Source organism: Ammospiza nelsoni, chromosome 2, assembly GCF_027579445.1.
Source record: "Ammospiza nelsoni isolate bAmmNel1 chromosome 2, bAmmNel1.pri, whole genome shotgun sequence".
Taxonomy (NCBI): Eukaryota; Metazoa; Chordata; class Aves; order Passeriformes; family Passerellidae; genus Ammospiza; species Ammospiza nelsoni.
Window position 1 is genome coordinate 56,501,093 of NC_080634.1, and position 144,179 is coordinate 56,645,271.

At 39.9% G+C, this 144,179-nt stretch overlaps 3 protein-coding genes and 3 long non-coding RNA genes across 8 annotated transcripts in view; 3 read left to right on the top strand and 3 right to left on the bottom strand.

Annotated features, from left to right (window-relative positions):
- The first annotated feature begins 28,294 nt into the window (after positions 1-28,294).
- On the top strand, positions 28,295-70,611 carry LOC132070181 (uncharacterized). 2 transcript variants are annotated; one of them, XR_009417901.1, is made up of 4 exons: positions 28,295-28,452; positions 28,587-28,662; positions 55,981-56,028; positions 69,906-70,611. It is a non-coding gene; the product is annotated as an uncharacterized LOC132070181 (long non-coding RNA). The 2 variants fall into 2 exon arrangements; XR_009417900.1 differs by having other exon boundaries at positions 28,387-28,662.
- On the bottom strand, positions 67,399-76,504 carry LOC132070180 (uncharacterized). Its single transcript, XR_009417899.1, has 6 exons — positions 76,388-76,504; positions 73,116-73,187; positions 70,487-70,557; positions 69,815-69,996; positions 67,598-67,824; positions 67,399-67,483 (listed from the first exon to the last, which is right to left on the bottom strand). It is a non-coding gene; the product is annotated as an uncharacterized LOC132070180 (long non-coding RNA).
- A 23,905-nt stretch (positions 76,505-100,409) lies between these two features.
- On the top strand, positions 100,410-105,589 carry LOC132070182 (uncharacterized). Its single transcript, XR_009417902.1, has 2 exons — positions 100,410-100,480; positions 102,074-105,589. It is a non-coding gene; the product is annotated as an uncharacterized LOC132070182 (long non-coding RNA).
- A 12,880-nt stretch (positions 105,590-118,469) lies between these two features.
- On the bottom strand, positions 118,470-124,119 carry KCNRG (potassium channel regulator). The gene is made up of 2 exons (XM_059493586.1): positions 123,533-124,119; positions 118,470-121,697 (listed from the first exon to the last, which is right to left on the bottom strand). The coding sequence occupies exons 1-2, from the start codon at positions 124,108-124,110 to the stop codon at positions 121,445-121,447; spliced, it is 831 nt and encodes a 276-aa protein (XP_059349569.1). The 5' UTR covers positions 124,111-124,119; the 3' UTR covers positions 118,470-121,444.
- Positions 124,120-125,713: 1,594 nt separating this feature from the next.
- TRIM13 (tripartite motif containing 13) lies at positions 125,714-132,030 on the bottom strand. 2 transcript variants are annotated; one of them, XM_059493585.1, is made up of 2 exons: positions 131,900-132,030; positions 125,714-126,948 (listed from the first exon to the last, which is right to left on the bottom strand). In XM_059493585.1, the coding sequence occupies exon 2, from the start codon at positions 126,943-126,945 to the stop codon at positions 125,716-125,718; it is 1,230 nt and encodes a 409-aa protein (XP_059349568.1). In that variant the 5' UTR covers positions 126,946-126,948; positions 131,900-132,030; the 3' UTR covers positions 125,714-125,715. The 2 variants fall into 2 exon arrangements, with proteins under 2 accessions (XP_059349568.1, XP_059349567.1); XM_059493584.1 differs by lacking the exon at positions 131,900-132,030 and adding an exon at positions 131,715-131,821.
- Positions 132,031-139,328: 7,298 nt separating this feature from the next.
- SPRYD7 (SPRY domain containing 7) overlaps positions 139,329-144,179 on the top strand; it is a 10,204-nt gene continuing 5,353 nt past the window's right edge. Inside the window, exons 1-3 of the mRNA XM_059466442.1 lie at positions 139,329-139,463; positions 140,684-140,800; positions 143,713-143,879. Of these exons, the coding sequence (XP_059322425.1) occupies positions 139,358-139,463; positions 140,684-140,800; positions 143,713-143,879 (390 nt within the window). The 5' untranslated portion in view covers positions 139,329-139,357. The remainder of the gene's footprint in view (positions 139,464-140,683; positions 140,801-143,712; positions 143,880-144,179) is intronic.

Genomic DNA, 144,179 nt, shown 5'->3' on the forward strand with positions numbered 1-144,179 from the left:
CCAACCCATCCATCTGCACATCTGTTTGTGGGTCAGATCTGATTGCAGGCACAAGTATGTGCTACCGTCACCACCCCTGAGGAAAGCTCACTGTGCTTTTTCCTGGACAGAGTCTCCCTGTCCAGACCACAGGGCAGCAGAGGAGGTGTACATCACTGTTTCCCTCCCTTTGGGAATAGTTGATGCTATATGGGATATGCCTGATGAAAGTGATACAGATCCAGAATCTCAACAACTCCCTGCACAGTGGAAATTTAAAAGTTCCTGAGTGTTACATACTTTTGTATTTCTTCTCTTTTGCATGTCTTTTTTTCCTTTCCACACCATTTCCCTTTCTCAGAGTTGTTTGTCATTTTGCAATCCTACCCTGAACACCAGAATGAGACTTACGGTTCTCCATCTAAAGACAAATGCCTTCAGACAAAATGTCTTATATTTTAAACTCTGATAAGAGCAAAGCAAGAGAGAATACACACTGTGAGTACCTTCTGCATCTGCACAAGACTGCTAAACACTGCAAACTGCACAGGATATAATGTCAGTCCATGGGGGGGAAAAAAAGCCTGACTCAAAACAGCAGATAAACTCAGTCAGAGAATTGCTATTTCCTACTTTTCTCCACCTTACATTTCCCCTACTTCCGTACTTGTCTCCTTCTTCTCAGAGATATATTTTATGGGGATATATCAAATATGTTCCTGTACCTCAGAAACTACTGAAATCCAGAAAGGTTAGCTTTTACAAGATGTCACTGTTCCAGTAAATCAAAGCACCGGATTTGCATACCATGTGCAAGGTGGGGGCTTTTTTTAATGAATTTTCCCCCTCCTACCCCACATTTACTATATAGAAATTTCTTTCCTTCAATATCTCTTTTAAAGCTTTGCACCCCTGAGGTCAGAACAATAGGCCAATCTTCACACCAGCCTTTGCTCCCTTCACACACAGAGGAATTGTCTTGCCACATGGTCCCTTTCCTCTTCATGAGACACTGCCACCTATGGTTTCATAGACCTGTTCCTTCTGAATTTTGAACAACAGTTATCCCACTACCCACGAACTGTCCTAAGATTTTTTCCTCTTTAGTTGGTTATCGCCATTTCCACACCCTCAGAAAGCCTCCAGACTTTGCCCCGTTGCTAGATCATCATTAGTTTATCCACACAGATTTGAGTTCCTCCTCACTGCACAATTCTTTCTCTTTCCTTTCCCACATTTTTTCTAGAAAAGAACTTTTTTACTTAAATGCTGCCTGAATGTTTTTCTCAAGCTCCTCTCACTTATTTGTGCTTTATTCCTGCATATCCTACCTCTGAGATACAACTTTCTCTTCCGATCCCTCTTGTTCCTCTGTCCTTGCATTACCTACCAACATCTTTTCTGTGATGATTACCCATCAAATTAAACAAGGTGTTTTTCCCAACTGTCTTTTGTTTGGAATATAAGTTCTAGGTAGCTTTCATATCTGAAACTTTTAAAACTTTACACCTCCTTCACATTTCAACCCCGAGGCTCCTCAATCTGGTTGACTTGAGTAATTAAACCATATAGTTTACAAAAATTTTCCTCTTCAAAATAAGGAGCCATAATTACAGTCCTGTTTCTATTTAATCTAAATACAGTAGACCTGTGAACACTTCAAATTTATTTTATTTTTATTCTTCCATAGAAGCCACAGTAGTCCTCAAAACTAAGGCAAAACAGGATTGACTGAGAGGGCATTTGAAGAAGTATTTCATCTACCATGTTAATAGGTTTCTTAAGAAATAGATCCCTACTTCTGCACAGCTTCCTCCAACCTCCATCTAGCAAGTTTAAGTCTCACTTAGACACATAATTTCCAGTTGTCATTTATTTCTCTAATTATACTACAGAGATCTCTGTCCATGTCTAGACTGTAAAGATGAACTAAGGGCTACAGCAGCCATCTGGAATGGTTCTCTTTTACTAACTTTTACCAAAGTAGTTTTGACACATACAAATTTTGTCTTAGGCCAGCAATAAATACTAATAATATTTTTTTTTCCCTGAGGAAGAATTTATGACACACTGGGTTTTTTGAGAAAGACAGTATACAATATTTCCAGGTCATTCCCAAAGCAATTGCATCACTGGGCAGCAAAACACCAGGGCTGCTGGACTCCTGGCAGCCCTCACACTGGGATACCTCAAAAAATCAGTCTCTAGTGGAGCCTTGGGGAAAGATAACCAGAAGGGGCAGCAGCCTGAGGACTCAGCAGGCTTGAGGGGGCAGACCACAAAGGTCTGCTCTGCCCCCAGTCTGGCAGGAGGCAAGGGAGGAAGCCAGAAAGCTGCTAGCCCATTGCATAGACAAGGTGGGAGGGGGCTATGCTGGGGTAGGGGAGACTTGGGGTCTGGAGGAAGAGGTGACTTTATCCATTTCAGTATTTATTACCATGTCATCAGTCTGCTCAGCCTAGCAAAGAGCCCAGGGCTGGCTGGAGGGAGCAGCAGGGCTCAGGCAGCTGTAAATTTCCCTGGCGTTCTTCTTTTCGGCTGTTAACCGAAAGGTTGGTGGTTCGAGCCCACCCAGGGACGCCACTTGTAAATTTCCCTGGCGTTCTTCTTTTCTCTTTGCTGGGCTGATTTATGTTCGGCCGGGAGATAGTTCAGGGAATGCCACTTGCTCGGTTTCTCGGCTGTTTTGGTTGTTTAGGTTTTCTGCTGTTTTAGGTGTGCTGGAATTCTCAAGGATGTCCTTGGAGAGCCGACGCTTCAAAGAACGAGGAGAGACTTCTGATCTTGTCTCGGTCTCGGTGTTTATTAATTGTTTATCTAAAAGATTTTCTTTCAGCCCGACAGAGGTCTGCACAGCAAGTCAGCCATGGGCACACTCCCGAAGCCCCTGGGCGGTCACTTATCTTTATACCCTAAGTTACGTGTACAATATTTATCATTTTTCTCCAATACTTTCTACCCTTGTTAACCGGTGCACTTTTAGTAATGACCAATCCCAAAGTGCCACCACCACCACAGAAGATGGAGGCCAAGAAGAAGAAGAAGAAGGACAGGACACGCCCCAATTCCTCCATCTTACTTCTCTAGACCCCCCTGTACCAAAATCCTAAACCCTGTGTTTTACACTCTAATTAACTTATCCCTTCACCATACACCCAGTGAATTCCTCCTATCCTCATACAGGTCTCATCTCCTGTGTAGGATCAAAATCCTGCCACCAGACACTTCTGGCAACATTCCAGGATTCCCGAGCCCCCAAGGGTGGTCTCGGCCTCTCTGCACCTCCATCCTGAGGTGCTGAGATCCCACAGGCAGCAGCCCCTCAGCTCAGCTCTGTCTGCAGCTCCACTGCAGCTGATGCACCCCAGGGACAGCATTTCCACCCTCCACAAGTGGCATTTTTCAACTGAGCAACCAAACACTTTTGGCAAACTCTTATCTGCAGCTCTACCAACTCCAGTTACCAACAAAATATCTCCATCTTTCACAAGTATTAAAAGTGTGAAGCAAGACTGGCATTTAGGCCACCAAATGAGTAATATCTAAAGCAGACTCAGCAAGAAGCTTGTGGGAATTTTTGTCTAGCATTATTAACTACTACAGATTACTTACCATATCTAGCCAGTTCAGACTGCTGTGCTTGTTTCACTAACACCAAAAAAAGCTGAATTCTGTGAGTCTTTTTTTTGTTGTGGGGTACTCTCACTCACTTTCACTAACATGATAAAAAAAATGATGCCTGGAATTACAATAGCGTGGTGGAAACTTTCTACTACACTGCAGTGAACCTTCAGGGAAAACATGTACACTTGTGCTACAGATATTACACGCATTTCCACAAACCTTGTCAAAATGGATCACACGAAAAAAACAAAACAATTACAAAGAAAACTGCTTCATCAACTTCTTCCATTACTCACACCATAGTGCAGATGTAAGATCAAAACCAAAAGTGTAATTTTCAAAAGCCTTTTGAAAGTTTGAACATTTAGCTGGATTTCTTACCTTGTCACCTCCATGAACCCCAGAGAAAATGAGTAGTCTGCAATCTGTCCAGAAGGAAAACACAACCTAAAATGTCAGCATGGTTCAGAATTAGGTCCAAACACTGTTTAATTCAAGACTGAACCACATTGTACTTCACAAATGCATCTGCAAACAGAATTAGGATATGATGAAACAAAAAATTCTCCTTGTGGTTTTGTGTATATCATCCTTGCCACTTTCGTAATTAAAGGGCATAGGCTACCATTAAAGTCAATTGCAAAGTTCCCATTGACTTCAGTAGATGTAAACCAGGCTTTAATATTATGCTTTTCAGTTTTCTTGAGGTTTAAACACCTCATAAAATAAATTTACAGATGAACTAGTAAATGTACACTTACAAAGAAACCTCCTGAGGAGTCCCTGAAGCCATATTTTTTAAATATTGCTATTCATTCAGGTTATATCAGACAGATTAGGCGACTGTCAAACACAGATTAAGAACAACAATAAGAAATGCTGAAAATATACTCCAGAAATATAATTTTAAAAATATCATTTGATAAATTTGACAAAGCAGACTTAGAAGAGGGTTTTATATTATGCTACATATTTCACAAGCTCAGAAAACCATATCTATTTATCTGCCTATCTATTTCAGTGATCTATAAATGAAAACATGTACCATATATACATTAAATTCTAAGAACCATTTAAAAAAAAAACCCACTCACATAAAAATGCAAGAAAAGCTGATTGAGAAAGAGAGAAAAAGTGTGGGAGTAGAGAGAGTCTAATGGATGAGAAGTCAGAAATACTACTATCTGGAGCTGACATTTTCTACTATAGAGCTATGTGCCCATTGGGCATAATTTTTGGTCTTGCAGACTTTCCACAAGTAAGACTCCAGTTGACTACAGTGCAAATGAATAAACTGCAGGATCTAATTAATCCTGTTGAGGTTTGAAAAACAATCTCATATGCTGCCTGAATATTTCAGTGAATTTCAGAGATTTTCAAGATAGTTTGCCCAATTCATTGATAAATAATTGTTTATAAATATTTATAAGTATAAAGTAGAAATATAAAAAAGAAGGTGAACATTAGATGATAAACAGATATAAGGAAGTAATAATTACCTAACCTAACTTGATGAAGGCTTTATTAGATGGAACATCATAGATGACATTACCAAAGAAAGAGTTGTGATTGCAGGACGACATTTGCACAGTCATCATGTTCCAGATACTACTGGAACAAGCAGAAATGGTCTTTTGGTGATTAACCACTGGGGAAATGTCTGCCCATTACCACACAGGAAGACAGCAGAAGAGGCAAGGATACTGTCCAGCTCTCCAGAACAAACTTCAAATACCTAAACCTGGAGATCTTGTTTTCTTTTTCTACCATGCCCTGTTTCAATCAGAAAATACCTTGCACCTTCTCAACATATGAGCTAGAGTTCTGCATCCACCAATCCTTCTTGGTGCTGCTCCATCTCCAGAGCACATCCATGCTAGATACAGAGATGAAGCCATGTGAGTGAAAACACAGCACAATCACAAAACTAGAGTCAGTGTTTCCACACAAACACATGTTGGAAGCATACTGAGGTTGCAGAGATCATTTTTTTAATCTTAATTTTAGGATACCTGTCCATGCATCTTGAATATTATCTTAATGAGGCATTTTGAATACACTTGCTTTTAAAAATAAAGTAATAAATAGTATTTCCACTGTGTGCACCATACCTACAGAAACCCATCAACTAGAATGCTGTCTTTAGGAATACACACACTAGTGGAGAAATGGTCAGTAAAGAGTCACAGGACCGTGGACTCACTCAGACTGGGAAGGACTCTCAGGATGTTTTCTATTCCCATCCCCTGCTCAAAGCAGGACTCATTTCACCATTAGATGTGGCTGCTCAGGGACTTGTTGAAGTTGTCCAACTCTCTGTGTGCGTGCAGGCTAGCAGCAAAGAGAAACTATGCTGGAGGCTGCCCAACAGCATGCAAACTAAAATTTGGGAGCCCTAAGATGCATTCCTGCTCAGGAGGGACTGGCTCCCTACTCCCAGATCCTACTGTAGAGCATCACTGCAGCTCAAAGGAACGCCCAGGGACAGCACAACAGGGGTTGCCTCAGTTTTGGCCTCTGGTGCCCCCAGCCAGTGACTGTTCAGTCATCCTGTGAGGACGGTGGATGGAAAGTCTGATGGTGGGAAGGAGCTGTGCGAGGTGGAGAAGATGAAATCTCTGGAAATATTTGCTGTTAGGCTTTAGTAAACCTCTATGGGATATTTGGTAACTGTGGTTTTTTCCATGTCTTGAAAGAGTCGACCAAACTTGAAAGGTTTTGTGAGGATGGCAAAAGGCACATACCTGATTCAAAGCAGAGAAAGGCCTCTCTTTGCTCAAAAACACAGGAGGCAGTTATTATTTTTCTAAAAAAGCAAAAATCAAGCCTTCTTCTTATAAATAGTTCAACTACTTTTCAATTAAAAAACTTAAAGACCTGGAGACTGGCAGTGGATAAAATATATCTAGCCTAAATACATTCACATTGGCAGAACTCTGGGCAATTAAAATTAAAATATATAAATGAAACAAATAAAATAAAATAAAATAAAATAAAATAAAATAAAATAAAATAAAATAAAATAAAATAAAATAAAATAAAATAAAATAAAATAAAATAAAATAAAATAAAATAAAATAAAATAAAATAAAATAAAATAAAATAAAATAAAATAAACAAACTATTGAAACAGGAAGCACTAGAAGACCTTCACAATGGCCAGAGCTGCCCATCGTGCCTGTAATAATGTTTGTTAAGCACTTTGGAATCCTTATAAGTGAACAAAATCATATCTCTGAAGCTGCTGGACTGCACTTCTCTGCTCCCCTTTTTTCTGCTGCAGTATCTTGCTGTTCATTTTTGTCATTATAAACCACAGCTGGCTGGTGGGAGCACCAGTCAAGTATGTTTTCCCCTGGAACTAAACTCCAGGAAAATAAAAACCTCTGAATATGCATTGCATCAAGATTAAAGACAAATTTTGAAGTTTGCTTCCAGAGAAAATGCTGGTGAATTTAAACTGTATTAATGTACAGGAGAGGCAGTGCCAAAGGACGAGAGCACTCCACAAATACAGCTGCAATTCCATGAAGTCAGAGCAAGCAGCTCCTTGCCCACAAGATGAGGTAAGTATGGGATGCAGTGTAACAGCCTGCAGAACACAAATGGATCTTGCAGTTCTATCTGGATTGTGAGGCCCTCAAACTAACAGCATTAAATTCATCATACATACAGTTTTTGTATTCAGCTTGGGTTTTATTTGACAGCCCTAAATTTTGACTTTTGAAAGAGTATTCTTTCTATTATCATCATTATTATTATTAAGGGTTGTTTTTTTTGGAACTTCCAGTATGCCATGTCACTAGCTGGTAAGGGATCGCTGATGGACTCTCCATCCTCTAATACACAGCAGAGTGTTTGCTACTGGTTTCAGAGGAGCAAGATTTCACCCCGCAGGAAATCAAGGTAAATGGGAAATAATACTCATTTCATTCAATTAAATAGTAAAGCTCACACATTTTCAGGATCTCAGTCCACAGACATTTCCTTTTTCTGTCACAAAAATGCAGTTGGGAGGATATGCAACATAAAGTACCAAAAAAGGTGCTATAACACAGAGTGAGACAAAGGGGCCAAAGCTGTAAATTCCTTCCATCGACATGGTAATCTGTATTTGTAAAAGGCCAATATTGAGCAGGCAGTGCAAACAGAAATGCATAACCACATTACATCATTCCACTGCCAGAAATATTCATACCAATTTCCACCATCAAACACAGAGTATGAGTATGATTACTTAAAAGCTTTTTTAACTTATAAAAACAAAACCCTCAAGATGGTATAACTTCTCATTTTCATATTCTGTAACATGAATATACATCAAATTGGCAACAATCTATATCTTGTGTACAAGCCTCCTTCAGGGTCATTAACAGGGAATCAACTCCTTGCAGTAAGTAAACACTTCTTTTTCTTGGGTTTTATGTTAAAAATTGAAAATTAATCTTGCAAGTCATTTTGAGCCAGCAAAACAGGATTGACAAAGCAAGCACTGTAGTATGACATCTTTTATTAGGCCAACTTAGAGTTCAAAAGTATGCAAGCCTTCTTGACCACACACAGGTTCCTGTATGCAGAACACCAGGCTGGAGCCATAAAATGTATTAAACTACTTGCCTTGTCACTACCTATATATATACATAATATATATGTATATAATGCATATGCATACACATTTGAAATGCTTCAGAATAAACTGTTCATTGACACAGGTTTAGAAGGATTTCTGTGGGTTGGCATGTTATCTTGCTATGTATTACTGGATTTAATAATTTATCAGTACACAAAACAAATCCTGCTTCTGATTTCTAATGAGGTCTAATTCCTATGAAAAAAAGCCATAGTAAAAATGTTATCAAATATACTTTGTTTGCTGTTTATAATAATAACAATGAGAATACCTGGCAAAGACACAGTGCAGTGTTTCACATCAAGTGTCTTATAAGGAATAATATAGAGTATCACTAACCTTGTAGTACCTATGATACTTCAGGATGCTTTATGCAGGTAAGACCCATTCTAAATAGAAATCTCTTCTGCATAAGAATTCAGATGTTTCTAATGTTGTAATGTGCCCCAGCAAGGTGTGTGCATTACCTGCTCAGCTCTGCTCTCCACCCCACAAGCACATAAACAGACACCACCATGGTATTGAGCAGCTCTCAGTTCTCGTGACAAATATTCCTCCCCTGGAACAGAAGGGCCAGTGCTGGGAGATCTATAGAAAGAATGTATCAAAGAACAGTGACAGAAGCAACCCCTCTTCTTCCTTCCAGTTCTGGCACCTGTGAAGCTCTTTCTGGGTGTTTCATTAGGAGTGCTTTCACACCAGTAAATGAAAGCCAGTCATTATTACAAAGACTGAAGGATTGGTGTCCCTCAAGCCCTTGGGCTACCATATGTAACACTTCGTAAACAGAGTATCAATGACTGCACCGTGTCTCTACAGCCTCAGCTACTGCAACTCTGCCAGCAGAGGCCGTGGCACTGCCTTGTGCTCCAGCTGTACATGCCACGGGATGGGTTGGTGGGTCTGATAGCATCAAATGTGCCTCTGATGAAGTCTATTAACTCACTTTGAACGAGCCTGAAGTTGATGTTACATTTTCTTAAGATTTGATCCTGAACAACAAAGGCTGTTTAAGACCAAAGAACATCACAGATCTGTAGAAGAGCTTTGTCTGGCTATGGCAGTACGCTCACAAAGGATCAGCATTTTGAACTGGATTAAGGGGGAAAATATTGATAAGTAGATATACTGATTAATAAGAAATCTGAAACCACCTTTAGAATAAATTTAAGATGTGGCCTCAGTGTTACCCTATCCACCTGAAAATAATATGGAGGATTAGACATGAAAGCTAGAACGTCATTTATCCCTGAGCTGAGGTAATGGCTACTAAAAATGTGGATTTCATTGACGGATGATTTAGAGAACGTGATGACAGATGCTCAAAGATGGCTCCATTAAAAATAAAAGCAACATACTTAAATCTCATGAGGAGGCATTTTTTCTTATTGGTAGAAAATGTATGTCAAGACCTTTAGAAACTTAGGAACCACTTAACGAGAAAATAACAAAGAATCAGCACTCATAAGTGTCTGGCTGAAGTTCCCACTAAACGGGCTTTGATAGATATTTTTTCCTAACAACAAAGGCACCAGAGAGATTGGCTGGATTCTAGTTCTCCACTACAACCTATAATGAAAAATACTTCCTGTGGCCAAATGAAAAGAACACTTTTGCCCTGAAAATGTGGGTTTGTTTGCACTTCTAAAGTGAATCTAGTCCAGGGATATCATCCAAGGACATCAACACCATCAGGGCCAAAGGGGGAGATGTAGTTATAAAAGTGTCCCAAATATTGGGACATTGTGTGCTTTGAAGATGAGAGTTTTATCAATGACTGAGAAGATACTGAAAATCTAGACAATAAAATTAGTATTCTTTTGCTTCTGAGAGTTCAAGCTCCACTGCCAGCTGTAATGCACTGCCTCAGTGTTTGGTATCAATGAGGGTGACTCAAAGACTAACCCAGAGCTGTTCCCCTTTTCTCTGTGGGCCTCAGTGACAGCTGCCTGCTGCCACAGCACCGGTCTTCTGGAAACACTGGTCTTGAGTGCAGCTGATGACAGTGGGTGGCCTCAGCCCACTCCTTAATAGGACACAAGAAGAGAGAAACAAACCCTTCTAACGAGGCTCTTCCCACCAAAAAGTAAATGTCAAAAATAGGTAAGCTGGATAACTCCCCAGAATACCCACTCCTCTCCTAAGGTGACGTGCTTAGATACAAACATTCACATTGCAGACATCTACAAATAGATGAGAAGAATCCCACCTCAGACACCTGTATTTCAGAAGAGGAAAACTTTGGAGCCTTATGGCACAAATGCACCTAAGAAGTGATATTATCATCACAGTCTTACACATCACAAAGACTAAAGTCCCAAGACTTCTCTGGACATTCACAAAGAATGTCAAACTGCACATTTGAAAGGAATGTGGCCTGTTTCTCAAGAGAAAAAAAAATTATGTCCATCATGTCATACACCTTTCACATATGGCTTAAAGCCTGAGAATTTCATAAAGTTGACTAATAGTCAAGGAAATTTCACATATATTAACCACTATTTTACTTATTTGACAACAAACTCAGAAAAACACCTATGACTAGAAAATATAGTACCTATGAATTACAGTAATAATAAACTATCCCAAATTAATATATCCAAGTAAACACTAGGACTTTGCCAAGGAACAATAAACTAAAGATTTGTGAAGTTGGAGCTCCTTTTTATCTTTGGATAGAGTCCTTGTAGAGGAAGTATACATACTGTGATTTAACAGACTCAAAGAAAAATAAGCTTTTAATCTTGCCTTATAACAAGATTCGTCCATAATATTTTCATAATTAAAAACTAGGAGTAGGCAGGTGAGAGGCAGAGTTATTCCATGTGAACAAAGAAATGAGAAAGAAAGGCGTAATTGGGGCTCCTACTTTCAGTTCCTACTGCTCAAGCTATAAAATTGCTGTAATGCCTTTCTAAGAGAGCTTTATGATGTTTTTTCATAATGTCTTCCAAGCTGAAGCAGACCTAAAGGCTTCCTTTGATATATTTACACTGAATTAACATTAATTAGAGATGAAGGGTAAAATGAATGATCTGTTCAGCTGACCAAATGTGGATGTTTAAATAAGAGTGAGATTAATTGTCTCTAATCTCCATTGACTCTATTGACTAGTCTAACTACCTCAGGGGTGGTTCAGGTTGGATATTAGGAAAGATTTCTTCATTGAGAGATAGGTTAAGCATTGGAACAGGCTGCCTAGAGAAGTAGTGGAGTCACCATCCCTGGAAGTGCTCAAAAAATGACCAGAAGTGGCACTTTCTGATATGGCTTAGTGGGCATGGTGATATTAAATCTAATTGTTGGACTTGATTTTGCAGGTCTTTCCCAACCTTAATGATTCTGTGATCTATGATTATATGACTACAAAGATCATTTAGACTCTCAAGTCACTTGTGGACATCTACAGTCTAACACCTCTCCCAGGCCTCACAACTCTCACTGACAGATAAGTGAACATTCCAGACTAGCTTAGTGATGAATGAAATTGCCCAAAAAAAAAAAGAAAATAGAACTTGTCTTAAAATAGGAGACAATTCTATTGGTATGAGAATAAAATTCCGCACTTGGGCAGACCTTGGAGTATATTGGGCTAAGGAACAATTCTGAGGAAAAAAAATCAATAAAATTAAGATTAATCAACAGTGTCAACTGCTAATAAAAACCAAAACTGTCATAATATGATGGAATGTACTTCTGACAAGGCATATGAAGGGATCCTTCATTCTGTTTGTCACCGGTTACACTGCATCTAAGAATGCAAGAAGAAAGATGGAAAATAAAGCTACAAGAATGACTGAAGGTCAAGAAAAATAAGTTATCCTCAATCATTTTCAAATCAAGATCCAGAAAATGGTCTTAACTTGCAGCAAAAGAGACTCAGGTTGTGGATCAGGCTTGTATGAGTAATTTGCACATGTCAAAAAGGACAGTTTTCTAAAATGCTTAAACACTGGACTTAACTACCTTGAGAGGTTCTGCAATCTCCATCCTTGGAGGTCTTGGAAAGCAGGTTAGTCAAATATCTGTTACAGAGAACATAGGATATTTAATGTGACTTGACCAGAAGGAAGGAGCAGATGACCTCATATCTGCTTATCTGCTCTAGCACTGCTTTCTGTAATTGTGTGATAATAAGTCACTTTAGAGACTTGTCTTTGACTGCAACACTGTGTCATATCCAGGATTAGAATATTCTGTCTTTTCTCATTATTTTAAATAACACCAGCCAGTAATATTGGCCTATTCTTCAGACAAAAAAAAAAAAAAAATCCCTCTTAAGCCACATAAACAGAGATCCCTTCCCTCCCTTGGAAGGGAAGGGATCTCCAAAGACCATCTAGTCTGATCTCCCTGTCATGAGCAGGGCTTCTCTTACTAGATCAAGTTGCTCCAAGACCCATGCAACATGACCTTGAACACTTCCAATGGTGGTGCATCCACAGCTTCTCAGGGAAACCTGTGCCAATATCTCACCGCTTTTAGTAAAAAATTTCTTCTTTATGTCTAATCTTAACCTGTCCTCTAGTCAGTTTAAAACCATTGCCCCTTTTCCCTGTCACTACAGTCCCTCTGTGTTTCTTAGAAGTTCTCTTTCTATACTGAAAGGCCACAATGAGTTCTATACAGAGCATTCTCTTCTCCAGACTGAACAACAGTCTTTCCACATAGAAGAGGTTTTCCACCCTTCTAATTTTTTTTGTGTCCCTCCTCTGGACCCACTCTAACAGGTCTTGTCCTATACTGGGAAGTCCAAAACAGATTGGTAACTGCCAGCATCCTCTTTTTTACCACTTTAAAACTGGGGGTGATGTTTCCCTTTTTCCATCCACTTGTGACCTCACAGGACAGCCATAACTTTTCAAGAATGATGGAAAGTAGTTTGGCAACTGCATCAACCAATTTCCTCAGGACTCTGGGATGCACCTCATCAGGTCCCGCAAGCTTGTGTTGGGATTCCTCAGGTGGTTAGGAACCCACTCTTCTCTTACCATGGGAGGGACATGGCTGCCCCAGTCCCTGTCTGAATTTCAGAGTTTTGAGAGAAGTGGGAAAGAACATTACCACTCGAAACTGAGCCAAAAAAAAGAGGAGTAACTGAACCTTCTCCATTTCTTCTGTCATCAGTCTTCCTATTTATCAGAGCAGGGGTTGGTGGTGTAAATCTTGCAAATTTAAAGAAGTGCATAACTACATTATTGTTGTGTCTTTAAATATAAACTGGGCAATTTCATCATTTTTATGTCTAAAAAATCACACTCACATTTACAGCCACATCAATTACATTGCACAATAAACACATTACGTTGCAGATACAGAACTGAGCATGCAATGTCATGCAGTACTTTTGCACCTTTTTAAGTTCCCTGTAAAATACCTGAAACAAAGACCCTAAAGAAAACTCTGATAAACATCACTTTCATTTTCTTCAGCAACTTCCCTGCAGAATAATGTTTTCGCAGACCCAGAAATATGACCTCACTCTTTGACCTTCTCAAAACAGATGGGTTGAGGGATCACCATGAAAACTGCAATTTCATAATCTTCTAATACAACTGTTAAAACCCTCTGCCTTCTCAGAAACATGCTGTCCATTTGCACTGAGTTCAGGCAATTTTCTGGCATTATATTTAAATGACCTTATTCCCAGGGCTGAAAAATTACTTTGTCATTTGTTCTCGATGGCCCGAGCATACACCCACCACTTTTGTGGGGTCCTACAGCAATAATACAGTGCCTTCCAACAAAGTGATGTTTGGGAGGAGAAGTATGAACTTGGAAATTAGCATTTTAAAGCCAAGTGTTCTTTTACATTTGTGGCTTCATCTGCCTATGCTTCTTCCTGAATAATTCCTGAAATTAATTTATCATGTTACTGTTTTCTGTTTCTTGGGCATTTTTACCAAACTTTAGAATTGAATTGAATTTCCCAGTTCAGTTTCAGGATGAACATTCTTATTTGCATCACAGAAGACCAGGGGAGATTTCACACATAAACGGTGTCTCATGCTTCACATACAGGTGTAAATGGATACATAAAATGTCTCTTCTCTGTGCCTTGGCAAAACTTCCTTAAAAACTGCTGTTCAGCATTTTGGTTGTTTCTATACCAAGCTTTAAAAAGTAGAAAACATGTTACCAAATTTAATACTGTGACCCTATATATTTAAAAAGTCATCAGATCTCTCAGATTACATTAAAATTCCAATGCCATTATTTTGCTTCTATAACCCCTCAAGTAGCAATGTAGAAGTCAGTGGCTCTGGGACAGGCACTGTCCTCTAGAACTCCACCAGTGACACTTGCCACCCAGATCCACAGATCCAGTAACACTGGCAGTTTATCTCTGTTAGCAGATCAAAGACACACTCATGATTTGTCTAGACAAGGCACTTTGAGAAAACTTATCTGAATCAACCAAACAAAGAGAACGATATGTTGGATTTACACTCTAAGCATCTGCGCAGGTGTTTATTATTATTCAGTAAATCTGCATTATGAATCTATTGAGATTAACTTCCATGTCACATAGATAACTCAGCGGCAGTTTCTTAACAGGAAATTTCTAACGTGAGCCATAAAGCCATCCTCTTTCTTAAGACTTTTTCAGCCAGGAGAGACTTGATCTAAACCTGCAGTTCTTAGCCAGGCAACAAGAGGAATGATGGCATCTATGACAGAAGTGATCTGTTAAGCTGACTAGAAGTATTTGGTATTAGAATCAGATAATTTAGATATTCCATATTTAAATAGAGCCCTGTTGCTATCAAGATTTCCTAAAATTCAAACTAATGGCACATTCCAAATGTGGAGATATTGCCCCTCTTTCCGTAAGATTTGAGAGAACAGAAGTGTTTTGTTATGCACCTGACACAAGACAACAAAAAAACCCTGCATAACTTGACATTAGACACATAAAATACATATGTCTACATCTTACCTGTCAGATCATGCTCTGCACAATTGGGTATTTATGGGTGCATCTCCTCTCTAAAATAGACTAGATGAGTTATATATTCAAAGTACCTACCTCTTTCTACTGACCATAAAGAAGTGTAATGTGACATGGTACACACTGTTTAGCTCTAAACTACATTAATGTGTACCAAGTTTTCCCTAATATTTGTTTCATCTTGGCATGCCCTGCTAGTGATGATCAAGTTAATTACATCAGGTATCAGACCTCTGGCTGCAAGCTGTATCTCCCCCTTCTCCTCTGCAGGTCATCTTGTGCGTTTTCATTTAATATCCGAATGAAAGTCATATTTCAATGTTGGTGGGGTTTTTTGGAATGTTCCAACTATTTTGCTGCAAATAGCATCTGAACGTTACTTGGCACGAGCACTGGTGTTTTAAGAAACCATGCTCACCTGTAGAAAAGACAGATGGAAAATGCTCAAGGGCATTGTCTCACATGAGATTGCTCTAGCAGTCCCACTGCTGAGACTGTGACACCGCAGTAACCCAGCAGATGTACTTCAGCCTGTGAGCCCCACTTCTCCAGTCTGATTTCAGGAAGGTTGGTGCATCCCCTCAAAGGCCCAGCCTTCACCTGAGGCCACAGTTTGAAAACCGGTGCTCCAGACCTCATAAAGGCTTGAATTAAGCATGTATGGCATTTTCTGGATAAGACTACGTGGAATCTAGTTTCTTTCTGTGGCAGGATAACAGATGGGAGAAGCAGAAGGTGTCATATCTTTACTGTTTTTGACACTGACATGTATTATTATTCTACCTCAGACACAGAAACACAGTTTAGAGGAAACTGATATGGAACGAGTACAAACTGGCTGGGAAATCATTCACTAGAAGTATTTGTCAGTGGTTAGTTATTGAAAGGGAATCATATATAGAGTGGAATTCCACAGGAATCCATGCTAAATTTGGGGCTTATCAATATTTCCATGAGCAACCTGAATGAAGGAAGATAAAATGTGCTTATTCATTATTGCAGATAATCCCACAGAGACCATCAGCTCACTGGAAAATAGGACTGAAATTCAGATTATCTTGACAAGTTGGAGAAATAGTCTTAAAAATAGGTGGCAAACTTAAGTAAGGACATATGGAAAGTCCTGCACTTTCACACAACACAAATAAAGTCTAGGCAAGAAGTGGTAAGACAACAGCCCCGTAGAAAGGAGTTAGCAGAGCACAGCCAGGGTTGACTCAACAGTGCTGTTGCAATAAAAAAATACATTAAAGAAGAGTAAACCCCACAGTGGGATAGGAAGAGTAAAGAATAAGATAGCCTTGGGAGACTTGAATTGTGGCATGGTCCTAGATGGAATACTGAGTCTAATCTGAGATACAGTGAAAGAGAAATTGGACAGAGTTCAGAAAAGAAAGAGAATTGTGAGAAGTAAAAAAAAATAGCACACCAGTGAAGGAAATGCAAAAGGACTGGCATGGTTTAGTCCACAGATGACTGCAGAAGACGCGCCAAGGAAACACTTCCAGCAGGAGGGGTGGTTAAACACTGGCATCGATTGCATGAGGAGTGTGTAAAACCTCCATCAATGGATATCTTTAGGAACAGGCAAGACAAATGGAAAATACAAAGGGTAGCAGATCATCAGGCCATAGGGAGAAGTTCAACGATCTCTGGGTTCCCTTTTACCTCTATTTTCCAGGATGCAGTCATTCTGCATCTTCTAAACTTTTTGCTGGGAGCAGTTGTATTTAGAGTAATTGTGCAAAGACCAGCATTTCTCATTCAGCAACTTGGGGCTGAATAAACCTGAGCTTTTTACTTGTTATAAATTCAGTAAGTTCGCTACTGCTCAGAGTTCACTGCACTAAAGCTAAGGCAGTTAGACAGCCTGCTTTTATAATGCTTTCAGTGAATAAATTTGCACAGCTGCTACCTACAGTCTACATTATTGCTCAGCACCACTTTGTTAATTTGGAATCCAGATCTGGTGACTGATTTAGGAAAACAGTTCAGCTAATCCCTAGTGAATAGAAATCCTCAGCCTAAGATTGTCCGGCTCACCAGATTCCCACACGTGCAAAAGCAGCAGCTGCCTTGCAAAGGGAAGTTAAAATATCAAGCACAAACTTTAGGGGGTTTTCATATGACATGCTTATTTTCCTTCCTCAGAGACCTTGGGCTCCAAAAGGAAGGAGTAGAGACAATCACAAACTTTCCCAGTAGATGCCTTTCATAGTAAGGTGGAAAGTGCACTTATGTGTTCTAGAGAGCTCTGAGAGGGCAATGATCCTGGCGGGACAACATTCAAGGCTAGTGTTAAAAAAAATAAATTCTGCTAATTGGCCTGGTCTTGTTTCTTCAGTCAGCCAATGCAATTAGTGTGCATAGCCATGTGATATTAATAACCCATATATTTCAAACTATCTTCATGTAATTGCCTTCTGCATGATAAAACACATTCAGACAGAGTACTGTGAACTACAGTTCCTTGGTGAGAGTTTCTGGGCTAGAATCCATTGTTATGGGAAGGCTCCTGTGCATCCTTCGTGCCTGATAGGAATCCCTTGACTGACCCACGATCTGCTGAGTTTTGGGAGACAACATAAGACCCATTACTTCATTCAAACTTGGCGTGAGGTAGGCAAGCAGCTGGGATGTAGAGATAGGCCAACCAGTCAGACATATGGTATGTACCATACCTGTTCTGCAGTAGCCATTCAAATTTAGAAATCAAAGAAAAAATACAATAAAACCATTTATTTTAATTTAAAAAAATGGAAATTCATTTCTTCCTCAAAATTATTGTTATAAAGACATAATAACTGCTCTCAGATAAGTCTTTCTGAGTGGCACTCCATTAGTGAATGGTTCTGCTGCAGTTAGAACTAGCTTCTCTTAAGCACAAAACTTCCACTTACCTTATTCAGGAGAATGTACCCAGAAATGAGTCTCTCTATTCTCCTATTTATAATACAAGCTTTGAGACCATTATGTAAGTTGTCTAGCTATATATTGATTTATATATGCCCCTGGATATCTGAAACATATGCCTTCCTTTTCTCATTCTTGCTGTGCTCTTGCACTGATTTTTTTTCACTTCCTCCCATACTTTCTTCCACTGTTTCTGAGGGGTTTTTTTTCCTTCCAAATTGAGATGTATGGAATTAACCTTAGAGGATCCTTTTCAACAGACTTATGCTATTCTCCTGTTCTCACGAGCAAAGAGATTTACTGATGAAATACTCTCTCACCTCCTGCCAATTACAAAATGGAACTCAGTGCAGTGCAGTGCAGGCCACTAGAGCAGAAGAGCTGAAATCTGTTCATTAGAAGTAGGATATTCTTGTCCAAGGTTATTTTCTAGCAAGTGCACATTTACAGGTACAATTAGAGACCTCTGATGTAATGCCTAAGAAAAAAATGAGGCTCAGAATCTAAAGCTATTCAGATACTTACCTCCTATTGCCCAGCAAAAAATATTTAAACAGGAGTCAGATGCCCAAGGACCCCAGAGGATCTTTGGGGATCCAGGCCTATGGTCCCATGTGAATTGTTTGGTCCCAAGCACCAAACAATTCAAGATGCTCTCAGGTGAATAAGAGTCTCATGTGGAAAACTTTACTAAAGTTTCTGACATAAATATACTTCTGGGAAGTGAACTAGGTGTTGCTGGTCTGTTTTCTGAGATCTGTATTACAGATAGCCAATGTATACCAGAAACGGTTGTGTGTAAACCATGTGTTGATTGTGTTAACTTACAGTTTTTGTAGTGTCACACATTGCTGAGCCACTCACATGACCTGTAAAAAAAAAAGAAAAAAAGAAAAAAAAAGCCAAGCCATATTTACCAAAACTATATAACTAGCTTTTGATTAGCAAATTCTTTCTGAATACCATTTTAGACTGACAAGACTTTCTTTTCATATAACATCTTAAAATTTTTACATTTAGCTAGATACTGACAGATCAGGGATCTGGCATCTAAGGTAGGATACACATTTCCAAATCAAGTGTTTCAATTTGCTGTGCAATCCATGAGAAAATCTGGACTCTCAGAAGAGTGATAAATACACAGTTGCACATTAAACCACAAAGAGTCAGGTAATACAACAGGCCAGACATGTGAAGCTGCTGGAATCTCATTTCTCTCTGGAGTTTGCATACCTTGAAGCAACAATTCAAAACTAGTTTGAATTCTAGACCAGCACCTAGCATCGTCCTGAAGCACTGAGCATTGCTAGTATGGGTGAGCACTTCAGCAGGAGCAGTACTATTACATTTGCACATTGCAAATCTCCAAAGCCACAAGCACACGCATTTCATCACCCAAATACTTTCATTTCTATCTAAGTAGATGTACATTAGAGATACTGAAGGTTTCTCCATACATCAGCCATTTATTACACTAATCATTTTGGTTACTCTTCCTTCAGTTCACTCTAGAACACATTAATTTATGACTGAGAGATAATATTAATTAATCTATTAAAAGGAGGAAATATACATTCAGATGTATGCAGGGAAACATTTTCTCTCTGTTCACTCTTAATTTACATCTTGATGAGTCAAATCCCCACTGTTACACTGCCAAGTCAAACAACATTTCACCATCGATTAAAATTGTCCCACGGGATTGGAGAACGCAAACCTCTTTAATGAATTTGGTCCGCTAAATTCTTATGGCCAAGGAAAAAACTGTATTTTGCATCTCTAAGCAAAAATAATGAAGAAGACATCTTTTCAGAGCCACTAGCTTTTGAGAGGGGGGATGATTTGCCGTTTCAGTGGAGGAGTATCGGGGCCCAGCTGCACCGCCCTGGAGGCGGGATGGCCGGCGGTGCCACCCGGGTGACCCGCAAGGGCGGGCGGCGGCGGGGCGGGGCGGGCGGCGGCCGGGGGTCTCCACGGGGGAGGGGGGCAAAGGAAAAATCGAACAAGCGGGGAAACCACAAGGTGTATTGGTGCAGCTGTACAGATGCCTGGAGGGATTTATGTTATCAACAGCCTTTTCGAGCTTTGGGCTAACTATGTGCTTTTACAGGGAGGAGATGGGGGGTGCGGACGCTTTTTGAATGCAACCCCGTGTTACCGGAGAGCCCGGGGAGAGGCGGCGGCCAGCTGTAGCGAGCCCTGGGCGAGCTGAGCGGGGAGCCCGGGGCGGGCTCTGCCGGCCAGCCCTTCCCCGCACGGACCCGGCTCTGCCGCCAGCCCTTCCCCGCACGGAGCCTTGGCCGCGGCCGCAGAGGGGCCGGGCCGGGCCGGGGCCGAGCCGCGAGTGTCCGGGGCGGTCTCCGCGGCGAGTGGCAGAAAGCGAGGCCGAGGCTCAGCCCCTCCGGGCTGCCACGGGCAGCTCCCTCCTCCCCGCACGTCCTGCCCGCCTCGGCCTCCGCCAGACCCGGCGCCTGCCGGCGCTGCCCTCTGGCAGCACGGACTGCTCCGGCTGTCCCGGCACCGTCCCAGGAGGTACCAGCACGGTCCGAACTGTTCCAGCGCTATTCCAGCCCTGTCCAGTCTGTGCCAGGACCGTCCCAAGGCAGTTCCAGACTGCACCAGCACTGTCCCAGATGTTCCAGCACTGTCTCGAACGGTGCCAGGGCAGTTCCAGTCTGACCCAGCTTTGTCCCAGCACCGTTCCAGGATGTCCCAGCACTACCAGAACTGTTCCAGTACTGTACCCGACCATAGTCACAGACTGTCCCAGCGCTGTCCCAGACTTTCCCAATGAACTGTCGTGAACTGTCCCAACACAGTGCCACAACTGTGCCGGCACTGTCGCAGCTTCTCCGCGGGTACCCATCCCACCTGTCCCCCAGGATGACGAGGGCGAAGCTCGTCCCCTGTGCACCAGCCAGGCGGCACAAAATGGAAGGACTTAGCGAGTGCAGCCCCCCGGTGACAGTTCCAGGGCCGCGGGAACTGTTAATCGTGGCCCGGGATAGCACATGGACAATGTTAGAGAGACAAGCACGGGAAAAGGAGCCGGGGGTTTTGCCAATGGGACCCATATGCTGCTTTGCTGTGGTGTTTGCAGTTACTGTGCTCAGCAACACTTCAGCTCCCCAGGAAAGTCCGAGCACGGACAAACTCGCAACTCGGGGTGTCAAGTTTGCAGAAAATGGCCGAAGGTACTGGGGTTTTTTCCCTATTTTTTTTTCTTTTTTTTCTTCCCGGAAATAAAAACAGTAAGCTGAACGCGGGAGATAAACGACTGTGTGGTGGTAAATACTGACCAGCAGTAGCAGCAGCAGCTGGAGCCGGATCGCCAGCACTGCCAGCGCGTTAACGGCGATGTTCAGAGCAGAGCGGGAGAAAAGGGAGATCTCCGGGCTGCCGCAGCTGCCTGCACGCCCACTGCCTTCACTGGCTCGAGTGTCTGCGAGAAAAGATAACAGGCTGGTGCAGAGGAACAATAAGATAAAAAAACAAAAAAATATTTAGGGAGGGTGGGGGGGAGAGGGGAAACAACAAAACATTAATCATTTGGAAGTAGCTGCAGAACCACTGTCCCCGGCCGGGGCGCGCAGGGCAGGTGGCAGCGGGTGGCGGTGGCGGTGCTGCCATCCCTCTGTCCTGCACAGACCAGCCAAAGGGGCCAAGGGGGGAGCGGGGAAAATGAACCCCGCCGCAGGGAGACCCCGCTGCCCCTCTGGGAAACCGCGGGAAACGGACAAGGCGCCCCGTAGCATGGATGGCAGGACAGGCGGTGATAAAGGACTCTCCCACTCTCCAGAGGTGATGGAAAAGGGAAGTCTAAAACTCTCCAAGCATACACGTTTCAGTTTCAGCGGAGCGGTATGGAAATGACTGTCGTTCACTAGCAGGTCCTGAAGGCTTTTCGGAGAGTCAGAAGTTACGTTTCGAAGCAGTGTCATTGTCGTTTCTGTTTTTACACATTTCCAACACACCGGAAAGTTTCCATCCGAGCAATTTGAACATTTTATAGTAGCCACTCTTTTCCCCGGAAGCCAAAACCAGCCTGGGGATCAGATCTGCAGCAGGCTGGCAGCTGCTCTTCGCCTCGCTTCGCCTGACCAGGAGGTGACGGTAAGGACGGCTGCAGTGCCAGGACCCCCCGGCCCCTGGCTCCACCACCGCCTCACTGGGAACTGCCCCGGGACCACAATTGTGTCCCTCAGCAGCTCGGCGTCTTCCCCGAACGAGTAAATAAGTCAGAAGCAGCAGCTAATTCAACTCCAAAAGGTCACATTTTGATGGGGGGGGGAAGCAACCCTAAACAGTTGCTGCTGCTTTTTTTGATTTTTTTTTTTTTTTAATAACGGCATTCCAGCTTTTCCCGACTCTGAACTTCTTTCCTTAATTGCACCGTATAGCTTTCTGCTAAAAAGATGTGATCCCTTGCTTTTCTCTACATGTTAAATAACTCCTGATGTGTCAGGAGAAATAAAAGTACCACCAGACACCCAAGGTGCCGAGTATTTGCATTTGGTATTTTTACGACGAGATTTTAAATTACATAATCCTGAATTTACACCCAAGTCTGTGCAAAGTTTGACAAGAGACGAAACCCCGCCTCAGCGCCACTGGGGAGGAGAGGGACGGGGGACACACAAAATATAAGCTTGGGGACATCTCTGCAGAAAAGGGTATTCGAAAACGGGACGCTGAGAAAGCTGGCATCGAGAGGATGAGCAACATGTTGAGCCTGGCACGAAAGCGAGCCGTCACACAGATATCTTGTTATCATCAGAGAAATCTTTGTAATGGGGAACGAAAAGGAGCGAGAAATGAACGCTTGCGGAAGGAAGAAGTGATGTCCCCATGCCCGTGGTCCCGGTGCCCGGCAGTCCCTCTGCAGCCAGAGGCGGCTGGGCTGCCATGGGAGACATTTATGAAATTACACCCCCTGCTCCTGGCCACAGTTCTGAAATCACGGAAGTTTTAAAAATAAATAAATAAATAAAAAGGAACATAAAAGAAAAAAAAATTTGGAAAAGGCAAGTGCTCGCTGGCACACTGGCCACCCAAACCCAGGTTACTGCATTTCTTTTGCTAAACGCTGTCATTTTTTGTGGTATATATCGTCCCAGTCGTGACGAGAACGTGTTAAAGACCCCAATAATTTACAAAGAACAAAGACACTTTCCACTACACTAGGAAAGAAAAAGAAGAAAGGAGGGGAGAAAAAAAACCAAAAACAAACAACCCACACCAAACCTCGACTCAATTGAAAACAACGATTTTGTTCTTGGACGGCTACCAGGTTTTTGCTCTTACCGTCCCGGGACTTTGATTTAACCTCAGTAACATCCTGAAAGGCTACAGTCCCTTTGCATACATTGCATCGTACCTTCTCGGTCCCGCTATGGAGAGCAGTACCGAGCTGACGGCGGGCTCTCCAGAAAGGTACGTTTTTCGGTAAAAGAAACGTGATGAGCCGCACGGGGTTGAATTAAACCTTGCAGAGATCCAGTTTGTATGAACAAAAATCGCCTAGTCTTTAACAACCTGGTCACACACGCTGGACATCGACAACGGTGTCTGAAAAATTATTAAGAAATTACGCGGGTCTCGACACACCCAAAAAAACAACAAAAAAAAAAAAGATCAGACAAAAAAAAATTTTTAAGTGCCCCAAAAATCTCGGTAGAAGTGACCGGTGTTAACTGCGGCTTACTGATCCTTCAGCTTCGCTTCAACACGCAGATCACGTCCATTCTCTCCACAGGTTTCCCAAAATCTCGCCTTTCCAGCCCGTTCTGGGGGCTTAACCTTACGGAGAGTGATCTGGGGGAGAGGAGGGGGCTCCGCCGCCCGCCCTCGTCCCGCTGCGGGGCTGCCCAAGCCCTCCGGAGGCGTTTGAGCGAGGGGCAAGGGGAGGGCACGGGGTCCTGGGGTGCCTCGCAGAGCCCGGGGAGTGCAGCCCGGGGGAAACCTCGGTGCTCCCGCAGAATGCCCAAGAAAACCGCCGAGGAGGAAAGCGGGATGCCGGAGTCGCTCCTGCTTCGCTGGAAGTGCAGACGCACCGTGTCAGCCCCGGCACAGCTGAAGCCCCCCCTTCTCACTGCCTCTTCCCTCACTTCTCTCTCCTCCCCAGCTATATCTGGGGCTTTTATTGTTGGGCTTGGATTTTTGATTTTTTCGGTTTGGGTATTTCTTTCAATTTTTCCTCCCTTAAGGGCAAATATCTTCTCTCCTTTGCCTTTGACATTTGGGGCTTATGAGCAAGAGCTCTCTCTTTCCATGACACCACGGGGGAATTTTGGGGATTCTTTGAAAAAATAAAGATCAGGCAGGCGAAGGCGTTGACTTTATTTGGGGGTGGTTGGCAGCACCCGCCGAGCGCAGAGCCGGAGGTGGCTGAGCGACAGCGGCTCGTCCCCACGGTGAGGCAGCAGGGACGTATCCCCGTGCCCAGCTGCAAACTGGGAATCCGCTGGGAAACGGGGCTTGGGGAGGTGCCACCACCAAACCGAGAAACAACTCTTTCCTGATACCCAAAACCGCAGGAGGCATTTTCCTGCCCCCCTCCCTGCTCAGGGGCGAGGGGAGCTGCTTTCAGCCTCTGCCTCCAAATTTCGCTGGTTTCTTAAGAGGAGACGCTGAACTACCACTGTTGCAAGAAACTCACAGTTGCTACATGTTTTTACTAAAGAGCATCGAACCAAGTCTCTGTCACTGCTGTGAGATTTTCTTTTCAAAAATAAATAAAGAAAAGGAAATTAGACTTTTCTGTCCTATTATTAAATACAGTAAGTTGCCATACTCGACCAATAAAACCCTAAAAGTTTATAAAAATATATCAGTAATAATGACAATGATACCAAAAGCAGCGCTCGAAGCGGTGGGCAAACCCGGTAAAAGCCCAACCGGAAAACCAAGGCGTTTGGAGCTAAGTTTTATCTTTTCAGTTCTCCTGCTGGTGGCAACGACGTGTCGATAAACAAAAAGTGAGAATTGAGGGGGAACGGCGGGGGGCAAGGGAGAGACGGCAAGCGCGGCTTTCCAAAGGCGGAGTTTTCTGAGGTCATTTCATCTCGAGTCTTTCGTCATTTCGAATATCGAAGAACGCTGACTGGATGATTTTCCCCGTCCCTCGCCTGGCCGGGGTGATGCGGTATCTTCGCGCACAGATTACTTTAATCACGATGTTAAAACATTCAGGGCTCTTCCCCTGGCGCTGACCGTGCGTTTAACAAACGCTCGGCGCAACTGCCCGAGCTCGCTGCAAACTGGATTCAACTGAGAATGTTGACAGTGTGGACATTTGGAGTTTAATCGTTGCTACTTTTACTTTACATTACAGAAGAAATATGGAAAGTTGTTTGGTAAGTTTTTGATTGGAACTTCAGAGTTTCTTTCTCTATCGTAAGAGCAAGCAGTGTGCAACATGTAGGAACTTTTCCCTATAAGGCATCTATTTCCCGGTGGAGAAAACAATGACTATCCCTTCGCGATATAAAGTACAGCTCTTAAAATCTTGGGAAAAGACCTTGTCCTCTGCTTAAACTCCTTCCCCCTCAAAAACCAGCCTGTAAACCGGCGCTGAGGCAGTCAAGCTGCTCTGTCCGCAAACCTGGGAGGAGACAAAAAAAAAAAAAAAAAAAAAAAAAAAAAGCAGCAGCGGAGGCATTCCTTAGAGCAGAAGTGAAACCGTCTCGATCCAGGCAAGTTTGTTTGTAAACCCGGGAAGCAGAGAGCCCGGGCGGCGGCGGGGGGGCGGCTCCGCCCAAGGGGTGCGGGGTGCGCGGCGGCGGCGGGACCCGCCGGGGCTGGGGCTGCAGCTGCTGACTCAGAACATCAATGTAGGTCATAACGAGTTTCCTTAAGTTACCTAAGTTCCAACAATTCAGCTTTTCTTTAGAGACTTCCAAAGTGCTGTTGCAACATTTCTGAACGCCGTGGCTTCTGCTGAAGCTCAGCCGCCGGCTCCGAGCCACCGGGCTGCGGCGGGGCAGCGCCCGGGGCGGGCATGCCCACGTCGGTACTTATGCCTTTTACATCTCGCTTTTATCATCCCATTTTCACCACAACGCTATTTTTCCTTCTTTGCTCTTTTCTCTCAGCATGTAAAAAAAAAAAAAAAAAGAAAAGAAAAAAAAAAAAGTGCCAACGCGTCGCACTCCTTTTTCAGAAGAGAAGCGAGAGAATTGCCTACCTACTTTCTGCTCACTTCAGCTCTTTCCAATAAGGTTTATTCACGGTTCACAGTTTGGATCTATCCTTTATTTCCACTATTTACTACTTTCCACTACCAGTCAATTTTTACACCAACAGTTAAAAGGCTGTTTAAAGAGCTCACTTGTGCCAGGGATTTTGCACGCAAAAAAAAACAATCTGACACTCAACACCATCCGTCTTCGAACTACATAATTTTCGTTAATTTTTTTTTCTTTCCCCTTTCCCCCTTTTTTTTTTTTCCCTGCAACCACAGCAGAAGGAGTAAAGAGTAGCCGCAGTCCCCACGGTGAGCCCACGGAAGATGAGCAAGCACCGTGTTCTGTCGCAAGAGCAGCGATGTGGGACGGAGATCTGGCGGCGAGGTAGTTGAGGAGAGGAAAGCCCGGCATTGAGGGGACGCTTCAAGAAAGGCACCACATTAACGGAGTTTATTTTATTCGCTCTGAGCTTTCCTCGGGCATTACCTGCGCTCCCCGCTCCGCAGGGAGCTCCACCACGAGCAAGGACCGTGCGTGGGTTGGGCGGAGCAGGAGGGGGAGAGTTCCGAGGGAATAGCACTCTCCCCCATCTGTTGTCCGAAGCCTAAGAAGAAAACTCATCCGCCCATAGAACTCACAAAAAACAAGGAGCGGGACAAAAACCCCTAAACCTCGCCCTGTTCGACGGTTGTGTTTCTGCTGGGCAAGGATCGCCCGCGGGTCCATCAGGGATATTTTTAGGGCGATCGCACAGCCGATGTCACGGTCACGCACGTCTTCAGCCTTCCTCCTTCCCTCCAGCTCCTCTTTAACCCCGCAGTGACAACTCACCGGCCTGTGTGATAGCAAGGAAGGGTTTTCCCTTCTAAGTATAGAAAGATTTGCTCAACCGAGCAGGAGCCCCGTGGATGTGTCCCCGAGCATGTTACAAGTAACAGCATCAGCAGTTCCAGGGAGCCCCGAGGCTGGAGCCGGGAGCGCTCGGCAGGCTCGGACAAGCTCGGTCCCGGCCTCCGCCCGCCCGGGGCACCGCGGCTCTGCCTCCCGGGCGGGACGGACGAGCCCTCGCTCTCAAAAAAAAAAAAAAACAGCCAAAAAACCACCACCAAACCAACAAACTAACAAACAAAACAGCAACAGCAACAACAACAAAAACCCATCCCCCAAAAAAACAAGCTGAAAGGAAACAAACAAAACAACAACAAAAAGGAGCACACTTGTTTTGGTTTTTTTCCAGGCTTGCTACCCTGCGCCGTCCCCGCCGGCAGAAAGTTCCCCCCGTCCCGCGGCACCCGAGGGCGGTGGCCGGGGTGACCGTGGGCGTTCAGGACCCGTAGGGAAACGAGGCGTGGGCAAAGCTCGGCACCCCTTTGGGAACACGTCCCCCCAGCCTCGGCGGCGGTGGAAGGCCCTCCTCTGGTGTTTGCAGTTTTCTTTGTTTACACTCAGTTTAGAAACATTGGCCTTCAGCCAGGAAAGCGGCGGTTCTCCTTCTCTCTCCCCCCACCTTCTCTGTGCCCCCTCCCCCCGCTTCTTCTTCGGTGGCGGTGAAAATAGTTAAGTTTCAGACCCCGAGGTTTTAAAATGTTTTCTCCTCGGCTCCCCAGATTCACCCCTCGGCGCTACCTCGTAAAGAAAACGGAGCCGAGTGGTGCGTGCACCTGCCCTCGGAGCTCCCAGCCGAGGGGCTCGCAACAGGTTCTACCGGGAGACGGAGGCTACCGGCGAGCCGATCAGCGCCCAACCGAGCGGCGGGTCCCCCCCCTCCCCGTGGCCCCGCCGTTCGGCTCGGCGCGCCTCGCCTCGCCGCCCGCGGGGCGGTGCTGTGCGGCGGCAGCCGGGCGGGGAAGCGGCGCGGTTCTCCCCGCCGCCGCCGCCGCGGCTGCACCGCCCGGCTCTTCCCGTGGTCGCGGCGGCGGCGGCGGGTGGGGGAGAGCGCTGAAGTCCCCTGTACTCGCCGGGCTTGCACGTCCCGTCTCCTCCCGCCCCGCCCCTCCACCCCGATATCTTCCCCCACCACCCCTCGGCGAGGAGTAAGTGCCACCGCTCCGCCTTCTCCTTTTCGCAATGTTGACGCAATCTATAAATAGTGGAACAAAAGGACCAACTTCCTCGCAGCTTTGCTGAAACTGCACAAAAAAGGCAACCGGGGGGGGGACACACACGAGGTTATTTTTTGATTTTATTTTTCTCTGGTTAAAAGGCGAATCCTCCTCCTCCCTTCCTCCCTCTCTCTCCTTCCCTCCCTCTCCCCCCCTCTCTACTGGAAGATCTTTTTTATTTTCTCTTGCTGCCTCCTAAGCTGGCAACGTCCTGCGAGCGGCTATTTTGCTTTTGCACCGAGAGAAGAGCTTCCTCCCTCGCCCTCTCTCCTGACAGTAAGTGCCATTTAGCTACCGCCTTTTCGGGAACTGGGGGGGCGGGGGGCGCCTGCTCGCCTACCTGCCTGCTGCCCCAGAGAGCGGGCAGCAGGGACCAGGAGCTCCGGGGAAGCGGGGGGAGCTTCGGAGGCGGTGAGGGGACAGCGCCGCGGAGCGAGCGGGGATGCGCGCAGGGGGAACGGGGCGTAGGGGACCCGTGGATTTGGCCGGGGGGGCCGCCGGTGAAATAAGGTGATCGGGAGAGGGGACGGCGGCTGCCGCCCGCCGAACAAAAGCTGACGCTGATATTAAACGGGCTTTTGTTAGGGGGAAGTGAGTGTGCGTGCGTGCGTGTGTGTGTGCGGGGGGGACACCCCGCCCGCAGCAAGTTGCCGTGCGGCGGAGGGCACCTCAGACTTGTTTACCGCTCGGCGCGGCGCTCACTGGCGTGTTTACCCTGCACACACGGCGCGGGGCTCCCCTCCTCCCCCAGCCCCATCCCTCTTCCGTGCCCCCGGGAGGGGAGGGATGAGCGGAGCGGGGTTTAAAGCGGCGTTGGGGGGGGGGGGGGGTGCGCCGTCAGGAGATGCTGATACGATCACGCGTAAAAAAACCACCCCCCCTCCGGTTTGCAAGTCGGATCGGTGCAAGCGAGGCAGTCACTGGCCGGAGGGAGAATTACATCATCCCCTGCTCCAGTGATGCTACCTTTCGTGCCGCTACCATGCGCGCAGGGAAACAACCGGGGGCGCGCCTCACGCCCCCCCGGCCGGCTCGGTGCCACCCTGGGGGCGGCGGGGGGGAGCTGGGGGGCGGGGAGGCGCGCCCCCGCGTCACTCGCACACACACACACGCCCGCCCGAGTGTTTACAGCGCTCACACAGGCGTATTGTGACGTCGCCTGAGTGACAGCCCGCCGCGCCAACGGGGGGGCGCGGCCCCGCCGCCGCGGCAGAGCAGGGGCGCCCCGCCCGGCCTGGCCCCCGCCCCGCGGCGCCGGCAGCGGCTCCGCGGGGCGCGGCCGAGGGGGCGGAGGGGGCTGCGGGGCCCCCCCGGGCCCGGGGCCGGGCGCATCCAAAGTCAAATCCAACTCACACGCTCCAGTAGCGGCGTGGCTTACGCGATGCCGATGGGTTTGTTTGTGACGTTGTGTGACGTTTTAGGCGCACGCTGCAGAAGGGATAACTCGTGAGAGAGGCGAGGTGTATTTGCAAGCCTGGCGTGTCTGTGAAGTTACAGCGGGGGCGCGGGGGCCGGTCTCTCACCGGGGAGCACGGTCCTGATGGGACTTTGGGACAGGGACACCGTCAGCGTAGAAGCTGCCATATCGATGGCCCTGGACACTCCGTTGTCCAAAGTGGGCAATAATTTTTTTTTAAAGGTATATAGACTTCAGTACCGAGGACAAAATCGAAATATCAATCGAAATATCAAACATCATGTGCTTTCCCCGGTGTTACAAGTGTGATGTTATAGGGTTAGAAACTTGTTGCCATGTGCTACTGAGTTGGGAAAAAGTGTCGTGGGGTTTACTCAGCCTGTGAAAATATTGAAGCAGTACTTACCCACTGCAAAGTCAATAAAACTGTACCACACTAAAACCAACAAAAAGTGCTTTACAAATTGATATTTGTCAAGAATTGTCTGCCAGAATGCAGCAGTGTAAAAATTACTACCAAAACACCAGCATCTACTTCGTGCAAAATTCAAGTAACCACGAAGCCTTGTTTAATAGTACACACGGTTTTTAATGTGTTAATGGTTTGGGGTTCTTCAAAGCATATTACTTTTTGAAGTCTGGGTGTTTCTATTTGTGCAGAAAATAGACTGAGAAGCTTTGAGCTCCTACTGTTACAAAAGTTAAAAGGAAACAAAGTTGAGCTGCTAAGTCGGCAGTCTGGAATGAGTCAATAGTATCTCCTTTGTCCTGCTAGCTTTCTCTGCTGTGGTGTATCTTTGCTCTATTTCCTCTCCAAAAGCAAATGAGCATTTCTACCCTCAGCATATTAAACAGACTTAGTAGAATTCCTGGTTTCTAAATATTCTAAACCACCAGTAATATTCCAATGTGTCTGCCTTTCCCAGCTGTGTACAACAGTTGTGCTACCGTCGATGACAGTATGCTCACTTCTTTAACCACAGAGATGCTGCCACATTTTCCATTATCTATAATTAATAGATTAAATTATTATTGCTTTTTTGAATATGCCTTCATAAGGGAACAAATATGCCTTTTTAAAGTACTCCATTATCTCTTGGGGTTTTGGTTGGTTTTGGTTTATTTTGTTTTTAAGAAAAAGAAAAGATTGGTCTGGAGACATGAAGGAGATGTAAATAACTCTCCTCTTCATTTACTTGGGGATTCCCTGGGAGTCTCAGAGGGCAAGGAGGTAACATAGCTGGCTTTTACAACAGGATGACAGGTCCTGACACAGGGTCACAGACAATCTATGCTTGGCCCTGTGCTCCAGTTTTGTTTAGCTGGTAGCTAGTCCCTTGAGGGATCAATGTCAACTTAAGCATGCTAACTTGTACAAGCAATGGGCTGGCCAGTGACCGAGAGCTGGGACTGGCTCCTCCAGGGCTCCCTACTCCTGCTGCACTTGGAGCTCGAGTGCTGCTGCCAGGCTGCGGCTCTGCAGCTTGACACAGAGAGAATTAAAGTGGCAACAGTACAAAGCAAGCCCCAACACTGCCTGTTCTCTGAAAACAAAAGGTGGTTAGATGTATTAGGTGGATAGGAAAAGCAGCTTGGGTAGGGACATGGCTTCATGACTGAGGCACAGGAACTGGAGCAAACTCCCACTGCCATGAGCTAAGTTTCTGTCTACCTCAAACCGACTTTCCCCTAAATTCTGGCCTTGAACTGGTATTAGTTGTTCCACAGACCTGTCACACTCCCTGAGATAATAAACAAATGTCAATTCAATATCCCACACATAAAGGTATTAGGTATCAATCTACTTTCTCTTTTAAGATATGTATATCTTAAATTTATCGATTAGGTAACAAGGTATATGTGTGCATGTGTTTATGCACACACACATACACACCTCCTCACACTGTCAGTCCTTTCTGGTTTAACTTTCAAAACTCCTTGGAGATTAGAGTTGGGTTACTAGAGTTCAAAAAAGAGTGAATTTGTATTAAGTGACTGGGGTTGAAACCTGTATTTCAATATGTACAGTATGTAGTTTTTTATTCAGTTTAATGTTACCATAGGAAGGCTTTTTAAGTCTGCAAGGTCAATATAATTTTTTGTGTTTATAAAAATAAGGCTTGTTTGTTATTAATTTATCTAACTCTGCTTTTCTTTTGATACTTGAAGTACATAAATGAGTAATTTAGCACATTATTAGCTGAATGACCCTTTCTTTCTTTTTTTCACATTTGAAAAAGATTATCGGTCAACCACTGCTGCATTACTGTATATGTGACCAGTCTGTCTGTACCATTTGACGTCTGATACTTTTAATTTTTTTTTGTAGTCTTATTCTGTATATAGGATCCCAAGGTTTTTTTGTCTGGTTTTTTTGTTTTTTAATGCCCTATAATTCCTAACGATAACAAGCAGTTTTCTCTGATCACCATAAAGGCCTATGCTACGGATTTCTACAGCTTTAATTTAAAACTGTAGACACATTTCCATCTTTTCATTTGTAAATGGTGTTACTAACTTACATTTGGAAATTTGACTGATTCAGACAGCACAGTCTTCCTGGTTCTGCAAGCAGGCAGTTCCAGTGTTTCAGCTTTTGCACAGTAGCACTTTAACAAGCAGCAGCCATGCATAACTAACAAGATTGCAAGTCCAGTAACTGCTTTTTAGAAGCCTCTACCCAGCTCTTATGTTATCCAAAATGTCCATTTTATGTTGTTGCAGCCATATGACAGTACTACTTACAGCAGGAAAGTGTAGTGGTTATTTACAATGGATGACATACAGGGGGAGAAAAAGAAGTTTTAAAAAATGGAGCCTGAGGTGCACGAAGAAAGAAGGATAGATTCAGCTATCCTTTTATAGTAACTGGTGTTTTGTGGAAAGTGGTTAAGAAAGGAAGACTCTTGATTCCTTCCAGCAGTTGGCCAGTGATGGCATGATACTTCTAACTAAAGGCTGACAGCATTCTTGGATAAACCCTTATGCAGGTTTCATATCTAGTATCTCATATTGCTCAGCTCCTTCTCTTGAACCTACTTTTAGATTCTGGGTCTTACCCTCTAACTATATTGATGGATGTCTAATAGAGCAGTTTTCAAATTTGGCATTAATGCTTCATAAAAAGTAACATTTTAAAGTACCATTTTAGTTCGCATTAGTATTTTTTTAACTGTACAGTTAGCATTGTGAATACAACACGTGTATAGATAATATTAGCTAGACAGGGCATCACTTCAAAATGTGTCCACAATGTGTACACAAGATAACACCTAGCACAGACTCAAAAAAGTGTTCTTAGCATGGATTACAGGTACAAATGAATATACTTTGATGAATGGAAATTAAGAAATCAGTAGTAGTTCACCAGATGAGAAATATGCCTTTAGACTCCAGAAAGAAGTAAAAAATAAATATGCTGAAAACTAGTCAACACTAACTAGAAAAACAGATTATTGAGACTACTGTACTTTTTAAGGACTCAGTATCCTCGTTTCTGTCTGCATGTATTATTTGCATGAGCATAATTTTTCATAAAACAATGAAATTCACAGATTCCACTGTACCACACTGTACTGATTGGCTGTCACAACTACTGACTAAATATTAATTTTGGTAATCCTTATAAGTTAAATCTATAAACTCCTATATTTGGATAACTTTTAAAATCCTATACACAAGTGAAACACTCAGCAAAACAATTTTTACACATTGTCCATCCTTGTTTTTAAATATTTAGTTAGTAATTTAAATTAGTTTGTCAATTTTACTTTTATTAGTTAGAGAGAGAAAGATTAGATGGCCTCTTTTGTTTTGAAGTGTGTTTCTTCTCAGTTTTATTACACTAAGGAGAGCGATAAACACTGCAGGCTAACTAGGAGTTCCACATTGGTGCAATCACTTTGGTTTCATAACTCCTACAGATTTTTATCCCTTACAAGCAATGATTTACATACCATTGAGGGAAAATGAAAATGAGGGGGAATCTCATTATGACACTGCAAAGTGTTCTTAGTTTCTCCTAACATGGATGAGATTAAACCTGGTTTATGTCACAAGAAATGTGAAGGGTGAGAGCAAAGGGTCCTTTCTCATAATAGTCAGGCACAATTAATGCTCTCTTCACTCAATAAAGAAAACCAGACCCAAAATGAGGAGGAGGAGAATATGGACTCCTATTCTTTCACCTTCACTCCCCACCCCCATCCTCTGAGCTGTAAAGAAAGGATCAGGTTGCACTATTTTAAAAGCTGGTGCAGTACGCACACTTCCTCACTACACTGGCAAGCACTGGGAGAAAATATCTGTCAGAGCTCCCTGCAGGAGTTCCTACTGCTTCATAACACCCTTTACTCAGGATTGTGACTTCTCAACAGAGCTGAGTCTTCAATAAAGTGATGAAAACTTCTCCCATAAACATACAATATTTTTAGGCACATATACAAATATCAGTATTATTGAAATAACTTACCTTTGACACATGGCTTTGAAAGCTTCACACTTGATGCAAATCATAAAAATCAAACTATCACAATAGCTCAGCACTACAGGCAAAGTAGACCTGTAAATAAATAAATAGGTAAGTTAAGCAACTTACTATAATTTCCAGAATATGCTTAAATAAACAGGATTGATAACACATTAAAGAATAGAATTGCTCTGACTTTCATCCTACTGTCTGAGCACAGGTTTCTGGTTACTGCTCCTATAGACACTTCAAGTTAAATCACACTGCTGATGTTAAATCTATATCAAGGTGGAAGATGGATGGTGCTTTGGCCAAAGTTTGGAATGGGAGTCTAAACAAGGGCCATAACCCTGTCCTTGACTCAGAATTTCACCAATGGCTTTTCCATTCTACGATAGGGACAGTTAAAACTGTCCTACATCTCACTGAATCTAAGAGATAAAATAATGCTTACAGGATATGCCCATGCTACACATATCAGGGTTATAAAAGTCAAAAATATTTCAAGATCTGAAATAAGTGTTAAGCAACATTTTGTTTACCTGTACATTTGTCTTTTTCAAAATATAAAACTCATAGTTCCCAAGGCAAGTTGCCTAGTTAACAATGCCTAACAGATGTCAAGAGGCCAACCCAACTCTGAAGGTCTCTCTTAAGGGGAGTTTCCATGCCATATCATATCTCCACATAAAAAAAGAAACCCAAAATTACAGTGATTGAAATTCTCACCAGTCTTCCACTCTCTTCACACTAGAAATTAAGACCTGACTGGGAAAGGGCACTAAAAGCCTCATATCTCACCCAGGGATCCTCCTGCAGGAGCTGTGGAAGGAAGTCATAAGCCACCTCCTGTGGGAATAGGGCAAGTTTTGCACTGGGAGAAGGAGTCTGCACAAAGCACTGCATAAATGCTGTGCTGAGCCTGTAGCACTCAGGGGCTAGAAGAGCTGTATCTATCTGTCAAAGGGCCTAACAGTGAGAAGGAATAAATCCTGTTTAGTCTTGCCTCAGCCACTATTACCTGAGCTCTGAGAGTTTTAAAGGAACAAAATCTCATTCCAGGCTTCAAAGAAGCTTGAGGTCTACAGATAAAAAGTTCTATACTACATCTAGGTACTACAATTGTAGTTGCAAATAATGCACAACTTCAAGATACAGACTGGGAGATATTTCATATGAAAGCAAGAAGGAAATAATGACAGGTTGTGTCATATGACAACAAATTTACAAGTAATAGCAAAACTGTTTTTTTTCTTATGCATAAGAGTCATCATTCTAGAGGGAGAGTGTGCTGGAAACAGGAAAGAGGCACATGAAAACGGAAGGAAAGATAAGAAGTTTAATGGAAGATGCAGATCTGAGTGACTGAAGTCTTCATCAAATAAGAAAGCAGTCTGCTATTTACTTTCTGATGCTGTGTAAATGAGTGAATCAAAGCCCACACATTCTCTTGCAAATCATGTCACAAGGATTCTACATCTCTATGCCCCTGAGGTCATGAGTGACCATGTACTGACAGACTCCTGCTGCCTTTCTTTAATACACCTCCCTAACCACTTGAGCTCCTGTGAGTGCTATACATTGCATGCTTCCTACCCTTCCTTTCTTTTATTTTAGCAATCTATACCCTACAAAAATTTCCAATAATCTTATGTGTTTCCCTACATGTTTCTTGTACTTGTGAAGTTTCTCAATACTTAAGCAGACATATTAAGGGGTAAGGAAAAATATAAAAAGATGAGATTATTTCAGGGAGAGGCTCAGCAAGTTTTCAGAAAAAGGAATACTGTATTTCAAATAAAATAAGATTGTTTTCAACTGGAAGAGGCTCACATTTATATTACCACTGAAACTTCTGCCGAAAGGGGAGGAAACCATAACTGTAGACAGTAGTTCAAAAGGAAGTTCTGTTACAGTACAGATAAAAAAAACCTTCTTCTTACCAAGTATAAAATATGTAATTAATGCTGAAATTCTGCATATGCCTTGAGTACTGAGCCCTGAGTGTAGATTGCTTAATAATGCGTCCAACAGCCTTAATGCTGAAACCTATACAGGGAAATAATGATGACAATAGCATTCACCAAATACAAAACTAAGATATTCTTTCATTGAAACTCCTCCAGCTCTAACAAAGACAGCATTCAAAAACAACAACAACAACAAAAAAGCAAACAAACCACAAAACAAAACAAAACAAAACAAAAAACCAAAAGAAAACAAAAAAACAACCCAGCATTTGAAAGACCACTGTAGATGCTGGACATACTGGACATAGACTGATTCTTGAGTTAAAGACAGACATCCTCTAGCCAAAAGGAGTAACTCAAACAAAGAAGAGACCTTCAAGTTTAAGACTTTCAAGTTCCAGACCGCTAGTTTGAACTTATCTATGTTTTCACACATCAGTAGCTTCAGCGGAGTTAGAAATACCCAGTATGTGTAATGAAAACAATCTCTATCAGTAGATACAGCACAAACACGATAACATACGTTTCCCAAGCCTAGCGCAATTGTCAAGCAATTACTGTTTGTCAAGACAACACACTTGATAGTCAGGGTCACCTAACCCCAGGTCATCTCCTTCTACCTTAGAGTGAGGCAGCTCTCAGTAGCCCAGCTGCCCAGCTCTCTTTCCTTGGCTCTGAAGCCAAGCTGCAGACGCAGGTTTCCCTGCCGCACGCAGCCAGAGAGCCGAGGCAGGCGGGTGGCAGGGCTCAGCTCCACACCGCGATGGCTCCAACAGGCAGCAGATGCTGCGTTTTGTTCCCTGGGAAGGAGGGCCCGTGCGGGTCAGAGGCGACTCCTGACAACTGATTATTAACCAGGCCTTTCTAAAGCACTTGCAAGGCCCATATTGTGTTTGTTTAGGACCCAGAACTACAAGTGCACGATATCGGCAGACTGGGTGAATTGCTTGGTGTCTCTGAGTTCAATTGCCAATTCTAGCTACCTTTTAAAACAGAAAAGAGAATAGCCTTGTCTCATGCAGTCTATTTTGGCCCAGTTTTATATTTCCTTTTTTCCCCTTTCATTTTAAAGACTCTTATTCAATTAAATATATCCTCTTTATAAAGTGTTACTCTTTCTGCTATCTAGATTGTGATGTCATGCCTGCACAATTTTTATTTAATCATTTATATAAGGGACTTCTTATTCTTAATTTTTACATCTTATGATAGAAAGTTTAATGGCTTCTCTTTACCATGACTTTGTCTTCCAATTATAATTTATAAAAGTGTGTGTGTAGATGGAAAATGGAATTAAATTTAAATGTAGCAAAAGAGACCTTAATTTTTTCTCAGTTAAATCAAACATCTATAATGTACACAACATGTAAGAATAAAAAACTTATCAGAACATACTGTATTGAAAACTGATTTATTCAACAAGGATGAATCACTGCTAGTTGGGGAACTTAGGTGATTGTTTCTGGCTAGCATGACCTTCAAGACTGTACAACTAGTACATCTCATCCTCTTTCAGATTTCATTCACGGACCTAATGAGAAAAAATGAATTACCTGCTTTTTCATCTCCCATTAGGTTTTTCAATTTTGAACATACTAGTCATTAATATAAAGTATATATGAATATATTTTAAAAGAGAAAAAGATGAATACTTTAAAAGAGAAAAAGAAAAGCCATCAGAAGCTGGTTCCACATTTTGCAGGTTATAATTCCAAATGCTCTGCCAGTGACTTCCACCCCTTCAGTGGTTTGACTTTATCTAAAACTTTGACATAAAAAATGTGTGGCATGGTATTTTTATTTTGTTATTTTAAAATACTATAGTAAATTTAACCTTAATACTGGCTGCCCTTATTTCATAATTAATTTTAAGTGGTCTTGTTAAGGAAATAAACTTTTAATTTAAAGAAAGCATACATGTAGAAGTCATTAATAGTTCCAGGAGACCACACAAGTAACAGAGAACATGAGTTCTCTCCTTTTTCTTATAGCCATTTATACTATAATATGTTGAAACCAGCATGGGTCCCTACTGTGCCTGCTGGTGCACATGCAGAGTTAAAGAGACAGAGCCCTGGCACAGAGGTTTGCCTTCATCTCCTCAGTACCTGAGGCACTAGAAGTAAGAAGCCAATCAGGATAGGCTGTTTCTTTAATGCACTGGCTGTTCACAGGTAGATTTACCAGCAGCAGGAGGGAAAGGGTGAAAGGATGCATTGAAGAGCTCTAGATCCTTCCCTGTTCCTCCACCCATTGTTCTCTTCCTCAAGTTATAGCTGCATCGATGCCTATCTACTGAAAACTGAACAGACTTCGTGCTAATCAGGGAACTGAACATAAGAATTCACCATCTTAATCTCTGCTAAAAATAGAGACTTATCATAAAACTTCCTTGTCCTTGCAAAGTGACTTAGAAGGATAAATCTACTGTCAGGACACCTTCCCAAGTTTAAAGGGGAAGGAAAGTTATTTCTGAGAATTTCCTACAGTTGTGATTCTGGCTTGCTGCATTTTGGAACATGACTTACAGATTGGTATTGCAGATCTGTGGATTTGATATATTCACTTAAGATGGATGAGAACAAAATTCCTCCTCCTCCCAAATTACTGCGATGGAAACAACACTATCCCATGGATTTTCTATGGATCCATAGATCCATAGAATCCCATGGATTTTTCTTGCTCTTTTCATTGCCCCGCTCAAAGATTTCCTCTCTGTAATAAAGAGAATCTGAAAGCCAGTATAAGGAACAAGAAAAGTCACTACTCAGAATTACAATGGTATCAACAAGACTCTAGAGAGAGAAAGATGAGTAAAGTTTGATTTAAGGAAGGGCAAGATTAGGTGAGAAAAAAAAAGAGGTAGAAGCATTTCATCAACACATGTCAAAAAATCTTTGAAATACTACAGATTGGGAAGTTGAGAGTGCAGTAAAAGGAATAAGAATGACTAAGGTTGACTCTTGTTGATTGAATTCAAAGAAGGGACAGTCCTGAAAGTATTTTGTTTCATTTTTGCAAAGACTGGGAGTAGGTCATGATTCCTAAACAAATTTTGTTTTAAGAATACTAGAGAGGTCAGACTGGTTCAGGCCAGGCATATATTTAACCATGTCCAATAGCTGACAAAAGCCACTTCTTATCCAAATATTCCCTCAGTGAACAGCAGGACCAGGACAAGAACACTTGATAATGTCCATACATTAAAGCATCCAACTTTGTTTTAGCTTGGAAGGTTTCTTGTACCTGATGTGGTTTGTCCGGTCAGTGACTTTCACTAGATCTCTCCTCCAGGGCCTTATGCAGTCTCTCCTTAGTTTGTGAGAACTTTGGTAATCTGTACTGTCTTTAGTAAAGGAATGCTGTGAGTATAATACCCATGAGCAGATAAAGTAATACAACTTATTGTATTATTTACTTCGAAGAGACCTATTGCTGTCCTCTGATGCACCCTTATTTTTTCATTGCTAGAGAAGGTGGAAAGTTGACCTCTGTCCATCCTTTCTGTTTGTGACTTTAAAACATTTATTGCTGTTTTGAAAATGCAAATTTTTCTGTTTGTTAGAGGGATGCTGTAGCTACAGTGTCTGAAGAGGACTGCATTGCCCCAGGGCTGGATATCTATTTCTTCTTAGCTCTGCCAATCCACCACCAGTCTGCCTGCTATCTGTGGCAGATGCTGAAGCTGCTATTGCAAAGAAGTCCTTCCAAGATCCTGGGGAACTGGAAGCCTAGATAAGCACATTCTGAGAGAGCCATTCTTTTCCACTGTTAAGAAAGATGCATTAGAGGAAAAGATGCAGTCATGCATATTGTGCTCTTAAAACCCTGCTGGTCTTTCTGCAAGCAGAATGTAAAAGAATCGTGCGGAGTGGAAATAAAAAGAAGAAAATTTGCCACTGCACAGAAATCAGCCCCATTCCAATAAAATTACTTGCTAATAACTAAAGCTCAAGGAATAAACGTAAACTTTATCTAAACTTGGAAGCAGAAAACTGAAGCTAAAGTAGTTCAAGCCTCCTCTAAAGGAGGAGGACATTGTTTCTAGAGTAGACCTTAAGTGGGCACAGTTAACATCATAATGAAAACCACAGAAGCTTGTGAGAGTTTCCTATTATTTCAGTAGGAGATTCTTAACTCATGCAGTATTCTCCCATTTTCCTTGCAATGTGTTTTACAAGACACAAAAATATTTCTCAGGCAGACAGGAAAACACAGTTTCTATTAGTAAAAAATCATACAGACAGGTAAGACAGGTCTCCATTGTTAGGTAAAAATATAAACTAAAGCCTTTCCTAAATCTTACTACAAGTTAAGGTATATTGTATCATTAAACAGAAGAAGATAAGCAGCTAATACTGAAAAATGCACTTTTAGAGAAATTATATAAACTCCACTTAGTGTTCAAATTATTTAACAGTCCTGTACTATTGAAGTAGAAGAGGCTAAGGGAGGCTGACCATGCCAGGATACTCAAACAGAAAGTCTTTTCATTCAGGTTTGTGAGTAACTCTAGTTAAAGTGACTCTATTTGACACAAAATGATCTGCACTGTTGCAAAATAGTTTCTGTCAGCAGATTTCACTTAGGCAACGCCCTGTCTATCAGCTATAATCATACCAGGTTTGGCTGCAGGATCTGATTATTATTTCAGTAGGGGATGTCTGGCTAAGCAGGTAAAGAGAATGTACTGAAAGTTTCACAACACACAAAGAAAGATAAAAAAAGGCACACAAAGTCCATGTTATAAACAAGTAAACAAAACATTTTGTCAGGAGTTCTCAGTATCCCTCTAGTTAGAACAGGACACCTATTTGTGTGAATAAATGTGAGCAAGCACACATTTCGAAGTCTTCATTTGAAAAATGTGACTCTGGAAGACAGATCAGTGCCATTGACTCCCTGCTATGATGGCTAGATATGCTGATATGATGGTAGAAAGGCTCAAGGCTCTAACATTTTCAGCTCTAATCCCAAATGTTTCCTCATTCTGACTGCCTTAACTTAGAGCTGTATGCCACATAAAAGCTCCTGAGGATGGTCTTGCCCCTTACTGGCTTGTTGACAAAAATATATGATTAATTATCATGTTGACTATTGGCACTTGTTTGGGAAGTCCCTGAAAAACAATCCGAAATTTATTTATTGTTCAAGGCAGAGAGTACTGACTGAAATATTTATATGGCAAGCAGGCATCTCCTAAGCACCACAAAGATTTTGAATGTGAGCAGATCCCTGTCTCTGAATAGATCTGTCTGTCCCCCAGATCCTTGGTACTTCAAAGTAAGAAGGCAACACTGTAATGAGTCTTATTCATTCAAAGTTTAATGAGGAGAGGACTCCTTTGTGTACCCCAGACACCTGATGCAGCAAGTACCAGGTCATTGCAAGGCTGTGCTTTCAGAATGTAGCTCAAGTACAAAATGTTTTGGGAGAGACTATAAATGCTGAGAGGTTTTTACTGATCTTGAAAGATGACCTAGAGGCTGATTTAATTGACCTGTTGCTGTCTACAACCTCTCCTCTGGGAAGTAAAAAGCTCTTGATAATATGATGTCTCACAGTAAAACCATAACAAAATGTTTTAAATTGATGTTGCTTCTGTAAGTCTGAGAATTGTTGAAGATACAGTTTTAGACTTGTGTGAACTGAATCAATGATCTGTTGTGGTACTGCACCTCAATGCTTTGTCTTCTGAAGCCGGTTCTGGTGATGGGTATTTTTTCTGGGAGGAGGCAGGGTGAACACCAAGTCAGCAGAAAATTCCTGTTTGGTTCACAAGACTCAAGGGTAGGACTCTGTAATGTAATCCAGAGTTCCTATGAGGAATCTAATGTCTTTTCTCTGCTGCATGCATCCCTATGTAAAAATAGACATCTTGCAGGCTGGCAGTTCAAAATCCCTGAGGATTAGTGATTGGTTAGGAGATTACGGATACTACTCCAATTGGAATTTGAAATAGCAAGCAGAATTGCTGAGGCACTGATAGTTGACACTGAACTGTTAGGTCTCTCACTCTTCCTGTAGAGACAGAAGGTTCTGCCACTGATTTGGAATGGTACATTTGTTGCTGCAATCAGTTGTAGAAGACACCCTGTTTCTGGTGTTAGTTGTTTCTAATAAGCTGGACAGCTTGTTAGAGAATGAGAGAGGAAAGCCACGAGGCCAGCAAGTCACTCAGCACTGTGTATGACACCAGGCTGAAATACAAAGACAATCACTACTATTGGGGCTATAAATACATAAGGCACTTAACACAAAGCCAGCCACTATCAAGGTCCCTGCAAAGAGTATGCAAGCAGTAAAATTAGTCTTTTCAGGACCTGAACTTTAAAATACATGAACCAAAGACATGTCATATTGCTGAGGAGTATTTTATCCCTTCTACATGCACGGGCAGCAGCTTGTACTGGAATTCAGGTTCCTCTTGCCTCCATCAGACTTCCCTGCCAATACAAGTGGATCCTGATAATGGATATGCCCCAGAAGATCAGAATCCCAGCTTTTAGGACACTGACAAAGAGACAATATCTTTAATCATAACTATAGCTTTACTTGTAGAATTTAGAAATAAACTGATCTCTGTTTAAGGGAAGTCTTCACTCTCTCCCTCCCTTCCCTGCTTTCTGTTTCATCTCAGAAAGAGGAAATGTAACTATGGGATATGTTGGGCCCTGAACAATCATGCTAGGGAAAATGTTAAACACCAGTAACCTATGGCTCCATTATCTATATAAAAAGAGGTATATCTAGTATGTTAACTCAAACTGTATTTTCCTAAAGGTCATTAGGGGACTTAATTTATTGTATGAAATTAATTATACTATTACAACTAAAGTTAAGTAAATCATGCAGTACATGATTTCCATCTCTGTGGTATGATGGAAATAATTAAATCATCCACATTTGTATTCACATGGCTATTTAATGGCCTGAGGTCAGTGGACATGAGGGTGCTTCAAGTATCTGCTGATACCATTTAATGGACCTTTTTGTTCAAATAACTTGTCCTTGCACTCATGGGGCACATGCACACCAGCAATGAAACGCTTCTATGCAACCACTCAAAGAGGCATCCAAGAGTACCCCAGAAAAGTTATTCATGTTCTTTATAAAAACTGGGCAATTAAAGTACCTGTCTGCGTTTTGGCCAACTTAGATGGAAAACTGGGTTATATAAATCAACACACACAGACACTGAATTAATAAAGTCATTATCTCTTTATGCTGTTGCTGTACCTCACACTGTTAGTGTGGAGAGCCCAAAACTGCATAGAAATGCAATTTCTAGTTCTTCAAATAAAATATTTTTCTTAATTCTGACGTTTTCTTATTTATTTCTCAAAACTGGCCAAAAACCTTAACGCTCTTAAATATTAACACTTTCCAACCTATATCTTTCTGATATGCAGTTTGTGCTACCTCATTCAGTCCAACTGCACTTATGTTAAAAAAGGGGATTACATTACATAATTAAATCTGCTAAAATAGAATAACTCAGAATAACTGCACACCATGTTCTACCAATTCTACTCCAATCATATATTCTTCTGCCAACTTAAATAAATATTATATCATTCCAGTTTCCTTGCATGTGGCTGTTTACCTCGCTGCATATATTTTTTCTTCCTAACCACCTTTTAATTATTCTGGTTTTGGATGTCCATATTTAATCTGTAAGTAATATTTTAAAAATTATTTAATGATAATTTCATTAACACCTTTCAAAATGGGGGTTATATCCATCTATATATTATTAACTGTATGTTTCTGAGTACCATACTACTCAAAATAGATACAGTCATCTTATTGGGATTGATTTCTGCAGTAGTTGCACTGGACTTCATGCAGGAAAACTAAATTTCTCATCCTAATAAATCCCCTCTGGTTACAGAAATACTTTCTTTAGTCAGCAATTTTTTTAACTGTTCAATAAAATATTACATGGGAAAGCTTAAAAAATATAGTTTGCATTTGCAACTTCAAACTGTAAAAACGAATGTTCCATTACAGAAATTCTTAAATTAATATACATGTTGAGAAGCAAGTTCTTACAAGTAAAACCAGACAACTGTAGTTTTCAATTGTAAGTAAAAGAAACTTTAGTATTTTTTCTCAATTTGTTTAACTGATTAAGGCATCTTGCAATTTAAAACTATTATTCTCTCTTCAGGAAACACCTTGGATCAGAAATTACATTTCTGACTTACATGAGAAGTCAAGCCACACAACTTTTAGAGGCCTCTCAAAAGCAGTATTCACTTCTATCCAGGAATTATATTTTCCTATCCTTGTAAAAAACTGTAACTTAAGCATTCTAAAGTTATTTGCTAGACATGTTCCTCTAAAAACTTCTCTGACCTACACTGATTTCCTTCTAAATAAACTGAACTAATATAAAGGTGCAGTGAGTGATATTTTTGAATAATTCTATTCAAGCTGACAACAATCTTTATTCAAATCGACTTGCATCATGAAGTTTTAAGACTTTGTTGGTCTCTTTCAAAGTTAATACTCAAACAGCATAAAAAGATGCCTCCTACTTCAAAAAGAAACAACAACAACAACAAAAAAACAACCAACAAACCATAAACTAAAGCCAAGTAAATGTAAATGGTTCAGGTGCAGTATTAAACAAAAAAAGTCGTACTGGAACCCTTTGGTTCCTTATCAAGATAACAAGATAAAATGAGCCACAAAGGTGAAGGGGTGCTCCTTTTCTTTTTTCCTCTCTGAGGTATTAGCTGAGTGAAAGCTATTTGATTCTCTTTACAATACTCACATTTTTAATACAGCTGCACCTAATAAGTGAAACTTTTCTAACACAATTTGAGGGAAGAAGGTAGAATAAAATGTCCATTTGCAAATGTTCGCAGCCTTTCCTGTTGCAGAACCAATATAAGAAAAACCACTGGAAGATGAACACTTTAATTTGAAGACTTTAATTATTGTTTGATATAAACATATAAGTCCTCAAACATCTAACAGAGTACAACAGATAATTATTATTAATACTTTTCTCATCAGAAACAGAATACAACAGCAATAATTATTAATACTTTTCTCATCATCCTTCATGTTGAATTTCTAAGAGAGAACAGACATGATAGCCAGTTTTCTGAATAGACTGAAGTCTGTTGGTATTCTGAATAGTCAAATGATCTTTATTCCTTCACTATTCTTGTTCTTATGTTATATATTTTATGCTCTAACAGAAGCATATACATGGATTATTCCCATTTTAATCAAGGCTATGAATGTTGGTAACATGAACCATACATTTTCTTTAATATTGTTTTTGAGTACAGGAAAATAAAATAACTTGAGGTTTGGAGCAGAAATAGAAGTGATTCTTTCTAATATCACTAACTAATTTCACTTTAGGGTTCCATTATCACAGCATAGATACTAGGTTTCATTTTTATTACTAACAGACTTTATTTGTCACTGTAAAAATAGCCTGTTAACCACAGAAAGTAAAATCCACCATCAAAGTTCTGGTTTTGTTTAGGAATCAGACTTTTTCAGAAATTCTGTCAAGTAGCAAACCCTACTTATCGATATGTGACTTAAAAGAAACTACATGTGTTTTGAATTCAGAATATTTCCCTGTAATACCTACAAAGCTATACATACCTGAAGAGCATGTGCTAGAGAGAAGTAGAATTCAAGAAAAAAGGGCACTGGCAATGCTGAAATTAGCTTCCTGACCAGAAAACCAAGCAGTGCAAGCAGAATAATAGCACTGCTTGCATGAACATGTCGGATGCTTTATCCTTACTGATGATCTGTAATCAGAAATTATACATAAATAAACTTCAAATTTAAATAAGTGAAAATTAAAATACAAAAAGGCATAGAAAATTCAAGAATACATCTATTAGAAGAAAAAGAAACCTGCATTTATGATGATTGGTCATGTGTTCAGACTATACAAATTTATGTCCACATTCCAAATTTATTTTTCAAGTAACAACTGAATATTTTGGGTTATCTATTGTGTGGAGCCAACAATTATGGAAGAAAATAGATATAAGAGCATTATTATAACAGAAACATTTTTTCTAATCTGTTCTAAATTGTCAATGAGGAAGATGCTGCAGCATCACCAGAAAATTCGTTTCATTCTTTAACTGTCCTTGTACTTAAAAGGGCTTTCTAAATATGTAACCTGTTCTTTTTGACGGTAAATGAAGATTTTTTTTCTTGTCCTTCTGCAACTAGGTACAAAAGACCATTGGTGGCCATCTCCTTCACAATAATCTTCAGATATCCTACTATTTTCCCTAGTCTTCTCTTCTCTAGACTAAACAAATACCACTATTTTGAAATATGCCTTATAAATCTTGCTTTCCAAAAACATTTTCACTCATGTGTTCTTCTATAGATTCCCCTTCACCTGAAAATTAAATTAATTTTCTTTTGTAGACTTTATTTTAACACAGAGATCAAATAATTTTACTCACTGATTTTTATTCTGACAATTTTGCATGTATGTTCTTTGATTTTGCTTCATCTGTAAAACTAAGTAGTATCCATACTACTTGAAATTTTATGGAACTGTAGAGCAGTAGGGCCCACAGACCCTTGAAACAAAATACACCTCTACATCCCTTCAGTAACTTTTTTTTGGAAATCAGTAGTGACAATTTTCTTTGCATACAAAGTAAGTCACTTTTTTTTTCCCCTTTATTCAAAAAACTGGATACATGAAGGATTTTGTCTATATTCTTAGTTTTACATTTAACAGCTGAAATAAGAATTTTAATATTCTTAATAAATAAGCGGACAGATGGATGGATGGACAGACAGGCATAAATCCAGTTTTTCTTGGAGAATCAAGTATAATAAAAGGGAGATTTGACTCTCATCCCATATCTCTATTGTCTCAAATAGGTAATGTCTGCTGAAATACAGTTAGAAGGATGTTGGTAGTTGAAGAACACTAGGAATCTCTTTTTGATGATTACTCAACTACTAGTTTGTGGTAAAAGTATGTCCTATTTTGCATTATTTTCAATGAGTTTTGTGTGAATGAAGAAGAAATATTGTGGACCAAGAAAAGTGAAATAGAGGATTTAAGATAATAACAGATCAATTCTGCAGCAACTGTCTGGATTCATATTTACTCCCCAATGCCTGCCATTAGAGATCCCAGTCTCTTTACTTTTTTTCTAACCACAGATGATTTATTCCAGGAATCTTTGAATTATTTCCTTGGAAAGAAGGTGGCTGGGGTGGCAGGGGCGGTGAGGGGGAGAAGAAGTGATAAACTGCAGAGCAGTTTATGACATTTAGCCCAGATTTCCCTCTTCTTTGCTCTACTTCACTTGTGCAGACTGTGCAACTATACCATAATCACATATGAAAGTTCTTCTCAGAAGTGGTTTCTACAGTTTGGTTTAGCTTTTTATTATTCATGTAGTTTATTCATAGAGTACTTTCATAATGAATTTCTGAAACACAGTAGTTGTTCTTTGTAATCTAGTTAATCTATCAAAGGGCAAAATATCCCTAATGTGCTCTCAACAGGCTAAATGAGTAAAGAGGCTGAAGGACTCCTTGCAGCACTACACTCCTGCTCAGAGCCACCCAATCTCAATCTCCAGAAAAGCCTCTACCCTTCAGCCAAACTTCTGAATGCAGTTATCTCCTCCCTCCCATACTTCCAGCAGCTCCTAAAAACTGTCCCCCCTCACTTCCTCAGGAAACATAGACAGGCAATCCTTCAACAAGTGATTATTTAAGCAGGAGTGATGGGCACTGAATGCAATCACAATGAACAGAGAAGGAGTCTATGAACACTTATTTAGCACACTCATCCTATCTGCTGTAAGATTTTTCAGAATCTCTTTTTGCAGAAGTCTTGAAGCAACTCTTTACCTCAAAACAGGAACTACCAGTTCTGGCAGTTCAGACACTAGGTTTAGCATATATAATGTACTCCAGAGAGAAGTGGGTAACTTCAAATATTTTGTTTGGCTGTTTCATGTAATTTTCTAAAGCTATACTTAAGGGCATTACAGTATTGTAATTTTATATAATTCACCTGCGTTTTCAAAATACAAGGTCATTATAAGAAAGAAAATTTCTTTATACGCAGCTAGGTATGTAATATGTGTGATAGATTTGCTTTATGTTATTCTTTATGTGCATCTAATTCCAGGTTCTTATAGTATCCATTGATATTCTCTTCCTTTTTTTAATGTAGTTTCTAGTATTGGCAAAAACATAATCCTACTGATGTAAAGCAAGCCAAATGTACAGATTTGTACATTCATACTACAAAAGGGATTTTTCATAATGCAGTTCCCTACTGTTGCACATCCGGTCCATGGCAATATGGTAAAGCCAGATCAGCCGGTTTGTTCCTCCAGAAAAGCTGCCTGCATTTCTGCAGAACAGCTTCTCCAAATGCTAAATCTACAGGCAAATTTATGCTGAATCGTTGTTATGATGGTATATTTTCTTACCAGCATTCCATTAAGAATAATTTAATATTAAGAACTGTTTTCAAATCCCTACTCCTAATCTTACATCTCAAACTCTTGGCTATTTTCCTTTGATCTATAGCATCCTACAATTTTGCCCAATTTCTTTCATTTAGTTATTTTATGACCTCACCACACACCAGAGTAGCTGACTGCTTTCAGAATATGTATTTGTTTTTATTTGAGCAGTTTATTTCCTGTCTTTACCTCTAAGTGACTTAAAAAACAATACTCAACTGAATGCTAATTGATCATGGTCCAGCATTGTCTGATGTGCCACATTTTCCTTTCCTTTTTTATTTTGTCTTCAGACTTCAGCACTTAATCCCAGGTCACAAAGAAGTCTATGAAAGTAATTGCATTTTCCCTTTTTGTGCAGTTTTGCCTTCACATAGTTTTCTACAACCTGTAAAATTAGAAATTACTATGGAAATAACTGGTGACCTCACAGGTCAAAAGGTGACCTGGAACCTAATGGTAATTATATCACATACTGAACACCTGTCCAAGTAATACAGAGATTGCACTCATTCAAAGACATTACTGCATATCAGTTTGTTTGAAAGATGTATAAATATTCAGTAGAGCCCTTATCCCATCTTGTGCATGATGAGGTGACTATTTTATATTGAAGCATGCCCACTTCAGCATCAGCTCCTTCTCAAATGTCTCAGAATAAAATACCACAAGCATATTTCAGGCTTTTATCCTACAAGGTAGATGAGACCCAAACTGTATTTTAATAGTGAACAAAATCTATTTACCCAAATGGTCCTATGCTGAGTTCTTTATTGTAACCTTGCTTATCTTGAAAAGAATATTCAGTCATCTGACTGGCTTTCAAGTTTCCATGTTAAAATACTTCCACATCAGATAAGTACTGTTTTCCCTTCTATTGTCCTCTGACTTTCTTAAATTAACAATTTTTCAGAGTTCTGGTCAAGAAATAGTAGTCTGTAAGACTACTGGTTTTCATGCCATTGCATTTTTTATTTGAAACAAGCTAGTACAGTTGTAATTATTGCCAACTGGATGTAGTTCCTAAGGTTACATCCGTGTTACTGAGCTGAAGAGGGCTCAGGCACAGACTTGAGCTCTACCATGTGATAATCCACACCCTTTAACTGTTAGCCTTCTCTTTGGTGTACTTTTGGCTGAGGCCAACAAGCACTCAGGTAAAATACTGCAGGATTTGAGGAATAGCATGGGTTAGGGATTCTTGTAGCAGACAGTACAAATGAGGCTACCCTGGCTCAGGAGAGCAGGTGGGTTAGCCAGGCAAATGTGAGCTATAGTTTGCTACTGGCTCTTAACTGGGCTGTGGTGCATTTTCTTTTCTATATGACCTAAGAAATTAAATGCAGCCAAAAACTGGTAGAGAGATACCTTCATATGATGCCAGTCTCAAACCTGCACAGAGGACTGAGCTGTTGGTGAAGGACAGACCAGCGTTAGGCTGACTGTGACTTCCCAAAGCAGGCAAATTCTCAGCCTGTGAGTAGGAAAGGATCTTGGCTACCTTGTGCTACCTCTACTGAGGAGAACAACAGGACAGAATCTAGAATCTTTCATGTTTTCAGACACTTTTCTACATTCTCAATTACCATTAATGTTCACTGTTTCTTCAACTATCTTTTCAAATAAATGATCCAATTCATAGACAGTGGTCTTAGGACTTCCTTTTATTCAGTATTATTCTGTGGGGAAAAAAAAAGGAAAATTAACTGCTCAAGAAACTTGAAAAAAATCTGCTTTCTTGTATTCTTTTAAAATTTTCACATACTTTCAGAATATATTAGCCAAATTATACTAATTAATTGGATAATTAGGCATTCTTAGATAGCATCACATGGTCTGAGCTCTCTTTCTGTTCTTTCTTTGCATGATGGCAAGTTTAAAGTTCTCCTTTCCAGTTCTGCTTCCTTTTCTCCAACTTTATACTTCACTAAACATTTTTTACAGTGGATTCTCTCTTATTCTATTGCAATGTTACTCTGAACCAGCTTTTTGCTATTACTCTTCAAAATCATTCTGTCAGTCTTTCTGTCAGTGTTTTTCACAGTATGTTTACACTTTTTCTGGCCTTTTTATTAAACCAGAAATATTGTACAGTTATAAGGTCTTAATGTTAGATCTAGTATCACCTTTTTTCCTGATCACTATCAGATCCAGTACTGAATTAACTCTCATTATTTCTTCCAGTTGTTTTAAGTACTGTACAAAAATCCTGTACCTATTTTGAAGCACCTCTTGCACAGAACTCAAATTCCTCTTTTACAGCTGTTTACACATTTCCATATATACAACAATATATGTATGCATAACATGAATATAATACATCTGTATATATATATATATGATAATCATGGAGACCCTCATAGGCCTAGAGAAAGTCAAACAAATCAAACCTTCAACACAATCTTCATGGATTTTTCTTCTTCCATTTTCATTTGTGAAATTATTTCTGTGTCTGCCAGCCATGTGATCTGCAGAATCTGCAAGCAGGGTGATTGTTTTATAAATGCTATTTATGTTTCCTTTACCTTATATTCCTTATACAACTACAGATAGTTATATTCTATTTATGTCTTAGCCAGGCCTGTTTCTAATGCAATCAAAGAACAATTCTTGGAATTTGTAGTGGTATTGCATCTCTAAAGACCACCAGTACCTAAGCTGTATTTATGAACAGAAAGACCTATTTTTTCATTATTATTTTCTGCAGGACTTTATAGATTATGTTTTCACATCTTAATGTAGCAATTCACTCAAATTTATTCTCCTCTGGCAAATGTTTCCCTATGGTTACACTTATTCACTTGCTGAAATATCTTTCCTGTTTTGTTAGTATTTTCAGCTATGCTTTCCTTAGTGCTCCTAATAGATTTAAAAAGAAAGACATTTTAACTGATTTTTTTAAAGTGAGATTTTTATCACTCAAAAATCTCAAATCAAAAATACACAAAATTGAGTATAGAAATAATCTTATCATCAAACTACAAGTCTGAATTTTAGATTAGTAGTATTATTAAAAAAAACAATAGTTTTGTGACTTAAGCTACACCAGTACAGTACTCTCAAAACTAGTTTTCTAAAACGGCGCTAAGTCAGTTTGATGTACTTCCTTCTAACAATAATATGCCATTGTTAAAATTGTATTATTTTTCATGATGAGCAAGGCTCTAGTCCATAGCAACTCTGCTGTAAAATGAATAGGAGTATTAAGTCACAGATTATTTCAGGATCTGTGTTGCCTTATATTGTTAATAGAAGGGACAGATCTTCAGCAATCAGTGGTGAGTTAAATCTATGCTGTCAATGTGAATCATTTGAGGGTATACTGCAGAAAGCCAGATCAGGTTTTACATGGGTTTTAATATTCTTTTGCTCTCTATGGATAATTTTCATATAGTCTTTCTTTATAAACTTTGTTGCAGTCAGTGCAACTTAATTTCAGCAAAAACTTTCTGCTTCTACTGTTCAACACAAACTCCTCATTGGTGTAACTATTTTAGAGATTCTGAATTTCCTCTGCTTTCTAACCATTGTCTGTAATGTCATCCTCATGCTCAGCACACACATCTGGCAAAGGTGTTTTGTTAATGGCCTCCAAATTATGCAAAGTCCTGCAGGTAACTAACGCTAGTTAAAAACTTCTGGGCACCATAAATGACTCTCACTCACACCTCCAATAATTTTCTAGTATATTGCTATTATTAGTGCCATTATTTTTGCTATATTTTACACATGCCTATATAAAGCAAAAGTTCTGAACATCGCTGTTTATGTTTTATCATGGTATTCATTTTACTGCAATCCAAATAATTTAGATTATCTAAAGTACATTTAGTATACCTAATAAAATAGGTAGGTATCTATCCCATAAAAACATTAACTGTTATTCAGTATTTCTGCTACAGCAGAGCATGATTTTCAAAAATTCTTCTGATTTTATGCATGTATACATTTTAGTTGTCTTTTTAAAATATTCTATTTCCTTACATTGCTATCAGTACAAAGCACTCTTTCCAATAGCATTTTTCTTTATATGCAAACAAAACTGAAAACATTTGCCATACCATTTATGAACACAGCATGGTTTCATTCATGCTCTTTTTAAGTTAGCATTCCTATATTGAACAAGTACCATAGGTCTTTATTTTTACAGGAATGTTTATCTCTGTCTATAGTTACTATTCCATTGATGTTGGAAGCAAGGTACTTTGATCATCTGAAGGCATATGTATCATAAAAAAACCCTAAAACACTGTCATGAATTAAGTTTCTTTTCTGCTTTACTGGAAGTCCTAAAATAGCAGATCCATCCAGCATTTAGAAGTAAATATATTCTTAGGTATATATGATCATGCTCAAGGCAATATTCGAGGCAAATGGATGCAAACATATGAGAAAAAAGGGATCAGTATTGGACCAAAAGAGTTAGGAGAGACCAAGGTAGAAAGGAATCACAAACTTAGGTTAACAAAAGGAACAAAAAAAAGGGAGAAGACAGAACTCAAGAGAAGGAGATCTTTAACAGGTATAACAAGAAAATATTACCAGAGGGAGAAAGAAAATAAGTTGACCTTTTAATAACTACTGAACAGAAAAAGAAATTTCATCTTTTAGCAAGTCAGACTTTACCAGTATGCAACTTCGTAAGTCTACACCACATTTTGCAAGTGAGCCATGTAGAACTCAGTTGTTAAAATAAAGACTAGTGCTGTATTTTATAACATTTTTATGTCTTTAATATGGATTTATACTCTTCACATTTAATTTTACATTTCTAAAAACATCTTTAAGTTACAATTACATTGAGAAACCAACACATTTTATATGAAGGCAGAAGAACAATATTTTTTGACTACTCAAACCATAAAAAATTCATGTGAGCGCCATAGTCTTCTTTTTCTATGTCTTCATTACAATCCTATCAGTCAAGAAAATACTGGTATCAGCATCAAAGGAAGAGCCAGCAATCTTCCACATCACAAGTTAGGACAATACTTTCAACATGGAAAGGAGGATTGTCTGAGAGGTAGCAAGTGAAAAGCTTCGGAAAGGGTGGCAGCTGTAAAGAGTCAGAAGAAAAAAAAAGAAACAAAACAGGGAAAGATAAGATAACAAGATTGAAAAGGACAGGAAAAAACAATACACAGGAAATGGCAACAGCAACAATCATGTTTATCCATATTAGAAACAGTACAAGAACACTGACAGAGAAGGTGAGGAATAAGGCAGCTGTTCTTAAGAGTGGTCTTACGACAACATCTACTGTGGTATGCCATGCTCAGTTATTTCTCAATAAAGGTGACAGGCCAGTCACTTAACTTTTAGTTTGAATTAGTCAGTTCAGAGCAGGATTCCTGTGAAGTCAGTAAACTAAAATGGGCACCTCCAGAGGGCGATTCATCCCATCCTAAGATCTGAATCTTAGACTCTGAATCGCATATTTGAAATGTAATCAATTTTGTGAAGTTCACTAGGTATTTATGAAGCTAGCATTTATCTTCAAGGAGAATATTTATGGATAATAATATCTGGATTAAAATAATAAGTGATTAGTATATTTTAAACTTCCTTTAATGTGAACAAAGAAAATTTACTAATGACTTTCATCTGCACAGAACATATAATAGGTTTGTGCTGCAAAATATTTTTTACTACCAAACAATATTTGTGTGAACTACAGTGAGCACAAAAATGAAGTCTGACCCCATAAAAGGAAGTTTGCTTTTCTATTAGAATTAATTATATACTACTGGGCTTTAGGTTTATCTGCTGTAAATAAAAAATTAGGCTTAATATCACTGGGATTCTCTATTCCAAAATTTAAGACACAATTAATTAAATATCACATTTAACTGATACTTAAAATAGCACAGCTGATAGTTCAGTAATTTGTTACTAAATGCAGTAAATACTGCTGGGAAAAAATGCTGAAATCCAATGTCATGGTCATGGAGACATATTATAATGGTTATTTTAAACTAACTATAATTAAATTAAAGAGTCATGGGTGAAGGGCTGGTTTTAAAGTTGGTATACAGCCTAGTCTGCACGGGAAACTTCAGTGTGGAACTGGTCTCTGGAAACAACCTCTTCACACCACCTTCTCCAGCTTGCCAGGCCAGATGCAAAGCCAAGACTGTGTGCTTACAGAACAGCAGTACCAAAGCATAAATAATCAGAGAAGGGGATGTGAAAGTGAGCTTTCCTCCTGGGCAGTGATCTGGGGGCTGGAAGACACCAAAGGCACAGCTCACCGTTGGCACTTCCTTGTTCATATGGAAAGTCTGAGAGACATAGTCCTGGGACTGGAGTGGTCTTCCACTAATAACCATTTCAGAATACAGTCATCTTGATACTGCCTATTACATGAGGACAACACAGAGTTGCCAGTTACAATGCAATTAAATAGAATCTAAATATACTTGAAATGGGTTTTTGCACTGAACATTTTATATGACTTAAACCATTTTAGAATCACAAAACATTAAATAATGCAACATTAATGCAAAACAACATAACAGCAAGGGCTTAACCATAAAATAGACCAAAAAGTCTCTAATTTAGAACTTCTAAAATTTTATCTGCATTTAATTTCCTTTTTTTTTTTAGAATGAAGAGTACAGTTATGTTAGTTTTTCTGTATTCATATCTTTACTGGGTGCCCTTAAAAACTGCTGCCCAGTGACACAGACATAGCATAGGAACAGGAACCCTATCACACAGCAATTTATAGCATAGTTCTTATGCTGACCTATCTCTATCAGCAGAAATTAATACACTACATTCCAAAAGGTAGATGTTACCATTCCAAAATTAATTGTGAAGTGTCACCATAAGGCCTCTCCCTGCCCCACCCATTTTCTCTCTCTGTCCCCTTTTAGAGGGGGTGTTATTCTGTCATACATCAACTCAGGGCTCAGTTACACTGAAGTGTTGCTCAGGTGAACAGTTAAAATGTTTATGCTTACCATTGAGTGAATGTACAAAAATGGGAGATCCTTATCTCGGTAGTTAAATGGTTTTTTGCATGGTAATTAATGAAGACCAGTTATAGTCACTATGAATATTTGTTAATTGCTTAGTTTAAAAAGTATAAGATTTTCCTAAACATATACTCTTGCCATAGTACTATATATACTTATGTGAATCATGCAGAAACCAAGCACAGCCATGAACAGATTACTGAATGAAACTTTTTTTTGCAATTTCCTAATTTCTTTTGTTTTCTTACAGCCTATGGATGAAATCCACACTGGTGTCTAACCTGTAATGAGTGCCAATGTAAGTAACCCATTGTTCTACAGCTACATTTGGTTATGTATTGACTAACTTTGCTTAATCCTGCTGAGTAACAGCTAATAAGCAGGTTTTCTTTTCAATTTCAGTATTATTACAATTAGGTTTTACACAGAAATTCTGACACTCTTTACTGTTACTGCATGCCTGCTTTTGCCTTTTCCCAAATACCAGTGACTAGAATTAACAGAAACATATATTTTTTAAATGGTTTTGATTTTTTTCATGTCTATAAGTGGGTTTTTTAAGACTAACTTGGTAAGACAAACATTGAAGTAGTCATCATTTCAGCATGAATTTTGTGATTCAGGTCAGCCCTGAAAGTCAATTTAAAGCCTTCCTTAGAAGTGACTGTGCTAAAATAAAAATGCACAGGGAGTAAAGTACAGCTCAGAACAGCAGTTAGAAAGCTGAAGTCTCACTATGTTTTCCATGTAGCACAAAGCATAACATATCTGAGCACTATATAAAAAATATTACTGGAAATCCTCACCTGACTCCTCTCTTTCATCCTATTATTTCTCCTACACTCTTTAAGTTTTTTTCATCTTTCCTTTTGTAAAGGAGAATGAGTTCCTTCTCCCCGTTTCAGTTTCTTCCTTTGCTTTTTCCTGCTCACCTGCACACTTTCTGGAATTCCAGAATTTAAAAGAGCTATAGATCCAGTTGTGGGGTTAAATACCAAATTCTGAAAGTTGTAGCATGGATGAAGATCAATAACTTAAATTTCAAGTGTTTGTATTCTCTTACTTCCAGCAAAGATATAAAAACACTGGAATAAAGTTCAGCAATGAATCTATTTAGATAACTGCAACCTTTGGATGAGATCATCATTCTGTAAAGGGCTATGCTCATACAGCAAAACATAACAATTTCTATAAATTTGAATGCTATCATTATCTCTGCTACCTTCTTCTCATGTGTAGCTGTTATGAGAAGGGCATGTCCATTTCCCTCCTTTAGTGCCATTCTAAATTATGCACACAATGCTTCAACAAATTAAATGATTAATATCTTTAAATATTTATAACCACCTTATTATTAGATATTTAGGAGATAAAAATAGTGAGAGCTAGGACTACCATCTTGTACACAAATATAAGTATTTTCTATCCTGTAACAATTAATAAACAACATTTATTACCTGCATCCATGATATAGATTTTTAAATGCCACACAAAATCCATCTGTATAGTATTTTTTCAAGCAGCTTAATAGCCATAATATCAAATGTTGTTTCACACATAGTATCAACATTTGATGTTTCATTGACACAGTAACAGGAAGCCAGCTCAGTGTAAGTTACTTTGTAGAAGACAGTGCCAGAACTTCAAGGTGTTACTTCTCAGGAATCATGAACTCCGACAGTCTTTAAAGATAAAATGACATATGACAAACAGTAAAAGTAAAGCTAATTTTTAGGGACCAATGTTGACTAACTAAAAGAATAATCTCTATATTCAGTATCCAATCAAGAGAGAAAAAATAATTTCCTTTTAAAATAACGTACCCTGTTATCAAAAAAAACAAACCAACCAACACCCCCCACTCCAAAAGTGCTTTTTTTTACTATTGTTATGGTGATCTTGGTACATAATCTATTTGTATAGTCATGTGCTGACAGGATTATTAATTACTGAGTTCCAAGCTTGAGCAGAAGTCCTGTATCTTGTTAGCTAAATTTAGTCATAGACATAAGTGTGCAATCATAATCAATATTGAGAAGAAAAACTGTTAAATAAAAGCTGAAGGCTTATGAAAAGATCAGAGCCAAAAAAAACCCACTGCATTTAAAAAAACCTTTTCATTTAAGGGGGTGTTCTATGACATTGCTTTCAGTCTTTCTGCAGACTCTAGTCTTCATAAACAACTTTTTAGGGATTTGCAAAATAATAGTTATGGAAAGTAATCCCACTGTCCATAAACTTCAATTTAACACCAGTAGGTGTAATAATCCACTGGATTAATTTATTGTTAGAAAGATCATAGATCTCAGAAAAATGCAAATCAAAGAGACCAGGCTTTAGAAATCCAAGACTTTTTTCCTGTCACTTAGTAAGACAAACATTATCTAAAAGTCATAACTCATCATGTGGAAAAACTCCATCACATTCTTATGAGTTACATAGGAAGGGGGGAAAGGAATAAATTAATCAGCAGATTTCGAATGATGGGACTTGTCCCACTTGGAGAAGATGCCAACTGTCCATTGTAAAGGAGAAGAATTACCATTGTGCAGCCGCTTTCCACAGCAGCTCATTTGAATCCTTTTGTATTCACTGGTGAGACCATGCTGCCAGTACTGTGCTCCTTGCTACAAGGACATGGATGTGCTGGAGCATCAGAGAAGGGCAATGGAGCTGGGGAAGGGTCTGGGTCTCAAGTCCTACGAGGAGCAGCTGAGGGAGCTGAGGTTGTTTAGTCTAGAGAAAAGGAGGTTCAGGGGAGACCTTATCACTCTGTACAACTGCCTGAAAGGAGAGTGGAGCCAGCTGGGGGTCAGTCTCTTCTTCCAGGTAGTAACCAGTGACAGGGTAACAGGAAATGGCCTCAAGTTGTTCCAGAGAAGGTTTAGATTGGATATTAGTAAACATTTCTTCACTGAGAGGGTTGTTAAGCACTAGAGCAGGCTGTCCAGGGCATTTAAAAGACATGTGAATACAGCACTTGGGGACACAGTTTAGTGGTGGACTTTTACTGTTAGGTTTATAGTTGACTTGATGATCTTAAGGACCTTTTCCAATCTACATAATTCTATTTTGTGATTCCTTTGTCCATCTGCATCTGCAGTGCAGAACTCCGCAGATAGGAGGCTGAAGAAAGCATAGTGAGACAGAAGACAAACTTTAGATGTAAAAGATTTATAGGACCATTTGTACCTTTGCATGTACTTGTTCCTGGAGTAAGCAGGAAAGTAGGTTTTCCACTTAAAAGGGTCATGAGCAGAAACTAGAGAAGAAGCTGAGATTCCAGAAGACAGATAAGGGTGTAGCTAGGACAAGTGTGGCGTGAGCTAGAGTCAGACAGAGAGCTGTAGCCATGTTCTCTAGTAACGTGGCTTTCACCTGACCCCAGAGTGTTTATCCAACTGTGATCTCTCCAACTCTTATTGAAACCCTTTCTCTGATACCTGTTCCAAATTCTTCATTCTTATGCACTTATCCTCAGACCTAACAATACACCCCATCACTGCTTCTATACCCATATGCCTTGCCTGGAGTCATAAATTCCTCTCTCCTGTTGCTCACAGGTAAATTCAGGAAACCACCTTTTCCCACAGTATAGCAGAAGTCACTCTCTCCTTCCTTACAAGTTGCTTTCTGATACAAGGCTAAGATTCCACTCAATCTCATATTCAGCTTGCACTTCAAGCCTGACCAAAGACAACAGCAGAATCATGTAAGCTAGCAACAGGTATTTAGCAAGATAATATAAAAACAAGCACAGCCCTCCTTATTTCCACATTTGTATCGAAAGACATGAGTAAGAAAAACAGAACATAAAAAGGTTAAACAGAGCACCTGTCAACTTGCTTCATCTTTTTAAAAAAGTTATTGGTAGTATTTGTTTCTAGTATCTTGTTTAAATTTCATACAATACATTGCAGTGATTGTAGATCAGACAAATTATTTCTTTTAGATATTTTTTTAAGATAAACATATTTATACTACTTGGATACAGCTTATAGCTAAGTGTACCTCCAATTTGACACCACCACAATTCCTAACAAAAATATGCATGGAAGGTTGGAAAAGCTAACATCTCTGCAAATTACTTATGGATGTGCTTGTATGGTACTCAGGACAATGGGAAGTAAACTCTGTCAAGGGCAACTAAAAGCACTGAGAATATAAATATTTTATGATGCTGGAAAATTTTCAATAGTAAGAAAAAAGTAATAAGACACATGATATGAGGGCAAAGAAGCTTTTTACAATGTTAATTTTAACATTCAGGGAAATAAAAGAAGTTGGTCAAATACAATTGGGATTTTGAAAAAGTAACAAATGGGTAATAAGACATGCTAATAATTGTAAGGAAAGTTTATGCCCATTAATAATGGCAGAATGTAAAATTCTAAAATCTGTTTTTCTGGCAATGAGAAATCAGGCTTTAATTCAAAGAAAGATATATATTGTAGTAGAGGAGTTGACAAGTTTATTTTTGTCAGATGAGGACCCAAGATTTGAAAAATCATACTTACCAGAAAATGAAATCTACTAGTTGGGAATATATATGAAAAGCAGGACCACTGAAGAATTTCAGGGATACTCAAAAACAATACAATGATTCAGAACCCCATACTTCTGTTACTGGGGGAGGCATGATGGGGATAGAAGGATTAATGCTGCCAGACTGCTTTTCCTGGCTCCTTTCTGGGCACCTTTTGCTTCTTGTGAAGAGAACGCAACATTCCTAAAACTGAGAAGGTAGGGAGTACTCTCTACTTTTTCATACACTCCAGAATATCAGTTTCCACTTTGTTTTGAGCAACAGATCATTATCAGCCTTCAGCAAGTTTCAAAAGCCACCACACACCCATCTGATCAAACTTTTAATTGGAAACACTATTTAAAGCACAGTTATGGTTTAGCCAAACAGATGTTCAATTCACCATAGCCTTGGAGTCCAGTAGGGATTTGCAGACAACAGCTTGGAAACCATTCCAGCTGTTGCAAAGGTACAATGATATCTTCTATTCCATCCCTCCCTCCAGACCTTCTGGTTGCTGCATGAAATATTTCTGCTTTTTTATCTGATTTTCCCTGGAAATAATTTTAGGGCCTGCAACTGCATTTAGCTTCTGAAGTAGCAGCCAACTGGCATTTGCCATTGCCCACAGGTTAGTGAACAGTAGAAGCAAAACTGATCTGCACATCCATAATACTGCTACAGCTAGAAAAAGGAACAATAAAAAAACGTCTACAGAGTTAAGAAAATGGGAATAGTATATGCTTGATTCATGTGCAAAAATTTATCATCAATCAATGAGGACAACAAACTTATTTACAGATCCAGATACAATTTTAAGAAATTAATAGAAGCTGCTAAAAATCCATGCAAACACCGGTAAAATGGCTTGAGAGCCCTGGCTTCTCAGAGCAGCAGCAAGACATTACCTATCACTTTAACAGTGATATTCCAGCCCTACAGCAGGCAGGAACTCAGAGTTCAAATCACGTACTTTAAGCTCGTTGGGGTTATAAAATTCTGAGAAAACAGGGAGAAAGAATCTTCTCTTCATTTTGCAGCCCCTGCTGTTAAAACGAACAGCTACAAGTCCCTGCCTTCCTAAGTGGCAGGACTGGTCACAGCCTGCTGAGCTCATGGTTTATGGGCTGATGCCTGCTGTAATCCAACAGCCACTGACTCTCTCTGATGATGGATTCAGCTAAACAGTGGGGTCAGCGATATCTGGCCACTGTGACAGACACAGCTCCTGGATCACCACAGGTCCTGCTGTGAGATCCTTCTGCAGCTCTTCAGGGTCAGCATTAGGTCTGCCTCCAACTGTGAATATTTTCCTTTTATCATCTGTAATATTTACAATTGCGCTTTTCCAGACTGTTTAGGAACAGGTGGACCAGCAAAGGTGCCAGTACAAACCTCCATGAGGGGGTAATGTTAAAACTGCCCATTAGTCTCTGTACTGTTCCTTATCTTCTGACCCTTTACTAATCCACAAAGAATTTTAAGTGATTCCCTACTTCATTTTGTTAACAGTCTTCAGTTACAGAACTTTTAAAAACTTTTGGGTCACTTTTTCCTGTGCATCTGGAAATTACTCTTTCAAATAACTAGCAAAACTCTAAGACAAAACTACTTGTACAAAAGGCATGATGGTTGCTATTACACCTATCTATGTTCCTATAAACAGTATGCTTCATCACAATCACTGGCATTTTGTCTGTCATGGTAGCCTCACTTTTTAGTCCATTAGTCCATGACCATCCCTAAAACCCTTTTCAAAACTAGGGTCACATGTGTTACTTTCCATTCCTCTGTTATCAAGGCTAATTTAAATACCAGATTATACAACACAGTTCGTGGTTTGCTCACCAATTTAATTTCTGAATTGTTCTAGGGCTACTGAATGAACAGCATGTTATTGGGCAATTTATTAATGTGTATTCAATCAATTTGTTTAAAAACCTTTTATTGAGATATCAAATCTGAACTACTCCCTATAAAAACAACTCCTATTTGGGGATGTCCCTAATCATCCTGTCATAAACCTTGCCAGCACAATGAGTTCCATTTCTTTCAATTTCTTTTTGTAATGGCTTTGTCTTTCTCCTTAACCACAACTATCTATTAACCTCACCTCTCATCTAGCAAAATTTACACTAGAAATATGTGGGGTTTGGCTTTTAGAATTTTAGTCCATTGCATTTCAAAATCTTTTTGTTCTGCCTCATACTAGGTCTACACTTGCCAGAACTGTGCTCTTTTCTGCTTTGCTTGCTTGGATTTTGCTTTTTAAAAAAATCTCTATTTCTAGTAGCTTCTTTTACTGCTGAATTGTGTTGGAAAAGGCTTATTTAATTGGGTTAGAATCAGAAAACAAAGCCTCTGTGTATTTTGAATATTTATTTAAACTGTCTTCATTAGTATACAATTTTTTTTAAACAAGACTGGACTTTTAAAAATTTTTATTTTAAGCTTTTTTTCTCTGACAAGTATGACAAACTTGAGTATGATATCTCGCTACTGAATGGTTCTTCCACTGTCACTTGCTGCATGTTGATCTAGACTAAATCAAGGGCTGTCTTTCTCCTTCTGGATTCTCTATCTTGTTTGCTCAAAAATTAGTGCTCAATGATATCTAAATAGCAGCCTGTGCATGATGGCCTAATGAGGCCTAACATTCAGTTTATCCAGTCTATACACATATAACCAAGAACTGTTGCTAGGATCAAGCTTTTGGGTTGTACAGACTCCCCAGGCTCCCACAGCATTTCACAGCAATTTCACCTCCATCTCTCCAACTAGCCCAGAGCTCTTACTAAAGTTCTCCTACTCAGCCATAGAACCATATAGAACTACAATTTGTGGCTTATTCTGATAAAATTAGTCTATTGGACTATATTTTCTTTGGTACGTACTGCACTATTTGTCCACACAGTCCAATCTACCATCTCCGTAATCAGCCAGGCACTCAACACTCCATCATCTCTGTACAATCTAAACACTGACATTTCAGGGTGCTTTTAAAAGAAGGAGTTACATGCAGACCCACTTACAGAAAGAGGGTGACATGCCTGGGGAATTCCAAATTTATTAATCCTTACCACTTCTCTGAAGGCTCATTACTTTTGAAGCACAGTGGAAGCGGAGCATCATGAGATAGGGACAAAGCAAGATACCAAATAAAAACCAGTGTAGGTTCCTTCCCAACAGAGACCAAATGGCACTTGACAAAAGGACTGATGAATGGCACAATTATGGTTATTAAAGACTTCTGTACCAAGAGATGCTGTGTCAGGAATGAAATTAAGTTTGCTACAAAAGTAAGAAGACCTTCTGCATACACTGCAGACCATTGTGATAGTTGCATTTACTTCCTTATACGAGAAGGGAGGAGAGGGAGAGGGAGAGGGAGAGGGAGAGGGAGAGGGAGAGGGAGAGGGAGAGGGAGAGGGAGAGGGAGAGGGAGAGGGAGAGGGAGAGGGAGAGGGAGAGGGAAGCTTTCAGGACACAATGGCAGTAGATACAGACTTGAGTTTGACAGCTGAGAAGGCCTCTGGGGCTAGCATTTTTTCTATTGGCTGCAACTCACTTATTTTCCTTTTGTGAGGCCTCTGATTAGGGCACCTTCTTTCTGCATTAAATTCTGACATGGCATTAGGCACAACAGAATCCAACAGCTATGCTGCAGCATCCAGTGAATATTCATTATTATTTATTTGTAATACCATAGATCTTGGAAGGTCTCACCATGGGCCATTTTGTATTAACTGGGCCATGAATAAACACACAACAAAATATAGATATACTTAAATTCTACATAAAGTGGCAACAGAGGGGTTATGGCAGAGTCCAAATGCAATGACACAGTACTACTGTGATAGGCATTAGCACCTATGTACCCACAGTATAACTGTTGTCTAGTTGGATTGCTTAAAGCTTCACAGTGCATAAAACTTTCAAGAAAAAATTAGAGGGAAGATAATGAACACTTCTATTTATGAAGAAGTCAATGAGTACATGAGAGGCAGCTGAGGTGAAAATATTCAGTGTGGTCTGAAAATTCAATGACTGAATGAAGTAGGTGTCATATGTTGATCAAAACCAGAGTCAACCTCTTGGTACTGAAGGAGAGGTATCAGGTAGAAGTAGTCCTGATGAGCCTTGAAAATAAAGACAGATAGCTTATATTTATTGCTCTAAAATGAAGCAGGAAATTGAAAACAGCAAAGGAGTAGGTTTGGAAAATGGTATTTACAGTAGAGCAGCACTCTGACAGCTAATGAGCAAGGCAAGGCTGCATTTTGTCAAGGCAAAGTAAAAGATTTTCTAATAAAGTCTTGATCGATGAAAAACCTGCTGACAGAGAAGAATGATCATCCTTTATGGATGGGAAAAAGATTCCTAAAATACAGGGTTTACACTAGATTTTATGATAAAACAAATGACAGCATGATGGTGTCATTCATAATGGGTTCAGAGAAGTTTTGTGAAGGCATCAACCTAGATTAAAAAAAACTAACAAAAGAGTAATAGTTCTAACTGCAAATAAGGAACTGAGGGCATTGCTGAAGAAAATTTTCATGCATTAATTCTGCTTAGGATTGAAAAAGAAAAGGTATTTCAAACACATAAAACATTGTTTTTCCTAAAAATACTGCGAAATAAGAAAATTCTTTCATGTCACTTTTATTATGAACTTGTTACAGCTATCTATGCTACCATGTTTTGACTTTCAAGGGCTGAAGAAAAACAATGTTCCTGATGTTACAATGTGAGGAGTGCCTCATTCGATACAAATAAAGACATGCTACATTCAGGACAGTCACCATACAAGCAGAGTGCAAACAATAGCAGGGGAAGAGATCTCAAAGACTTACAATTAACATGCTGAATATTCAGGCACATTCCTTTGCTCTTCCTTCTCAATGCAAAGAAGGAAACTTACTCTGTTGCTGTGGTTTGGTATTCCAGCTCTTGAGGTATTCTCAAGAGGGGACAAAGTGTAGCTGTGCAGCAAATGCCCACTCCCTATATTCCAAAACATCATCTCCTTCTCTTGATATCCATTTCCTTGCTTTGGTCCTCGTTTCAGTCATTTATAGCATCATGGCATGAGTTAAATGAAAGAGACCATCAGATCAGGTACTTAACAGCAGGGCTAAGCAGCAGTGAGTATTGGAGAGCTGGTTACAGCAGGAGATAATTCAGAGTTTCTTCTCTTCCAAACATTGGTAGCAGTGCTGCTGCAGGCAGAACAGAGCTATGCCCCACATTATCTCCCTCAAAGTACTGGGAAGTTGCAATCACAGGAAGGGGAAGCAGTCACACCCTGGTGATCTGCCTCTCAGTGGTGATGAGCGAAAAACTGAGAGATGACACATGCAGAGGATTCCCCATACCCACTCACTGGCATGTCACTTTCCTTCCCTTCCTCCTCTGAAATTAGATCTGTTCTGAGGCACTTCTGGTCTAGAGGCTCAGCTAGAAGGCTGTGTTTAGGGTTTTTTTGCAATCACCTAATCTAATTCTGCTTTCCTTTCTTTCACCCAACTTACTGCAAGTAAAATATATATATGGCCAGTAGGATTAAAAGGTGAGAATGGCAAACATTTAGGTCTACACATTTTAAAAAGAAAATACACTGTTCAGGATTTTTTATGCAAAATTAAACATTCAGTGTTCTGAAACATTTCAGTTTCTGAAATGAAATCATGATTTCGCTTCATATTGAAAAATCTCAATTTCATTTTATATTGAAAAATCTCAAAAGAATAAATGTTCAAGCTTTTAAATGAGAACTCTGAAAATACCCATCCTGTAATTAACATAATAAAATTGTGGTTTGAGTGCTGTTGAAGGTGATACATTTCAAAATCATTAAGTTTTGTGTTTGAACAAGAAATTAAGGCTTCTGCTTGGCACTAATTTTATATAGCAACCCATTGTCTTCTCTTCTTAATTGTAACTGTCATCTTGAATCCCCAACTCACACTGTAATTCACAAGTAGTCACTGAGTCTTCTTTAACACTTCGAAGTTCTTCTACTCCTCTCCAGTAGAAGAAAACAAAAAACTTCAAGAAAAGCATTTACTGAAAATCCTAAGCTTAAATCAATCATATATTCAGTGCAATGAAAAATACCAGTAGCTATTTCTCTTTTGGTCTTGCTCTTTCTTCAAATTACTTTCATTTCATGCTGCTCTTGTGCCAAGCAATAAAAATAATCCTGTGCTCCTTAACCTTTACTCATCAATTATTATCTGTGTCCTTGCTTCATGAGAAAGAATCTCTAATTGTCCCTACACACAATTCCTCCAGACCTTTACAGCCCCTTGGTAATTATCCACAAATTCAGTAACATTTCCAGGTCTTCCCTTTTTTTTTTTGGATTAAGACACAGCTGAAAACATCCTTGAATTTAAATACCAGAAAGGAAATACAACATCATAAAAAAGGGCACAGAGTTTACAATGCCCCTTTTGTTATACAGGGAAAGCACCTACATGTAGTCTTTGCTCATTTGTATATAAAAACAGGAGTCAAAGCCATGGCTGTACCCATAACTACAGGAAAAGAACTTCCTCCTTAACCCAAGCATAGATATTTATAGCTATTTTTGGGTGAATCCACTGACATATGATATGGGTAATATGTAGTCCCTGCCTAAGACTATAGCTAATCAGCATGTATGATCAAATTCACTCATAATGCCAGCTCAGTTTAATTTAACCAAGGTACACTGACACAATTATAAGTGTATATTTATTAACATTTCAGTATTCAACCCAGCAAGACAATTACGTTAGTAAATCAGTTTGCAATATCTATACAAATATTAGTGGTATAAACAAGTTTTATAGATCAATAAATTTCAAAAAGTTTATCCATCAAAACACAGAGCAAGTCAGAGACACACCATTCTGAAAATAAAGAGAACAAACAACTCTCAACTCCCTACCAAACTGCAGTAGGGAAGAACTTCAGGGTCCCATGGTGAATTACCTAAGAATAATAAGATCCTTAATGGGTATACTGTATATATTTTCTAAAAAGAACTGAAGTAATTTGACATAAGTCAAACCTCTTGATTCACATTTTTATCACTATTAGTTTGCCAGCATCAGTAAAGACTAACTATTGAAAAAGTCAATCATTTTAATGTACTTACAGCTGAATTTTCTCATCATGTGACCAACTATCCACAAAGCCTCAGTGCCATTAAGAAGTTTTGAGGAAATAGTATTTGGTACTGCCAAAAAAACATAATTAAAAGAATGTATGTAAATTATACTAATTTTCTAATTAGAAATGTTTTATGGTTAATTCACATCTAAAGTACAAGTGGGGGAGAAGCAGGACTTACATTATCCCAACAGGCAGGTTCCAGTACAACCAATGAGACAGTGACAGAATGCACAGTAAGGAGTCACAGTAGGGTCCTGATCTTGCAACTGAACTCTCACAAAAAGAACCCCACACTACTGCAGAATCTCCTGAATTTCAATAGGGCCCTACCCACACATAATCAATTACAGAGTCTGCCTATGTGGGAGTAACAACAGCGAGAACAGGACCTGTTCTTCCACACACCTGCAAAAATACCAAGATTAAAAGAAATAAAATTAGTAACATGCAGCAAAACCTACTGATAGCCTGTTTTATTACAGCATTTAGCACATAATAAAGGAGTTCCATACATCTTTAAGTTGCATATTTTTAATAGGAATTTTAGCTCCTTCTTTAAAGAATGTTGGCTTAAAATTGCTTATGAATTTTACATGTAGTGACAGCACATTATGGAAGCTTTTACTGATATTAATTGAAATATAATTTTTTAATTATCACTTTCTAGAAATTATTTATGCTAGTTTCCTTGGTTTGTTGTGCAAGTCACTTTTTAGTACTTCAACCTTCTTAAAGTCTGTCCCACAACATCCATTTTAGGGATGCAGCATAGGTCTGTGAATTTATTGAGGTCTTCATGACTGTGAAAGTATCTGACCACATACAGTAGCATCCAGGACTGAAGTCTTCAAAAATACATAATGAAAAGCAGTTTAGAATTAGTAATTTTTAGACCAAAAAGTGGTATATTTTTAAAACAAAAAAATCCTTATGAAAAACTTCATTAAGTTTAAGGACTTTGTGAACACCATTTAAAACACAGGAAGCACACAACTTGTTAAACATAGTTAAACAACACACCACCACTTTGCTGTTCACACAAAACTTAACATCCATTGTTTGACCTTACTCTTCTTATTAAAAACACATCTAGGTTGATCTTTAAAAGGAAAATGTTATAAATTACAATATGTTTATATGTTATAACCATTTAAATGTCAGATAGCCATAGGTTCCATTAAGTTAAATATAACTGGTGATACTAGGCAAGACTACTGGTGATAAAGGTTTTAAGAACAAACAGATCCTAGAAACATACAAAAAAAATTTCTTCGTTCCTTTAATACAGATAGCTCTGCAGAAGAAACAACAATACTTAAAAACAAATAAACAAAAAAGCTGGGACCAAACGAAAGGATTTGAGAATCTGACAACCCAAAAGTTTCATAAAATTGAATGCAGTTTGTTCAAGGGGTTTTTTTGGATGACTAATTGTTCTCTTCTTGGCTTTGATATTGTGAAAAAACCCCATGAAAATTAGCAGAAAATGGAACAGAGTACCACAAGCTTTTGTTCCTTGTTGCAAGGTTGATGGTTTTCAACTGGGCAAACAAAATTTGACATTTGAAGACAGTTACCTTATGATACTGAACTGGAAGTGTTTCCTCTCATGTTACTTCTTTCAAATTTTACATTTCACATGCATGACTCTTAGGCTTGTTATTCTGAGAAATTCAATCTCTTTTAAATATGCTACAGCACTAAATTTTGTTTAAAGAGTGTTGTATCTTGACCCCTGTCTAACATAACACAGAAAATTTTAAAATATCAGACATATGCCAAGTTAGTGTGCCTACCTGAGCCTGTACAGTGAGTGACCCAGCACCTCTGGCAATTGTAATCTGCCCATTTCTCACTGACTCAGATGAATGGGCAGACAAGACCTTTCAGAATGATTTTGGTGATAAAATCACACAGCTGTGATTTTGCATTTCTCAAGTTGCAATGCAGTGTGGTGACTTGATGAAGCCTGATCCTAATACTGATTTCTCTCCCTGTATCTAGCTCCACATCTTTCTTCACAAATGAAGTATATTGGAATACAATGCATATTTTCTGCACTGTTCCAAAAGAGTAGGTTGTAGGATGGGTCAGGGACACATAGCTGCAGTCTAAATTACAGTCAGTTTCTGGAGAGAGCTGAAAACACAGTTTTACAATTTTGACAACCTAAGAAATAGCTCAGAGCTAACATACAAACAGCCACAGAAATTAAATACTGAAGCTGTCTCAACAGTTCCCTTTTCTGACATGGACAAGAAAAACATTTTTCTAATCCAGGTATAGAAAGCACCATATCATGGAATGATTCCCAAGTGTTTTGGAAGACTAGAAGGCCCTGGCAAAACCAAGGCTTTTTCATGACTAGCAGAAATAATGAAGCGTAGTTACCTACCTGCATGCTTACAGGTACCACCAACACACTTGTACTGAGCTAGCCTGGCTGTTTTCCCAGTCTCTTCTAAACAGATTTCTCTAAATTCCAGCTTCTGATGTTTAGGAGAACAGGAAGCAGCTCACATTGTGGCCAGCTCTGAGCTACACATGTCAAGTGGCAGACCAACCAAGCATGCTGACCTGCAAGGCAACAGGTTGAAGAGAACAGAAAATTTCTGAGTCCATGCTGCAGCTTTTTCTACCCCAGGAGCACTAATTTGAGTCCCTTCTCTACTCACAGCTGCTAAATTTCATTCAAATTGCAGAAACTTGACTTTGTGACCTCTACCTCTATATCAAATGCAGCTGAAATTAAGCAGTGGATTTGAAAGTTGTTAGGAGATAACACAACCCTGTAATATAACTTGTTTTGCTCAGAACCTAGGCTTGAAAACACTGTAGCATAATCACTGTGATAATAATGATTTTTATGTCACTTACTGTTTTCATTCAGGAGTTACACCACAAAGTCAGTTACAACAAAACACAATTGTTACACAGTGATAGCATAAATGAATGTAGAGACTTTCAATAAAACTGGATTCATTTTGCAATGTGAACAGGGCCCTGAATACAGGTTGCTTCATAAAGGTGATAATTTAACAGAAATACAGTATTTTTTTTAACTTACCATGACTATAACTGACTGCCCTTCATGGAGATCCATGCTTCTCTTCCAACTCCATACTGTCTTTCCTTAGGCTTAAAAAAAGTTCAATGATAGACAGCTCAATAAAACAGCCGCATCAAGTCTAATCAGTCTATTCAGTATAATTGTACTTTTGTGTTTGTTTTTTTTTTTTCTTGTTAAGTTGGTTGTTTTTTGGTTTTTTAGGGTTTTTTTGGGGTTTTTTTTTTTTTTTTTTTTGGATAAGCATAGTGATTTTTAAAGCATCACCTTAAAATCCTGATCTTACTGCCTGGATCCTGGTATCCAAAATTAGGGAATAGTTTTTAATAATATGCAAAACCCAGTTCCTTTTCTAGAAATGGCATCCACAATTCTCTGTTTACCTTTTCTATTGATATAGCACTACATTTTTAACTTGCATATTTCTCACTGAAAAGGCAAACTTGAAATCAGAGGGGTTTATATGTTGCTGGATTCCAGGATGAAGAAAGGAAAGACATTGAAGAAGTATAATGACTTCTCTAAAACTCCAGTAAAAAAAAGAAGAGAGACAAAGAATAATCAGTGTGGAAAAGTTAATGGAAAACTGAACATTAGAGGAAAGGTTAGCAGGACACAACAGGTATTAGAAGAGTGAGGGAAGTGAAAGTGATTCAGCCAAATGGGGATGGAACAAAAGAAACAAAGTTACATTCTAAGCAGGGTAATGAAAACAAGCCTGTCAAAACAGTTTGACATTGGCCTACCTCTTCTTCTGTCAAAGTGAAAGAATTACATCAATTCAAAAAATGCCTCACAAAAACCTTAAAACCATTTAACTTTAAGCATTTGGAGTTACTAAACTCTGCTCAAGTAAGCAACTAAACAAGGGCTTAAATCTGGAAATCAATTTACATCCTATTGTTATTTTTCATTAGGTCTGTAGTATCAAAAACACATGCAACACTGAGCCTCAGCTCCTTACCCTATAAACAGACTCACACTTTGGTGCTGGTTGGGATGCAGCCCATTGGTTACCAGACAGGCAAAGTCAATATAAGATGCAAGGGACTAATGTGGGTTCAGACTCTTCTCTCCCACATTCATGCAAGTATTTTTACTTAAGTGCAAGATTAAGAGATGAAGAGAATGCAGATAGTTAAATGCTCAAAATTAATTCAAGAATCAGCTCTCTAAAAGAAAACTAAAGAAAAAATGGCTGAGAAGGAACAAAGGAACCGATTGTTGAATCTGTATTAAAAATAAATGACCTCTGGGTTACATCTCAATGCACTGTGCCTGAAAACTGCTGCTTCTTTCTGGTTTAAGTATTAAACCTTGTTTTTAAAACATGAAATGATAAAGAACCTTGGCAGAGGTCAAGCAAGTTTAGTGGTTGATAACAGTACTAAAGTAATTCTTAACACAGGGTGTAGCTCAGATGTTGGCAAAAAGGACTCAGCATCTCTCTTGGCTATTTAAACACATTTGTGCTTCCAAACCCAGTTTGGTAAACAGCTGAGACAGGGTAAATATTCCATATTCCAAGAGGATAAACTGTGGAAATCATAAGCCACTCATAGGGTTCTGTCCCTTTTACTCCTTACTCTACAATACAGCTACTAAAGGAAAACAAAAATTGATTTGTTGAGATACCAAAAATGTCTGGGGCATCTCTCAGCATTCTTAGAACTTCTGGTCACTGTGATCCATCTCCTGAGCTATGGATCATTCTGTGCACCATTATTTTAAACTGTCATCTACCTAAATTATCAGGAAGTCAACAACAACAACAGTTAAGAACTACATTCTTACACAAGCAAGCCCCTGCTACCATCCTTTATTTATATCTCTAAAAGAAAGGAAACCCCTCATTTTAAGATCTATGCTTAATAAACCCATATATATAAATATCATTACCAAGTGATTCTTACGACTAGGATTAAAGACCTGATTAAGGAAAAAGAGAAACAGTTCCTCTATATTCAGTCACCTTTTCACAAAATGGCTAAACAAAATAATGTTTTGTTCCTCCCAGAATTACGAACACTACTAAAATTTTATAAATGTTGTGAAGTTCAGAGTTCAAAACTTCCCAGAAACTGGGAAAATTGAGAAGCAAATTAACATCTTGCATCTTTCAGTCTTAAAGGAAACAAATTGTATGCAAAAGAGCAAACAAACTAATACTAACTAAAAGCACTTTCAGATCCCCCACTCCTGCAGTCATTTCAGCAGCATTCCATTTAATTGCAGGCATTCACATCTGTAAAATTTAAACTTCAGTCTTTCAAACAGCTTCATATATCCTGAACTTTACTCTTCTAAGTAGTGCTATCGATAAAAGTATTCATTTGAACAGAGTTAGGCACAGGACTAAGGCTAAAGAAAGTAATAAAGAAATTAACTAATGAATTCAGTGTATCACTAACAATTATTTTTGAAGTTAAGGACAGCAAGGAATAAAGCAAAGCTTGAAAAATTAACAGCTGAAATATGGGGTGTGGAGGAAAAATTATGCTATGGTCTGAGAAATTACCCCACAAAAACTAACTTCAATACCTATTAAATAAAAGAATCAGTGCTAAACAGGAAAAAATAATAGAGCATCCCTAAATTAAAAGTCATGATGACCATGCTCTTTTCTCACCATTCGATGAGTCTTCTTCAGTTCAAGATTGAAGTTCATGGCTGCTGTGGAGATCACTTGGCCACTGTTCTGCTGTAATTAATCCACAAATAAAAGAGTGGGCTTCAGTTTTCACAGATACCAAGACAGAACTTTTCATAACCATTAAATCCACAAAAATATTAAAATGTTTAGAAGTTACAGTTGGACCATTTAAGCAAAACTTTACCACAGAACCTAAGTTTAATACCAACTCCTTATTAAATCCTCAGGGATATGTTTATTATTATGAGTCAGGCCCATAGATATGTAGGAGTCAATACTATAAGATGCTAACAAAACATAGAAATCCAACATTTTGATGACTACACCACTAGTCTTTTTGCCATATTGAGTATTTTAGTTGTTTAAAAAAAGATAAATTGAAGGTTAGCTCTTGAAAAATCAGGAGGTAAAAGAAAAAAAGCTAGTTTTATTTTTCACATGGAAGTATATAGGAAATCTAATAAAGCATGTGCATGTCCTAAGCCAGCATGTACTTCTTTCAGTCCTTACAGTCTATAGAAGTATCCTTAGACCAGATTTATTCTGGCAAATTCAAAACTCTGTTTTCATTGTACAACAGTAAACGCTGTCCACTTCAGTCCTTTCTAGATTACAACTGCCATCATTGCAAGCAGACTAAAATTGCAAAGCAATGAATTCCAAATCCTGTATTTGTAAGGGTAAAATAGAGACTGAATGGCTACAGCAGAAAGCAAAATACACATGAAGGAGGATGCCCAACTACAGTTACTAGGTTATTAAACTGAAACTTTAAACTTCAAGTGATAAGAAATGTACAGGGGAGGCCTGAAGGGAGGCTTAGATGAACCTATAACACAAATGAGAAGGCTGGATGAGCATCAGGGGCAAGGGAGGGCTCAAATTAGAAAAATAAGTAGGAAAAAAATTCAAATTTCCACTGGCTATATGTCTAGATACAGTACAAACACTGAATACCAAAACAATATGTAGGTGTGCAATTATTACAATCATGTGGGCGTACCTTAGTGCCCCCCAATTGGTCTAACTTACCTAGGAACTTTCCAGATGAAATAGAAAAACATGCAAGAGCCCAGGCAAGCCAAATGATCTAACTAAAAAGTTACAGAGTAATGACACAACGCCAGTTTTCATTACAACAAATTCCTCTAATCCTCACAGTTGTAAAATAAATCTTAAAAACACATAGCAAGGTAATTTGTAAAGTAATGCAAGCCTGAGCCAGAAGACAGCCTCCAGCTTTCTAACCATCCCTAGCTATGAGTTTCTGTGTCATTTCACCAGGCATGTGCCTTGCTTTGGTTTTGCCACCTCTCAACTGGATCTAAGCAATCCAGTACATCCAAGCACAAAGCCTGCTGCATATAGGAAACTCAAAGTACAGGAAGCTGGGGGGGATGTCATCTTAGCAATGTAGGTTATTATAAGCCCTTATTTACACTGATTTTCTCTAGACTTTTAATTTACAAATCTGGGGGCTCAGGATTCTCCAGGGCATAAAACCAGGATTCCTCAAGAAGTGCTTTCTAGGTCTCTAGACTGGATCCAGTCAGCAACAGCTTCCCACTCCTGACATAAGAGCACCTAGGCAAGAAGTGGGAAAAAATGCTGAAAAGTTCTACAGACAGAACTTTCAGTCTAATGAATGAAACTGCCCAAGAACTAAGGGCCATCAGAAATGTAACTGCACCTTGCTTGAAGAACAAAACATATTACTTCAGCCTTACCTCACTAACATAAAGACATAATGTGTATGGAAGAAAAGGCAGATACAATAAACTGAAAACATTCAATTGCACATGCTCCTTCCCTTGGCAACAAAAGAGCAGATTATATGACAAATGCTGGTCATGTCACTTCTTACTGTATGAGGAGATTCTCCAACAATTTAATGGCACTCTCTGAGGAGAAGGACCTGTAAGGACCTGAAGGACAGGCACTACGAGGAGGTGTTCAGAATGAGAACTGCATGAAGAAAGGAGTTGATTATAGAAACTGCAGCTTATCTGCAGTTTCTATATCTGCTTCACCAGCAGATAAGACATTCACCACTTTGATGAGTCCAATTTGTTTGGGATGGAAATTTGATCTAAAAGATTTATATTATTTTTGGTGAGGCTCAAAATCCCTTTCTTTTCCTTCTGTCCTCAGCTGTGTTCCTGCTGTGACTTTTTGGCTTGGCTAGTCACTGAGGAAACACACTGATGATCCTCTCCCAGATGCTACAGCTAAAGAATGCAATAGCCACCTCCCCTCACATGGATTTTTACACTACAGCAATTGCTTTTCTAAATTGTTCTATTATTCTTCTAAATATTCTCAGTTAAATATTTACCCATTCTGATCCACAAATTATTGTAATTGTGCATTATTTAAGACATATGGATAGAAGGTGTAAACTAAGACTATCACATTAGGTTTAAGCTTTGTGCAGTCTTAAGTAATTCTGAGAATAATGATTGAGTAATGTCACTGTTAGCTTTGTAAGTCCGAAACACAAGAGCATAATAATAAAGAGAACTTCTCAGTGTGCTTACACATAATAATATACATTTCAGTCTGTGCAGAACAGGGCCTATGTGCATTAAGTATGGAACCTGAGAGCAAGTACTAGATATTAGGGGATGTAAAAATTTCACTTTCATTAAAAATCTTAATGAAATCTTGGGAATGATATCTGAAAGTAGCGCCCTGTTCATATTAGAAAATACCATGCATCATAGAAACACTGTATCACAGAATATTGACATACTATTTTCTACATCTTGTTTTTATATTAGGGTTGGAAAAATGGGTGGAAAATAATAACTAGAATTATTTTAGGGCAAAACTATACAAAATATAAGTACAGAGAAGTGGTATCAGCAGCACCATAATTTTACATTTTTCTTTACTCTTTTCACTGCTACTTCTACTGCAAAGTTTTCTTTTCACAGGCACATAACCTTCAGGAAAAAAAAATAGAAAATATGTACTATCATTTTTTTCAGTTGAAAGGCATACTTTTCAAAAATTTTGCTCAGAGTAATTTTAATAAAAGAGCAAAAAAGTAAAGATACTACAAATAATTTATATTTCCTCCTTCTTAATAGAATGGCTTTACGATCTGAAGTTTTGTCATCTGGCTCATTTTCATTGAGAACTTGGTTTTAAAAAATTAGGAATCAGTTTCTTTAGCAGCACCAAACTTCAATTCAGAGGAAATCATAATAATATAAATGCATAATATTTGCTATGTGATTACTTACATGTTGCATCGCACTCTTTTTTCCTTAAGGAGCTCCAGAATTACATGGTCTCTGAGCAGCAGCAGTTTTCGTAGCCATGATGGTCTAGGCTTTTTGAGGGCAAAAGCTTGGTGTTTTGCACTGTAGCAGTGGCTAAAAAAAAAAAAAAAAAAAAAAAAAAAAAAAAAATTACCTCTCCCTTTCAAAACTTGTTCTGCTTATATTTTGTCAGTGCAGCTCTAGCAGGGAGCAGTAGAATCATGAAAAGCATTAGGCCCTGAGCCTGCTAGCGCTCGTCTGCCAGCAGTCCAACCGAGTTCAAGAGGACTTGCTCACAGACGTGAAGGGAAGATTTTGAAAGTCAGTGGGAACAGAGCTCCCAGACTCCCATTATGTACTTTTGAAAAATCTTCCCCTAAGTCGAGTACAACAGTTTGCAGATCTGAGGCCCCTGCTTTCCTTTCCCTTTCTAAAAAGTGCATCAGATTAGTAAAAAAACCCCGAAACCCTGAAGGCAGAAAGCTCGAGGAGCGGCTGGCAGGGATGCGCTGGGTCTCCCAGCCGAGGCAGGGTCCGCGGAGCTCCCAGGGAAGGACCCTTCATGAGGCACAAGTCAAGTGCAGGCAACGAGCGGCTCGGGCGGCACTGTAGCCTGCCTTCCCCCCGCGGCTTTCGGCAGCTCGCTAACCTCCATCTCGGCTTCCCCATCCCTGAAACGCGGGTGGGAGCACTAACCCGGCCATCAGGTATGTTACGATCAGTCACAGCTTGGGGCGGAGGGGAGGATGCGACTTGAAAATGAAAGTTCGCCTTCTCTCCGAGCGCTCCGCGCGCAGCCGAGGCGGGAGCGCTGCCCGAGTTGAACCTCGTTCAGTGAAGTTCCTCTGAGAGGGCTTTCTGCCTTTTTTTTTCCCTTTTTTTTTTTTTTCCTTATTTTGTGTGGGGTGTTTTAATTGGTTTGAGGTTTGTTTTGGTTTGGTTTTCTTTTTGGGTTTTTTTTTTTTGTTTTTTTTTTTTTGCAATAACCAGTGTAGTCCGCTCCGGGCCCGCTCTGCCCCGGGATGAGCCCACACAGCCCCGCTCCGCCGCTCAGGGGCTGCTCGCACGCCCGGCCGGAGGGCGCCCCGGGGCGCTGCCGCCCGGAGCGGGTGCGGCGGCAGGAGGGGGATGGGGAGCGGGGGCTGCCAGTCGGGATCGGGATCGGGCCCGGGCGCTGCGGGCAAGCGCCGAGCGCTCCGAACGCTCCTCTGGCTGCGGCGGGGCGCGCGGCCATGTGGGGGGACAACGGGGGTCTGGCTGCAACCTGAGCGCAGCGGGAGCCGCGGGGGTCCTTGGAGGCGCGGGGGGGAGGCGCTGTTCATATTTTCCTCAGGTTCTCTTGGCGCACATCCCCCCCCCCCCCCCAGCCGGGCTTCCTTTCCCTACCTTCCCAAAATCCGCTGTCGTGCCCCCCTATCCACCCCGCTCCCTTCCACCGGCGCCTTTACCTTGACAAGTTCGCGGGGCCAGCGGAGGTCTCGCTCCCCCTCTCTCTCTCTCTCTCTCGCTTGCTCCCTCTCTCCCACACACATCTCTAACGCGCCACCTCTCCCCCGCGGGCCCGGGCTCCGGGTGACATTTCCCTCTCTCTCTCTCCCTCCCTCCTTGCCTCTCTTCCCCCCCCACCCCCCCTTTCCCCATTAGCGGCGGTTGGGTCGGGAGCGCGCGCGGTGAGGGCGTGGAGCGCGCGCGCGGGCGGCGGGAGGGGGGGGGGGGGGGGGGGGGAGGGGCGGCATTGACAGCGAGCGCCGTGTCCGTGCGGCGCTGCCGCCTCAGCCCCCGCGCGCCCCCCCCCCGTTCCCGGCATGCCCCGGGGCGGCGGGGCTGGCGCTAACGAATTTGAATGAAGAGCCCTCCGCTCTTTCGGCGCCATTTTCGAGTGATGCCCGATCGCATCGCTGCTACCGCCGCCGCGGGGGAGGCGCGGGGGCCGCCCGCCCTCCCGCCCCGCGAAACTCACCTCCCTTCCCCTCCGCTACCCTGCTGCCACCCTCGCCGTCGCGCTTCGGAGCGGGTGCCGCCGCTGCCGCCGCCGGCACAGGCGGTAAGAGCCGGAGGGACCGGGCGCAGCTGGGGCAGAGGGAGCTGGGCGGGCGGGGGAAGAGCGTCTTTGGAAAACGGGGGCGACCTGCGCCCCGCCGCCGGGAAAAGTCACCCCGGGAGCCCGGCGGGCAGCGGGCCAGGAGGCTCCGGGAGGCGGCGGCAGGTCCTGGGCGGATCTGTCACTCGCTTCCCTCAGCCTCAGCGGTCGGGAGCGGCCGTCTCCTCCGGCAGGTAACCCCGCTTGCTCCCCGGGGCGGCACCGCGCCCGGGCGGGGATCCCGGGAGCGCCGCTCACACCCGGCCCGGGAGAGCGGCGCGGGGGGGCGGGCGGGAGCCGCGGGACAGTCGGAGCTCCAGAGGGTCCCAGTGCCCCGCGCTCCCGGGACATGATAGGACAGGCTTCCCCTCATCTCCCCTCCGGTCCCTACCACCCACCCGCCAGCGGATCCCTCCCTCCCGCGTTCTCCCCGCTCTCCGCCGTGGAAATTTCGGGGCAGCGCCCGGGACACGGAGGCTCCTGCTTCCCGGCTCTGCAGCAGCAGCCGCCAGGATGACTTCCACACTTACATGCACATCTCCCTTTCTCGCCCGCCGCCCCCAACCCCCCCCCCCCCCCCCCGCCGCCTCCTCCTTCCTCTCTCCCCATGTTTTCGTAAGCTGGATTAATGCCCCTTCGCTCTTTCTCTTCCCTTTCCCTTCTCCCCTCGCACCCCCCCCCCCCACCCAAAAAAATATATAGAGGACAACCTTCAGGTTTTTTTTCTCCGTTTGTTTCCTCTCCATGTTAGCAGATTAACTTCTCCGTTTAAGCGCTTTCTCCACCTCCCACTCAATCGCTTAATTTCCCGTGTCGCGATACGGAGCCGCCTTTTGCAGGAGCCCGGGTGACGGTCGTGCTGCCACATGCTGTCACATCTATCATCTCTGGCCCTTTGGGTATTAACGAATGACCAAAGTGCTCTTCATCCCCTATTGCACAGAGCTATTTTTTCCCCTCGTAGCGTTATAACGCGAGTTTCCTTCCTGGACTGGAGGGGGGGAAACATAATCCGAGACCATTTGAATCGTGCCAGCTATTTGTAGGTGTTTTTCCTCTCCTCCCACACACCCCAAAAACCGAGTAAATACCCTCCCCATAGATAGCCCAGCCTAATACTGTGATCAGAGCTGGCCATTCACCTCCTCTTCTCCGCCTACAAAATTCTCTGTCTCTGTCACCCGGGTCGCTATTTGTCATTGGCTTAGCTATTTTTTGGTGGTTGTTTCTATGTCATTTCTCGGTGGCCAGCAGCTCTCGCTCTCTCGTAGCTGTATGAACGCGATCGTGCTTATTGTGATGGGCGCCGAGATCTCTCGCAGCCTGTGCGCTGGGCGATTCCCCCTCCGCACACACACACACACATACACACATAATATGTGACACGGTGCCTTTTTCTCCACGACGCCGTTTAACCCCCTCGGGGCCGGCTCTGGCGTGGGCGCTCGCGTTTCGGAGTGGCGCACACAGGCTCACAAGGCATCTTTTTGTGGCGGGAGCGCCGGCGGGGACAGCACCGTGCCGGCGGGGCCGGGAGGGAGCTCGGGCGCTGCCAGGCCAGCGGGCTCCTTCCCAACCACAATTTCTAAGCCTTACTTTTTATTCGTCTTCCTACTTCCCTCTTCACTTTCGGCCGCCCGACGTTTTTTTGTTATTTTTTTTTTAATCGTTATTATTTTAATATTTTCTTCTGGAGGCAGGAAGGCGTATGGATATTTTCCCCGATGCCGTGTGAGCGGCGGGCGCCCGGGGCTGCCGTCGAGCTGGCGGGCGCGCAGGATGCGCAGCGAATGCAGCATCGGGCCCCCCGTTAAGGCGCCCGCTCAGCGGAGGCTGGAGCGGCTGCCGCCCCCCCCCGGTTGCCCGCAGGGGCGCGGGGCTGGGAGGTTGGACCGGGTCACAGCCTTTCCCCGCTCCTCTTCCTCCCCCCACGCTGCCCCCCCCGTCCCCCGCCGCCCCCCCGCGCATCCCTCCGCCGCGTTCAAAGCCAGAAGCGGCCGCCTTGCGCTGAAGCACCCCGAGCACCGAAAATTAACGAGTTAACCGAGGGACGTAGGAGGGACGTAGAGAAGAGTTGGGGTGCAGAAGTGCCGTACAAAAGATTTCTGTGTACATGGCTGAGAGCTTGTAGTCTTAAAGTGAAATGCAAAACTTAGCGTTTCCAGCATGGCAACTGGATTGTGATTCAAGGTATTTTCTGTGTAATGCAGAAATCCAACAGTTCAAGGAGATTTTTCTGTCTCAAATCTCTAGTTTCCCTGGGTTCTTTTAATCCAGTACACAAATTACACTTTTTCAGTTATTTTTTTCCTGGGAATAGCTGCTTAGTTTGTCTCCGCAATTCATACCTTTGTGCCCTGACAGAAAATTCCACTTAATCCTTGAAACTGAGATACTAGGAAGATCCTATTGAGGTTTAGCACTCATTTCTTTAGCTCTGCATCATTACCTTCAGAGTGTTTTCAGAAATGTTTTTGACAGTCAGTATGGGAATGTGCACAAAGCTGTTTCACTGTAGCCGTGTATACTTTGAAATATCAGAATTTGAAGAGATTTACACACTCCGCTGTGGAAGTGCACTAACAAATACTGACTTTCACTTTCAATGAAATAACTGTCCTGACTCATGGCTAATTTACAAAAAAACCCCTATAAATCAGTATTGTACAGGTGCGTGTGCATTTTTCCCCACTAGTCATGTTCAATAGCATGCAATTTATACTTGTTTTTCATTTTAATTATAATCTGTGCTTAGCACATATTTGACTACATGAAACAACTGTTCTTTTAAGCTTTCTTATTTCTCAGCTGCACTGTTCTTATATTTTACAATTACATAAAGGTGGGTGTGGCTAAAATGAAAGCAGTAAGCAATCTAATATGAATATATAGCATATTTTAAGTAACTTTTCCTTTCTTATATTTGATGTATTCCTTATTTTAAGATATTTTGGGGGGGGGGAAAATCACGTAGTTTAAATAGACCCTTGTAGTGCTGCTTGCATTTTTTACCTCAGTTAAAATGTCAAACATTAACAGGGATTACTTGGCCCTGGAAAAGTTGCATTTGGAGGAAATATCAATTGAACTTGAATATCTAAATGTATATATTTATATTTTATCAATAAGCAAAAGCTAAAGTTCTATGCTCAATTAAACCTTGCTTAGGTATAACATGTAGCATAGTGTGTGGGGGGGTTTTTAATTTTTTTTTTTTCCTTTGTTTCTTTTGAGTTTAGTCCTTTATCTTGATTCTTAGGAAAAACATCAAAATAAGCTTCATTTGCTTCGGGATTGGTTTTTTTTTTTCTTTTTCTCCTCTAAAGTTTTACTGAAAGTTTCGAAGAGGTACCCTGTAATTTTATAGATATAAATCTACTGAAGCTGAAAGTAGCTCTTGAGAATTTTTATTTTTCAGAAATAACAGTAATTTGAAAGTATGACTGTGTATCTGTGTGACCTTTTAATGTGTTAGGCTAATACTTCATAGAAAGCTTATTGTAGTAACATTTTAAAGGCAGATTACATATACGGTACCAAGGTATCATGGGCTTCTTTTTCTGTTTAGTTCATTGTCTGGGTTTTTTTATCCTCAGCTTCTGGAATTCTGAACCTATTACTATTCCATCAAAAAATGTAATGTCAAGGAAAGAAAAATAAATTTGAGTCTTTAATTCCTTAATTATTTTTATGACTAATAAGTAATACTCTGCAGTGAATTACAAGTGGAACTGCATACAAACTACCTGGCTCTGTATACCCTGCCTGCAAACACTGTGTGAAGATGCACATCTCACCCATCCTGAGTGTCAGAAGCCATCCTAACAGGTGTATCACTGCTTTTCTGATACACTTTTACACCTGTAGAAGCAGATGAGCTTTCTTTACAGGAAAAGTCGCCACAGATCAGCTAGTGGTCCTCTTATAGGACCTTACTGAGTTTTGTTATTTGCTCTGGGGAGCAATTAACTCCTGAATATGTAAGGGAGAACCAAGAAGCTTATCACTGTGTTCTACAAATATGCTGCAGGTATTCTGCTTTGTAGATGCAGTCATCCACCCACACCCAAAGGCCCATTGCAAGTTATTTAAGTAATTCACATTCATTACAAACTGTCAAGGGTAGAGCGCATCTTGGACTAGTTTTGACTGTCTGGGAAAGAAATAGAGAATGAAATTGTAGGCTTTTGTGTAGAAACAAAAATATTTTTGTCAGAAAGTTTTTAAAACTAAAAATACCTTCATGTACACCAGTAAATGTTCTCCACGGTTTTTTTTTTTCACCTATACATTATTATAAGTTCTAAACACTTAATGTCTAGCACTGGAACCTGATCTCAAAAAATTGTGTTTTCTATTATCAGTAATACTTGGAAGATTTTGTTTGAACAGGCTGCCCAAATTGTTTTTGAACTTAGTCCCCTGTGACTCTTCTCACAGCCATCTATTTTTTTAATAGCACTAGTAATGTATTTTAAAGATAGGAAAAAAAGTTGATATGCCCCTCAAATAGAAAGGGGACATCAGGCAGAGTAGAGAGGTGTAGCCACAGATTTTCAGTAACCTCTTTTAGTCGGTGAAAATGTTGCTTTGCAGGGGTTTTTTGTGCATTATTGGCAGGAGTTATGTCAAATTTTTAGGTTACTGGTGTATTAATACATAAGTTGGATTTCAAAAGGAATCTCTTTTTTGAAAAATGTCTTCATTGTGGATGCTGGACAATTTCAGAAATATTCAGAGTAAGCTAGGTATAAAAAATTTCTGCCCATAAGGGTGTAAGGCAATTTCTATACTGATTATTTTTTAACCCTTTCCTGTAAGTTTTAAAAACACTTATTCTAATAACAGAACTTTGGGATACAGTTGATATTATCACAATTGAGGAATAGTTCTGATCTTAGCTTTGAATGCTGTGTGAGAACTTTAGGATATTTGGATGAGTGTTAAAGGAGGGAGCACAACTTGAGCTCTAGTCCAGCTAACACTTAAAGTTGGTCAATTTTTTATTCTAATATTTGCATGTAATAATATTTTTAGTGTACCATTAAAAACAAAAAAAAAGTTCTTTTTACAAAGAATATTAAATTTTTAAAGTTTATCTAATTCTTAACACTTTTCCAGAGCTCGATAATAAACAGTTGCTAGTGTGTAAGGATGACATTACACACACACTTTTATTACCATATGCACACAACAGTAGCAAATGTAAATTATGTACATTTAGCTTTTATTTTGTAAAAGGTTTCCCAAGATGCCTTCTAAAACTGAAGGCAATATTGTTTTATTGCTTAAAACTGAAAGATAAGAGTGACTTTCAGTGCTCGTTATTAATGTCTAAAGGAAACCACTGTTAGAAATAGGACCCCCCCACCCCGTGACTATTTAGTTTGTTTTCAGACACTGTAGTGAGTGAATCTGCAGTAAATAGATTATTAATAAACTTTTCAGCATTGAATCTTGTTACAACTAATTATTTTATTTAGCATGAACTGAAATTTTCTTGAAGATTGGGTCTGAGAAGAAGATAATTACACATCGTATAGGGCTTAGGCATGTATTTTCATTTTAAATAGCTTTATGTAAGTCTAGTTTCAATATAATCTTCAAGTATGTGAAATCTCAATATAAGCACAGAGGGGGACCACAACTTTGGTGTGTTTGCTTAAAGAACAAAAACTTTTTTTTAAAAGGTGAAATACATGATGTGTGGAATACACGAAAATACAAACTCCTTTTTCTTGTTAAAGCAGGGTGATTATTTTAAGTCCATAGCTGTGAGAGGGCTTGGAGTATTTTCTGGAATACTCTCAAAGAATAAAGAACAAATTTATGGAAGTATTTATGAGCAGGTGACCTGATGTAGGCATCAGCTATTCATTTATTAGGCATAGGATGTGTCTTGTTATGGCGTCTACAATGAAAAGTTCAAATAAAGTCAAAACAGATTTAAGATTTTGTCTCTGTGAATGCAGTATTTCCTCCAGTAGCTATTTGGCTATTTTTACTGCATCTGTCAAGTTCAACTTTGTTCTTACCTGATCAGGACTACTGCTTTTCTTTTAATTTTTTTCTCTTCTTTTTTTTTTTTTTTTTTTTTTTTTTTTTTAGCTCTTAAAATTTTATTTCCTCTCTCAGAATGTATTATATGACTGTAGTTTTTCCATTATATGCTTTAAAGTAGCTAATATTTGTAGGCCAAATTTTAATAAAGGCAATAATGGTACTGCCTTGAAGAGCAAAAAAAAAAAATTCCATAAAGTGAAACACTAGAATTTAAATACTTAACAGTCAATAGCATATCTTAGGAAATATGACAGCAGTAATCACACATTCATTAAATACTTTACTCCCTAAAATAACTTACCTGTTTATTTGTTTGTTTGAGGGTGGAGAAAGGGATTGGTAGTGAGTGGGAAGGGAGAACAACACCCCTTACTCCTTTTTTTTTTCTTTTTCCTTTTTTCTTTCTTTTTTTTTTTTTTTTTTTGTCTTCTTTTTTTTTTCCTCCTTCCTCTTACTTTAATCTTAAAATGCTGTGGGTAGAATGAAAGCAGAAACATGCTAATCTGATTTGTTTCAGGAGGCTTCTGATAATAAAGAGGCATATCACAGGTGTTCCTAATCAAGTCAGTTTGGTTTAAAAAAAAAGTATTTTTAAAATTAGGATTTCCTGTAACATAGACAATGCGAGGGTCAAGCTGATGACCTACATCTATGTTTGGGGATCAACCATGAAACTGTGGGTGTTGGAAATATGTTATAATACATGACATTTTTATTGCAGGTTTTGACCTTTCAATAGAGAGCTGATTTTGGAGAATGGCTTACTCCTGTGATTGAAAAACTCTCTGGAAGGTTGATGGAGCATGAGCATGGTATATATTATATTAACATTTCTCTTATTACATATGTTCTTTATTTTAAAAAATGTACACAGTAGTATAACTTATTCAGAGTATTCAAAATAGGCCAGTTCTAATGGGATTGTTCAAGAATTTATTATTTGTTAAAATAATTCTTCTTTACACTCCTGTAAAATTATAAACACTAAGTAAAAGTATTAACACAGGCTGTACTCAGAAGGAAATGAAGTGGCCAAAAATATGTATAAAAAGCTGAGTTTGCAACAGCCTTGATCCATTTGAGCTATAAGAATTCTCTGTATAGTATTGTTCTCATATTCCTGTCTTGGGAATTACTCCAACTGAAATGTTGCTAATCCAAAAACAGAGTATGGATGATATAAAAAAATTGTTTTTCAATAACTTTATTTTTTTTGTTGGGAGGGTGTGTTAAGAATAGAATAGAATAGAGAGCTAGCTGGGTGTATTTCCATGTAGTGTGTAAAATTTGGTTTTAAAGGCATTAATAAACTAGCTACCTGATGAGCAAGGAAGCAGAAAACAGGAAAAAAACCCAGGTTTTCAGAGCCTTGCATGTACCAGAATATTCAGAAATTTTATTTGTTGGCAGACAGATACTATATAGCAAAACACTGAACAATTTAGAGGAATTAATATGGACTGTGCTACACTCATATTGCAAGTCCTGCTTTGCACTAAAAGTGCTCATTTGGCTGAAACTGAGAAATCCATTCAGAGTAATCATAACCTATCTACTCATATACGAACAGTCTTAACTAACCATTTACACAGACAATTGAAATTAAAATAGTAACTGCTCTTGGATTGAGTAAATTTGTTTAAATACAAAATGGAATAGTAAAATCTGCAAGACTTTATCTTCAGCAGAACATATTGCAGTACAACAAATTTTATGAACATGTTGTGACTTTAGCAATTCCAACTTTCAGCTGGAATTCAGTTTTTATCCTTAATCAAATCTGTCTGTCTTCAAGAACACTTCTTCTTTGTAGGAAGTAATTGTACCTTAAAGTCAGAGGAGTTTTAAAAACCCAAAATTTCAGTTTATCCCAGTAACTCCTAATTTCTACCAAGCAAATCCAGTGAGGTGTAAATTTCATATTTCCTCATTGTTGTAAGTAATGGCTGGTAGAACTGAAGAATTACTGGAATTTACCAGCAGTACACCTCCTGTTACAGAAGTATTTGAGGCAGATGGGTTCTGAATATATTTTTCATACAATAATATGATTTTAGGGTGGTTAAGGCCTCCTAGAGAAAATTCTTAGTTGAGTAAGAAAATTTTGAATACAGAAAGTATAGGAAGTAAACCTTAACTTTATATAAGCTTTGAAGTTTGTGATTAGTGAGTAGGTAATTCTTTCAGTTTTAATCCTTTCTTTATGTGATTAAACACACAGTGAAAGTACTTCTATTAATGCTGTAACTGTGTTTGGGTAGCATGCCTAATATGCTCCCAAATAAATAAATATTTCAGTCTGTCCAGAAACTGCTTTGGAGGTACTACATTGCTGGTTTTAATTTCTTGTTTTCTTTTTTTCCTTTTTTTCCCCTTTTTTTCCTACTAGCTTTCTTAGGAAAATAAGGATTTTAGGATTTCACTGAACGGTTTGAGTTTGTTCATTTTTTTTTCCTGTACAAAAGCAGTTACATTCTTGTTAATGAAAATCAGGATTATATTGCAAGGCAAAGGTATCTAAGGCTCCCTTGTGAGATATTTAAAAGGTGAAAGTTTGATGGAGTGTTCCTTGGTCTGACACAGGTTCAGAGTATTTCTCATAGATTCTTATTCAGCAAAAAAGGTTGTTTCTGGTTCACAACTGTAAATCAAAGGGATTTTACATTTAGGGCCTAATCCTACAAACTTTAATATACACAAGTAGTTCTAATGACTCACAACCATGAATAAGGATTTGCAGAATGGTATTCTCATTTGATGCACACTTCCTTTCCTTTTACAAATTTAGTATATATTGAAGTATTTAAAACTTTAAGACAAGTCTAAATGTTTTTTTAGAAAGTGCAAAGAGTTTTGCAGTAATGCAGTAATTGAGTCCTATTTACAAGCTCTAGTATCTTTTGGGAGTGCTGCAGTTGTCAGTTATGATTAGAGTCCACTTAAGGTGTGATTTGCTCTAGAATATTTTTGTGCTGAATTTTGGCCCATATTAATTTTAAATTTTTTTTTTCTATAGTAACTTTGTACTCGGTAGTCAACATGAATGTTTCTTGACCTGAAGAGTAGATGAAACTTGCAAGAAAGGTGGTGGGGTGTATTTGCTTTATTTTCCTACTCTTAGCCTCTCCTATTGTAGCTCTTATTTAGCAAAACAGCTTCTGATTTTGTTGCAAGTTCAGCCTGAATTAAGGGCCTGCCGTGCTTGCCCCTTAAAAATTGCTGGTGTGGCTATTGCAAGCTGTGTGATTGACTTTGTAAACTGTTTTGCAATATCTGATTGTAATGAGGTTGAAAAGATAAAAATGTGCAGACTTCTTTACTGAAGTGCTTCAGATGTGGAACTTTTCATGGCCACTTCTGCTGTTCCTACTGTAGGTAGAACACTTGAGGCTCTACAAGTCTTGTTAACTAAATCATAATTTGAAAGCTGACAATGCATGCTTGTTGCTCATCCAAAAGGAACTGTTGCAGATTACTTTTACAGTTCGTTTATGATTTCTTGAAGGACTTCTCTTGCTTTGCAAAGGCAACTGAAATAATTTTCCTGAAAGAGATCTGTAGCTATAAATGCAACCCATTCCTAGTTACTACAATACATGTAAAATCAGCCATTGTTTGATATCTTAGGCATGACTAATTTAAGTTTTAAATCTGAAGCCATTGAATGTTCTGAATTTTCTTAGTTTAAACTAAACCCAGCCCTACATTATTTTAAAATGGAGTTTGGTAGACTATTAGATTTAAATAGACATTATTTTTATTGTTGCTTCAGACATTCAATGAAACATGTATATAGGAAGAATTTAAGACTGGCATACTTACACATCATTTTTACTTGTCTGTTGATAAAATGATCTTGCTAGGCAATAGGAAAAGAAAAGCAAATGGCATGAAAATTCTTTAGGAAAAATAGTTAAAATATGCTAACTGGGATATTTAAACACTTACTCTTCTCACTCCAATGTAAATATATATAAATAACACATTGCCCCCTTTTTATTGTTATTTTTGTCTATTTTCAACAGAAGTCTAAGGAAGAATTTATGTAGGCCCATGCATTGAAAGTTTCGGTGGGGGAATGAAAAATGTAATCAAAATTGTTAAGTGTTCATATGGTGTATTGATGGCTTCTTAATACACCTTGGTTTAGACTGCTGTTTGCACACTAAAAACAGGGCATATATGAAGCTGCAATTGCTAATTGAGTAGTGTATTTGCATAAACAGTTGTTTCTAGCTTTGTTAATTTTGTATTACTTTCAAACATATGGATATTCATGGTAAATTTTTTTTCTGCATTTGTTTGGGGCAGGACTTTTTTTGTTATTCTAAATTTTTAGACCAGTATTATGAGAGAATTAGTTCTTTTTATTGAAATACATTATCAAGATATTCTAGTCAAAGCAAGATATCAGCAATATCTGTTTTTAATTTGTGAGGTACTTAAAAATCTTAGTAATGTTCAAGTACCTCTGAAGTATTTATACCTTTTCTTTAACCCACTAAATTTTAAAAGCTTCGTTTTTACTTCCTGTGAGTGTCCTACAGTTTGGTGGGTGTTTTTTTTGTTTTGTGGATGATTTGGTTTGTTGGTGTGGTTTTTTTTAAAGCCTTTAGTCAAAGATTTTTATGATTTTATACTTCCACTTCCTAGCTGACATGAAGAACAATTTAAATATTTTTTTAATTTTTTTTAACTGCCCCTTGTCCCCACAGAAGGAAATGCATTTTCATATTCATATGGAAATTAACTTAGAAATTTAGAAAGTGTTGTAATTATGAACATGATTATGATTTTCCCAAATTTAACTGATCATTTCCTGCTTCAAAATAGATATATAAGTCACCTCTAGACATGCAAGTCACTTCTAGATTTCGCAGGACTTCCAGTGGATCTGATAAATGAAGACATTTGCTTTATAATTTCTGTATTCTTTTGGAGCAAAATTTTCTCTTAGTAGGATGGGTAGATACTGTGGTCTTATGAATGTTAGTACTTTATTCTGAAAATGCCTTGCTTTCTCTTGTTGCAAGTTAGTCCATATTTTAGACAAGCTCAGAAATTAGACAAAGAAGATGCTCCATCTGTTGTGAAACACTGCAATGGCTCTTATAAGAAAGTCCTTCTCAAAGTGAAAATATATTGAAAAGTTTATTGTGGAACAGAGTTCCCTTTTGATACTGTAACACTTAATTGTCAGCATTTTTCACAGGCAAAAAGAACTCCTGATCAACAAGAATAATTATGTACTGGTTACCCTGTCCCTCTCCTACCTAAAAGCAAAATATTTTTTCCAGGTTCTCAGGAGAAGGGAAAATGCTGCTTTTAATGCAAAGCACAGGAGTTACAAAAGCAGCACTCAAATCTGTACTTTTCTTCATTGTACTAACACCTAATTCTAAAAATATTTTTTCAGCTCTGTCAGAGTGAGGGATTGTAGTTCTGTAGGACCAGAGTATTTTTTAAACAAAGGGTCATAAGCTCATCTTTAATTCTATGTGTGTGGAAATCCATAGCTTGTATGACATGCGAGTGTTACTAATATAGTCTCCATACTTCTTTAAGTTCCAGATTCATGGCCTCTCTAAACAATTTGAGGGCAGATAAAACATGGTTTGAAATAAAAGCATGGAAAAATGCTTGCCTTCTCTTCCTAGTATTACCAGGTTTAAAATCTGGATCTTCATGGTGCCTGTTTTGCCTGTGGGTTTAGGGTGTAACAGAGAGACTCTTGAATTAGCAGAGAGAGAATAATTCCTTCCAGGGCATTGGTATTGCTAAACCCTGTTCTTTTGACCAGCAACTCCTCTGTTTTTTTGGTGTTTTGATCCCACCATCATGACTATGATTTTGGCTGTGAGTGTTGAGTATTTGCTCCAGAAATTGATATTTTTGTGAAACTGCATAAGAAACTCACTGAAATGTAAAATACAGTTGGCATAAGTTCTTTAATAAATCTGTTGTCCTTGATTTTTTTGGGGGGTGCTATTTAGGTATATAGACTTACTGTATTTTTGGTTTTTGGTGTGTAGTACTTATTTGTCAACCTCACAGTCTTCTGACCTGAAAACGAGTTTGGGACACTGTTCAATTTTTTTTGTTTAATTTTTTTAGCTTAACATAACTTATGTTGCTGACCCACTTTCTGTTATTAAAAACCTGAACAGCATTTGTCATTGAGGTAGGAATTAATGAAGGCTAACACTAGAGGGCAATTCAAAGCAGCAGCCTACCCCAGAGCAGTTATGGGTGCCTGTGGCCCTGAGATGAAAAAGAGGGAGCCAGTGGTTTTTTCCAGGGTCTCCCCCAGACAAAAACTGCTCTTTGTGATTACCCTCCTAAATGGTTTGTTTAACTCACTTTTCATATCTTGGAGTGCTCCACTGAATGAGAAAGAAGTTAAGACAGTTGTAATGCTTTGCTGAATTACAAGTTAAGAAACATCTTCCACAGTGTCTTACCTCGTTCACTCTTGCTGTTGTCAAAAAGGCACAACTTTCTCGGTGGTGGGTTTTGTTTGGTTTTTGTTTGCTATCGTGTGCTGCATGAAGCTCTTGGAAAGATACTGGATTTTGGGGGGGGTAAGGTAACATTGCAGAAAAGCTTAAATGTCTTTTGTTAAGTAGCAAGGAAAATGGAATGTATGGTGAGTAAAATATTTTCTTACAAAATACTATAAAGTTTGTCAAATAAAGATGACAGTATGAATAATTAATTTCATATTAAAAAATACACACAAAGCAAACCACAGAATAAGGCATCAGAGAGGTACTTTGTGTCTCTAATTTTATCAAGTAAAATATATAGAATGGGAGAAAAAAATTAGTTGAAGATGAGCAATAAAGTGCTGTATTTAATATTTAACCAAGTAGAAGTGATTGTGTATATTGTACACAATTTAAACAATTTATATAACAGTGCATTACATAATAAATTACAGTTTTCACTGTTGCAGTGTTCATTATAGATTTACAGAACATCTTAAATACTTGTAAATAATAACCTGTAATGCAAATGATGGTGTTGTGGTTCTTGAAAAGCACTCTAGTATTCTTATTTTAGAAATACAAATTTTCTCATTATATTGAAATGTATGCACCCAGCCGTGTAAATGCTTGTGGCACAGTACAAATTTGAAAACAAAGGACATTTTATATAAGAGTGTATGTGTGAGTTTTTACCTGTCTTTCTATCTAACTTTATGTGCATATATATATAATCTCATATATATTTTGTGTACTTGTATATAAAAAAGCTGATCTATTATTAAAGTGGCATGTTTGTTTCTACACTCTGGACCAGTTAGTCAAGTTGTATTTTCTTTGCATTCTTTTGTACAACTTACTATTAATGTCTAAAATTTGCTTTAGCTGCAACAACTTTTTCAAGTTGTTTTTTTATGAAGAATATTTACTTGCAATCACTCTGGCAGTGCCACAGATCAGTATAAATACTGCAGTGCATTGTTGCAGTAAACATTTACACCTGTTTTCAGCAGGTCTGATCAGCAACTCTAGTGCAATTTGAAAATGTAATCTGCTAGCACTGATGTGCCCAACCTTAACTGGTGCTGGTACCTTTGAAGAGAGCAATTGTGTCATAACACAGTATATATAGTCCAACAATGACTGGCCTTGATCAGTCTGTCCAAGAAGAAAATAGTTTTCTTGCTTCTTAATTTGCAAAATGCACAACAGGGGGGAAAAGGAGCATGTGAAATTTAACCTACAGAAATTGGTAGGTTCTCTGGGATTTAGGGGGGGATTTCTGCTTTAACTGGGGGAGTGGGTTTGAGGAATTAGTTGCCAGCCATGTACAGTGATAAGAGGTCTTAATCACACACATGAACTCTTGGTTTTGGAATGTATTTCTGTGAAACCTATCTGATTCTAGGTGATTAAACCAAGCATGCATGTAAGCTTTTAAGGAACTGAACCCTTAGTCTTTTGCAGGTAAGACACTACCATTTTAAGAATAAGCACTTTCATGCCAATATGACTTTTTTTTTTTTTCTCCTTTTACCAGCTTGATTTTTTGGCCCTAAATCAAAGAGATAAGTTCTGTCATTAACATTAAAGCTGTCTTCAGTATTTTGTTTATTTGAACAAAGCAAGAACAAATGTGTAAGTACCAGCAATGTGCAGACCAGTATTGCAATATTAGTCTGTTCTGCCTTTAAGCAGGTGGTTTCATGTGGCAGGCTGGAAGACAGACTCTTTTTCTTCCCAGCTTTTGACAAAAAGATGACGCATATGACTCAGAATTAGAAGGGGAAATCTGCCAGTTTGCATCAGTTCCTTAACTTGTGGGCTGCTATTCACCACAAGAAAAATCAGTATACTTGCACCAGTGCTGCTTAAGAGATGAAGAGTAATCCTTTCCTTCAGAAAGTGTAGGATGATTGGAGTAGGCCTTTCATATATTACACTAACCGTTTCCTATAATAAGGTACTTTTCAATTATATTAATTTTTTAGAAAGAAAAAAAAATTATTAAATGCTACATTTAATAATTAATATAGGAATCAGATATTATAGCTTAAGGTAGATCAAAAGCAAAGTGATTTGTTTAATGAAATTTCTGTTTTGTTGGCACTGAAACTCCGCTGTTACAGATCTCCAGAGTCAAAAGGTAAGGAATTTTTTTTTGTATATTTTTAATCTAATTCCAGATATGTGATTCTCCAGTTCCAGCTATTAAATAAGTTAGTAGGACTGAAAAAAAAAATTAAAAATAATAACTTTGAAGACAGAAGCCATCTATTTTGAAGGGGAAGATAATTACTTGAAGTATGGAAGATCTGTGTTTTCAAAATGTCTTGCCTTCAACCTGCTATAATAGATAATGCAGATAATTCTGATTCTTTCATATAGATTTGGATTATGATGGAGAAACACTTCTTGCAGTACTGATATTGCTCAAGGAGCATACTGTGAAGTAACTTTTTATTTTAAAAAAATTCAGATGCTAGTTTTGAGAAATTTAACATTTTTCAGGTTTGTGGGTATTTATTAGTTTGAGAGCACAATTCTGATTTTTTTTAAACTACTTGTGTACTTTAAGTTATAAATCCTTTTTCTTAATATATTAACATCTAGTTAATTCAGCAAGGTTTTACTTTAAGCTTGTTAGTAAAATATTGAAAATCTAGCTTAGTATAAAGCCATAAGAAGCACCCAGCATCCTTATCACTTGTCCTTTTTTTTTTTTTTGTGGATAAAGTTCCTTTCATTTGTCAAAACCATTGTTATTATTTTGGAAAAGCATGTTCTAAGTGAAGTTTGTTTTCTAGCTGGAAAAATGAAATGTACTGCTTACTGATCTGTGTCAGCCTTAGAAAGCACCGTTTTATTTTAGCTCAGTTCTGTGAGTAGTGGGTCTCATTGATGGAAAGTGGGGAACCAAACATGTTTTTTAAAGGGTGTACACAGATCTGTGTGTTAGATGGTATCTATTAAGATTAGTAGGATTCTATTAATATTTCATGGAGAGGTGGGGGAAAGATTGCTGCACCAGCTACCACTAAATAAACAATAAGATAATATGACCGGGAATCTGCACCCCAAAGGTGTTATGGACACCTGAAACCTCTGCTGAAGTGACTAATTAAATAATGAAGTTGTAGAAATACAGCTAAGGGCTGGAAAAGTATAAGTAGCAGTTACTAGGAGTTGTTCCTCTGCTATTAACTAGTGGATTCCCTTAACAGTTGAATTGATTTCTTCAAACAGGTCAGTCTCACCTTTCAGAAGTCATGCTGTTGTCTGACATTTTATAGAAGTCATGTAGTGAAGATGTTAAGAAAAAGACAAATTTACTGCCTGAGCCAGAAGGCAGGCTTACAAAAAGCAACTTCTTTCAGGACACGAAAAGTTCTTTGTTCTGTGGCCTTGGTCTTTTTGTGCTTTGACCCTTATTTTATAGCATTGTCACTCTGACCTTAAATCTTTGAAAGCAGACAAGCAGCAAATTTAGCTCTTTACAAGTGGGGTTTCATTCTGAGCTATGGGCCTGGTTTTTATCTTTAGGCATTATAGTCCCATACAATACTGAGATGTAACAAAATCTCAATTTAAGTTTGTGGTTTGTCATACTGTAAATAGTTATTATTTCTATATAAGGCAATTAAAAAAAAAGTTGCTCTGTTACTGGCCTATGGTTTGTAATTATAAACCAATTTGAGATAAGACAGCAACTAGGAAGGCAGTCTGGCTAATATTGACCAATATATTTTTCACTTTCTTGAAATACTTTGGAAATGGATCCTGTGCACAGACCACCTGGGTTTCTGCACAAATGACTTGAATATTCTATTGAGGACAAGAAATGCTTTGCTATACATTCTGGAGTTAGAAGATGTAAACAGCAGTACTTGCATGGCCTTCTTTCATAAAAGGCTGTGCCAGCTTAGGGGAGCACAAAATTTTACACAAGGCCTGTGGCTGTTACAAGAGCAAGTCTTCTGAGAACTTCATAAAGCTAATTTTTTTTTGTAAAAAACCCAGCAAATTAATTAATAGAGAGAACCAATACTTGATTGATTTTAAAGTTTGGGGGTTTTTTTAATTTAATGTGTTTAAAAGGAGAACCTGTTTCCATGTCTTAGTAACTTTACATTATGTACATGGTTTGCATTGAACAGTTATTGTTTGGAGAGGGATTGTCACTTTTTCTTTTATCACTAATGATTCTATATATTTCAGGCTTTGGAAACTTTAGCTATAATAATAGGATAATATTTTCAGAATGTAATAGTGTAATAATCCAAATTTCCATTTATTGGAGAACTTGAAAATATTTATTTTTTTAATAATTTTTTTAATCTGAAAGGGTGCCAGAAAAATTTTTAATAGTCATACAGAAACTGAAGATTATATTCTAAGACAGACCTGGCTTTCTTTTTGATGGGTCCACTATGTTTAGTTATAATATTTTTTGTAATAAAATTGGGTGAAGAAACATTTTAGTTACTACTATAATGAAATATAGAACTTATTTTTGTAGAACTTAGAAAATAGTTTCTTAGTTTTTCTTAATTTTCTATGTGTCCTCTCAAGCAGAAAGAATGCTGGTACAGATTGAAAGTGTTCACACAGTTTTTCTTCCTGTGTGCTTGCCAAAGGTGCAGAGAAGACAGATTTTTAAAAGTTGTGTGCAAGCTGTACCAGTGCAGTCAAGAGGGGTCTGGAAAACTTTTCTGAAATGCAACTTTTACAAACTCTGCTAGAACTTGGAGCTTGTTATTTTACAAGTTCCCTGTAAAGTGTTTCATATAGCAATCTAGTTCATACATCAGCTTCTGACAAAAAACTTCTTAGAAGCTGGGAAAAGAGGTGGGAGGGGTTAGTCTTATTTTTATTTTTAAGCTGCAATTGATTCTAAAGTATAATTATGATATACCAAACAGTACATTGATAAATTTTTTTAGTGCTATATCAGCTTCGTGTAGTTATGCTTTTTTTAGCTAGCGAGCTATAAAAATGGACATACTGTACTTGTTCAAGTCAGAACTGACTACCTTTCGTTTTTTGCCATTCATAGAAATCTATTGCATTCTGTTTGCTATTCATCAGTCCAATAGAAGCATCAATATTGCAGAACCAAGTAACAGTCTTCACTTTGGTTTGTCTTCCTGAGTGCAAACAAGGGGGGGTGCACCTCATGCAAATTAATACATGAATCAAGCAGTACAAGCAGTAGTTGGAGTCTTAGATTAAGTAAAAAGGATTTAAACAGAATTTGATGCTGACAGTCCTCAACTGCACTTCTAAATTTCTAGGTATTTTTATACTTCTGAATTTCTCAATGGTTTTACTTCCTGGTTTTTATTTTTAGCTGGCTTTGTTATTTCATGTTTATCTTATGCAGTAGTTCTCCAGCTAGTCTAAATCTGTTTGTTCATGATCCTTGGAGAGATGGCTGGACACATGATATAGATTCTCCAAATTTAGTAGCAGTAAATTTCAGTAATTAGCAGTCATCTGCTTTACTTTAGTTATTAATACTTCACATTGCAAAAAGTGTAGTTCTCCCAGTCTTTTGCCATGGTTGTATGGGGAGTGTTGTTAATATAATCAGGAAATAGTGAACACACAATTTTTTTTTTTATGTCAGCGTTACCAAAACTCTTAAATTAGTGCTAGGTATCTTTGCTCAAATATTCATCTTTTTATTCATAGAATTATTTAAAGCTTTTTTTTTTTTTTTTTTTTACACAACTTTATAATAGTCTTAGAAATATTCAACTGCTTACTAGAAGGTATGGGTGGACCTATTATACATGGAGAGTGTGTGTAAGCTTGGTCTTGGATTACTGCACCTCTTTGAGGGGAAGTGAGGCAGATTTATTGCCTGTGTTAGAGTTATTTAATTTTAAAAAAACCAAACACATGCAATTAAATTGCTAGCTTAGAGATATTTTTTTAATTATTTAATTTTACTTTTTCTTTTTAGAACTTAGAAACTTTAGAACTTTTTAGAACTGCAGTCTTAAACAGCAATTAAAAATCTCACTGTTACTGCAGGAGAAGAGCAATCAAGGTATATAGTTTATTCTCCTAATTCTTCTTCCTCTGACGAGAAAGTAACCTCAATTAAGTTGAGTGAATTAACTGAGTATTGCAGGTTATGCCTGAACCAAATAATAATGGAATAGTAGCCAAAAGTACACAAATAGCTTTAATGTTCTGAAATATTTCAGTGGAATCTTTTCTTTTTAAAAATACATGCATATCACTTTAAAGGCTGCTGACACCACAAATTAGATGGAAAGACAGTTCCTTAACAAAGAAGCAAGAATGCAGAAATAAAATAATATACTTCTAAATCTTAGATTTGAGAAGGAACAAAAGTAATAAATTCTAGTATGTTTGCAGTGTAAATACTGCAGTGTTGAGTAAGCATATGACAAAAATAAAATGAAACTATTGTTTTAACTTGAGAGAGGGGTGTAAACAGTGTATGAGAAAGATACAGCTACACACACTTTTAGATCTGAGAATCTTAGAGAATGGAAATGTTCAGATTTCTTGGTAGTGAACAGTGAAATTTTCTGTCTTTTTCCCAGATTAATTCAATAAAACCCTAAAAGTATTTTCCAGTGTTGAACTGCCATTGTGTGTACTCATAGTTAGTGGTGTGTTGGTGGCACTGAACTGTTAGAAGAGAGCTTGGCAACTTTACCAGCAGTTGTCCAAAAAGCTACATTGCAAAATGTCCTGTCTAACATAGAAGTACCTTACTCCATTAATGGAATGCATAGAGCAGGACACACTTGTCAAAAATGCCCCACTTCATGCTGTGCTATCTCAGTGCAAACCCTGTCTCATTTCTGGTTCAGCTAAGCTAACCTGGGGAAACTGAGATAAGGACACTTGTAATTGCTGATGTCAGGGCTGTAGAGGATGGACAGAAGATGCACTAGTGGACAAATGTAAAAAAAAAAAAAATGCTTTTACACTGTGGAACACTTCAGTCTTTCAGGTTCATCTTCAGTTTCCTAATTTTAATCTGGAAATAAGGTTGGGAAAGGGTCACAATGAACAGTGAAGCAATAGCCTTGCTTTCATATTGGATCTGTTTTGTATTAATGAGTAAGGATGTGTTTTGTATTAATGAGTAAGCAACTAAAGCAATGGAATATGGTTGTGAGCAATGGTGTATAACACTATTGATGAGGAAGAGCTTCTGGCCAAGAAGTATCAAGGGAGTGCCTTTTTTGTGTGACCAAAAGGCACAAGGCAAATGTTTGATTTTACATCATGTTCTTGGGTATTAGAGACAACATACAGTGTTTAATACAAAGTCCTTGGTGTCTCTTGCTCCAAGTCACTGGCCTGTCAGTCAGATTGCAGGCCTAGTGGTACCTTCTGGATATAATATGTTACATAGAGGTTTAAGGAGCTTATTAGTAGTTATAGTAGCATTTAAGGAGCTTATTAGTGTGTATAGTAGCCAGAATTGACTTGTAGTTGGTTTTCATAGGGTCAGAAAAGATTGAGTTTGGCTTGGTGTTGCCATAAACTCTGAACTATAAACAATAAAAACTGAAAATTATATTTTATGTTGGGCTTGTTCTTTGATAAATAACTAAAAAAATACTGAAATCGAGGAAAGGCTCCTTCATTGCTTGGGAACACTCTTAACTGCTAAAACAAGGGCAAATACATATACACATAGACTTCTCTCTTTTTTCCTTTCTTTTTTTTTTTAAACAGTTTCGGTACATTTTTTTCAAAGAGCATTCCTGACTTGTGTATGTGAGCTGCTTCTGAGGAATTTCAGTTTTGCATCTTCAGGATCCTTCTTCCTCAGCAGAGCTCTTGCTTATAGGAACTTGGGAAATGTAATGGAACTTCTTGCATACATGATTCCCATCTTTTATTGAGGTCTTCTTTGTCAATCTGTCTCTCATCCACAGACTTAAAACACGAGGATGGAGGTAGGAGAAGCACTCATGGTAACAACTATATTGACTTTATGAGCAAAGCATAATGGTACACAGCTTTGTGCAGAATTCCTGGATTTCAGTAGATTCCTAGCTCAGCTTATCACTTTTTATCTTAGACTTCTCTTTTCATTCTTTTCCTGCTCCACAACCCCTTCTCTCACATAGACTGCCTTCAATTTTATGTGATAATTTGCTTATTCTCCTTGCAGATTAGATCTATTTTAACAGCAGTGTAGAAAATATACAGTCAGATTGTGTTGAATTTTGGGTTGGTTGGTTTCTTTTGGGACATTTTGTAGTAAAGCTAAAAAATAACACCAACAACAAAACACCTTCCAAAATAATTTTTAAAAAAAGCAAAACTCAAACAGTCTGGAATCCTGTAATTCATGCAAGGTTTTGTGTTCATGTTTTGTATGAGTGGGTGGAATTACCTGCAAGTTTTCTTACTAATGTACTTTCTGTAGAAAATAGCATAATAGTTCTGCCAAGTCTTCACTTCATGGTGTGTATAGTTTAATTTTAAAGGGATTTAGTTATGCAGCAGGAAAAAACCTTTCCACACTTAAGCTAGAACCTGAAATCAACCAGACAATTGAAAGAATAGTATCTGTTAAACACATGGAGTTTCAAATGAAGAATTTGGCCTGAATTTAAAAATGAGAAATGCACTTTCAAAGGTATTAAATGTTGCCACTGTCTTATTTAAGTAATTTTCTTTCAATCTTTTAAAGTAAATCTGTAAGTACAAAACAATATTTTTTCTTGCTAGAGAATATTTTTCATAATCTTTTTCCAGAAAAGTTGAAGTAAATCTTTTACTCTTGGCTAGCATTTTTGCTCACATCTATCTTTATCTATGCCTTCCACATTATATATATATATGGTGGAGATTTTGTCTTTACTTTTTCTTCTCTTGGTTTATGGCTAGCACAGTTTCCTCAGGAGGGAGACCAACTGTCAGAGCATATGTTTACAGTATAGGTTTATTTTAATTTTGCACTCCTGCTTTAATTCACCATGGTAAGTTGTGCCTATTTAATTTAGTTTGCCTATTTTAGCTGTCTGATTTTAAAAATAAACATAGGTAGTAAGAGGTGGGGTAGGGATAAGTGTAAGTAGAGCTGTGCATATATAAAATATACTGGAAATGGCTCTTTGATGCAGTTCCTAAAGTTAGCATTCCTATCTGGATAAACTATATAAAAAGTGTTGCTGCTGTTACCTGTAAATTTACACTGGCAATCTCACTTTATTTGGCACATTTGTGGCAAAGGACTCTTCTAGCAGATATTGCCCTGCTGTAGTACTGTAGGAACAAAAATAGGAAGGGAGAAAAGAAAATTCCCAAACCTTTCCCCCACATGGCCTGCCAAATCTCTTTTTGCGCTTCCAGATAGCCCTGTTAATTTCCAGAAGTTGTCTGTCATGACCTGACTAGAAGGCTTATTGCAATGGAGGGGCGTGCTTGGTTCCATGCCGTGTAAGTAGCTTTTGTCTTAACAGTTTAGTATAAAAACATTAAAGAAAGCATAATTCATGTTATCTAGGGAACTAGTAAAATGACTGCACAGACTTAAATCTCTGGCATTCTTTAGTCTAAGAAAATGATACCTAGCATACCATGAACTCCACATCTCTGGCCTACATCAAGCAGCATGGTCAATTCCAGGCTGGGGGCAGATGAACTCCTGCCCATAATAACAGATAAGTTACTATTCTTGCTAACAATTTTTTTGGGTTATAAATTTTTTCTCCTCCTGAAGTTAATTAAGGCTTTTTTGAATCTGTCTGCCCAAAAGTTGCAGTAAGGGTAAGTGGCAGAGCTAACAGATGGCTTGAGGACTGATAGAATAGTTCACAAAAGCTTATTTTGAAATTAGCTCTTATTCTCTTTCATATGAAAGTTTTTGGGTTTTCTTTTCACATCCAAGTTTCCAGATGACAAAAAGTCAGATTAGAAAATAACCCAGAGTTTTTTGCTTTCTTTTGAAATAAACATCTGCATAATCTTTAGTTCCTCTAACTAGAAACACAGTTGTCCAGTTTGTGATTCGTGTCTCATTAAGGTATTATGCACACATGACAACAAAGTCTAGAGCTTCACTGTAAATAGTCAGCTTGGCAATGGACAGATGTTTTCTAAATATTTTGTAGCTCATTAATACAACTGATGTTACTAATGAAAGCTAAAGTTAACTAAGAAAATTCTGCATTCAGCTCAGAGTATGTTTGTGTTTCCTTGAAGCATGGTAGACACCTTGGCATAACGTAGCAGCACATAATGGTTTGTGGGTTTTGAAAAGGTGCAGGCCATATTGTGCTGCCTCAAAAATACAAGGATTTCATCACCCTGAAGAGACATGCCACTTATGAATTAGTCAATCTTGTGATGCTGATGTCTGTCATACTTTAGCAGCACGTAAATATTGGTGTTAAGACTGTAAATATCTCCAGTATTAACTGTGCTGCTGAAGTAAGGCTAGCCACTTCTGCACGCGAGTCGTGGAACAGGACATTGCATGTATTCGCTGTGCCTTTTTGTTGCTATAAATTTATCTATTGTTTGTATATGAACACTTTCTTAGCTTTTTTTGTATTTTCATTTATTTAGAAAGCAGAGCTTCATAGTATCTGTTGGTAAATAAAATAGATATATATATATAATTTTGTTTTGGTTTATGTGAAAACTGAGCTTTTTTAAGGAGCCATCTCAAGCTACACATGTCTAACAATGCTTTGGTAAGTGTGTTTGTTTATATATTTAAAAACTATAAAAATTAAGTTACTTTAATTCTCAACACATTTCTTTATTAAAACTCGTAAAACTGTTAATTTCTACAATCTTTTCGAAATTAGTGGAACTGGGAAGTATTTGGTCATGCTTTTAACAAAGAGAGCTCATAAAGAAAAAGTGTCTTCCAATTTTTTTAACAAAACTTATTAACCACTTCATTTCTTAAACCACTGGGCTATAGACAGCTAACAGTTTTATGGTTAGAAGTTTAAACTGTGTATCTGACTGTGAATTTACTAATTTTTTTTCTCATCTTCCACTAAGACTTTTCTCTTGCAGGAGAATCTTTCATTGAAATTGCTGCAGTGAGAATGGAAATTACTTGAGCTCCTTTCCTTTTAAAAGCTGCATGCAAGAACTGTGTGGTGAGTCAAATGTAGACTAATGGTTATGTAAATGTCACTAATTTTAGATACAGATCTGAAAGTGTGTTTCCTTTTAAGATTTTATTTTCTTCACTATCATGACTCAGTATCACTTGCTAATCTAATTTTATTAGCCCTGTTGTATTTTACCATTTAAAATACACATACCTTATCCAAATAGGTCTTCACAGAGTCAAGTTAATACATCATATAGATGTTTTAAAAAGAGGAAAAAAGGCTTATCTGCACTCAAGAGTTGTTTTGATTTTAGCCTTCACAGAACTGCTACTGGTGCAGTTGCACAGGTACAGACATGATGTAGATAAATATGAATCCAAGTTGTTATAATTCATTAGTTTGCATTATTTGACCATATTTCATAATTTCAGACTGGTAAAATCACATTCTCATTTTCTACTACTGCTATGAATTAGAACTGACAAAATTACTAATAGCTAAAATTTCCGATTTAGTTCAGACCTGAGCAGTTCTCAATAGCACAGCTATGCAGAATTAGATAGCCTACAGCTTTTCATAAAGAACATATGTGTGCACATTTACCTACTACATTTCTCTTAAGACACATGACCAAAATGAAGTTGACTACTTAGAAAAAAATATCCTATCTGGCTCAAAGCTGGATAGCTTTCTCATTGAGTTTCTTTAGGTAAGTTTCTTTAGGGAGTTTCTTTTCTTTCTTTCAACCTATGTAACTGCTAAATATTAAAGATCTGCACATATACTTCAGCCATTTGAGAACTTAGAATGCTTGGAAAGACCTTAAAGGTCTCTGCTTTTTTCATTATGCTGCAGACTGGTGCTTGCAGCAGGCCCATCCATCCAGTTGCTCTTGTAGATCTTGTATTTTAATGTACCCAGGATTTTTCCCAGAGACTTCCGTGAGTAGACATGAATCTAAAGAGCTAATCAAAGACTTGAGAGCATACAACAAATAAGTCTATTTGCCTGGCTTTGTCAAAGTCCAGTGGCCAAACTGTTTGTTCCTGACTACTTCATTGTACTCATGTTGGCCTTTGTGAGAAGAGTGAAGCAGCCTGTGCTTCCTTCTGGTTCACCATGCAAACTCCTATCACTGGCACAAGGGCAGGAAATAGCAGGGAGCAGGAAGAAGCAGAAGGGCAAAGGTTGGAGTGCCTTGTTCGGTGGCCCTAGCAGCATAGAATAGTTCAGTGACATGGTGAAAACACAGTTTGAGCATTTGCAGAACCAGAGTTCAACTGAGGAGCCAAAGTTCCTGTCTGGATAAGAAAACTACTTCAAGTGCTTATGAAGGCCTACTCAAATGATTCACTTCCTCAACCTTTAAAAAGGATGTTACATTTCTCACATGGTTCTCAGGTGGCTTAATATTAGCAGTTAGATTTTCCAGAGGTTTGCCTGTATGGGTGGTGCCAGAGACTGTGGCTGGATCAAACTCACTTCATGTTGCGGCTCTGGGATCCAAAGGAGTGTGCCTGACGTAAGAAAGGAAGGTTCACTGTTTTCAGTTCAAGTGCTTATTTTCTGCTAGGCTTAGGAACTGTATGGGAAAAAGATGCTTAATTTACATAAAAAGGCAAGAAAATATAGGCCTGCTTGAAAATAAATTGAGACTAATAGTTGTATATGAGTGAAGACAACTGGTTTTAGGAGCATGTCTAAAAGTGCGATGTTAAAAGGTTGGAGCTGAGAACAGATACGAGAAGATCTGATGAACTGGAAAATCAGAATGATTGAAATATGTTGGGCAAAGATTTGGGGGTTTGTTTGCTTATTGAAATTGGAGAAGCAGCAGCCTGACAGAGGGGATCTGGCTTGAGGCAAAGAGAACAAGTCAGGTTTAGGGGAAGAGGCTTGCACTCCTCAGATGATTGCTAACATTCACTGGAGTGCTCTGCACTTCACATCCAGAAGGGAATACAGACTGTTAAGTAGTAGCTTTTGCTGTCGTATGGGAAATCACTGTCAATTTCACCCCCTCCTTGTATTCCACAGAGAAGAGGGCAAACCTATTAGTACCCTCAGCTACTTCACGGATTTTGGTCCTGAAAAGAAATCTCAAAGTAAGAGTAGTTGAGGTTGTAAGGGAGATCTCTAGTTCCAACAGGGTAGTTTTTTTAAGGCTATGTCCAGTCAAGTTTGAATATATTCAAGGATGGAGACTCTGCAGCCTGTCCTATTCAGCTAGAATTTCATGCACTTAACTTCTTACCTGTGGCCTCTTGTCCTATTTCTGGACAGAGAAGAGCCTGGCTATGTCTTCTTTACTCTGCTGTACCCCCACCAGCAGGCATTTAGAAACATTGCTGAGATCACACAAACACAAGCCCTTTCTTCTCCAGGCTGGAGTCTCAGCTCACTCAGCTTTCTTCATGTGAAAGATTCTTCAGTTCTCTCATCGTCTTTGTGGAAGTAAATAAAATGCTTCATCTAATAAGGGGAATTAGAATTCAAAGGAGGAAATGTTTTTTTGAGGGGGGGGAATAAAGCACAAGCTAATAACTTTAAAAAGAACAAAAATATCAGAAAATGAAACATTAGGAAGTTAGGTAACTCCTGCTTTAACATTCTGCAATCTTCATTTGCCCCCTTGTGTCAGTATACTATGAAGCAACCTTTGTGATCACACAGAATGTTTAATCTATTGATAGGGTCAGCCTGTGGTGCTGGGCTGGGCAGGGTGCTTGTGGGCTGCAAGCAAGAAGCCTGACCGTGCTATAGGTGCTGCAGACATTAGTAAAAAATTCTCTAGGCAATGGAACAAATGGCTGCAAGTAGAGAAAACCATGTCTTCATGGTTGTGTCAAGTGAGAATTCCTAAGAACTGGATCTGATGTTGATTTTTCTGCCTTTATTCTTGTGTGATGCTGGACAAGTAACCAGGCCATTGTTTCTGTAGCGTGTGTATTGTGCTTTACTTTAGAGGTGTCTGATTTAAAATTCACATCTGAAAGAAACACTGGTGGTTCACATTGGTACCTGAGCTTCTTAGGAGCTGTCATTTGAATTATAATACTGTGTAAAGTTATGTCTGCTGACAGTCTCCTGTCTTCTTAAAGAGAACTTCAAACTGTTGCATACTCTAATAGTTTCTACACCTCCGTGTCATGTTTAAAGTAGGGGAAATGGACACAAACCTTGAAGGGCTGGTAGCTACTTTTGTTTAGTAACTGTACTACAGTAATGCATTGCCTTATGCAATTTTCTATGGCATTTAGTAATTCTGATTTCAGAGGAAGAGGTGAGTACTGTGCATCTTTTAAAGACCAGATCTGCAATCAACTTTCCTTGTTACCAGCTCAGGCTGGGAAGCAGAGTTTCTGTGCTGTTTATTCATGGTCTATTTCTGCAGTCCTGTGAACTCCAAAATGCTCTGATTTGTGTACTGTCTTGTCATGGATTCATTTAGCAAATATAATTCATTATTAAACACCTGTGTGTGCCATTTTTTCTTGTCATTTTTGTAAGTAACATTGTCAACATTGTGCAAAATCTTCTGTATAATAAAGGTAATGTACATGTTTGAACTTCAGCATATTTGACAATAAATTCACTGTGAAGATCTATTTTCAGAAATAATGAGCTACTTAAGTTGCAACCGTTTCTTAATGTACAGTGGTAAACACTGCATCTCTAAAAATACGAAGTTACTTATACCTAAGTATTTAGGACTTCTGCCATTTTCCTCAAATTTCAAAGGCAGTTTTCTTGGTACTGCCTATGGCATACTTTGGTAAATGAGAGTGGTCAGTACTAGAAGTTTGGATACAGTGATCTGAAAATGTTTCAGCTTTTCCTTTAGTCATGGTATCTTAAGTATTGGGGAAAATCTCTTCTAATCGGGTAGCCACATTAGCAGTAATGGTTGAATGTAAAGTGTTTAGATTCCCTTTATCTCATCACAACCTATTGTCACAGAAGTCACAAGAAATGATAGAAATGTGCCAAAAGTGGTCAGCTGCTATTGTACCAGTTTAGCAGTAGCAGCAATTCTTAATATAAAACACAAGCAAAACATTTAAAATGTATTTGAATGAAAACTTATGAGGTATATGCAAATCTCCTTTCTAAGGTGGCAGTTGTAAGTGTATCACAATAAAATATTTAACTATAAATAGAAATAAGAAAAAATGATGGAAAAATACAATGGCATAAGTGACATTGCTCATCTTTCTGTGATGGGGATAATAATTATCAGAGTACTTACTTTTCACTCTAAATAGTTTATTTCTGTTAGAAGCTATTTAATAGTTGTCAGGTGCAACTCTTTTTTTCCCCATGTTTTATTAACTTATAATTAATAGCTCTGTATTTGTTAATAAATAAAATTTCTTATATTGCTTCTGCCTCTTAATGTAAAATTTGAACTTTTATGTTCAAAAGTTCTGAAATTACATATTAATTATAGCAGCATTTATCTAGTTTTTATCTTCAGTCTAAAGTATACAGTGCATAGTAGGTGAAGGCTTAGTTTCTCTTGAGAGATAGGAATAATATATCCATAGTGTTTTCTTCTGCTGTTTATAGCCGTAGGAGTCAGACATGGACAGAAAGCTGCTCATTTCCCTATGTTTCTGCAGGGCAAGAAAAGAAGGTTCTTTTATGGGCTTTATTGCCCATAAAAGAACCTTCTGTTAGCAGGTTTTATACTTTTAAGTGGTTTTAAAAGTGAAACATTTTGGAATCTCTCAAGAAATACTCAAAAAAGCTTTAAGTATTATAAAACTTGAAGGCATAAATTATAGCATAGAAAGTCTCAAATGTATAATTTTTTAATGTTTTATTGAAATAAAGGCAAAGGAAGAGCTTCAGGGATTATATTATATTATTTGACCAGCTAGAATAGTCAACAATAATGTAAGACTATGGTTCTACAGCCTCGTGATTCTTGAGCCAGACAAGTTTGGGAATGAGTTTTCTTGTTTCCTTACCATTACCCTGGCTCTCCTATGTCTTTGGTGGTTTCACCAAATGACTTTAGGTTAGTTTTTTGTAAGCTCAGCCAGCCAAATGTGCTTGCTGTAAGCAACAGTGCCAGCACTGAGGAAAACACCCTTCACTCCTGAGACTGGCAATCCAGTTTTAAAGTCCATTTACTTTGCTTAAATCACTGTAAGGAATATTCAGGGCCTAGTTCTTCCTTTCTTGACACTACTACATACAGACTTTGCCTATCTGCTCTTTAAATCAATATCAAAGGGTCTAAAAACACTTTGGTCTATCCCTTCTTGTACAGAAGATTAGTTTCAACATATGAAGCCAGCACAAAAATGCTCATATAGATAGAGCTTCTTAGCATCTGGAAGCAGCTGTGATATGCTTTTCCTATTATCAAAACAATGTGAGAGTCTCCCCCTTTTCCAACAAGCAATATCTTGTTGCAGACACATCAGTAAATACATTAAAGCTATATTATCCATCTATAATGGAACTTCCAGATCAAAAATATGAAATTTCCAGTAGTATGAGACAAAGATGCACAAGAACTCAAATGTTTTGGAGGTGTGAAATGTGTTAAATTACTTGTTCTTCAACCAATTTTAGGAAATGTGCATGAATGGTAGGTTGTACAGTCAGGAAAAGGATTTCACTGCAGGTTTGATAACATCGTGTAGCCAGACAGCCCCCTGTTGGTTGTATTGCTGTGGAAGTTCTAGAAAGGAATTGTGCTTGAATTCAGCTGTTCATTGCACTCAGCAAGCAATTTTTTTCAATTCCATATCACAACTAGAGAAAGTGGAGGGAGAAGAAAAATGTGTGTGCTTGTAAAAACTGCCTTTGAATCAAGTTTTATCTCTTATGTATAAGAAATGTAAAGCTCAGTTAAATAGAGTGCCTGCACACATTTTCTTAATGCCTTTATAGAAATTTATTTCTAAATTGCTGTAGTAAAAATGTAGAACAGTACTTTGTCCTTGTGATTAAACTTAAGACTAGCATGCTTTAATATCACATTCACAGCCTGACTAAGGCAAAGTATTTAAATCAATTTCTGTCAAGAATGCAGGGGTTTAAAACACAGACGTTTGTAAGCTGGCAGTGAACTAACTAGGTACAGCCTTATTTAGTGACTAAGACTCTCTTGCAGGCACATCTATGAGAGCTTCTATTTAACAAGGTACAGTTTTACCAAGAGTCTTGGGCGCTTTTTAATCTCGTTTACTTTGCTTAAGATGTTTTTTGTATGTGTTTCAAGTTGCTACCAATGCAACTAGCAGCATACTTCCAGTTTGTGTTTTCTCATATATTGAGAAACTGAATAAATTCTTATTCAAAATGAAGTTAATATTTCCTGCTGACAACTGCAGGACACTTATTAGGCATTTTTGGCATTTTGGCTTTTTTTTTTTTTTTTCCCCAAAGAGTTTGTAAAGAGAACCTAAAATCTCCCTTGTAATGGTCACTGTATATCCCTGTAGTGAGGGAATGCTGTAGCTACTCTATGAAATATGGTACTGGGTGACACAAGGATTCTAGAAAAAACTGTCACAGAGGTACAGGATTTTCTGCTATAAGATAAAAAATACAGAAGTTCTCTCTGCACCAGGTATGGTCAAGGTTATAATGGCTCATCTTCATTTGAGGAATTGGATTTGTGGCTGAAAATCCATAACTGCCACAGTGCTAGAGAAACTGATGTGACAATTAGTTTTCTACTACAGTACAGAAGACTAGCATGATGCCAAGAAAGCCAGAGTGCTGGAGGACTTTTTCTCACTCTTGGAGCACATTAAAAAATCAGTGATCAGATATCTTGGAACAGCTGGCAGAAACAAGAGGGTAAGGCTGCATGCTCTGATTGAAATGGGGGAATGGGAAAGAATGGGGACAGAACAAAGAACTGGTTTAAAATTGTCACGACTTGCTAAAATCCCTCAGAAGAGTTTTAAGCTCAAACAATCTCAAGGCAAGGGGACTCTTCCACAGAACAGAAAACCTGGGTTTCAGAAACCTGAGGAGATTCAAGTTCATATCTCCTGCTTCTGAAAAAATACCCAGTGGAAGTTGCCCACAGATGTTCCCCATCTTTCCTGTTAAATCAAGGATATGTGCAAAAAAGTCACAAAACTGTTTTGTTCAAAAGTTGTTGGCAGTGGTAACTATTGCTGTTAGCAGATGAAAGCAAGCTGCAGGTTGGATTTCAAAGGGCAGTGGAATTTGCTTTTATTGGACTAACTGTGCAGTTTCTTGCATGTTCCATATTCTTTTCCTAAGATGTTTCCTGAAGTAATGGTAAAATCAGCATACAATAAATGTAAGTACCCATTAAAGCACACTAAAGGAATACCTTTTGTTTCCAGTAGATGAACATTGAGATAATGAAGTATTTGTTAATCGCATCAAAGTCTTCTATTATGCCAAATTCTGGATTTTATTGCTGAAGAGAGCAGCAGTAAAGGTGGCTTTAAACTGCCTTATTCTCCTGCATTCTCTAAAGCTGCTGAAGATGAAAAGCAGGGAGCAGCATTAAAGAACTTCATGGCTGTTCAGCAACCAGCAAGGGGACTCATCTTCCCTCCTGCAATCTACCCTCAAACTGCTTGCTTTCTGTGTTTGAAGCAGCTTTTTGAGTCTTTGGGTTTCAGAGGTTTTTTGTTTTAGTTTGGGTTTTCCTTACAGGGGAGTTTACATTCCCCCCGATAAACTAGCAGCATAGGTAAGAGCCTGTTTTAGGTTGAAGAAGATTCGCATAACTTACCCTGTTCAGAAAAATTAAACTATTCTTCCTCTTCTGAGGAGTGGTTACTCCATTCCCAAATTAGGATTGAACTTCCTCATGGCTCTTGGAGTATCTTTAATTTTTTGTTTATTTAAGTAATTCTAGTAACTTGGAACATACAGATAACTTACAGAGCTGTTACATTGTGATCCCATTATTTTATGCTTTTTCAGGCATAAATTAAGTAGTCTGAGAAAAGCGCTACCTTTTGCTATGAATGTATCTCAGTTTCCTCTAAAATTGCAGGGTTTTTTTCTCTTTGGCTGTGAGCAATTGTCCACAGCAGTGGACATTTTCAATCGTAGCTGACAGAATCCTAATTTTATCTCTAGTTTTTTTCCTGTGTACTGCAGGATTCTTTTAAAAACAGCACCTGGTCCTGGTGATTTATGATTTGAGTTTCTCAGGCTTTCAATAGGCTGTTCTTTTGAGACATCTAGGCCTGGGAAATTACTGAGAATTCCCATAAGGCACATCCTTGAGATAGGAATTTCTCTGTCACCCTTTATGTTAAACCAAATTATTTATATTCAACTTCTTTACCTGTGACATGTTCTTTCATCTGGCTGTGGATATTACATAGAAAAAACTAAAAAATATCCTCCTGAATTCTAACACCTTTAAGAATACTTGAAGTTCTTTTGTGTGTGTGTGTTGTGCATTGATATGGGGGTGCTTCAGGCAGCCATCAGTACCCATGAATACCAAGAGAGCAGAACATTTTTCAGCAGTACCTGTGAAAGCAATAACTGCATTTCTTTGTGCAAGAGTAGTGTTAAACCAACCCCTCATTCTTCAGACTGCCATTGGCTACAGAGAGCTTTTCATTAGCCGGTGACAGTAGTAATTTTATTTTTCACTAATCTTCATTAGTTTTTTCTTACTTTACTTTCTTACTTGTTTATAGTAACATTTCAATAACTGTTAAGATGTGGTATAGTTAAGAAACTGTAGCATCTCTGGTTTGTTGGGTTTGGGTTTTTTCCACTTTGGTTGGAGAAATTGCTTCAGCCTAGGAAGAATTCCATGTCTACACATACCCCATGAATGAGCATGACCTCCCTAGCATTCAGACATTTGCTGTGTAATGTTGTGGTGTCATTAAAGACTGTCTACATAAGATACACTTTACTTGAGCTGATGAGCATCACATGTATCTTCTAAGAAGGCTGAGCAAGTGAAACATCTTGCCTCAAGATGTCACAAGTGATACAGGCACCTGGCCTCTGGTTCTAGTTTGCCTGAGCAGAAACACTTGAGAAAGACCAGAGCTCTTTTGCTTTTCTAACTTCTTGTCCTAGGCTGTCAGCAAGTCTCCTAACACGGCTAGACCTTGATTAGATGGAGACAAGGAACAGAACATTTGCAAAACAGATCCTGATTTTATCCTACATAAATTCTTCTGAAGCACAGTTCAGACCTAGGAACACCAGGCAGTCCCATCATACAGAGCTGGAATTTTCATGATACAGTGGTCTACAGTACTTTGATTCCTTGGCCATAATTCTAGAGAAATTATCAGTAGCAATGTAGCACCAAAATTATAGCAAGGTTGAATCACTTTTGAATACTTGAGTTTCATCAGAGAAATCAAGCTCCTCACTATCAAATCAGGCTCAGAATCACCTCTCAAACTTTAATGGGTGTCTGGCCTTCAGTATTGATTCAAACATTCTTTACTCTGCTGGTAGTCAGAGATCATTTTTTATAAGCTTTCAGCATCCTGTAGGACCAGTTCCATATAAAATACTCCTGTGCTTAGTCAGAACCAGAAGACTGAAATGTTCTGTACAGTTCTGTTTAGCTGGACATCCTACACCAGTAGAAGCAGGTGTGGCTCACACTAGGGCAGCTTAGAGATGGGAACTTCCTGTATTTTTTAGCATCTCACAGATTCAGGAGTGTTAAGGTTGGAAAAGACCTCCAAGATCTCTAGTTCAACCATTAACCCAGCACCACCAATCTAAACCTACACTAGCACAACTTGAGGACATTTCCTCTCATCTTGTCATTTGTTATCTGGGAAAAAAGACTGATACCCTGGGTGACTGACCGACACCTTGCTACAACATCCTTTTAGGTAATTGCAGAGAACTTGTTTGTTCTTCCAGGTAACAAGCAACAGGATGAGAGGAAATGGCCTAAAACTGTACCAGGGGAGATTTAGATTGGACATTAGGAGGAATTTCTTCTCAGAAAAGGAGGTTAGATATTGGAATGGGCTGCTCAGGGCAGTGGTGCAGTCACCATCCCTGGAGTGTTTAAGAAAAATTGGATGTGGCGCTTGGTGCCATGGTCCAGTTTCAAGGTGCTGTTCAGTTGGTCATAGGTTATATTTGATCTCAGAGGTCTTTCCCAAGCTAAGTGATTCTGTGAAAACTGCCTCCAATGACAGCAAATACTGACACATAGAGCAAAAAGGTGCTGAAGTTTTATCTCTGCTGCAGAAATAGTTACTTTTTGAAAATAAGGGTCTCTAGACTATTATTAATTTATATTGCAAATGCTAATTTGAAATGGTAAGCATTGCCACAGACATCTAGAGAGGAATTTAGATATGGTGCAGTAGAAAGCCTTTATGGCAGTAGTGACATTTCCAGAGACAGACATCTTGATAAGAAGTATTTCTTTATGCATTTTCTGAAGCACAATGACCTATTCAATGCTTTGCATTCTCTTTGTATAGACAGGGTTGTACACAGTCTTCTTAGATCCCTAAGACAAGTTGCCAACTACAGGCATCACAAGACCATAGGCTTTCCAACCCTGCAGGCCTACATGCCCTCCAGCAAAGAAGCACAAGACTAAAAGAGAAAAAAAACAAAAAAAGACAACTTCTTTGTGTGTTGCAGTTCACCTGCTTCTCTCATCCACATGGCAGTCTCTGACTGTTTGCACCAGAACATTTGGAATGTTTTTGAAGTTGTACCACTTCCTTTCAAGCACTGAAATGGTTTTATAATATGTTAAAGCCTACCAACTGTCACAGAGATTTGTGTATTCTATTTTAGTCACTCATTGACTCCTTTTGGTCACAAGGTGTTTTATGAGATTATTGGTAGCACTACTTCTTTTCCTATGGAAAAGATATTCCCTTTTTATCTCTTAAAAAGGGATGGGGAAAGGTGGTAGTGAGCCAATTCCAGTACAGTATTCAATTTAGGCTGTCCCAGATCTCAAGAAATGTAAATATGTGCAGCTGAAAGATCAGATACAGAGAAATGTTTTCAGCCAGCAGTTTATCACTACCAGGTTAGAAAGCCCTGAGAGCTCTGAGCTTTCAAAACAGTTATTTCCACACTGTTACCCACCCTGCCTGAAGGAACTGTGTCGTCTTCCTAGCAGGCGTCATTGCCTCCAGTATAAGACCTGTGTGCTTGTCACTGCCTGTTTCAGAAGAACAAAAACCCACATATGCATGCATGTCCTGAACACTGCCTAAGTGATCTAAGAACTGTCATTACATCCTTCACTCATGGCTTTTCTTGGTCCTGAGGGTAGGCAAGAAGTCAGCATAGATCCCTGCACAGAACAGAGATGATCCAAACCATAGCAGTCTGATGTTCCATTAGCCTTCTGTGACTTCACATAACATTCAGCTTTTCTATTCAATCTCAGAGCCTACCTCAGAAGCTCATTGAGAGCATGAATCATGGGTCAGGGGGTGGTGAGGCACTGGCACAGGTTGCCCAGAGAAGCTGTGGAAGCCCCATCCCTGGAATTGTTCAAGAGCAGGTTGAATGGGGCTTGAAGCAACCTGGTGTAGTGAAAGGTGTCCCTGCCCATGGCAGAGGGGTTGGAATCAGATAATCTTTAAGGTTCCTTCCAACCCAAACTCTTCTGTGATTCCAGGGGTCAGACTTTCAATAGCTTAGCACAAGACACTCTTGTAGCACAGCTTATGAGGGCAAACTATAGCCAAAAGAGGAGTTGTTCAAGTGTTCCTGTGCCTGCCTGGGCGTTTTCCAGCAGGGAGTCTCCAAAAAAAGAATCTTGCAAAAAGATGATAGTTTTCTCATCATTTTTCCAACATGTATTTGTGGAGATTTGGAGGCTGTATATGGACAGTGAAGTCTAGATTGCACTATCACACTAAAATTGTCAAATCTTATAAAATAGGAACAGAAAGCAGTTTTAGCCTAACCAATGATGGAAGAAGCTTCTGTTACATCAGGGACCATAGAGATACAATGTTTCCCTTAAATTCTTGACATGGCCATATTTAAGCTATTAATGTGTTCTGGAAATCTATGGTTTACTGAGCCATCTTCAGAAGATAATGTTTTGAACAACTGTAGGTAGCAAATGAATATCATATGGCTTAAGGATAGATTTGCAAATGGAGAAAAAGTAAACCAGTCTGTTACAGGAAATACCTTTCCAGTTTATGGAAAACTAGGAACTTACTGACAGGGTTAATGCTCACCATAGTGCAACTGGCATTGAAACAAAGGCCACCAACAGGACATATCCAGGAAGTATTCAGTAGGCTTATCACCCCCTGCACTACCAAAACAGTGATGTTATTCTGATCTTCAAAGTTTATCTTTTGATCTCCAAAAGCTTAGCATTTGTTTCTAGGTGTGAGGTATCAACATGACTAATCCATCTGATGTCTGGATCCTGCAATGTTTCACTTCACAGCACATATGCAGAAATTTTCTTCTTCAGGTATGTGAATTATTACTGGAAGACATTCTATAGATGCATTAACCTAACATATTGGAAAAAAATAAAACATCCCTATAGTTTCATGAATGTCTAAGTCTCCTGTCCATGTTATTCTGTGCCATTTCCAGGTTTGTATAGCAGGTATTACCCACCTATTTGGTCACCCCTGTGAGATCTACTTTTTCTTGTCCTGTGGCATTGACATTTCTGGCAGCTCTGTCCTCTCCTCAATACAGTAAGCTGTGTCTCTTTGGTTCCACAAAGGCCATGACTCTTTCCAGCCTAATTTTATTCCTTTACTTCCTCTCTGTAATGGGAAGGAAGTGAGTTTGCCTCCTTCTGTGGATCTCTGCCTGCCCTTACCACATAGCCCCTTCCTCTGTCCTACCAGGACCCAGCTGAGGAGCAAGCTGAAGACATAGTAAAACTACAAAGATTAAAGGATGGAAGGATCAGCATGCATTCTGTTTATTGTTGAATACGACATTGTAAATAAACTGGTATGTCAGCAATTATTTTATTACTCAGTTTAGATATCACTGGGGAACAAAAACAAAAATCATAAACCAGCCTTTTCAGAAGGGCCTCAATGAAAGCTACAAACTGCCTTTGAAATTCAAAGAAAACTCAGTTCTTGACTCCAAAGTACCAGTAAAACCCCAGACTTGATGTTTCCAATCTATTGCCTTTTTTTTTTTCCAATGGAGAATCAGGATGGAACAATGTTGCAATGTTTAATTCTTCACAGTTTCAGCAAGCACTCAGCTGACTGCTGTAACAGTAACTTGCTTAGAAAGCAAAGCCCTAAATTAATTTTCTACAGCAGACTTGTACACATTACAGTTTCCAACCTTTAGGGCTACATTCATCATCCTTCTGACCAGAAAAAAGACACCAATTACTGAACCATTCCATTAGATTGAAAACAGAGTAGAAATGGAGTAAAGATTATTGGAAAAATTTACACATCAGATCACACTTTAGGAAGTTATTTCAGCAGAAACTACATGATGGTCTAAAAAAATGACCTTTTTTAATAGAAGTCAGATTTATTTGTATTTTATATGATGACTAGTGATTTACTTCTCGCCCACCCATTTGAGAATATTCAGGACTCCAGGCATATCTTCAGCCAGAACCAGACTATTCAAATCATTGTTGGTCCATCCATGTACTAGTTACAATAAGGCCTTCTGTGACTAATTATGGTCTGACTGCAGCAGGAGAGGCAGCTTCAAAGAATGGGAATCTTCGGGCACACTAGCAGTTCCCTTGGTTCCCAAATTCGTTATTTATGTGGATTACATTGAGCTGACAGATTTAACTGGGCTGCTGAAGATATGGTCAAAGAAGCAGAGTCACTCCCTTCCCTTTTATTGTCTTCTGAAGACATAACAGTCATATGCATCTGTCACTAGAGAGAGGAAGTTCTCCATCATTGGACTTCATTTGGGGTTTTATAGGCTGTTTCAGTAGCATTTGGGAATAGATCAATATAATATGTGGTAGGGAGTTGTATTTCTTCACGATGCACTGTAAATCTTTTATTGAAGATACTCCCACCGTTTATTGTCGAAAATCAATAAAAATAACCCTTGTAAAGTTAAAGCCTGGCAATGGTTCAGCACAAATCAGAGAGAAGGAGTAAGAGGCACTGAGCCTCCCTCCTCTTCTTGGATAATTCCCAGATTGTTTCTCAATGAATATTTAGTAACATTTTTCAGCAATCTAGGAACAAATTTTAAAAATAAGAAATTATTCAAAGTTATGAACTCTTTGTGGTGAATTCAAACAGGACTTTTGATCCGCCCTGGTGGCTTTCTGGTACTGAATTCAGCTGTGGGTCAAAACAAAATATCACCCAGGATATGTTGGATGTACCTGAGACTTACCAACTCAAGAGACTGAAAAAAGCACATCAGACTTGCTCAGGTCAGATTAAGGGAGTTATTTATGAGCATTGGAAAGCTGGAAACCAGCCAAAATAGGTAGAAATTGAGAAGAGTTCACTGGGCAGAAAAGTTTCTCCAAAGTTAATAGAAGTTACTATCATTGGGCATGATGCAGTTACTGCAGCATCATTGTTTTGCCCTATGGCTATTAATTCCTCATATACAGCATTGTAGGGAGGATCTTCTGCTACTTCCATGAAATCCAGTTTTGAAGGTAAGTGGAAAATGGTTTGGAATTATTTGGTAAAGGGGAAAACTTCCCAGTACTATGGCCAGCACAGAGAGATCAGTCTTTGTATCTAAGATCCTACCTAAATAGTATCTTAGTCTATTGTATCAATTTATAGAGCTTTATTTAAGTACCTTAATCATTTATACAATCACATGAGTGCTGACTGCAGAACCTATAAGGATGCAGTGACTGCACTTCCCAAAGAAACAAAAACGCTCATGAACTGTTATTGAAATCAATACCCAAAGAACAAGAAGGTATTTCTCAACTCTGTTCTTCCTGGTATCAGCAGGATACTGAACAATTCTAGTGGTAAATAAATGACGTGTCCCTGAAAGGGATAAGTACAACACAAGAGAGACTTCTCAGTGTGTGAAGAAGGAGACAAAAAGTTACTTAAAAGCACAAAAAATGTCACCCATTACTAGAAAAGGAAGCCAACACAGTTACATGGTGCAAAAACAGGGGGATGGAAGAAGTGTGTGGTACCTCTGTTCTGTTGGGACATTCAGCCAGCATCACAAGACTGTACTGGCAAAGCCCTTGACAGTCTTGAATATAGAAACACAGGATGACACCCAATTTTAAAGGAGGGAAAAGTGATTAAGATGAGGAAGTGTAAAGCAAATTGAGGCGTTGTTTTTCTGAATCATCTGCCTTTTGCAAATCCCGCAAGCTATCACCTCATTTTGGATGATCTCCTTCTAGCATGTAAACTGCAGTCCCTGTGAGTGGGACAGGATGATGGTGCTGCCTCACCATTCAGTTTCTTTTTCCCCTATGGCTCTCTGTTTGCCTGTTACAAAGCCACAGAGAGCTCATTGTGAGTGAGCATGGGGGCTGCCTGCCCCAGCACTGTGACAGTTCCTTTCTAGCATTTACAGGAAGTGGAACACTGCACATTTCTGCTGAATCCAGGGAAAAATAAAAAGGCAAACACAGCAGTGAAGTTTACTGAAATCAGCAAATTTTGCACCTTCACAGGAAAAAAGGAATTCTCTTGAGAAAGTTGGCAATGAAAGAAGTGGATTATGTCAGGGATAGCAAATTACTTTTATTGGAAAATAAAAGTCTAAATTACTCAAAATCCCATTCCCATTTAATCAAAAAGAGAGCTAGATGTGAGCAATCAGAGCTTCTGGTTCTGTCACATGTAAAAGTACAACCAAGTCACCTACAACACACTGCTAGTCTAGCAAAGATTGTGTTGTGAGATACCAGAGCTGAATTGCCTGCCAAGTTTTGGGTGGAAGTACTCAGTTTAGCACATAATCTGGTTTTGACGAAGCAGCTTTTAAAATCACTCAGACTCGTAGTTCCTACCAGCCAAATTCACTTGTACAGCTGTTCCCTTCTGTGTGAATAACTCTGCTGAGCACACACCACACAGTCTGCTCTCTGCTGCATCCCTGCTTGTTTGGGGCTTCAGAAGGGAAGGAGCAGTAAAAACATTGGCCACTATTTCTAAATTCCTGCCTCGGTGCCTGCAGGTTACACTGCATACCACTTCAAAGAGGGCACAGAAAATATGCCATCCTGACTCAGCAACACTTTACAGTAGGATAAATAACCTCACAAGGTGGAGGCCAGCTGAAGATCCTCCTAGTAAATCAGTGCTATTTTTATATTAATTTGTCTGCAAATAAACATAATTTCACCTGTTCCTCCATAATTACTGCTATTTAGTTGTAGCTTGAAACTATACAACACCTGTAGCTCTATCATCACTGCTTCCTTTTTCTGTATAAGGAAACCCAGAAAGGAGTTTTCCTTGAAGAACCGGCTTAAATTCAATTAATTTATTCCATCAATCTTTCATTGAAGTCATGGGTATCCTACTGGTATCAGTTCAGAAGCTTTCAACAGATTTCTATCAGGTTGTCCACACACATGCTGTCAAACTTATTTAAGGACTATCAGTTAAAAAAACTAATAAAAAAATCCCAACAAAGTGAAAGCATTGTGTAAGAGCCTAATCATGTTCTCTGCAGGAACACAAAATGACAGAAGGTGATACTTCTCAGTTCAGAGCTAAGTAAGAATAAATGCTGGAAGAACTCTGGGAGGACAAGCTTGTTGATGGTCATGTGCTTTGCTTCCAAAAGAAGCACAGAGCCACAGCACACTGTTACCCAAGGGTAAAGCACATATGGTTCTTTACATGACAGCAACTTGCACTGGTATATTTTCCAGAGCCAAATACTGCATTCATAGAATGATGCTGTGCTAAATAAAAATTAACCCATGTGTTCAGCCCATCATAAAGTGTTACTAAAATGGTTGTATCAAATATTCATTTTGCCAAAGACATGGAACATAGATGATTGCATAGGTAAAAACTTTGGGGCTCTTTAAAAATTGAAGTATTTGTCTTTTCTTTCACTTCATAAAAAAAAAAATTAGAATCCAAACTTCAATTTTCAAAGAGGCTGCTGCAGCATGGAAAACAAAGTCCCTACTTTTGTGGTAGATGAAACAGTGTAATTGTTACTGTGAGGTGTTCTGAAACTTGTCTCAGCTTACGTCACTGCTATTGGTGATCATCTAGGGCATAATGTCTAAATACAGCCTCAAGTCTATTTTTTAAACTTTCCTTGTAAGAATTTGCTTTTTTTTGTCTCGTGCTTCACATTGGCTAGTCCCTCCACCTACAATATCCACAACCAGTAACTCACCCAATAATCAACATTATTGTTTCCAAACAAGGAGTGTTGTCTGCAGCGCAGCAACTTGTGGGGACAGGCACCCCACACAGCCTGTCTGTTCTGTCACCCAACAGTGGTCTGACCTCAAAGCCCACCATGATAGGCTTTCTGGCACAGACCTTCACAGAAGGGCTCCACAGAATCATAGAACAGACCAGGCTGGAAGGGAACTCAAAAGATCATCTGGTGCAGTCTTTCATGTGACACAGAGCCTTCATGAAATCATTTAGCATACTCTTCAAAATTTCTAACAAGGGAGACTCCACCACATCTGTGGGGAGGTTGTTCAGTGAATGATGGTTCTCACTGTAAGAAATATCTTACTTCAAGGCAAATATGAATGCATTGACATTACTGACCAAAAGAAACCCATTTGAAGTGGAAGCATTCACTCTTACATTCATTACATAACCTGTAAGCAGCTTGGGAGATGTAGTCCCATAATCATATTATTCTCAACTCTAACAGCTCTAGAACAAGCAAAGAAGACCTCATTGAGCTTCTGAACTTAGGTCAAGCTGAAATGCCCCAGAGCAGTAGCCAAAGAAAAGAGGTGTCCAATAGTGGCACTTCTTTCCAGTCTGGAAAGATCCATTTCACTGAAACTCCTTAAGGCAAGAAAGAGATGGCTGAGTCCCACCCCCATTATCAAGGGCTGCAAATAAAGTAATGCATTCACATTTTAAAACTAATGAAAAGCCAGATCTGACTGGTTAGCCAAGAAAGCCCAAAGTGGTTCTCCTGGGCTATTCTAAGCCTTGGGAAGATGGTGCCATCTCAAGCTGCAACAACGGAAATAGAGGTGGATAGCAGGAAAAAGTTTTTCACGGAGACTCATAACGTTCTGGAATGGTCTACCTGGGGAGATGGTGGAATCACCATCCCTGGATGTGTTTAAAAACAGACTGGATGTGACACTCGATGCCATGGTTTAGTTGAGGTGTTGGGGCATGGGTTGGACTCAATGATCTTTAAGGTCTCTTACAACCTAGTCTTTCTGTGAATTCTGTGTTCTACCAGCAACAAAACTGAGATGCAACTAATGAATCCCTGAAGTTATTGCTATCTTCTTTCTCTGCCTTGATGGAAGGACAAAAGATTCTTAATTTATAAAGCTTCATTAACTTACCTCTCTCAGTACCTGAGCTAATTTTGGCATCTTTACAAATCTTTGCACAGGACTAACAAGGCTCTTAAAGCCACCTCTGCTAAGCCTTCCAACAGTGCTGTACTTAACAAGTGCTAAAAAATTCTTTGCACTGCTTTGTTTGAAACTGTACAAATTCTTTCATCTGAAGGGCTGTTCATCACATTTTCATCCTTTTTATGGTGAAAGCACTAAAAATTAACTGACCCTCTGTTCACAAAGATCTTTATCATTTAATTCTCAGAACCAAAGGGCATCTTAATGCCACCAGAGTGGGAGGAGAGGACAAGACAGTCACACATTCTTTCACAGACTTCAGTGATGGCTTTCACAAAGCCACACAGCAGCACAGCTCGGGATGTTCCCCTCCCACTGCCCTCAACCTACTGCAAGAGAGTCAGTGAGTGGAAGCACTAATCAATCACTGGGGTTTGCATTCCTCCCCCAGCCACTTCTCCTGACTGTTGGGATGACAGTTGCATCATCTTCATGTGTTACCCTGTTTTTAAAATCTACTTGCAGATTAGCACAGAACATAAAAACAGTTTTCTGGAAGGGATGGCTGATGCTTTGTGAGTCTTCATGTAAATTTTAGCCACAGAGAAAAAACAAAAACAACTCTTGGAATTGCTGAAATCTGGTCCACAAACCCAGTACCGAATCTGGGCTTCTTTTACTTAAAGAAGGTACAGCGGTAAAAGGCAAGAAAACAATTTTTCCCCCTAAATACTTGAAAGAACATGTGTTTGTTACTTCCCTCAATAGCTGCAGTTTCAAACATGCCAAAACAACAAAAATAAAAGGTCACTAGTGCTGACACATCCCTCTTCTACATTCAGAAGATGGAAGGAAAAGCCCTTATTTCCCTTTCTGTACTTGGCTTCTCCTTGCCTGTGCTACCCCAGAGCTCCCTGGGGTTTGGTTCACCATGATGGCAAGGCCTGCTGCCCTCTTCGTCCTTTCAAAAGTGTAGCATTCAGCCTTCTCTTCACTGGGGACTGTCCTGGTGCTTATGAGGCGAAATCCATCTTTGAGCAAAGTGTCAAGCAGCAGGCCTAGCACGTTAGTACCATTAATCAGCTTTCTCTTATCAGGCTTTATGGAAACATACCTAAAATCAGAGAGAAAAACAAAAAGGAAAAAGCAGTTACAACACACTTTAACTACTTTACAGCACAGATCAGCCCAGCTGCACTGTGTTTACAGCAACCAAGGCTCCAGATATTTTTTCCTTCTTTTAAGGATGACTTGACTCTTTCCTTCATTAAGAGTAATTCTCAGTTCATCCAGTTATGTGCTGGGGAATAAGCACTTCCCTTTCACACCCTCCTCCACCACAAAATTTACTTTCTTAAGAAACATCCGTGACAACCCCCATCTTGTCTCAACAGAGGAGAAGTAAGCAGCAGGCTCTGCAATGCTGCAAGTTTTTCAGGTAAGAGTAAACAATGGACAGCAGAGTCACATTCACCCCAAGAGCATCACTCTCCAACACACAGGATCTCTCTCTCTACAAACAGTGACATTTATTGCAAAGTTACCTTGTACAGCAGGTCGTGTGGTAACAAATATTAAAATCACTTTCACATGGCCTCAAATGATTTTATTTGATATAAAGTAGAGTGTAAGAATCTATCCGGACATTCTGAGGAGCAGCAGTCAGGTAAAAATTCTATTACAAAATGTATAAACTGACAGGTGAAACTGTTCCACAGTTCACAGGCAAGTACACCAAACATTCATGGAAAGCACAAGAAAGGCAAAAAAGTCCATGTCACCACAAAGACTAAGGAGATAGAAATTCAGCAAGGCAACATAATCAAATGTTACTTATTTCATTACTCAAGATCAGCTTTTCTATCGATCTGCAAAGGGAAATTTTTACTAATTCTGAAGAAATAAATGAAAAAATCAGAAATATTTTCCCCACTACTTAAGTTGCCATAACCTACTCAACCAATTGCTAGTCCATTAAAATTAGTAATATGTTATAAAGTTAAGGTTTGGCACACAAACATATATATTGCTTCACAAATGCAAAGTAGTTTTTATTTTAATTGTTTAGCTAGAGAAAGCTGGAAGAAAGATAAACTTTATTTTCTTTAAAAAACAATCAAAAGACTGCTGTGTTGGTTCATATATTCAAATAGAATATTTTTTGAAATATTTCAATGAAATTTCCATAAAATTCCAGATGTTCTAACAGCCACAGAGGACAAATTAGGTTAACATTTTCTTATACAGTAAGAACATGTCTCCATACAATAGAGACATCCAGCAAAAGATAGTTTAAAAAAACCTAAGTAGCCATTAGAATACAATACTGCTATCACAAAAATTACTGATACACAGTTATCTTAATAAAAACAGAACCTGGGTCTGAATTCAAAGAAAATCCACTGTGAAGCATATAGTTAATAATCTGTCTTTTCTCCCTCCCCCTAATAAAAAGTTCTACAAAAGCTTTCCGATCCCCAAAATGCTGCCTCAGTTTCAATGAAGTTTTTAACCCTTCTTGCCATTCTCTGTTTCCTGTTTTCCATATGAAAGCCTTTTACGCCATAAGCTAGTGGAGATTTTAGGCTTCCACCCAGTAATTTACTTTACTTTGTTTCCTTACTGTGTTTTTCATGTTCTGTGGAAGGCGATACTGTGAAATCCTAAAGTGAGTGAGGAGGAAATTGCAGAGAGAGAGAAAAACCCAAGAGTACTTACAAACAAACATCAAGAACAGTACTTTAGGAAGCTGAGAACAGGCAAATCAGTGTAACAAATTAAACTGGGTGTTTCAGAGCTAGAAAACGATAACATTGAACAGAAAGAAAGAAACCTATTTCTTTTCTTTCAGTTTCTTTAAAATGAGCTTTGCTAGCACATAGTGTGCACTTCATGAACTGCAAGTCACAAAGACGTGTCTGTAATGAGAAGTCACTCTAGGGACAGTACCTGGCCACGAACTGGTCACCAGCAGAATACTCAGTCCCACACAGAAAAACCATATCATGATGAGAGGGTCTTTCCAAAGGAAGTGGAACAAGTGGTTTCTGGGAAGGAAAAGGGCTGTTCCAGCCCTGTCCTGACTGCTGTCCTGTAAACACAGTGATCTGCTCAGCTAGTGCCTCAATGGTGGTACTGCAGGAACCAAAGATCCGGAAAAAGGCCTGCATTTCTTGGAGAGAAAAACGCACTTCCAAGATCTCCAGCCTCGGTTTCAGCAAATGTTCTTGGCTCAGGAGGTTGGCCAGGAGGTAGAGTCCATAGAATTCTGCTTCTCTCTGCAGCCTCTGATAGTCTGAGAAATCAGTTGGTAAGGAAACCTGGAGAGTCCTCAAGAAGTCCATGATGTAACTAAACAAAGCTCCATCTCTGTCCACAAAAAACTCTCCATTCACCAGTTTAAATTCCTGGTCATCGTCACTCACCATGCGTGCCAGCCTGGACTCAGGGAACCGCTGCAAGGTGGAAGCCCGGGTTATAAACCTCACACCTCCCACACTCAGAACGACCACCTCTCGACTACTCATGGCTGCCTCAGCCACTCAGGAACTGCAGCTCTCTGATCTACACCTCTGTGACTCGATCCCTCCTAAACTGCAAGGCAGCTGCAAAAACCATTGCATTCTTTTAGCAAGTGTTTGGAGTGAGGTGTGGAGCAGCAACAGGATTCCCAGGCAACAAAGATGTAAATATCATGTACAATAGTTTTGTTTGCTGGGTTTGGTTGCTTGGAGACTTTGAACTCTTGGAATTTAATGTTTTATTTTTGAGATGAACAGCTTGCAAGGACTACCAGAATACAGTGAATTGACTGTTGCAATTTATGAGACCTTGAGAGAGGCCAACGAATATTCCTGACGGATGGCACACATTATATTTGTTTTCTAGAAATGTTAGTTCAACATTTTCATTCCATACACTGCTGTTCACACAACCACTGCAAAAAGAGGTTAAATGTGCTTCAGGCAAGATATTTCAGTACCGTATGCTCTGGAAGAAGGGCACTTCAGAGAACTCAAGCTTAAGGTTCCCTTTAAATCACTGTATCTAAGGCCAGCGAAGTCAATACAAACAGAAAATGCAATTAGCTCCTCAAACGAGATACACAAAATTACAGCAACAGCACAAGAACCTATACAAGGTTCTTCAAACACCACCAACATCCATACACCTGCTGCATCACACAACCTGCTCCAGGAATCATCCAGTCATTTTTCCTGGCTTTTGGAATTGCAATCTGGAGAGGCAGAGAGGGACAGGAGAGCAGCTGTTTTACTTGCCACCTCTGCAGGGTTAGAGCCCAGGCTGCCTTCCTGTGGCAGACCTCTGCGTGCCTTTCACTGCACTAAGTTCTTTATGTTAAGGCCAGTCTTTAAGAAAGCGTGGCTCCAGAGAAACACGGATCTAACAAAACAGCCCAGCTACCCCAACAATTTGATGCTGGAAAAGTAAACTGCAAAGTATGAACTCTCTGCAAAGCACATACCATCCTGTAGCTTGTTCTTATTATCTCTAGAATTTATGCTTGTCCTGAAGAAATATTTTTGTATAGGACATGTAATCTGAATGCACAGGGTAATTACAGTATTTGGTTATACAAAAAGATACCCCACAAAACCAAACCAAAACATATAGCTATTTCAGAAAGAAGTAATATTGTCAGATTGAAGCTAGTTCCAGAATATGAATGATGCACACTGCATTTTGCAGTGGAAGGGCAGTCCTCAGCAAACCTGTCAGCACAGTGCTCACCTCAGTCACAACTCTTCTTCCTCTTTCCAAACCATCTCCCAGTTAGAATTTTTTTAAAACTACAATCTTTTACCTTATTCTACAATTACATTAACATCAAACTAAAAATACAGTTTGGCCCTATATTTTGGTAAGGAAAATGATTTACAGTGAGTAATATTCCCATAATTGCCACTGAAAGAAGAATCCACAAAATGTTTTTCAAAGCTCCATTTCATTTTCTGCTTTAGCAGTACTCAAACTATGGGAACATTATGAATGTTTTGGAATCATTTTGAATCTTAGAATGTTTCACTGAAGTCTGAAAAGACCAATTAATTTAAGAAGTTCCATGTTTTCTGCCCCAGATCTCTCTTAGTTCTTTTATTCCAGCAGACACTTCACAACAGTTTATATTTGCACACAAACTGTGCGACGTTATCCAGTACAACCAACGTATAGTTTTTACACTTTTCTCTTAAGAGTGAAGCTCCATCTGTCATCTGTTCCCAGTAAAAGACTGCATGATCTGCTATCTCCACGGTATCTGCCAAATAGGACAAGCAAATTGTAAGGAACTGAGATTTCCAGCACTGGAGATTGTCAATGACCGACTCCACAAAGGACATTCTGGTGACAGCAAGAATGAGCAAGAAAATAAGAGAGTTCACTATAAATCTGCGTGAAAAGACCGAGGGAATCTTGAATTTGAAAGTGTTGCTTTCCTGAGGCAAGGAAAGTTTGTCCACATCAACAAGCTTTATTCCATTCCACTGGCTGGTATCAAAGCTCTTCATTGTGGGACTGATGTCCACAGTGGAACAAGGTAAAGGGGTTTCTTTGAGCACCTTGATTTTTTCCCTGAACTCCTGCATCTGCTGCAGAAATATAATGGGCTCGGACACATCTTTGAAGGCCTCTGCAATGTTAAAAGCCATCCGCTGCTCTTGCAGAATGGTGTTCAGTTTATTGATTTCCGGATCGTAGGCCTGCATCACCGCAAGCTTCATGGTCTCAAAGTCAGACAGAATCTCATTTCTCTTCTGCTCCAGCGTGTGCTGCAGCTTCTCAAAGAACTCCTTCACTTTGTCAGAATCTTTCGTCAGCATCTGCAGAGCTTTCCTCTTGCTGGTCTCTAAGGTATCCAGCCGTGAGAGGGCATCTCCACAACGCCAAGTTTCAAAGCCCTGGAACAAGGTTTCAAAAGCCCGCTTCTCCTGGGAATAAGCTTCTTCAATGGAACAGAAAACGTGCTTTGTGTGGTCACCACGGGTGGCACAAACCCCACAGATCAGCTGCATGTCTGTCCTGCAAAAAATGTTAAGGGGCTGCCCGCTGTGCACTTTGCACACAGGCATTTTTGGAGTTACTTTGATTTTGTTGTACTTCTCCACGATGCCTTTCAGGGAATAGTTGACCTGCAAGCTGTTGACTCCAGTGACAGGAGTCTCCTTTCTGCATGTGGGGCACTTGAAAGGGGATGGCCTCCAAAGCACATTCCGCACATTTCCCTCAAGAATTCCTTCCAGACACTTTCTGCAGAAATTGTGTGAACAGGGCAGGACACGAGGATCGTCAAACAGGCTACAGCAAATGGGACAGGTCAGATCTTCCTCTAAGAGCTCCATCATGTCCTAGGAAAGAGAAAAAAGATGGTAACAGAACTTTAAAAACTTATTTCTCCCTCAAGGAGACCATACAAAAACCAATTTCCATCTGAGACATGTTTCACTGAGAAAAGGATGTACTTTTTCTTCCAGAATCCTTAAGACAGAGCCTCAGCTGGGTTTTTGCAGCCAGTCCCCCTTAGCTCTGGTACCTGGCCAGCAAATGGCAGGCACAAGAATGGTGCAATGCTCAGGCAGAACCATTTTTTGGACTTTCAACTAGAAATGCTGGAAAAGAACACTTGCCAATCTCACCAAGGATTCTTAAAGAACATACCTCATGTACTCACAGTAACAGTGCAAGACTTACATCTTTCCTTGCTGATGCAATACACATAAATAGGATTTGCACAGAAGATACACAGCCAATATAGTCTGCTAAGATTTGATTACTTTCTACTTGCTCCACTCATCCAAAACTTCCAGTTTCAACCCCCACACACTGGTACTGTAGACAATACTAAAAGTGACTGAAAAAGCCCTGTTGCAGTGTTTCTGCTGCTACAGAATACATAATGTGTCTTTTTGCTCTACCTGCAAGGCCAAAGGAGAGTCACCACTCACTTTAAGAATTAGCGTTTCTCTTGCTCCTGCAGTACTTTTAAATAACCAACTGAATGTGCTACTATTGAGCCATTCAGCACCAAGTCAAAATACTTCAAATAACTTCAAACAACAGCCGCCCATAATCCTTGATAATTCATCATGAAACAAAACTGTGGAACATTTTTGCTCATCTGCAATCTCTATTTCCAATTCCATTCTCACAGCATTCACACCCCAGGAATTTTTTTCTGTGGAGAGAACCTACAGGAAGAATATTTATCATGTAATCCTTTCTACTGGAAAGTCTCAGTGAAAGGACCCAGTGCACTGCCCTCCCCCCACCTCTAACTAAAGCCAAGTTCTCAAATGCAGACACCTTGTAACTTACAGCATGCTCTAAGAAAACAAATACATAATAAAGACCAAAGTAGGTGACAGTCTGTATCATCCAAAGCTCTTATACACTTTGTTTTGAGCTATAATTAGAAAGATGCTTCCCTTGCATAAATTCTTTCCGTATTACACAACATTTATTCATATATATGTAATAAAATTCCTCTTATAAATTGAAAGACATCACAGAAAAGTGCATCAAAGTACTGCAAGTACTGCTGTGACATCAAGGCATGTGAATGAGCTCTTAATTAGTTTTGATGTAATTTCTAAGGTTTCTGTCTCCTCAAAGAAATATGAAGTGGAAAACATGGGAGCCAAGAACAGAGCTGCAAGGGAAGATCCACGCTGCACAGGAGACAAGAAGAGTAATAAAAACAATACTACTGACCCAAGGAAAGCAAAGTTCACTATCAGGAAGAAAAGTGAGGTCAGTCCTGACTTTCCTTCACAAAAGGACCAGTAGTCCCAGTAAGACTTACGGTAAAAGCTATTCTTGGGAAGTGTAAGCAAACCTCCCATGCTTTCCAAGTGAGGAGGAGGGATTGTCACAACCTGAAAATTCACTAGAACTTCTCAGTGGGCTGAACAAAGACAGCAGTCCAGTGTCAGGGAACTCTTATCCTTTATTATACAGCCACCTTAACTCCCACAGCCATCCTGCTGTTTAGTTGTAGAAGTGTTGGCTGACAAGCTCTTGACTTTTACAATGAACTTTACCAAGCTCCCGACTCTCCCAGCAAACTTCAGCACAGAGCAAGGGGTAAAATCCAATTGCTGGGATAAAACAAGAGAGGAGAGAGTAAAAAGGGAAAATAGAGAAAGTGAAGGAAAAAGACCACCAGTCCTTAGATCCCATATTGGTCCTGCCACTATGTACGGTCCAGATCTGGGATCAACAAAAGCCTGGGACCAATCCCTCCCTTTTACAGTTTCCCTAGGGCACATCCCTTCATTTTTTGTGCCATTTGCTGCTGCTGGCACATGCACAGTGAGCCCTTAGAGCCCTTCAGGAAATGAGTGGGAGGGCTGGGAGCCCCTTTAGTGAGGTGCCCAGGACTTGGCCCTTCTCTTGCAGCAGGCACACTAACCGTGAGCCTCCAGGCCGACTAACAAGCCCAGCAATGAAAGGGAAGCTGGCTCACAACAGCTCTTCCCTGCCTCAGCAGGACCCTCCCTCCCAATCCCAACTTTCCTGTGACAGCACAACAGTCAGAATGCTTGAGACAACCATGATTATGTACTTGTGCCCACCATATATTTTCTGTGCTTGCTGGAAAAAAGAGACTTTGGAAATGTTGCCAGCTTTTTTACTCAGAACTAAAGTCAGGAGGCAGAAGAAGCCACCACTACAACTGAGGAAAAAGTCCCAGAGAAAAGGTCTAACAACTCTGACTAATGGGTTTCCTGTAAGCCCACAGATCCCATTCAAAAACCTCATTTTCTGTGAGGAGAATGTAGTTTTGAAGCACCTCTCATGCTCTCAAAGCAACGTTTCTCTTCCATCTTCTTCCTAGTGCTAAAAATAATAGGATGACAGGAAGATGGTAATTTCATCCCTCACTCTTGAATCTTCCTTTTTGTGAGCAGCTCTTTCTTTCCAACTTGTACTCATAGCTTTAAGCCACAGTAGCAACACAAAGACCAGTTCAGCTCATGTGCTAAGAGGATAATAACTACAAAACTAAAATGACAGTTTTCCATCTCTTAGTAAATGGAAATGCACAGGACAGAAAATATTTGCTCTGGTCCATCTCCTTTACCAGGGAGGATTTTACTTCCCAGTTAGGGAGCTGGAAAAGCAACTTTGCGTGCCTGACAGCAAGAACTGCAAACCAATGCAGAAAATGCTTACTGTAACACTTTCCATCAAAATTGCAGGACAAACACTGAAGATTTTCACACTCCTAAAAATACAAAAAACATACACAAAATGTCTTCATGATCCAACTAAAACTGTCCTGTTGCATTTCAACCACACTTACTGAATTACATAATTATGCTTCATAAATATAACAATTTCAAAACATTTATACAAGATCATTAAAACCACTGGATTTTTTAAAAATAAATGGGCAGGTCTATAAACTTCCCCCCCTCCCCCTCTTACAACACCAGAAATGCCAAACCAAAAATACTGAAGACCTGTATGACTGGTTGAACAGATTAACTTCTGTCTTCTTTAATTTCAGACAGTAAATTGTCTGTGGATTGAAACATCCCTTAGCAACCTGGTATTTGTGTGATGATTTAAACTTTTCCACTGGGAATTTCTATGTGTAACGTCTGACCCAGGTTTGGGTGGCCCTGGAATTCCCCACTTGTAGCACACAGACCAAAAGCATCTCTGGGTACAAACCCAATAGATGTCACCCATCAGAAATAGCAACTTGCACAGTTTTATCATTAGGAAGAAGAATGACAAGCAACATCAAACCATAAAAGCAAAAACAACCACACTCCAGACAAAAATTCATTTAGCATGCTTCTCAGCACAGAAGTTGGGTTTATCAGCCAGCAGCATGCTGAAAGCAAAACCAGAATTTCACCAGGCTTCAAAACAACCAAAAAGATTGCTGCAATGGCACGTAACTGTTCCAAATGAGACTTGACCAAGTGAAGCTACATTTCTACAAGCAGTTGAGCTAGTCAGGAGAGGTCACATCTCCCTTCCTTGGCAAGGACCCTGGTCTGTGTCAGGACCCCAATGAGCAATTGCAGCAGCCTTCCCACAGAGAGGGGAAGGGAGATGGAAGATCCTCCTTCCAGCAGCTATGATTAACCCTGTTCACTCCACTGAGAGAAACTGCAATCTAACGGAGGGTCATTGTATCCATTTTATTGGGGAACACCTGATCTCCATGAGCCGTAGGTAACATAGGATCATAGAATGTTAAGGGACTGAAAAGGACTTTGAAGATTATCTAGTCCCAACTCCCCCTGCCATGGGCAGGGACACTAACCACTAGACCAGGTTGCCAAAGGTCTTACCCAATCTGGCCTTGAACATTGCCAGGACTGGGGCATCCACAACCTCCCTGGGCAACCTGTTCCAGTGTCACTGCTCCCACAGTAAAGAATTTCTTCCCAATATCTAAACAAAATTTCCCCTCTTTCAGTTTGTACACATCACTCCTTGTTCTGTCACTATAGTTCCCGATGGAGAGTCCCTCTCTGGCTTCCCTGTACACCCCTTTCAGCTACTGGAAGGCTGCCATCCAGACAGCAAAAAACACCTGGGTAAATTGCCCATGCTTCAAAGCATGTATTCTTCAAAGTATTTCATAGCCAAAGGTTTTTCCAGGAGCACCCGGCAGATCCAACATGTCCAGACTCTCCAACGGCAGGAAGGCCGAAGAAATAAGCGATCTGTGCTCAGTGCATTCACAGCCCCGTGAACACCGTTTCACCCCCAGGGCTGGCCGGTCTGTCGAGCGCAGGGGCTGCCCCAACGCTGGCCCCGCGCTCACCCCCATTGTCCCTCGACCTGACAGAGGCTCCCTTGCCACTCCTGGTTACAACCTCCCTCTCCAATTCCAGCGGGGAATCGCCCCTAAACGACGGCACTGCAGCCAGCCGCCGGCCCTGGCTTCCGCGGGGGTCTCAGCGCTCTGCCGGGCACCGCAGCCCGGGGCAGGGAGGCCCTGCCGGTCCGCCGAGCACAGCGGGCATGGCGGCTGCCGGCGCTACCGGCGCTCCGGCCGCGGCGTCCACCGCCGCCTCTCACAAAGCCGCGGCCTGCGCTCGGCGGGCCGGGCCCGCCCGTCCTGCCGCCCCCTGGTCCCGCTACTCACCATGGCAGCCGGGGCCGCGGGGCTCCGGGCAGGCGGGGGCCCGGCCGCCTCGGTCACTCGCTCGGCCCGCCGCGCTCCCGCCCCGGCCGCCGCCCGCCTTCCGGGCCCGCCGCTCCCGCCCCGCCGCCCGGCCCTGGCCCGCCGGAGCCACCGGCCGGGAGCTGCTGTCCCGCCGTCCCACCCACCTTGGCCCGCGGCCGCCGATCCAGCCCCGGGGCAGGAGCTGCTGCGGCTCTTCCCTTCCTCCGTTTGCCTGCGAGCGGCCGGGAAGGCCTCCGGAGCTGCCGGGAGAGGGCCGGCGGTGGATGCTGCCTGCCTAAGGCGGCGGCCGAGGCTGCAGCCTGTGCCTCCGCCGAGATATATACGGGTTTCTGTTGTTTGTTAACTCTGTTAAATTACACTTGATCCTGCAGCTCACAGGCGCACGTTGCACAGCCTAAGGAGGGGCGCTGCTGGGTGACAATCCTGCTGGGGATCTGCCACCTTCCGAAAGCACTTATTAAAAGAAAACATAATTTGAGACAGATAGCCTTATGTGCTTCATAAAAGGAGAGTGATTCATTCTTATTTGCTTGAACACACTGGTTATACCGTTTCCAGCTGGTGAATCTCTTCGAGATTTAACGTGGCCTGTAAAACCAGTGCAGCTTTTCCATAAAACACTGACTGGTCCCAGGGAAATGGAGCAGAAGAGATCCCATGTCTACTTGAAAGAGCATTCTAGTTACAGGACTATGAAACTGAATCTGGAAGTGCTGAGATGTCAGAGGACCTTTGTGTTGGGTATCTCTTTTGCAGTTCTGATAGTTCTCAGTTAACAGAACAGGTCTCATATCAAAGTAAAACTGAACTTATTTTCAAGTTAGACTTTGTGAAATACTACATCAAAAGCTGTTCTCATATGTACATACTCTGCACCCACTCCCCTACTCTGTACCCACTGCAGTCCCGTGACTCATCAGCACAGGGGAGACTCTTCACCTCCAGGACTACTCACTCAAGGAACATCACAAATTGTATTTCTATCAAATGAAGCTCCCTTGCACATCTGACATATTTCTTCTCATTATTTAGGAATCTGGATCTTAAAAGCCATTCAATAACGTTACTGAACTATAAGGTTATGCTTCCCCAATTCACTGCAGTCAGTTGCTCCTCACCTTCTCTCCTTGCTGCCCCACACAAGCTGGCCTGCCTGCTCAGCTGAACTCAATAGGAACAGTTTGACCCGGGACAAGCATTTTTGAAAATCCCTTTGAGAGTGCTTACACACTGAGGCATTTCTTCCACTATCCACTGGAGAACAGCGCCAGCAGGTAGAGTTGCAGCACAAAAGCAACTGAGACCTTCAGATGTATTTCAACATCCTGCTTGTTTCTAATTGTCCATCATCTTGTTTGCTGTTTATTAAAAACAAGTAATTCCAGGCAGTTTCCCTCAGCCACCTAAGCTGCTTTCAATTGATATCCCAGTGCTTGTGCATTTACATTTGCTGAGTACTCCTTGTCTACACATACCCAACAGCCACTTTTATATCAAAAATTTCTGGGTCCTGTTAATCTTTGTAATTTTATGGTTAAAGATTAACAACAACATGGCATTTTAGATTTCTCACTCATTATTTCCATATATTTTTGGTATAACATTTGCCCCCCAATATATTTTTAGAGTGTGTTTTGTTTTCTATTTGTTCTTTGGGCTGGTCTCCTTATGAATGAAGAAGGAGCTGAATGGGTGGAAGAGTGGTTGCCTGCCCACCTGGGATAATGCCTCTTCATTAGGTCCACTTGAAAATGTTCTTGTCCCTCCTTGCCTTTGATTTCTTCTGTCAAAGAGGAAAGCTTAAACTTCTGGGCAAACATACAGCAGGGTTTCTGTGCTTGGTGCACAGAAACACTGCCCAGCCAGCACCCTACTTAAGTGTCTCACAGCTGTCCTGAGCATAATCAAATAGAATTTGGTCACTCTTCTATTTCTTATCTGAGTCACACACAACTGTAAGTCCATCTTTCTATACTTTTTAACTCAGCTTCAATAGCAGCACTTTCAGTAGCAGTTTGTTTATGAGCTTGCATCCCTGCATCCAAGAGCACAGTGTCTTCCCAAGGCAGCGTCAAAGGCTGGTTGTGGAAGCTTCAGAGAAAAGCTGTGGCTGATGGAAAAGAGCATTTGTAGATCTGTGGAGTAATACATAAACAAAGCCAAGGGAAATCTAGGCTCAAAGGAGAGGCACAGCTTGAAAGGAGGTGTTAGGATAAATGCCACTTAGTTATGGGAGGGTTGAAAATACAGGGGTAGAAATTTGGAAGGAATTATACAATAGTGGTAATTTCCAGATTTTCAAGACAAGCACCATATTTTTTGTAAGACAAAGGGCATTCATCTGCTGTCATCTTTAAACTACAGAGAGAACCCAGATCATGGCTCTTCTAATAAACACTATGCCAGGAAATTTCTGAGACTGAAACTCAGAGTTGTGGTTCAGTCGGCGACCTCAGAGCTGACAGCTCCTACTCCCCTTGTCTGTCCCAGCTCTGCCAGCCTCTGCAGATGCTCTACTGAGCTGATTCCACCCACTCAGTCAGCAGAACACTATTCCCTTCTCTTTGTTGAGGTGAGTTTTGTGCTGATTCAACAAGTTAAATCAGCCCAACGCAAGATTAGACAATCACCAGGTCTAACGTCAGAAGAGCGAGGAAAAGAGGAGTAAGATTTTCCTCATCCAGTGGCAGCAAGCCATTAACGTGACTCAGGTTGTAACAGGTAACTCTACCCTGACAGGCAGATTCTCAGGGGGTTAAGCCAAGACAAGACTGTGCTACTGGCAAAAGTCATCATTCCTTCCTTTCCCCTTTCCTTAGTCATGCTTTCCTGAGGCCTCCTCTCTGCTGGCTACAACACTCATGCAGCCACATGTTAAGCCAGATCAGCTTGCCAACAGAGCTGAAAACTAACAAAAAAAAAAAAAAAAAAAAAAAAAAAAAAAGAAGATAAAGAAGAAAAAGAAAAGAAGTTTCCAGCAGGATCAATTTTGGCAGCCAGCTGATCCTGCAGCCAAACAAACACCAGTGCCAGGATGAGCCAGTGAGAGGGCCTGTTTCGGTGGCAGCCTGCACACACGTCAGCATAAACCAGAAGTGCCTCCACAGGCCATAATTTCACAAATGCTCCCAGCGAGCTGTTGCCAGCACTGCTGCCAAAAGTAACACAGCCTTGCCCTCAGCCACACCAGCTGCTCATTCCAGGCTCCAGGCACCCGCTGTGCTTTGCTGGAGGAGAACTGATTGATAAATATAGCTGGAGTTAAAAGCAGCATTTTTTTCCTCCCAAATTTGTATTCCACATCAGTGAAGCACCTCTGAACCAAAGACCTGTTGGATTTTAATTGTCTCCTGGGGTGAAGCTCCATGAAAAGAGGTGAGTTGAGGGCATTTTACAGTCTTAGCCTTGGCTGCAAACCTGCCTTCCCACTAAGGCTTCACGTCCCATTACAGAGGTGTCAGACACACAGAATACACTCCAGCTTCAGGACAGAGACTTCTTGAAGGACTCTCCTTTATTCAGCTGTGCTGGGGTAAGCATACTCTCAATCTGAGGTGGATAATGTAGTCACTGTGGGTACCTAAATATGGACATAAATCTGCAAGAGCCTAGAGCAGCTTGATAAGAAGCTACCACAAGGTAACGAAAATGAATAAATTATTCAAAACAGCTCCACATATCAAACACCTTACTGATATATAAATGTTTCACAACTATACTGTATCTAACTACATTTCTTTTCAACAGATACATCTGGACTATATTAAACATTCCAAACAAGGGATCAGAGAAAGCAGTTTCTTGTTATTGTTCCATAAAAGCTACTTTTAATATGGATTGTAGAAATACTAGGCATTAAAAATCCATGAAGGATCATCAGCAACTGAAATGATCAACTGCTGTTTTAAGGTCTGAATTTCAGAGTCTGCCTTGATATCTGCAGGGTCTCTGCTGACTATTTTAGCAGTCCTGAAAAGCTCTGTAGTTTTGCATACAGAACTTTGACCTACAGAGTTAACTAATATTCAGCACTTTGCCAGATTTTTCTGCAGAGGGACGTGGGGGGGAATCGATGATGAATTCAGTCAGCTCCTTAGCGAAATCCTATTTATTTACAAAGAATGTACAGCCACGTCCCATTTCCTTGCACGCAGAGGAAGCAAATGGGAGGGAGAACTGTACAGCAGTCCAAGTTTGCTGCTCCAGCCAGGATGCTTGCCCAGAAGAAGCTGTCCCTTGGCTTTTTCTCAGGGCCATACACCACTGCTTCTCCCACTGTCTGCTGGCTCTTGCGTGGTGTTTCCGGTCCCGGACATGCACACAGGCAAACACAGCTGCAACCAATCTGCTCTTGCTGCTGCACTCACAAGCAGTCCCTAGAAAAGTCTCCCTGACTTTCCCCAAATTAGTGCTTGCTCATACAAGTTAGCTCATCTTAGCACCACTTGGCCATGCACCCCTGTGCCATGGGCAGCAGTTTCTCGGTTTTAGCTATCTTATGCCATAAAAGTACTCAATTGCTCCTTCCTGAACAAAGCATGGCCAGCATCCCTGTCAGTTTTAATGAGGTTTGGGGACTGCCTATAGATCAAAGCTCTGCTCCAGTGGGTTTTGCTTGTATTGCATAAAGAGGAAGGGAGAAATGACCTCCAAAACAAAGAGAACAACAAGGAACAAAATTAATTTCCATATGTAATTTCTTCTATGATTTGGCAAGCATCAGATTAACTGTGTAAAACAGAGGAGTTCCTACAGAAAGTTAATCCTCACAAGAACTACATTATGGTGAAGATTTCAAAAGTACAAGCACAACCTGTTTTTCATCTGAGACCTTGTCTGTATCATCTTCCAAACCACAGACCTGACCCTGGGAGTGGAAGGACTGCTTTCAATAAACAAACCTTGATTTTCCAGTTCTGCACCATCATTTACTTCTGTGCAAGTTGCATGGAGACATTACTAAATCCATTCCAACATACATAATAACTACTTTTTTACATTGGTTTTCACAGGTGTAAATGCCTCCACGAAGCACGCGGCAGCGGAGAAGCAAGTCCGATTGGTTTCTACTTGCAGGACAAAGAGGAATTATTTCTCTGAGAACAGATTAGTCATGTATTACACTGTTGTAATGTGTGCTGCCACAATGGGAGAGAGCTGCCCTCTCCTGCAAATTTGGCATATCAGGGAACCTTTCTGAAACATACTTGTCTGAAGCCAGTAGATGTACTTTGCAGGGCTAATGAGAGACAGTTGTATTTTGTGAATGAAGCTCTAAGCCAGAGAATGAAACAAATCAATGACCATCATTTTCCTTCAGCAGGTCCTCCAAATAAGTCTGCATTTGTGAAATGGATAGGAGTGGTTGTGTTCTACTAGCATGGTTCCCAGACAAAATGTTTCTGCTGCTACTGTTCAAGGAAATAAAGTTTAAACACTGCAAGCAGCAAACATGTTTAGGCATGCTGAGCATAATTTTGCATCCAGTGTGGGAGGGTCCAAAATACTTGGCCACCCCAAGTGAAAGAAATGAACATTCAAGTAAGGCAGAAGCTGAATTAACCCTTGATTAGCAAGCACAATTATACTTCTACATATTGAAGGCAAGATCTTCATTTCTCTGGGGCAGTTCTTTGTGCACTGTAAAGCTTTTGGTGCTCACACACTATAAACAGCCTGACAAGCACATTTACAAATACACTGCTATCCTGCTGCAACTGTTCACCTCATCCTTCAAGAAAGTCATTTAGAGCTTAAATCTCTAGCTAAGTTTTCTTTTTATTTTCTTTTTTTTTTCTTTTTAAAACTATATTAATGTTTATCTTTTAGCATTTACTGTAACAAACCCACAGGCAATAAAAATCCCACAGTGACTTAAATGAGACTAAATTTGTGAACAACAAGCTACCAGTAAGAATCCCGATGCCTTCCATATGAAATAAATAAACATCAGTTTCCACCTAATATTTACTTCTTGGAAGTTCAAGACTAATCCCATTTGGCATATTTTAAGGAAGTGAGCTCTTGACCCCAAATGTTTATGGGCTGTAACAGTAAGTCCAATAAAAAAAAAAGGAAGAACATTTTAGAGCTGCTCTTAAAATCAGATTGGTTTTAGGCACGATTTTGAGAAAGACAGCACTTCACCTCATGTTTCAAGTAAAAGGGGGTAAGTGTGACTGATACAGCCCATCCAGACCAGTAAGAGATTTGTGGCTATGAGAGTTTATTTTAACAAGGATTTCTGAATATCTGGATTAACCCCCTGGCCCCCACAAGACAGATAACATAGCACCACATGGGTCACATTACTTACATCATACTTCATACTGTAATAAAATGTTAAGGGAGCCTTCTTGGTGAAATGCCGCATAATAATACATTGAAATAATGAGAAACAACAATTTCACTCCAAACTGGTTTGGAGATAAAGAAGCCTTCAGATGAAAATAATCAAATTACCTGCTATCTGCAAAACATTCTACGTCAGCAGCCCATGCCACATTTATTTGATATTTTTCTGTAGGTAAATAAAAATGTGAAGTGGGCACAGGTAGGCTTCCATAGCCATGTTATCAATATTTACTGTGTTTGTTGGAGCCCAGTTTGTGGGTCCTGCTCTGGATGCTGTGTGTGCAGTATGAATGCAGAAATAGACATAGAAATGCTCCTGTAACCCAGGGACCACAAATCATGTTACAGCGCTTTTATTAGGTGGTATGTATTCCACCTCTGTGAGAGGGACACAAAGCTGGCCTCAAAACAAAATAATAAGTGCAGTGATAGCACAATGTAGCAGTCATGGCAGTTGAATTTGAGTGAATTTAGGAGAGGTTTTGAGCACATTAAGAAGTACTCTAGGAGCAAAGTGTACTTCTTCAAACACTCGGGGTTAAGACTCGGAGATGGAAGGGCAAAGGTCTGGAAAAGGAGAGAGCGCAACTCACAGGTGCACCTGCAGGCCCGGTTGTGTGAACCTTTCATTTCAGTCAGCCACGTCTGAGTTTTCCAAAAATTAAAAAAGAGAAAGGTGGAGGGGGGAAAAAAATGAAAAAGGACATAAAACAAACGGGGTTCTTGTTACTTGGTGCCAGGAATAACTGAGCAGTAAATTTCCATGAAGGAGTCCCTTCCCACGTGTGAGGTTCGCTGATGCCAATCAATGCCCTCTTTTTTTATATATGTATATATGCATAGATACATGAATGTATCTATGCATATATACATGTGCATAGATGTATATATACACATGTATATATGCACAGATACATTTATGCATGTACATTATGCATAGATACTTTATATGTATGTACATACGTACAATACGTCCTTTAGGAGGCTGCGCCGGCCGCCTCACGCCACGGCGACAGCTGCGGGAAAAAGAGATCAGCAGGGGCTGCACTCGTTGTCCACTAGATTTTAATTTCCAGAGGAAGGACGGGACGCTTATGTTGATTTTTATTTTTTTTCCTAATTTAATTTAATTTCACTTTAGCCCGCGCTCGGCCCGGCGCTCCCCGCCCGCCATGTCGCGGCGGGGCGGGGCGGGGCCGTGCGGCGGCGGCCGTTGGGCCTGCGCGGTGCGGGGGGTGCGGCCAGCCATGGCCGCCTCCGTGTTCTGCTGCTTCTCCTGGTGCCGGGATGGCGGCGCCGGGCACATTCCGCTCAAGGAGATGCCGGCCGTGCACCTGGACACGCAGCGCATGGGTGAGCGGGGCAGGGGCGCTGCCGCCGGCGGGCGGCTCCCTGGCGGGCAGGGCAGCAGCCCCGGAGCGCGGCACGGGGGGTAACCGCTGGAAAAGTCGCCTTGGGGCTGCTTCTATAGCAGGAATTGGCAGGTTTTTAAACCGAGGAAGCGTGGTTTGGGTGTGGTTTAAAGCAGTTCGTGTTTAACTGAAGTTGGTGGGCGCAGTGAGTGTGTGAGGAGGCTGAGGGCGGCAGGCTGCTCGGCGGGGCTGCCGTGGCAGGGTGGGCACGGCTGGTTCAGAGCCGAGGGGCTGAGCTCGCAGAACCGCGGAATCGGTGAGGCTGGAAAAGAGTTCTGAGGTCATCGAGTCCCACCTGTGCCCCAACGCCACCACGTCAGCCGGACCAGGGCACTTAATGCCACATCCAGCCTTTCCTTAAACATCTCCAGGGCCGGAGACTCCACCTCCAGTTACGGCAGTGGGGATGGAGAAGGAGCCAGGCCGTGCAGTGTCTTACCCGTAACTGCTGCTCTTTTGGGGATTACCCTTAGCATGAGCTGTCCACAGAACCGTGCCCGGGCTTTGCTGAGGACAGAGGGGATCTGGGCCAGCAGCAGCAGAGCCGGGAGAGAGCTGGGGAGGAATAGGTGCGGTCCGGTGCTCGGGCACAATTGTTAGCCACAGCCATGTGCTTGGCCATGAAGTGCTCCAATGGAGAAGGAAAGCTTAGCAGAGAATTTTTTCCTCTCTGTATTGGCAGGCACATTTCTAATATTTCAGAGACTAACTAAACACCTTGCAATTCCATCATCAATCATTTCTACCCGATATGCTTTTCCTTCTTGTTGCAGAATGCTTTTTGTCGGATGTTAGAGAACAGAGTACAGGGCTTTGGTCTCACAGTGAACCCTTTCTGACTAAATTGTAAGTTATGCTTTTGATGTGGCTAAAGCAAAGGTGGTAATCAGCATGGTGCCATAAAGCCCGAGAGGTGAAAATTAGATCAGCTGATAGTTTTAAAATAAATAAACCCTAGTGGAAAGATGAACTAGCCTGTAAACAACCTTCCTTCTCTTGCTTCAAAGTACAGCCCATCATCATATTTCTCACAGACTAATGAAGCTTTTACTTGGAGCAGAAGTAACAAAACCTGGTCTCAATATTTAGGGCTTTTGAGGGCTGCTTTCAGGTTTCTAAAATGTTTTGAAGTTCTGTGGGTTTCTTTTTTTCTATTTGCAGGAACGGATGTTGTCATTGTTAAAAATGGCAGAAGAATATGTGGCACGGGAGGATGCTTAGCAAATGCACCTTTGCATCAGAACAAGAGTTATTTTGAGTTTAAAATCCAGTCCACAGGTTAGTCAGCAAAAAATACACAACTTTAAACTTGGGAGGTGTGTTATATTGCCTGCTGGTGGCAGTATCTCAAAGGCTCAGCACATGCATCTTTCTAATTGCATCCTTGAACTTGTGAACTTTAGAGAGATTTATAAGTTACTGTGTGAAAGGAAATTTCTTTTTTTTTTCTTTTTTAATTCTGACTCTAAAATATTAAAAATAATAGTAAGGGTATTACTAAAGGAGTGCAAATTCTAAGCCCCCACATTGTTCTGTATGCTGTTATAGGCATGTTTTTCAGGTGGCATATTTTAGAAATTATTTTTCATCAATAAATGCTTATGACCACATAAAACACTGTAGCTATGGAGTATTTTTTAAGGAGTGCAGTTTATCCAGTGATATTTGTATCTATTTGTCTACCCTCATTTGCACTTAGCAGGCACAGTTAGCCCAAGCAAGGGTAACACTCCTTGTGCTACCCTTTGCTCTTCAGATCAAGTGTGTAGCACTTACTCTGACACTGCCTTATCCAGAGGAGCCTTTCAGCACCTTGTTCCTTTATTTGCTCCTACAAATACAGTCAGCTTCACTACTACAGAGAGCACTCCAGGCTTGCCTGCATTCTGGCATGAAAAGTCAGCCTGTATTTTTAAAAGCTGCTAGCAGACACTCTGAAAATAAAGCTGTGCTTTCCTGAAGTGTGTGTGGGGAGGGAAGAAGAAGGGAAGTGTTAGTCCTGAGGCAGGCCTTATGTACCAGCTGGAGCTTGATGCTGAAACTTTTTGGATAAGAATTGTTTGCCTTCAGGTGGGTCAGAGTGCAGGCAGCATGTACACAGATCTGCCCACAACACCTTGCAGTACAGCTAGCTGGTTAGTTTGAGCTACATGTAAGCCCATATCCAATTTAACTTGGCAATTTTATTGTCCTTTTTTTGGGAAAAATCCATTGCAGGTGTTGTTCATCTATGGTCATTATTCAGACAGTCTATCCATGTTCTTAACACTTGAGAAACATGAGAGATAAACTCTTCTGGTTTCTGTGTGCCTTTTTTCCTCTATTCCTGTGCCCCAAGGCAGGAGAACTGTGGAAGACTTACTTCTGGAAATCTAAGATTTACTTTATCCCTGCACAGTCAATTAGAGGTTATCTATGGGGTCACCCTGACTATTATAAAGTTTTTTGAAGTTGAATCAAACTCTTACCTTTTCATTCTTGCTGTTAGAATAAATTATTCTACAGTTTCATCTTTTGAAAATAAGTTTCTTACATATTTGCCTCATTTTAGTCTTCTCTAGACTAAAAAGTCCCAGTTTGTTGGGGGTTTTTTTCATTATCACCTTATAGATAAAATTTTTACACTTTTGATTGGTTTTGTTGTTTCTTCTACAATATCTTTAGTCAGCCTAATTTATCTTGAGGTACAGTGCTTAAAATGGATGTTCTGCTTCAGCTGCAGCAGCAGTAGATTACCTCATCTGTTTTATACATGCCACACATCCAGAAGTTTTCCACATCAGTAGAGCACACTCACACTCAGCAAGTGTTTGTGAGCTGGTTACCAAGCCACTACTGTATTTGTGCCACTTACTGTTCCTACTTACCTGCTCTTCTTCATATTTAAATAAAAACAGATGCACTTTCTTTATCTCTAACTAGTTAGTCACTTTAAACCTCTCAAGAGCTTGCAGTCCTGTCAAGCTGGGATTGGCAGCACGTTTAATCAACACATTGTCATGTTATGCAAGTAATTGATGGTAATACACAACAGTATCTGACCTTGTGCATTCAATGCAAAACCTCAAACCACACTTGAGTCATCTTTTTTGATTTGACAGGGTGCTGCTGATGAGTAATCCTGGAATAGTTTTCTAACCACTCGTGCCTTCATATTGCTGTAACTGTCTAGACCATGTTTTCATCATTTGACTATTTCAGTGTTGTATGAGTTTCAAAATTATTACCAAATCTAGGTCTGTAACATTAACACTTTCTTTTTTTCCATAAGACTAGTCCAACTAGCTGAAAAAGGAAAATTTGTTGTTTACAGATCCATGCTAGTTGGATTTAATTTTTGTGTCCACCTACAGCCTCAGAGTTTGTATTCAATGTTTTTCTGGGGATGAAAGTTAAGCTGAGTGGTTACAATTCGCTTTCTCAGAGAACCTTCATTTTCAAGATAGATGCTGTTTGTCTTCAGTCTCCTGTGGCTACTTGTGCTGGGTCTGCTCAGGATGGAGTTAATTATCTTCATAGCACCTCCTGTGGTTGTGTGTTTTAGATTTGTGATGAAAGCAATACTGATAACAAAACAATACTGATAACACACTAATACTTTAGCAGTTGCTGAGCAGAGCTTGCACAGCATCAAAACCTTGTCTGTTTCTCACTCTACCCCTCCAGTGAGTACGATTAGGGTTGCATAAGAGCTTGTGAGGGGATAAAATCACGTGGATGACCCAAAATAGCCAACAAGATATTCCATACCACATAGCACCTGTCTTGTTCAGGAATAAATGGGAGAGGAGGGGATTTAGGGAGATTAGCCATCTTTTACTTGGGAATTGGCTGGGCATCAGTCTACCCCTGGAAAGTGGTGAGTGATTGCCATTGCATCACTTTTTTCTTGTTGTCTCTTTCACTTCTGCTTTACTTACTAAACAATTTTTATCTTTAGCCACAAGTTTTCTTGGTTTTACTCTTCCTTTTCTCTTCCTCCATTCCACGAGGGCCTGAGTGGGCTGGGGAAAGAGAATGACTGGTTGGATGGTGCTTAGCTGCCAGAGCTAACCCACAATAGGAGATATCTACTGGTAGTGCCATCATGGCATTAGTTAGAAAACAAATTCTTTATGCTGTCCTGCTTCAGTCAGTCTTCAAAATAACATGGCTTTTTTTTTTCTTACTGTGTTAATATCACATTTTAGGGATTTGGGGTATAGGAGTTGCAACCCAGAAAGCAAACTTGAATCAAATACCACTTGGTCGAGATGTCCACAGTCTGGTGATAAGAAATGATGGAGCTCTCTACTATAACAATGAGGAGAAAAATAGGCTACCAGCAAACAGCCTTCCTCAGGAGGGTGATGTGGTGGTGAGTTTCTTAAGGCTTTCTTACTTCCTCACCTAAATGCCTCTTATTTACAGCTCTGTTTTAAGTCAAATTGTTCAGTTTGTATCTCTCAGTTTGGAAAGTGCTGGGATATAAATTCCTGTTATCTCTGAATGAATCAGCAGCCTGGACATGGGTGGACTTCATTCTTGGTATTGATAGGTTCCTAATTAGGGATGGACTTGACCAGGGTTTGAGAAATAGTTTCTGGTGCTCTATTTCAGTATCTACCTGACTGACAATTCCCATCACGAGGATCTTATGTTGTTTGACGTGGGATCT

Excerpts from the sequence above, each read along its gene's own strand:
- KCNRG (XM_059493586.1), bottom strand. The coding sequence starts at position 124,110 with ATGAGTAGTCGAGAGGTGGTCGTTCTGAGTGTGGGAGGTGTGAGGTTT. Across the intron at positions 121,698-123,532 it reads GGTGACCAGTTCGTGGCCAG|GTATGTTTCCATAAAGCCTG; the intron begins GTACTGTCCCTA and ends CTCTGATTTTAG.